Source organism: Sphaerodactylus townsendi, linkage group LG11 (genome assembly GCF_021028975.2).
Source record: "Sphaerodactylus townsendi isolate TG3544 linkage group LG11, MPM_Stown_v2.3, whole genome shotgun sequence".
NCBI classification, from domain to species: Eukaryota; Metazoa; Chordata; class Lepidosauria; order Squamata; family Sphaerodactylidae; genus Sphaerodactylus; species Sphaerodactylus townsendi.
This window is the reverse complement of record NC_059435.1, coordinates 7,280,518-7,421,684: the sequence shown is the minus strand read 5'-3', so window position 1 is coordinate 7,421,684 and position 141,167 is coordinate 7,280,518. Positions and strand designations below refer to the sequence as shown.

General features: G+C 53.9%; 2 protein-coding genes across 4 annotated transcripts in view; both read left to right on the top strand.

The window, feature by feature from the left end:
* Positions 1-42,817, top strand: part of LOC125440545 (palmitoyltransferase ZDHHC11-like) — a 49,549-nt gene extending 6,732 nt beyond the window's left edge. Inside the window, exons 2-11 of the mRNA XM_048510418.1 lie at positions 11,915-12,136; positions 20,843-21,021; positions 23,574-23,675; positions 26,135-26,264; positions 29,130-29,143; positions 30,121-30,270; positions 33,433-33,563; positions 33,976-34,097; positions 37,463-37,521; positions 41,767-42,817. Coding sequence (XP_048366375.1) covers positions 11,915-12,136; positions 20,843-21,021; positions 23,574-23,675; positions 26,135-26,264; positions 29,130-29,143; positions 30,121-30,270; positions 33,433-33,563; positions 33,976-34,097; positions 37,463-37,521; positions 41,767-41,782 — 1,125 coding nt within the window. The 3' untranslated portion in view covers positions 41,783-42,817. The remainder of the gene's footprint in view (positions 1-11,914; positions 12,137-20,842; positions 21,022-23,573; positions 23,676-26,134; positions 26,265-29,129; positions 29,144-30,120; positions 30,271-33,432; positions 33,564-33,975; positions 34,098-37,462; positions 37,522-41,766) is intronic.
* A 19,163-nt stretch (positions 42,818-61,980) lies between these two features.
* On the top strand, positions 61,981-111,171 carry LOC125441350 (tubulin polymerization promoting protein). 3 transcript variants are annotated; one of them, XM_048511885.1, is made up of 3 exons: positions 61,981-62,092; positions 91,066-91,380; positions 111,093-111,163. In XM_048511885.1, the coding sequence occupies exons 2-3, from the start codon at positions 91,070-91,072 to the stop codon at positions 111,103-111,105; spliced, it is 324 nt and encodes a 107-aa protein (XP_048367842.1). In that variant the 5' UTR covers positions 61,981-62,092; positions 91,066-91,069; the 3' UTR covers positions 111,106-111,163. The 3 variants fall into 3 exon arrangements, with proteins under 3 accessions (XP_048367842.1, XP_048367843.1, XP_048367841.1); XM_048511886.1 differs by lacking the exon at positions 61,981-62,092 and adding an exon at positions 63,210-63,417 and having other exon boundaries at positions 111,093-111,171; XM_048511884.1 differs by lacking the exon at positions 61,981-62,092 and adding an exon at positions 67,897-68,001 and having other exon boundaries at positions 111,093-111,171.
* The last annotated feature ends 29,996 nt before the right edge of the window (positions 111,172-141,167 follow it).

The window sequence follows — 141,167 nt, the reverse complement described above, 5'->3', positions numbered from 1 at the left end:
TTTGTTCAAGTAAGAAGTGACTTCAGCAGCTCGGTCAGCACCAGGCCCTTAAGGCGCATGGCCAAGCCTGGCAAAAGGCACCCTGAACATAGAAAAGGACAGACTTCTGATAGTAAAATTTAGAGGTTACATCATAGATTGAATTATCCAATGACAATACAGGGCCATCAGGGGCCATCAGGAGCAGCAGTGGCGTAGGAGGTTAAGAGCTCGTGTATCTAATCTGGAGGAACCGGGTTTGATTCCCAGCTCTGTCGCCTGAGCTGTGGAGGCTTATCTGGGGAATTCAGATTAGCCTGTGCACTCCCACACACGCCAGCTGGGTGACCTTGGGCTAGTCACAGCTTCTTGGAGCTCTCTCAGCCCCACCTACCTCACAGGGTGTTTGTTGTGAGGGGGGGAAGGGCAAGGAGATTGTAAGCCCCTTTGAGTCTCCTGCAGGAGAGAAAGGGGGGATATAAATCCAAACTCCTCCTCCTCCTCCTCCTCCTCCTCCTCCTCCTCCTCCTCTTCTTCTTCTTCTTCTTCTTCTTCTTCTTCTTCTTCTTCTTCTTCTTCCTCCTCCTCCTTCGAGACGTCCAGGTCTTGTCTTTGGTGAGGAAATACCTCTGGAGAGTTGTCTTTGTGATAATGCAGATGTTTGCCTGCTGACTCTTGTCCCCGGGTGTGACAAGTACTCAGTGGCTACAGAAAATGAATTTCCATAATTTGCTCCGATCCATTTATGTGGTCTGCATCCTGTTTCTCTGGGTCCACCTTTAGCATAATCTGGTTTTTTGTTGTTGTTTGTTTCAGCAAGCTTGTGACTTAGACAATGGCTTCAGGGAGTAATACATTTTACAGCAGGAAGGAAAGCCTTTTACAGAAAACCAGAATAAACCACAATTCTGCTAACATTATATATCTATCAAAATTATGTTAAAACAAAATAATTATGATCTGTCCCTCTGGTTACAGTATGGTGTGGTATATTTAATTTGCATGCCGCCCTCCCTTGAAAGGCTCAGGGTGGTGCACAACAACATAATAACAACATAAACAAACATAACATCGTAGAACAACCATCAATAAACGCATCAATAACATAGGATCAATAAACATAACATCATAAATGGCTGGTTTGACTTTAGAAAAGACGTCTTCACCTGGGGGCAATTGCAGTGGTCATGCCCAGGCTGATTGGTAAACCACTTGGTGAGCTGGTTTTCTTGCCTAGCGGAGAGGAAAATTTTTGCCAACCCCATACCCTTGTATTCTTTATTTTGTCTGTCTGTCTGTCTGTCTGTCTGTCTGTCTGTCTGTCTGTCTGTCTGTCTGTCTGTCTGTCTGTCTGTTTGTTTGTTTGTTTATATCTTCGAGTTTTATACTGCCCGATCCCCGAAGGGCTCCGGGCGGTAAACAACATAGTTCAAAACATTAAACAGGAGCAGATCATAAATACAATACATAGGCCCCATCCTGTTAATTATCAATAAAACATCTTAAAATTCATGTAAACAGCCGGATAACAACAGCACAACAAACAGGAGGCGCCCAAACCCCACTAAAACCCACCCTGTGTGGCATGCAGGCCCCTCAATATGAGGGGCTCTGATGTACCAGTGCCAGGGCAAAGAGCAGTGAGGGGGCACCACATCAGCGGCTGGGCACTCCAAAGGCCCGGTGGAACAACACGGTCTTACAGGCCCTGCGGAACTCACTTCTTGATCATATGCTGAAGGGCACTGAAAGAATCGAGCCTCTTGACCCAAGCAGTCGGTGCCCATTTGGGTGTGGTGTGTTTTGCAAGCAGAGAGAGAACAATAGAACTTGATCAAATGGCAACGTTTTCGATGTTTATACTGCCAGGGCACCTTTTGAGTTTCGTGTGTCTTCCTCGGGCTTTTTGGCTCCACCCCCTCCTTCCCCGCTCTGCTTCTGCCTTTGCCGATACTCAGGAGGGCTTTTTTTAAAAAAAAAACTTTTCTGTGCATGGACCATATTAGATCTGTCAAAATAAGTGTTCCCCATATTAGATCCAGAATTATTTTGATAGCTGTGATACGGTCCCTGTGCTTAAAGTTAAAAAACAGCCCTCCCAATCATCGGCAAAAGCAGAAACAGCGCAGGAGGCCAAAAAGCTTGAGGAAGGAGAAACACCGGGCCGACTGTTTCATGTTCAGAAAAGGTCGCTCTTTGCCAGCTCTCACAAACCTTCGGGATTATTGGAATGTGAGGATGGGGTAAAGTGTCTGTAAGAGAATCTCTGTCCCGAAGAGAATCCACCTTCACCGCAGCACAAAGCACCTGTGTATATTCAGCCAGGGAGAGGTTTTTCTCTCTGCAGCAGTGGCGTAGGAGGTTAAGAACTCGTGTATCTAATCTGGAGGAACCAGGTTTGATTCCCAGCTCTGCCACCTGAGCTGTGGAGGCTTATCTGGGGAATTCAGATTAGCCTGGTGGCCACTCCCACACACGCCAGCTGGGTGACCTTGGGCTAGTCACAGCTTCTCGGAGCTCTCTCAGCCCCACCTACCTCACAGGGTGTTTGTCGTGAGAGGGGAGAAGGGCAAGGAGATTGTCAGCCCCTTTGAGTTTCTTGCAGGAGAGAAAGGGGGGATATAAATCCAAACTCCTCCTCCTCCTCCTCCTCTTCTTCTTCTTCTTCTTCTTCTTCTTCTTCTTCTTCTTCTTCTTCACAGATAGTGCTGAACAGAATGTTTACTACGCTGCAGTGAAATCTCAATGGGTGACAATTATGAACCCCTCAACTGGATTTTAATTGCAATATGTTGGAATGTTTTAGGTGTGGTTTCTTCTTAACAGATTGGGTTTTTCCCCCCAGCAATCTGCTCTAGAGTGTCTTGCTTACCAGGGCTAAGAGAAGGAAGGAAGTGATTTGGGCTTAAACTGACTTCACATGAAGCATGAGTAAAGCGGATACCGCGGACTCGTTTGTCAACAATGCCGTTTCTTCTTTTTCCTTTAGTTGCTGCATATTGAGTCCACCCCTTCTTGCTCTTTAAAAAAACAAATGTAAAATGCCCTTCTACTGTCTGCCCAGGACAACCCTACACAAAATAATAGATGTATGCAAATCTGACTTAAGTGGTCCGAATATTCAGCGGGGGGAACATTTCACTCTTCCAGCACAGATTACAGTTCTAAAAGCCCCTGTTTTGGAAGACTCGGATTCAAATTCCTAATCTGCCAATTCCTAATCTTCTCACTGGATGACTTTGGGCCTGCCACACATTTGGCCTAACCTCCCTCACAGGGTTGTTGCGAGGATACAGTAGAAGAGAGGATGTAACCTGCTATGGGATCTCATTGAGGAGGAAGGCAGGGTATAAATGAAGTAAATAAATATATTAAAATGCTCCGCAAAAGAGCTTCGAAGGGAGAATTCAATTCAAAGTCGCTGAATGAGCACTCATCATGAAGTTCAATACTATCCCTCTACCTGGATCTTAACAAAAATCTAGGATTTCTTACTCCTTATAGGTCAGTGGTGGCGAACCTATGGCACGGGTGCCAGAGGTGGCACTCAGAACCCTCTTTGTGGGCATGCACAATCAGAATGCCCCCCCACCCCCACATCTAGGCTGGCCTGGGCCGCTGGGCTCGATTATTAGCATTAAAACTAAGACCTAGTTTTGGGGAAACAGTGTAGGTAACCCTGTTAAGTGCTGTTAAACTCCACTGATTTTCATGCGAAGAACTCAAGTGTGATTCTTTACCTGGGAGTAAGCTAGGTGGCTGGCAATGGGGCTTGCTTCTGAGTAAACCCTCCTAGGGTCGTGGATTCACCCTGCTGGAAGAGTTGCACAGTTGCTTCAAAAGCAAAGCCACCGACCACCACTCAAGCTTTTACTCCGGAGTTACGCATTAACCTCGAGCCAACGGTAAAACCCTCAGTATCCTGGTTGGGGCTGCCATGTTGGCACTTTGCGATAAATAAGTGGGTTTTGGGTTGCAATTTGGGCACTCGGTCTTGAAAAGGTCCGCCATCACTGCTATAGGTGTTATACCCTGACCTGGAAGATCCAGGCTAGTCATGTCTTGTTAGATTGGACTTGCTAAACAGAGCTGACCATGGTAAGTATTTGGATGGGAGACCCCCCAAGCAGGTTCAAGGTTGCGCCTCTGATGCAGGCAATGAAAAACCACTTCTGTTAGTCCCTTGTCTTGAAAAACCCACGAGAACTTGGCTGCAACTTGACAGCAAACAAAAAAGGGCTAATATCTTAGCACACCACATCTCTTACAGATATTAATTCAGCTGTATCTCTGTGTAGGAGCAGCAGTGGTGTAGGAGGTTAAGAGCTCGTGTATCTAATCTGGAGGAAATGGGTTTGATTCCCAGCTCTGCCGCCTGAGCTGTGGAGGCTTATCTGGGGAATGCAGATTAGCTGTGCGCTCCCAAACACGCCAGCTGGGTGACCTTGGGCTAGTCACAGTTCTTCTGAGCTCTCTCAGCCCCACCTACCTCACAGGGTGTTTGTTGTGAGGGGGGAAGGGAAAGGAGATTGTAAGCCCCTTTGAGTCTCCTGCAGGAGAGAAAAGGGGGATATAAATCCAAACCTCCTCCCTCCTCCTCCTCCTCCTCCTCCTCCTCCTCCTCCTCCTCCTTCTTCTTCTTCTTCTTCTTCTTCTTCTTCTTCTATTTTTGGACCTGGATGTGATTGTCATGTTTCCCTCACACTTTGCTAGATTAGACCATGATGTTCTGCTAGGGAGAAGTCCTTGGTCTGAGTGGGATTGGTTGCTGTATTGATGGGATCTTGTTTTGAATGGGCCTCTCTTAATTACATCTCTCCTTGTGTGTCCCCATCCCCCCCCATTGTTTTGATCTTTTTGTAGCAATGAATCTACCTCATGGAGGTGTACCGAGCACCAACTCATCAAAATTATGCCAGGTTGAATCTTGAGAGTGCGACTGGACACCTTTATTTTGTGTATATTCCAAGGGGCAGTTAGAGCAACGGTTCTGAGTGAGGGCATCCAAAAAGGAAGTGGTGGGTAGTGGTGGGATCAGCCCGGTGAACTGCTAATCCTGGATCCGCTATCTGAGTCTGGAATAAAGCTAGAAGTTGTGTATTTCCTCGGTTGTATGGTTTACATATTTTCTGACGATTTGTGGCTGGCATCTTCAGAGGATCAGATCCTTCTGAAGATGCCAGCCACAGATGCAGGTGAAACGTCAGGAGAGAATGCTGCTAGAACACGGCCATACAGCCCGGAAACCACACAGCACCCCAGTGATTCTGGCCGTGAAAGCCTTCGACAATACATTAAAGCAGAGTGGTGTTGGCCTATTTTTATTTTCTGTATATTTAGTGACTTTATTTACATCCCACCCTTCTCTCACAATGGGGCCTGAAAAAAAGCTTACATCGTTCACCCCATTTTATCGCACAACAACCTTGCAAGGTAGGTATTGCAGAGAGCGTGTGACTGGGCCAAGGTACGGCAAGGTATCAGTACGCCTGATAGTTAAATAACTAGGGTCAGCACCTCGGAAAGGACCCTGTGTCTAAAACCATTTAAAATGGACTCCTGTGTGTTCTGTCTTCACAAAGTTCCCTTGCGTCTCTGCTTTGTGAACAGTCACCAGGGCCGCTTCCTCCTTGCGGTTTCCTTCTCTTTTTCCTTCTACACTCTGAGTAAGGCAGATGCAATATCTATCTTTGCTGGTTACGTTTGGGAAACCTCTTCAGCTGAGGACTGGTGGCGAAGACCTCCCATTTGATCGCGCCCCCTGTCAAATCCTGTCGTTTTCTCATCTCTTGGTTCGCTTTCTGTTGATGAGGGAGTCCTTCTTTTGGATCCAATGGATTCTCCTCTACACTGTCACGGCCACATTCACTGCCTGCCAAGATCTAGGCCTCACACACGTTATCAAGGTGTGTGGTTACCTTATGACCAGCCCCTGGGGTTCTGCTATCGTTATTTCCAGTCCTGCTCTGCGTTTGGATATTGGGTGAGTACAGTAGTTTGTTTTGATTGTAGCTTGTATTGGATGCAGAAACCATAGCATTGTATGACTTCCTCGTGAACCTAACCAGCTGTCACACTCTTTCCATCAGATGCACAAACTCACTTTGCAAGGATGTGAAATCATGTGAGCGGAAACCATCCGAGATTCTAGGCTGTTAAGGGGTGATGTTTCTGGAGCAGCAGTGGCGTAGGAGGTTAAGAGCTCGTGTATCTAATCTGGAGGAACCGGGTTTGATTCTCCGCTCTGCCACCTGAGCTGTGGAGGCTTATCTGGGGAATTCAGATTAGCCTGTACACTCCCATACACGCCAGCTGGGTGACCTTAGGCTAGTCACAGCTTCTCAGAGCTCTCTCAGCCCCACCTACCTCACAGGGTGTTTGTTGTGAGGGGGGAAGGGCAAGGAGATTGTAAACCCCTTTGAGTCTCCTGCAGGAGAGAAAGGGGGGATATAAATCCAAACTCTTCACTCTTCTTATTTCCTTGTTCATTTTCCTTGATTCTGCCCCTGTGGCTCCTTCTGAGCCCTGTGAGGATAGAAATTGAAAAATAAAAATAAAACATATTGCCATCTCCCCTCCCCTCACACTCACACAATCTTTCCCCCACTTTTTAAAATTGGCAGTAGAATATTTTACCAGGGTCTGTGAATTCCCAGCTTTAATTTTTATATTTTAATAGGAGTAAGTCTCTACCCTTTTCATTGTGCAGTTATAAGGGGAAAGGCACAAGAGGTATCCTTTGGTAAATAAAAATTTGTAATTCAAAAATTCTGATATGCACACTATTATTATGGTATATGGATATAGCAATATTCAATTACTGTTTAAAAACTGAAAAAACTCCATTGGCTTGAGGTCATGAAATGGCTACCACTGAGGGACTAGAGCAGGGATGCTGTGGGGAAATTTCCCCACGCTTCCGTCCTAACGGAAACTGTTTAGAGTTCGCGGGAGCCCAGATAGCCATGCATTCATAAATTTATCAGCCCCCCTGCCACGCATAATGCGGCTGGCAGGGGCTGATGGAATTTGTAGTCCATGAACATCTGGAGACCCGCAGGTTGCAGACCCCTGGCCTAGATCTTGCTGAAATACTAATGCACATGTTTATCTGTCCCTGTGACGGGCGTACTCTGTGCCTGGACAGCAATTCATTTGATCTTGTGCCAAGTTTTAGTGTGGCAAAGAAAGAAAAGACTAGCACCTCAAACAGACTAACTCCTGAATTGTTGGCTAGCCCTTTCTTCAGTAAGGTCCCACGCTCTCCTGATCGTGTTAAATTCATTCATTCATTCATTCATTCATTCATTCATTCATTCATTCATTCATTCATCCATTCATTCATTCATTTATTTATTTTTGAGGAGGTTTTTATACCGCCCTACCCCCAAAGGGCTCTGGGCGGTGGACAACATAATTATACAACATACAATTAAAAACCCATTTAAAAAATAAACACATGTCAGCATATAAAACAGAGCCAAAGCAATAAATCCTTATTAAAACCCTCCCAAAGAGGGGGGGAAGGGTCCCATAGATGGTAAAGGGACCCCAAACACAGGAGACTAAAGTAGCACATCAGCCGCCAGGAGATTCAGGCAAGCCCGGGTGGAATCAACTCCGCCTTTACAGGCCCTGGTGGAACTCACCAAGATCCCCGCTAAGAGGGGTCTGGACAGCTGAGGAAGAGGTTCCACCAGGCAGGCCAGGACTCAGAAAAGCCCTGGGCCCTTGTGCAGAGGCCAGCCGCATCATTGAGGGGCCGGGAACCAGCAGCAAATTGGCCTCTGCTGAACGCAGAGGCCTAGTAGGGACATATGGGGTAATGCTGCCTAATGCTACGGAACTTGAAAACAACGGCCCAGGTGAGTACACTTTGGTGTGCCAGCAACATTGCTGTGTGTACTATCCCATCTACAGGTAAGTGCTTAAACATGACCAAGCACTGCGAAGCTCTGACCTGGATAGTCCCAGGCTTGCTTGATCTTGTCAGATCGTAGAAACTAAGTAGGGTCAGCCCTGGCTAGTATTTGGATGGGAGACCTTCAAGCAGCACCAGGGTTATGATGAACATCTCTTGCCTTGAAAACGCTATAGCAGTGGTGGCGTAATTTGGCACTCCAGGATTCGGCATTCAGCCCCTGCCAGCATGGCCAATTGGCCGTGCTGGCAGGGGCTGATGGGAATTGTAGTCCATAGCATCTGGAGTACCAAAGGTTCACCACCACGGCTCTACAGGGTCACAATAAGTCAGCTGTGACTTGACGCCCCCCCCCCCAAATAACTGTAGAACATTTCCGTACAAAGGTACTATTGACTTCAATGAATTGTTGGTCCCGTTTACTATTTTATTTTGAGCGTACTCTCTATTAAAATAGATCTATTTTCTTTTAAATACTCATTGCAAGCTTGGTGACACTCACTAATAATAGTGAATTACCTTATTTATTATTTTGAATATTTCTTTTCTCAACCAATGATATAATAGATCCACCAAACAGTAAAAAGCAGACTACATCTTTAAAATACCAGCCAAGAATCCTAAACTCCGAATAGGTGCCCAGTAACCTGCGTTTCCAGATACTGCGGACTACACCCCATCAGCCAATTGGGCCATGCTGGCAGGCTGATGGGATTTGTAGTCCATAACATTCGGAGAATCAAGTTGCAGACCCCTGCCTTAAAACTATCAGAATTCAAACACATTAAAATTATAGTTTAGAAAATTATAAATAGGCAAATTAAAAGTTATAAGCATCGAAATCCCGTCAAAGCAGCAAAACTATTCAATGAAAATAGGTGGCGGTGGTTTCATTAAAATTATTGCTCGAAGTCATCTGATCTGAAAGGTACCAGCTAGATATGGGGGTGGGGGGTGGGAGAGATTTTACAGTTAGTTTTCAGCAGTGGAATCAGTTGCCGGGGTGGGGGGTGAGCACCCCCTCCCTGAAAAGTCTTCAAGCAGCGGCTGGACCAACACTTGTCAGGGATGCTTTGAGCTGATCCTGCATTGAGCAAGGTTTGAAGGGCCTGTTTGGCTCCTTCCAATTGTATTATTCCATGATCACGGGAGCAGCCAAGCCACAAAACCAACTCCATCCGCCTATATAGGAAAGTTTAAAAACAAAACAAAGCATGCTTAGGGGACTCCAGCAAAGTAGGGAAAAATGGCGCACTTGCTTTGACTCATTACGCAATAGCCAATTTTGCGTTCTCCAGGTGGATCACATTTCCTTATCACTCCCCTGCCAGCATCATGCTGGCAGGGGATTATGGGAACTGTAGTCCATTACATCTGGAGGGCCGCGAGTTTGACACCTATGGACTAATGGAAGGGTGGGGGGATCCAAAGTGTGCTCTATGAAATAAAGTCGGGGTTGCCAGCATGGGGTTGGAAGTTTCCGGGATGGAGTTTAAGGAGGGCAGGATTGGAGTGGGAAAGGATCTCATTGGGGCTCACTGCCATAGAACACACCCTCCAAAGAAGTCATTTTTTTCCAGGTAAACTGATCTCTGTTGCTCTATCTTTCTGTCTGTCTGTCTATCACCTTAGCTGAGTAGAACAGAAGAGGCAGATTCCCCGTTGCTTTTTATCTGTGAGTTTACTAACTATAAAGCGTAGTGTTTACGTAGAGCAAAAAATAAAGACATTCTTCTTGTAAAAGCGCAAATCAGCATTTGTCTTGCTCTATGGAGGTTGGTTGTGAAAATCTTGACACTCGTGCACTGTTTTTTGAGTATTATGTATGGGATGATGAAAACGCTTGTGCCTCTTAGCAGCTTAAACGATAAGTTGGCTTCCCTTAGATTTCCGGGCTTGCTTTTTGGCTCTCCTGGCATGCCTGGGTTGTTGTTTTTGTGAGGAAAGCTGGAATTCCCCAGGACCGTTTAAAACAGTGGTCTTCAAAATAGTGCCCCTGTGCCCACCACCACTGTCCCCAGCCCCTCCAGGTGTTTTGAGGAAGGGGCTGGGACTTTTCCCCAGCAAAGCTTCTGATTGGCAATTTGATTGATTAGGCAGATGTGTACAAGCACTGGTTTGGCAAAAACTGTCAACACACAACAAGGATCGTTGTTGTTTATTATTATTATTATTATTATTATTATTATTATTATTATTATTATTATTATTATTATTATTATTATTATTATTATACACATAACAACACAGCACAAGTGTCTGGAATTCATCTCTGAATACCGAGTCCTTCCCAAGGACCTAGGATATTAGAGGTATTTTATGTAGGAATATGTGCAGAAATTCCTTAGAAGTGTTGCTTTCTGGCAGCAGGTGGACTGATGTTCTTGACCAAGTTTCTTAGGCTTCCCCAGATGTTTTTTCAAGATTTCTTGGGATTCCTCCTAGAGCACCGGAACACTACCAGTAGCGATTACTGTTGTTCTTTTTTTTTTTGCCACAATCGCTCAACTTCAATTTTGTAGGTCCTTGTATTGCCCGTGATCTTTTCCAGCTCTCTTTGTCCTCTACCCTCAAAGTTGTCAATCTGGCACAGCAACATCTATGTGATCCAAACATGTTTTTTCTCTATCACTGTTATGTCTGGGGTGTTGTGTGTGCCAGGTGTCTGTCTGTCTGTATTCTTCAAAAGTCCCAGAGTATTTTTGCTTCTTCATTTTCTGTGGTCTTCTCTGGCTTGTGCTCGTACCAGGTCTTGCTATAGGGCAGGCCGGTTCTTCTTCTTCTTCTTCTTCTTCTTCTTCTTCTTCTTCTTCTTCTTCTTCTTCTTCTTCTTCTTCTTCTTCTTCTTCTTCTTCTTCTTCTTCTTCTTCTTCTTCTTCCTCCTCCTCCTCCTCCTCCTTCCTCCTCCTCCTCCTCCTTCCTCCTCCTCCTCCTCCCTCCCTCCTCCTCCTCCTCCTCCCTCCTCCTTCTTCTCTTCTGTCATTATTATTATTATTATTATTATTATTATTATTATTATTATTATTATTATTATTATTATTATTATTATTATTTATTAGATTTATAGGCCACCTCACCCCCAAAGGGCTCGAGGCGGCTCACAATACAGCTGTTCCAATAACAGCACATAAAACATATAACCACATTAAAACAAATTTCCACAGCAGCAGTTTCTTAAAATTTAAATAACAAAGTTAAGAGCAAGCAAAATTACAGACAGGCGCACTATGTGACTGACGATAAGCCACGTGAGCCATTTTGTGGTGGGCTCTGCTTGCTGTGGCAGCATTTTGTGGCAACCGTTTTGTGGCTGTGCCCACCACACTGTACCAGCATGCACACCACAATTTCCAAAAAAGAGTTCGGAGACCCCCCCTGTTTAAAGTAAATCGCTGCTCCCAGGAAGCTTGGAGGGAAATGTTTGCATCCCTTCTTAGGAACCGTGGTTCACCAAATCACCACACTCAGCCCAGCTCTGTTCTGCAGACCGCGAAGTCTTCTTGCAGTGATACATCTTCCCTCTCCCTTTAAGGACTGAAAGTCTTTGCTCCTGGGACACTTGTAGGTTTGATGAATGCAGCACCTTCTTGTCAAATAAGGTGGCTAAGCAGGTTCTGTGCGTTTGTTCGTTCAGGGGCAGATGGGACAGCAAAGCAAAACACCATGTTCTCAGGACCTTCGTGAATGGCTGAGGCAGCAGGCAGAGGCGTACTGGGGGGAAATGGTGCCCAGGGCAACACCGGCTCTGGGCGCTCCCCCCCCCCGCGCCCCACTTACCTTAGCCGGGGTGCTCAGTGGGTTTCAACGCGGCCTTGCCGGTGGTGCCCCCCACGTGATTCCACGGAAGCCCGGGATCAATCGACTCCCCAAGTCCCTTCTGGTGAGCACGCCATCGCCAGCAGGGCTGTGCTTTGGCTTCCCAGTCCCTACTATGTGCCACAGGTGGGGTTTTATAGATCTGCTGAGGGGTAGCAGATCTGTTATTTCAAGGAAGGGTTGGGTTCTGTCTTGCAGATGATCTGCTTTGATGAGAAGTTGCAGCGGATAGGACCTGCGGAGCAGAACCGACGCAACGGCCTCACCCTGGCCCCTCCACACTCTCGAGTAAATGGCTGGTCGTTGCCTCTCCACTCCTTCCAGGTAGTCACCTTGGGGCTTTATGCCTACCTGGCTATTGTGGGTTTTGGCATCTACATCCCTCTTCTCCCTCACAGATGGAAATACGCGGCCTATGCTGTATCCTTTCCAAACACTCATTGGGAAAACAACGGGCTGAATTTGCTTATGCTGTGGATAGAGGTGGAAGGGATAAGGCCTCGTTCCCCCGTTGAATCTCTCCCTGAGTGGGGCACACGGTCTGCGTGTGATCCTGCCAAAGTTCAGCTATGTCCATTTTTCTTGTCTTAGAACAGTGATGGCGAACTCCATGGCGCTGGAAGTCGCAGGTACCGGCACTCAGAGCCCTCTCTGTGGGCACGCTGCGATAACAGAGTTCGCTACGTAAAAGCAGAAAATCACAACTCCCCACGCTGACCGATTCTATTCTGACCTGGGCCACTGGAGTTAACGACGTGTGCGCCACCTGTTGGTGGCATCTATGGCTGGCGGACCTGGTGCCTGTGCTCCACCGCGGTTGCCGCCCCTGAGGCGGTGAGTGGAGGCGCAGTGGTATTTTTGAGAGGCAAAACGTTTTAATCGCCGGAAAAGCTCGCCAAGCAGGCTGGCCCCTGCTCGAAAGCGGGCATAGCGGAGCGTTGAGGGAACCAACCGTTTTTTTCTAAACTAAAACCTCAGCATTCAGGTTAAATTGCCGGGTTGGCACCTTGCGATAAATAAGTGGGGTTTGGGTTGCAATTTGGGCACTCGGTCTCAAAAAGGTTCGCCATCACTGTCTTAGAACTAGAGTTGCCAACCTGCACCTGGGGTCTGGGGATTTCCTGAACTACCGCTGGGTTCCAGAACACGGAGATCAGGTTCCTTGGAGAAAATGGCCGCTTTGGAAGATAGAGAGGCTTAATCCGAGGGACGTCTTATTTTAGGTCGCCAACTCTGGTTTGTGAAGTTCCCGGAGATTTGCCATAGGAGCCTGGAGAGGGTGGGGTTTGGGAAGGAATGGAAGGGGTATAATCCCATTGGGGTATAATCCCATAGAAGAGTCCACCCCCCCATAGTAGCCATTTTCTCCAAGGGAACAATTCTCTGCTGCTGAAGATCTCCAGGCATCACCTGGAGGATGGCAACCCTAACTCATTTGCAAAGTTGCCATGAAAGGGGGATGGTTCGGTCTGTGCTTCGTTTTATTTCATGCCTGCACTCAGTGCGCATCGCCCATTGCCTGTCCTTGTATCCCGCTGAATGCGAGCCATTATGAGGTTGGGCACTCAAGGAAACTGGGATTCCTTAAAGAAACAAGATTAGTTTTCTGAAATTGGGCCTGCCTGACTAGCGGATCATAGATTCACCATCAAGATATAAACAAGCCAGCAACGATAATTTATAGGCTGCCCTCACCCTGTCAAAGCGGGGTAGTTTACAGCAGGTTAAAACACATCATCAACACAGTAAGTTAACGGAGAACATAAAACAGAACTGATGCATTAAAACACAGAAAAATATAACATTTAACAATCTGGCGCCTCCAAATGATCACAGGAGACAACCACTGCTGTCAGGATGGTACAGAAGAAATCAGAGATGGTACAGTAGAAATCAGACAACCACTGCCGTCAGGATGGTACAGCAGAGATCAGAGATCACAGGAGACAACCACTGCCGTCAGGATGGTACAGCAGAAATCAGAGAACTAAGAATTATGTATATGTATTTTAATCGGACCACATTGGAACAGCATCCAATCCCTTCATACTCTTCGAAGGATGCCTAGCATTTCTACAAACACTCGGCTCAGATCGGTCCAGGATTTAGTTATTCATCCTCTTCCAGCCATAAAAACATTTTCCTCGGTCATTGGGGCCAGGTCAGGTCAGATCTTGAGTCTTTGGCTTGGATCTCCTCTTGAGGACCAAACCGCAGCAGATGACAAGGGCCAGTTGTGGGGAGGAAGGTAAAGTGTCCGACGAGGGTTTAGGGCACAGGTGTCAAACTCATGACCCTCCAGATGTTATGAACTACAGTTCCCATCATCCCCTGCCAGCATGATGCTGGCAGGGGATGGTGGGAACTGTAGTCCATAACATAAGAACATAAGAACAAGCCAGCTGGATCAGACCAGAGTCCATCTAGTCCAGCTCTCTGCTACTCGCAGTGGCCCACCAGGTGCCATTGGGAGCTCACATGCAGGAGGTGAAAGCAATGGCCTTCTGTGGCTGTTGCTCCCGATCACCTGGTCTGTTAAGGCATAACATCTGGAGGGCCACGAGTTTGACACCTATGGTTTAGGGCAGTGGTGGCGAACCTTTGGCACTCCAGATGTTATGGACTACAATTCCCATCAGCCCATGCCATCCTGGCCAATTGGCCATGCTGGCAGGGGCTGATGGGAATTGTAGTCCATAACATCTGGAGTGCCAAAGGTTCGCCACCACGGGTTTAGGGGATTCTCCTCTCTGAAGGAGATTCTCCTCTCTGAAGGCAACAGGATCACCTAGCTCAACGGGTCACCTGAGGTCTCTCATCTTGGCCTAGCTTACCTCACGGAGTGGTTGCTAAGAGTGGTTGCTAAGCGTGGTAGCCTCACAGCAGCACACTGTGTATGCTGCTATGAGCTCCTTGAAAGAAGGGGGAGATGAAAACCTGACTGCGTGGATCTTCCCAGAATTTTTCAAAGGTGAACTACAGTGGCAGAATAAATTGCACCCGATTCAGTTCAGGGCTGTGGCGTGTTTTGAAACAAACCTCCCCCTCCATGCATACCTTTTTTCTCCTTCCAAAGCTGATGCCAGCTTTTTGGCAGGGGTCAGCTTGAATGGGGCTTACAATCAAAGGGGCTTACAATCTCCTTGCCCTTCCCCCCTCACAACAAACACCCTGTGAGGTGGGTGGGGCTGAGAGAGCTCTGAGAAGCCAGATCAGCCCAAGGTCACCCAGAAGCTGGCGTGTGTGGGAGTGCACAGGCTAATCTGAATTCCCCAGATAAGCCTCCACAGCTCAGGCGGCAGAGCTGGGAATCAAACCCGGTTCCTCCAGATTAGATACACGAGCTCTTAACCTCCTACGCCACTGCTGCAACAGGATCACCTGGCCTGTGGCTGGGAATTTCACCTCGTGTGTGCCGCTTTGGACTGAACTGTCAGTGTTGTTAATTATTTACAGCCCACATTGCCTTTCCTTGTGCGAATGAGCTAATCTAGCCGGCATGCCCACCATCACTATGCGCTTCCTGGGGCTACCTGCATGTCCCGGCACCCCTTGGCGAGTCTGGTGGGAGAAAGCTGAGTGGCTTCAAGTCCCCATAGCAATGCCAGGAAATAGCTGGCCCCTCTGCAGCCTGTGGCGAAGGATAACGGCACACGAATAGAGATGATCTGACCAACAGATCGACTTAATGTGAGTGGCACCTCGCGATCTGTCTCAGTGGAGAGCAGCTTGACATTTATATATGTACACGCTACTCTGGGTGCTGTGGGTGGAGACCCTCACTTCTGTTGAAATAATATACCAGTGGTGGCGAACCTTTGGCACTCCAGATGTTATGGACTACAATTTCCATCAGCCCCTGCCAGCATGGCCGAAGGGGCTGATGGGAATTGTAGTCCATAACATCTGGAGTGCCAAAGGTTCGCCACCACGGCAATATACATTCACTTTGTCGCTACTTGTGCCAGCCATCGTCACCCGTGCACACCAATCGCTCAAAACCACACCAGCAGTTGCTGCCGACGCCTCCTTAATGCGGAACTCAAACAGGCAGTTTCCTGCCCTAGGTCCATTTCGGGCTGTTGCCACCTCCACAAAAAGGCTGTCCTTCTGATTGGTCCACCCACAGTGAGCAGGGGGGAACAATGGGGCACAGTATCACATCACATTCCCAATCACGTTCTCATATTCTTGTGGAAAACGAGAGACACCCCCCCCCCAATGATATGTCCACTAACATTTGGCCCAAAGTGCACATCTCCCTAGCAACGGTGCCACTACCAGTAAGTACATGTACAGAAAAGAAAATGGGGACATTTCGGGACTCCGCTCCTGATTAACCCAGGCAAAATGGCACCCGGTCGATACCATGAGCAGAAAACGTGCTTGAGGGAACGTTTCAGGAAGAAGAAGAGTTTGGATTTATATCCCCCCTTTCTCTCCTGCAGGAGACTCAAAGGGGCTGACAATCTCCTTGCCCTTCCCCCCTCACAACAAACACCCTGTGAGGTAGGTGGGGCTGAGAGAGCTCCGAGAAGCTGTGACTTCGCATGAAAGTCCCAAGGTCACCCAGCTGGCGTGTGTGGGAGTGCACAGGCTAATCTGAATTCCCCAGATAAGCCTCCACAGCTCAGGCGGCAGAGCTGGGAATCAAACCCGGTTCCTCCAGATTAGATACACGAGCTCTTAACCTCCTACGCCACTGCTGCTCCTACCAGTACATGTACAGAAAAGAAAATGGGAACATTTTGGGACTCCTGATTAACCCAGGCAAAATGGAACCCGGTCGATGCCATGAGCAGAAAACGTTCTTGAGGGAACCTTTCAGGAAGAGCGGGCTGCTCATCAGAGGGGAACGTTTCGGAAATGGTTGGCAGCTCAGCAGAGTTGACGTCAGGTGGGGAGATCGGGGGGCAGGGAGATCAGGTGGCTGGGTGGGGAAAATGAACTGGTTCTGCTCCCGTGGTGTTTTCACAGTAGCAGGTTCAACCTGGGATTTTTGAAAAGAACTACCAAATTGCCGATTGTTGAAAGCCCTGGGATGAAGAAGAAGAAGAAGAGTTTGGATTTCTATCCCCCCTTTCTCTCCTGTAAAAGACTCAAAGGGGCTTACAATCTCCTTGCCCTTCCCCCCTCACAACAAACACCCTGTGAGGTAGGTGGGGCTGAGAGAGCTCCGAGAAGCTGTGACTAGCCCAAGGTCACCCAGCTGGCGTGTGTGGGAGTGCACAGGCTAATCTGAATTCCCCAGATAAGCCTCCACAGCTCAGGCGGCAGAGCTGGGAATCAAACCCAGTTCCTCCAGATTCGATACACAAGCTGTTAACCCTCCTGTAATTCACCTGCTGCTGAGGGTGTATCAGTGGATAAACCCTGTTTCTTCTTTGGACTCCAGGAACCATACAAACTTCTTGACCAAACCAGGATATTTCCCTTGCTCAACCCGGGATATTTGGACCATGCAGAAACGATCACAGTATCAAAAACATGTTTCCCCTGTCTAAAACGTTCTTTATTCTGATAATTCAAAAGTCTTTTTAAAACACTCTCCACTGAAACATTCTTGGCAGCAGCTTACATGGCACGGCTAAGCCTATTCGCTGCTTTCTCCGGTTGCTTTTCTGTAAAAACTTTCAAGCCGTCACTCTCGAGTCCTAGTGGGGATCAAAACATTTTGTTTCTTCCCAGTTTTGTGCAGGCCAAGGAGCAGGGGTGACAAAGGCCACCAATGTTATGAAAAGGAAACCATCACGAGCCTTGTAATTGATTCACTATTTATGTACTAAACACAAGATTGTTGCTAGGAAGTATTAATGGCATCCCACATTGTTCTCATCCGCAATGATAAACTGCCTCTCGGAGTGAGAGGATAATTGTCAAGTTAGGTCATGTGTTAAAATAAAAGGTGGCAGCTGTTCCGTTTCTGGTCCTTAGACCCCGCTTAAGTGCCGGCTGGGAAAGCATTACTTCTCTTGCAATAAAACTTGGGAGGCTCAAATGGAAAATGACAACTGCGTTGGGAATAAACAATTCTCATCCCGTTCAAAGACAGGCGGAGATTTTCCTGTGGCAGCCAGCTTGTTCGGTGGGCACAGTGTTGGCTGGGTTTGAAAATGATTTCACGGCTAAGGTTTCCTGCTGAGTGATCCATGTCTGGAAGTTGTCAAGGGGAATACCTCCTGGTTGATCCTGGGATTTTTTTAATATAGGCGGCTGTGCTAGAACTCCTGCGGCATCTTGAACAGCTGGTTGGAGTGTCTGGGGCGGGTACCTCAAACGCTTCACTCTTTTCCTACACGGAACCAACCCAAGCATGATTATTAATGTCAAATCAGTTTCTGCGGGTCTATTGTGTGTGATATAACAGGGATCTGCATGGTCAGTAATGTACATGATTGAAAATTGATGTGGAAGACATCAGGAGAAATTCTCTAGTCCAGTGGTGGCAAACCTATGGCACTCCAGATGTTCACTTATTTATTTTATTTTATTTATTAAATTTATAGGCCGCCTCCTCCCCGAAGGGCTCGAGGCGGCTCACAACATGACTGTTTCCAGAACAGTAAATCAATATAACATAAAATCTAACTCATTAAAATTCAGCAGCAATTAAAACAATAAATACAGATTAAACAACAAGGTTGTGTAAAAACACACACACAGGCGCCCGGTCTAAAGGCCAAAGGAGAAGGGAGGAGAGGCAGGGCCCAGGATGGAATCAGGGCCCTACCAAGATGGAAAAGGCAGCTTAGTTCCGGTTTCAGTGGGGGGCAATAGAACCGCAGCCAGCCCCTCCAAAAACCCGGTGGAATAGCTCCGTCTTACAGGCCCTGCGGAATTCACCAAGGTCCTGCAGGGCCCGGACAGCTGGAGGTAGAGCATTCCACCAGGCAGGGGCCAGAGCTGTAAAGGCCCTGGCCCGAGTCGAGACCAGCCGCATCATGAACTACAATTCCCATCAGCCCCTGCCAGCATGGCCAATTGGGGCTGATGGGAATTGTAGTCTATCTTCCATCTATCTATCTATCTATCTATCTATCTATCTATCTATCTATCTATCTATCTATCTATCTATCTATCTATCTATCTATCTATCTATCTATCTATCTGACTGTTCTGTTGTGGAGCTTCTGTTAAACAACACAGATGTCATGCTCTTGGAAAAAGTAGCAAAATTTCTTTTACAAGTGACAGAATTTTCTAAGTAATGTATACTGCTATATACAGTCTTCCTGTCTGCACTTTGAATGTACTCTTGATTTTTGTATTTCAAAAATGTCTGGCAAATCAGCTCTTTGAGGAAATTGAGGGTGAGGGAACTTGCGGCCTCGAGAGCCGCATGCGGCTCTTCTGCTCCCTGCACTGTGGTCTCCACTGTTTGTTTCGGTGGCTCTATCCTTGCCTGCCCTGCAGGCCAGCTGCCCATGGTCGGCTGGGCCGCGGCTGGGCGGGTTGGCCCCTCTCACCCCCCCCCCCATTGGAGCAGGGCGGGCGCTTTCCCGGCGGCCGGCGAGGCCGAGCCGCCAGCTTCATCCTTGCCCGCCCTGCAGGCAGCAGGGCGGGCGCATCCATGCGCTTCTCAGAATGAGCGGAGTAAAAGGTAAAAAAAACCCCTATATATATATAGTGTTATCTTTATTTTAAATGTCAAAAATTATTTGCGGCTCCAAGTGTTTTCTTTTCCCGTGGAAAACGGGTCCAAATGGCTCTTTGAGTGTTAAAGGTTCCCTACCCCTGCTCTAGAACCTATTTTTAAATGCCAAATAAAGGTTGTTGTTGTTGTTGATCAAAATCTGCATCAATCAGCATCTCTTCTAGGCAAAAGCTGCACCTGGCTCTACTTACTTTCTAAAAACACCTGGAGGCGTAAGGAAAGGTGTTGGCAGGTGCCATGGTGCCCACGAGCATCACTTTGGGGATTCTAGCACCTCTTTGAGCTGCTAACGGCTGCGTGGTGCCCTCAAAGGAAGGATTTTGATCTGTTGCTTCTGGGAAGTTATACAGCTCACGGAACAAACTTTTCAAAATGTAATGGCTTCTTAAAGGTTGCTGCTCACCCAAAGGGGAATCTAGGGAATTAGTGGAACATTTTTATTGAAGCAACTGGCGATGTCTTTTATTTATAGGAATGGTGAAACCTTCTGCTTTGATACTAGAGAGCAAACCTGGATTTGAGCCATTGATTCTCAAGTCAAATTTACAGTCGTTTTGACAGAGTGTCTGTAATGACAACAACGGCAGGTGACCCACTGTGTGTGTTTGTTGTCAATAGCTGCCTTGGTAATGGTGAAAGCATGTCGCGGTTGGGGATTCTTTTTCTTGCCGTAAATCTGATGATACAGCTGAGCCCAGTGTTTTCAAATGGAACAATACAGTGGAATATTTGAGATAAGGCCAGCCTGATTAAGGAAAATGTGAAGGATATATATCGCATTTGCAATACACAAAGATTCTAGCTCAGTGATGGTGAACCTTTTCGAGACCGAGTTCCCAAACTGCAACCCAAAACCCACTTATTTATCGCAAAGTGCCAACACGGCAATTTAACCTGAATACTGAAAAATCAGTTGGCTCCAAGGTGTGCATTACTCGGGAGTAAGCTTGGTGGTAGTTGGTGGCTTTGCTTTGAAGCAACTGTGCAATGCTTCGAATGGGTGAATCACAAACCTAGGAGGGTTTAGAAGCAAGCCCCATTGTCAGCAACCGAGCTTACTCTCAGGTAAAGGATTGCGCTTTAGTTCTTCCCATGAAAATCAGGGGGTTTAACAGGGGGTTTAACAGCACTTAAAAGGGTTACCTACACGTTATGCCCAGTGGCCCAGGTCAGCCTAGATGTGTGTGTGTGTGGGGGGGATTTTCCACCCCCCACCATGATGAACTCTGTGCATGTGTGCCCACAGAGGGGGCTCTGAGTGCCACCTCTGGTACCCGTGCCATAGGTTCTCCACCACTGTTCTAGCTTGTCCTAAAGACTCTTACTGTGAACCTTTCATAGTCCACCAAAGCTACTAGGGTTTGTGCTTGTCATTTGTAGCTATTAAGATGAGAAGGAATCGACAATGGCGAATACACATGAAAGCCCAGGCTCTTGTTCTTCTAGTTTTCCTTAACGCTGTCAAAATGCAGGTGATTGGCCTACTTTTTGTGCACCATTTAATTAATCATCTGGTTGCTGCCACCATCGATCCAGCGGATCGGAATGTCTTGGCCAAGAAGAATTACCGCAAGCCCATGCCAGTTTTTGATCGCAGCAAGTGCAAGCATGTGATTGAAAACCAGCACTGCTACCTTTGTGACGCTGAAGTGTAAGTCCTCCCTTGACGATGTGGCATTTGTACCTCCGTTTAATGTTTGCTTCAGGCCAGCAGTGGGCTTAGATGGGTTAAGAACACAAGAACATAAGAACGAGCCTGCTAGATCAGACCAGAGTCCATCTAGTCCAGGGGTAGGGAACCTTCGGCTCTCCAGATGTTCAGGAACTACAATTCCCATCAGCCCCTACCAGCATGGGCAATTGTCCATGCTGACAGAGGCTGATGGGAATTGTAGTTCCTGAACATCTGGAGAGCCGCAGGTTCCCTACCCCTGATCTAGTCCAGCACTCTGCTACTCGCAGTGGCCCACCAGGTGCCTTTGGGAGCTCACGTGCAGGATGTGAAAGCAATGGCCTTCTGCTGCTGCTGCTGCTCCTGAGCACCTGGTCTGCTAAGGCACTTGCAATCTGAGATCAAGGAGGATCAAGATTGGTAGCCATAGATCGACTTCTCCTCCATAAATCTGTCCAAGCCCCTTTTAAAGCTATCCAGGTTAGTGGTTGTGGTCAAAGTCTCGATTACCAGTATGTTTTAAGGATGGATATGCTAATAATGCCACATCTGTCGCAGCGACAAAATGGCTGCCGCAAAATGGCTGCCAGAGGAGGTGGGACCAGCCACAAAAAGGCTGCCGTCGTTTACAGCAGGGAGGGATCTGGGGGAAAAGAAAAGGGGCCACAAACGAAAACGAGGATGGGTCTAGATCAGCGGTGTCTAACCTGTGTGGTGGGGAAACCTGCGATTCATTGGTTTTCTGTATTGAGCAGGCCAGTGAGAGGCATGGCTCAGTAGAAGATCCTCTCCTTTGCATGCAGAAGGCCGCAAGTTCAATTCCTGGCATCTCCAGTTAAAAGGACCAGGTACCAGACAATAGGAAAGACCTCTGCCAGAGGGCTACTGCTGGTCTGAGTAGACTGTACCAGTGGTGGCGAACCTTTGGCACTCCAGATCTCTTTGATCTGAGATTGCAAATGCCTTAACAGACCAGGTGCTCGGGAACAACAGCCGCAGAAGGCCATTGCTTTCACCTCCTGCATGTGAGCTCCCAAAGGCACCTGGTGGGCCACTGCGAGTAGCAGAGAGCTGGACTAGATGGACTCTGGTCTGATCCAGCTGGCTTGTTCTTATGTTCTTATGTTCAGATGTTATGGACTACAATTCCCATCATCCCCTTCCAGCATGGCCAATTGGCCATGCTGGCAGGGGCTGATGGGAATTGTAGTCCATAACATCTGGAGTGCCAAAGGTTCGCCACCACAGGACTATACCGACCTTGACAGAGCGATGGTAGCAATTCAGCATTGCAAGGCGTGGCTTACCCCCTCCCCCTCCCGCCCCACTTGATTTCTATTCACCAGGTTATTATAGGAGCATGCTTTTTTAAAAATTGCATTCCGCATTTGCAAGTCTAAATGGATACAGTCCATTCTCCCACACCATTCTGCTGAATATGTACTTGGCCATAGACTTGGCCATGCTTTAGATGCAGGGGTCTTCAAACTATGGCCCTCCAGATGTTCATGGACTACAATTCCCATCAGCCCCTGCCAGCATGGCCAAGTGGTAGGGCTCATGGGAATTGTAGTCTATGAGCATCTGGAGGGCCATAGTTTGAAGACCCATGGATTAGAGGGTAGACGCAGACCTCTGAGCCCACCAGAGTCCAATGAGGTTTGGCAAATGTGTTTGAGTGGAAGAGAAAGCAGGAGAGAGAAGGTTCAGAATCCTGATTTATAAGGAACCATCAGGAAAGCTCTGGCAATTTTCTTCCAGGTGACTGGCTGATCAGCAGATAACCCTACAAACATGGTCCACCTTTGCAATGCGGTTCTCCACTGGGGCGTCAGTTTTAGAAGCTTTGACATGCCTAGTCTCTAAAGTTAGTACATGTCTTCTCTGGTTGGCTGTCCTAGGGGGCTCACTGTTTATGCATACTTGTAGTCTATGACAGGGGCAACCTTTCTGAGCCTGGGGGCACCTTTGAAATTCTGACCCAATGCGGTGGGTGCAGACACAAAATGGCTGCCTCAGGAAGCGGGGCCTGCCACAAAATGGCAGCTGCAGTTTACCTTCGGTGACAGGATGAAGATCTTTGTGTTGTGGGGTGCTGTGTGGCTTCCGGGCTGTATGGCCGTGTTCTAGCAGTATACTCCCCTGATGTTTCGCCTGCATCTGTGGCTGGCATCTTCAGAGGATGCCAGCCACAGAGGCAGGCGAAACGTCAGGAGAGACTGCTGCTAGAACACGGCCATACAGCCCGGAAACCACACAGCACCCCAGTGATTCCGGCCGTGAAAGCCTTTGTGTTGTGTTGACAGCTGCTTCAAAAGCAACGTTTTTTAAAAAATCAAATCTCCAGATGTCAGTTAGAATCCTTGCGACCTGACCACGGCCACTTTCTAAAATCACCTGGTGGCTACCAGGGAAGGTGTTGAGACCCCTGGGATATCTGAATGCTAAGCTCGGCCATCAATCTGTGACATTTGTCGATGTGACTTTTCAGCAGTGGAATGTATTTCTTTAATGTATTTTTTTTCCTCTAGAGGGCCAAAGGTCAAACACTGCAGCACCTGCAATAAATGCATTGCAGGCTTCGACCACCATTGCAACTGGTTAAATAACTGCGTTGGAAGCAAAAATTACTGGTAAGTTAATAGCAGCTAGCCAAAGCGACGTTTTTTAAAAAAATCTACACAGCCAATCAGAATCTATCTGAAGCCCCCCATTTTCTAAAAACACTGGTTGGGCACCAGAAGAGGTGCTCAGGCCGCTCTGCCGCCTGAGCTGTGGAGGCTTCTCTGGGGAATTCAGATTAACCACACACGCCAGCTGGGTGACCTTGGGCTAGTCACAGCTTCTCGGAGCTCTCTCAGCCCCACCCACCTCACAGGGTGTTTGGTGTGAGGGGGGAAGGGCAAGGAGATTGTCAGCCCCTTTGAGTCTCCTGCAGGAGAGAAAGGGGGGATATAAATCCAAACTCTTCTCTTCTTCTTCTTCTTCATGGGTGCCATAATGCTCACAATTGTCACATTGGGGAACCCCGGTTTTAGAGGAAGATTCAATAATAAAGGGCAAGCTGCGTTCCTGTGAAGTTTGTTGTCTTGCTAAGAAACCCACGAGAAGCATCCCTGCATGACAGTATGAAAAGCCTTCTCCCAGGGGGATATGGGAACGTGCATGTCTATGCCGTCATGCATAAAAATTGGGCAAGGATCTATCTCAGTGATGGCGAACCTTTTCGAGACCGAGTGCCCAAACTGCAACCCCAAACCCACTTATTTATCGCAAAGTGCCAACACGGCAATTTAACCTGAATACTGAGGTTTTAGTTTAGAAAAAATGGTTGGCTCTGAGGCATGCGTTACTTGGGAGTAAGCTTCGTGGTAGTCAGTGGCTTTGCTTTGAAGCAACCGTGCAACTCTTCCAACGGGTGAATCACAACCCTAGGAGGGTTTACTCGGAAGCAAGCCCCATTGCCAGCAACCGAAGCCTACCCCGCGGGTGGTATGGATCGCTACTTTAGTTCTTCTGATGAAAATCGAGGCGGGGGTTTAAATGCAGCTGCTTTTGAAGAGGGTTGCTACACTGTTTCCTGAAAACTAGGTTCTTTCCGCTATCACTTGTGGCATGAATGCATTTTCAAACCACTTTCACAACTGTTTGCAAGTGGATTTTGCTATTCTGCACAGCTTTAAAGAGCACTGAAAGCAGTTTGAAAGTGCATTATTCTGCATGTGCGGAATGAGCCTAGGTCTTAGGTTTAATGCTAATAATCGAGCCCAGCAGCCCAGGCCAGCCTAGATGTGTGTGTGTGTGTGTGTGTGTGTGTGTGTGTGTAGATGTGTGTGTGTGTGTGTGTGTGTGTGCGATTTCTCCCCCACATGATGAACTCTGTTTGCGCGTGCCCACAGAGAGGGCTCTGAGTGCCACCTCTGGCGCCCGTGCCATAGGTTCGCCACCATTGATCTATCTTTTGCAATGTGGTTGGAACACACACCAACCGTCCATTTGTGTGTGTATGTGTGAAGTGCCATCAAGTCACGGCTGACTTAGGTAACCCGTCATGGCGGATGATTTGCCGTAGCCTTCTTCTGCATAACGACCCTGGTATTCCTTGGCGGGCTCTCATCCAAATGCTAACCAGGTCTGACCCTGCTTAGCTTCCAAGGTCTGTCAAGATCTAGCTAGCCTGGGCCATCCAAGTCAGGCTCAAGTCTCACGATGGCTAATCTGCCTATAAATTTCTTACTCTTGTGTTGAGAAGCTGGCAAGTGTTAAGCAGTGTTAACATTACTAGGGGAGCTGATTTTGCAAAGAGAAGACTGGCACGTGGGCAGAGGCGTAAAACATTTTTCAGATCCTTTAAAATTTGTACTGGACTGGCATCTACTGGGATATTCAGTGGTGGGATCCAAAAATTTTAGTAACAGCTTCCCTCACCAGCCCCACCCCCACCCCCCCAGCAAAGGAGGCAGAGGCGTACCTAGGCAAACCTGAGCCCTGGGCAAAACCTGAGTTGGATGCCCCCCCCATGGGCAGCCACCCCACCACGACCCCCCCAAAAAATTTTTCGCACCAGGTCATTTCTAAATCATCATCACATTATAGAAAATGCCCCAACGCACAAATCTGAGCACAGCAATGGTGAAACACGCAGGTTCTTTGATAGAGACTGGTGAGATAAAAGGAACGAAAGGCTGAAAATCCATGAATTGCAGAACCTGAAAGGGATTAACCCAGTTCAGGGAGTGACATTATTAGTTGCAATTGCTATATGGAACCTTCACGTTCAAAGGCAGGAGGCCTCTCGGAGAGGCGAGGGCGTGGAGACGGAAAAGCGGACCCCATTAGTAACCCCCTCTCGGCACACACAAATAATCAGTAACCCACTCTCGGGAACTGGTGAGAACCTGCTGGATCCCACCTCTGTGGATATTGACTATATTTTGTGACAAACCTACGATTATCAGTCTTTCATCCTGGGGGAACAGGAATGTTGTAGCTTTGCAGCTGAATGACTGTACCTTTCATAGACAAACGTTTCATAGCCCTCCACTGTGACCTTCATATTCATGATTCTTTCTATTCATGTGTGCCTGCCTAGGTTTTTCTTCAACGCAGTGGCTTCATCGGTGCTTGGACTTTTTCTACTGATCTTGGTGATCCTATATGTCTTCATCCAGTATTTTGTCAGCCCAGCAGAGCTCCGGACATCTCCTCAGTTTGAAAGTATTGTTCCACTGACTTAGAATCACTTTTACACCAATGGTCTAGTAACAGAGCCTCCATGTTCTAAGGCAGTAAACCTTGACAATACCAGTGCCAGGAGGCAGTATCAGGGGAAGGCCTCAACCTCTGTGCCCTGTTGTTGGCCCTCCAGAGGAATAGGTTGGCCACTGTGTGAGGCAGGATGATGGACTAGATGGATCCTCACTGGTCTGATCCAGCAGGATTCCTTTGATTTTCTTAGTATATATTCAAGCTGGTGGGGGCGGTTGGTGGGGTTTTCTGAAATAAAGACTCTTCTGGTGGGCTACAGAGGCCCTTTCCGCACGGGCCAAATATCCCGGCAGGCAGCCAGGATACATGCAGAGGTGGGATCCAGCAGGTTCTCACTAGTTCCCGAGAGTGGGTTACTAATTATTTGTGTGTGCCGAGAGGGGGTTACTGATTGGGTCTGCTTTTCCGTTAGAAATTCCATTAGGTCCAAAAATCCTAAAGTCCTGTTGTTTCCTATGTGGCTGGTTAGCGAAGGTAGAAAACGGGATAATTCTCCCTGTTGGGCTGTTGTAAAAACATGTTTTAGAAATATGGTAAAGTTCCTTGTTTAAGGAAAGTATCCGTCTTTTGATTTCTAGAAACAAAATTAAGTATTTGAAAGTATTAAGTATTTGACAGGCAGTCAATTAGAGGAGAAGTAGTTGTTTCTGTTGGCAGTAGACGATAGGACTTGCTATAATGAGCTTAAATTATGGACAGAAAGATACCAGCTGGAAATTAGGAACTTTTTTTTACAGTAAGAGTTTTTTACAGTAACAGAGAAATTATTAATGCCCCGCCCCTGGAATGCCCGGCCACCCCCCCATCGTGCCCCGCCCAGCCCCATTGGCGCTACGCCACTGTTTGAATCCCACCACCATGGGAACCTGTTACTAAAATTTTTGGATCCCACCACTGGATACATGACCCCGAAACTGCCCCGGGCCATTCATACAACCTAGGGCAGGGGGGCGTGGGACTAAAACAGGTTGCCACCATGACTCCACATGGAGCTGCGGCTGCCTCCCGCACCTCCATGCCGGGTTTTACAAAAAGAATTGCGGAAAGTGTGATTCATGTAAAACCCGGCATGAGGGTGGGTTTTCTCCGGGATTCACCCGGTTTAGGGGCAGGAACTGTGCAAAGTTCCTGCCCAAACCAGGTTACATCCCGCCCCCACCGCGGGATATTTGGCCCACGCAGAAGGGGCCAGAGATAAACACACCTTGCCATAACATGCTTCTGAAGGGGCCAGCCAGATCACGGCCACACAGCCTGAAAACCCACAACAGCCAGTTGGTTCTAGCTGTTGAAAGCCTTTAACAGTACATCGCTCTTCTGGTTTCTTTGTCTGAGTTTGTCTGAGACCTTTAACAGGCTGGGCTACTGTATTTTGTAGAGTGTTGGTTCTGAACGTTACTTGGGATTATTTATTTGTTTATTTTTTTAGATAGATAAACCTTTATTAGGCATAGAATCCATATAACAGCCAACATTGTCCAAACAAGTATCCCATACATGAGAACCATCGCAGGTAATCATTTCAAAGTTTCTATAAGGAACCTAGCTACAAAAGTTAAAATCTCGGAGGCGGAATTGTTTAGTAGAAACATAATCTTCCCCACAGCAGAGTATTCATTAAAGATTACAGGACAAAGAGCAAAAAGTCTGGTCCTAGATCCCTCATATTTGGGGCAGTCAAGCAATATGTGTTCCATGGTTTGAATTGCTGTGATACAATGAGGACATTTCCGCTCTTGCCGGTCGATTTTTCGAAACCTTCCTTGTAACATAGAGCAAGGGAAGGAGTTACAACGAGCCCTAGTGATTCTCCATCTATGCTTGGGCTCCTGAAGTAAACTCAAATAATCTGCCATGTGATTGATTTTAAATTTGATGTTAAAAAAGAGGGGGGAGCAATTGCTTCTATTTGTTTATTTTATTATATTTGTATTCCATTCTTCCCCTCACAGGTTCAGGGCAGCTTCCAACACAACATAAACGATCCTAGAATCAAGCATAAATAGCAGCAATTTAAAATTGCAAACAGCGGATAAAAACCACTTTCCAATAAATGACAAATTAATAACCCTGAGACTGCAGGAATACAGTCAAGTCACCATACCGGAAATGTTATGCAAAGACGTTAGAGATTATCCACACCTCCAATATAATTGAATGAGATGGGGAAGCCATCACAACGTGGTAAAATTACCCGTGATGTTAATGAGGTCATAAAATTGTCCCTTCCCTTGACTGCAAATATAGAGGAGGGGAAAATCACAATTTAGTTTGACTTTTTCCCCACCTCCCATAAACACATATGAAGTTGCCCATTACTGAATGAGGTCTTTGGCCCAACAGGGTCAGTTTGTATTGTCGAAGGCTTTCACAGCCGGAATCACTGGGGTGTTGTGGGGTTTCCAGGCTGTATGGCCATGTTCCAGTAGCATCATACCCCAGGGTCAGTCTGGTCTACTGCAGTTGAGTATTTCTCATCACCCTCTACCTCATCATTTCCAATCAGACTGATGCTGAGAATTGATGTGAATACTTTCCACCACCAAGCTATGCCTCCCCATCTTAAAACAGCTATGTTGATCAAGGCTGGGAATAGGTTTTTAATGTTTTGGCATAATTACCATGGCCATAATTATTTTTAGCAAGCTCAGGATTGGTGCGCAGAGGTAGACAATCGCAAACCACCTCTGTCTCTTGGCCTGAAAACCTCACAGGCCACAGCAACCTGATGGCAACAATAAAAAGAAAAACCACCCTTCTGTGGTTTCAATTAAAAAAAAACACATGTTGAATTTGGGGTGCCGAGCAAACATCAGCAGGCAGGAAATGCTTTATTTCTTCCACCCAAACCTCTTACTTTCATTTCTGTCGCTCTCGCCTGCCATTCTGTGCGCTGCAGGAGATTATCTGTGGAGATTCCCCGTGGATTTTTCCTCTGCTTGCAGCTCATCGGTTTGCTATTTTGCTGGAAAAAGTAGATGAATAAAGTTTGTTTAACCCAGCGATCCCGTGCACGTGTTGTTTTCCCTTTTTATTTGTTTGTTTTGAGGGGGCTGTCTGTGAAGCTGCGTCGACACAAATATAAGCATGTTGCAGCTTCTGTAATCATGTTGACGCAGCTTCACAGACATTCCCCTAAAAAACACACACAAGGAAAACCAACGTATACACGGATTGCTAGGCTAAACAAACTTTATTCATCTATTTTTTACAGTGAATAATAAGAGATGGAATGAGCCGCAAGCAGAGAAGTACCTTAATTTGGGAGAAATCTCCGACAAGAGAAGTCTACAGCAGCTTTCAAAATAGCACCATTGTGAAGCAGGACAAAGAGCTCCATGCAGCGGGCAGGAGAAAGATCTATTTTTTTTTTTTTTTTGTCTGGCTTGGCGGCTTGTGTTCCTCCCCATGCTGGCGGGGTACAAGAATCCCAAAATGGATCTTTTTTAACATCCTAAAGATGTTGTACGTATGCTGTGTGGAATTCACCACAGTTATATCTACCCCAAGGGCCAAAAAGTCTATAGAATAGGGCCGTGGTGGCGAACCTTTGGCACTCCAGCTGTTATGGACTACAATTCCCATCAGCCCCTTCCAGCATGGCCAATTGGCCATGCTGGCAGGGGCGCTAATGAACAACATAGTCCATGGCACGCTGGAGAATATAAAACCGCTCAAAAATGAACACTATAGAGGTTTTAAAAGCCTTTCATGTTATCAAGGAAAATTTGAAACTAGAGAAGAATGATTACCGCTCTCCTCTTTTTTTTTTTTCACTTCACGTAAAATTGATTTGCTCTAATGACATACCTGGTTGGGTCTGTTCTTCCACGTTGCTCAAGTAGAGACGCGAGGTGTAGCCATCATATCTCGCAGCCCTATAACTCTGCTTTTGGGAGTTTGGCTTCTTTCCTACTGCTTTGGACATTTTGCTGATGTTCACCTTTTACCTCTAATAGAGTAAAATATTTCCAAGAGTCCGCTTTGTCATTAAAATGTGTTACTTCGTTTTTCAGTGGGGCAGTGTGGCATTCAGGCACAGCTTGGTGTCAATTAATTAGCTGGTTGTTCTTGATCTCCTTGGAGGTTCAACCGGCTCCCAGACACTCCCTAACACCTTGAGGCCAGATTGCCACACCCTCATTGAAACAAGTCTAAAAACTTTCTGGGGCAACTGGGGGAGAACCACTTCCTGGGCAGCTTCCTCTTGTGTGGTGGGAACATGGGACACATCTTCCTTCCCTGAGCATCTAGTGCACCATCATGTCTTTCATGCAGCCAGATACCTACCTACCTACCTACCTACCTGCCTGCCTGCCTGCCTGCCTGCCTGCCTGCCTGCCTGCCTGCCTGTCTGTCTGTCTGTCTGTCTGTCTGTCTGTCTGTCTGTCTGTCTGTCTATCTATCTATCTATCTATCTATCTATCTATCTATCATCTCTCTCTCTCTCTCTCTCTCTCTCTCTGCTCTGCCTGCCTGCCTGCCTGCCTGCCTGCCTGCCTGCCTGCCTGCCTGCCTGCCTGCCTGCCTGCCACCTGCACCTGCCTGCCTGCCTGCCTGCCTGCCTATCCTATGTGTCTATCTGTATCTGTCTATCTGGCATCTATCTGTCCTATCTATCCCTGTCTATCTGTCTATCTATCTATCTATCTATCTATCTATCTATCTATCTATCTATCTATCTATCTATCTATCTATCTATCTATCTATCTATCTATCTATCTATCTATCTATCTATCTATCTATCTATTTATTTATTTATTAGATTTAATATACCGCCCCATCCCAGAAGACCTCTGGTGATTATTACAATATAAAACAGTTATATATAAAATCAGCATAGAATACAATTATCATAAAATGCATAGAAACAACAGTTGTTTTCCAAACATAGGCGTCTCCACGAAAACCTTATTTGAAGCTAAAACTTCAGACTTAACCCTCACAGAGGAGAGTGCGATGGGTCCTGATGACATTGGGGACCCATGGGAAATAATAGTGGGGGGGGGGGGGGGGGCACACTCAGCGGCTGGCCTCCAAAGAGGCCGAGTGGAACAACTCCAGTCTTACAGACCTGCTGCGAGAATGCAGCCAGGGATTGCCACATGGGGCCGGACAGCATGGAGGGAGAGTGTTCCACCAGGCAGGGAGCCAGACCGCTGAAGGCCCTGGCCCGAGGTGGAGGCCAACCATGCATCATTGAGGGCCAGGAGGGATCTCCAGGCTAAGTTGGCCTCTGTAAAGCACTTAGAGGAGTTGAAGACCAGGACTATATGGGGTATGTCGGGTCCTGAAGATGCAGAGGGGTCCCAGGCAGTAAATAAGGCATTAAAAGGTCAGAACCCACACCTTGAAGACTGATTTGGGAATTCAACTGGGAGCCAATGCAGGCTGGCCTTAACGCTGGGTTGTATATGATGATCTCGGAAGAAGCCCCCCTGTGCAGGCAAGCGAGGCCACCCATGCGTATGGACCTACATATGTGCAAGGTTGTATCTACTGAAAATGGCACCCAAGGTGAACACCGCCTAGTGGTGAGTTGTGTTCCCCCCAAAAAAAACTTTGCATGGAGTTTGGGGGTGTGCTGGATAGGTCCAGCTCCCATGTGTTTCCTCCCCACCTCCTGAGCTCTGCCAGCCTCTGGAGTTGTCAGCTGGACTTAAGGAAGGCTTAGAGCCAACTTGGTGCAAAGCTGGACTCAGCCATAGCCAGCCTCTGCCTGGGCAGGCCCACCTTTGAACTCTGGGCTGTGAAGGTGAACCCACAGTTTAAAGCTAGATCCTGCTGAGCCCAGCCTTTAACAACTTTGACGTGCACCCCACCTGAGACTCCCACATAGGAAGCAGATGCGAAACCCAGTGGGCCCTCCTCTCCCACTATCTATCCGGGGGCCTCTGGGTGTCCCCCCTCAAGGATTACCGAGGGCATCTACCCATCTACCCCCCCACCCGTAGATACACCCCTGCATGTGTGCATAACATGCCTAAAGGCATATTTGTTTGTTTGTTTGTTTGTTTGTTTGTTTGTTTATTATACTTGTATACCGCCCTCCCCCGGTGCTTAAAGCCCTTCAAATGTAGGCACAGATTACACAGTCATTTTCCTACTGAACTATTAGCTGTGTTCTGAGCCTTCACATGCCTTTTACCTGGGAAGGGGGGGGGGGGGGGGGTCAGCTTTAATCCAGTGTTTCGGGAGATACTGGAGCAAAAGCAGGTTTGCCTGCAGTGTAGACAGGAAGGTGCCCGCCCCCATCCAGCACAGTTTACCGCTTCCACAGCTCATACAGCCCAGCCAGGCCCACCTGCCGTGCCCTGTGATGCTCTTTTGTCCGTTTTTAAGAGTAGTTGGTAGGTATGTCGGGATAACATTACACCTGTTGCCAATATTTTTTTTGTAAGAAACCCTGACCTGGATGGCCCAGACAAGCCCAATCTTGTCAATTCTAAGAAGCCCCGGTTGGTACTTGGATGGAAGTCCTCCGAGGAAGGCCAGGGTTGCTACGCAGAAGCAGCCAAATGGCAAATTGCCCCTGAATGTCTCTTGACTTGAAAACACTGTGAAGTCACTTTAAGTAGTGTGTCACTGTGACTTGATAGCCCTTCTCACCACCACCACCACCACCACCAAGAAATTCATGATGAGTTTAACTCTGTCCCGCCAACAGCAAGCTACCTTGAATGCTGGAGGCGCACTTTGCCCATGGTCGCTTAAGGTTGGGAAGAGGCTGGATTTAAAACAAAACAAGCTCAAAACCACCAGGAATGAGCGCCTGGCTAATGTGGAGAACTAGCTTAAGAGAGGAAAGGTATTAGCAGAGAGTGGTGGTGGATTTGAAGTTTGCAGCTCAGAGTTCAGTAAAGGGTGCTTCGTTATGTCTGCCCAATCCCAGTAGGGTCCCCAAGCCTTTCCTCCTAATTCTGGGGTGGCACTTGCTGAGACTTTTGGGCTGAGCGTTGGGATTCCATGGGCACTCCACCACTGCTGCAAATGCATTCTCCGAGGCACTTGTGACAGCAGTGAGTCCCCAGTGGAGAATTGCCCCTTTGTGGAATTGAATTACAATTTAATACAAAATGAAACCTCTTGACAATTGTTGACCGCTTCTGGGTGCTGTTAAAGATGGTCGCGGGGAAAAAGGGGTGAATTTTCCACCTTTCTATTTGATTTTCCAGTCCTCTCTCTTGATACACAAGCCCGATTTCCCTCCATTCCAACAGGCAAGAAAAGAGACCATGTGCCAACGGAGAGAGGTTGGGTCTCCAGATAAGAGCAAGGTGGATTCTCCAGGGCTGGATTCCCTTCCTTAGCAAGTCACCTTAGCGGAGACTTGGGATACCTGCCCCTTCCCCTTGATCTTAAAAGGACGAATGGGGATTGCCATTCCTGGGAATTAGGTAAACTGACTCCAATTGGAGACACCCTGACAGGAGAGAAAAGCAAAAAATGCAGCCTTTGTTGCATTCCCCCGCCCACCCAAAGCATAATAACAGCTGTCAGGCTGATTTGAATAAGATTTCCATGCCACATCATGAATACTTAATTCAGATTGTATCTAGTTTAGGGCAGTTCTGCCGAATTTGGTATCGGCTCTCGAAGCTGCCACACTCAGGGAATCGAGCTTTTCCAAGCTAAAAAAAGTACAAATAACTTCTTTGTGCACAGTGGGTAAGAAGTTGAGCACGTACGAATACATGACTCGACATCGACCCAGAAGCAACACTGTGTCTCAGGAAACGAATGTGGCAAGAACGCTAGAGGGCTCTAGCAGAATGGAACGCTTACAGGTAAGGTTTTGCCAGTTGTTACCTCTGTCCTTCCTGAGCGTCTCCCTCTTTTTGTAGTGTTAGAAATAAACCGCTTGACAGCATAAAGCCTTATTTTAAAAGTCCCCAACTAACTACAACATTGTTAGGGTGTAATGTCTGGTTTCGGGCTGTATGGCCGTGTTCTAGCAGCATTCTCTCCTGACGTTTCGCCTGCATCTGTGGCTGGCATCTGAAGATCCTCGGAAGATGCCAGCCACAGCGTCGCTTTAAACTGCTGGCTCGCTTAAAAGCTACCATACAACTATGCCGCTGTAACGCAAGTGATTCCGGCTGTGAAAGCCTTCGACAATACATTTAACACAACATTTTCCCCAGCTACACCCCCAGGGTAGCTCACTGGTATACTCTGGGAGTACTGTGTTTCCTAGGAGTGTTGGGGGCCCACTTTGGATTCGCCTGGTGACACATGGGTCGAAGGGCATAGACCTTTTCCAGCACCATGTTCTCCATCTAAAAAGGCCTTCGAGAGGACACTGTTTGCCCTGGGGGACACTGGATGTGTCCTGATACGACTATATGTCTGTTTTCCCAACAGAGCAAATACAGGTTTCTTCGGTCCAATCCAAGTTGGGAAAACAATGTGTGTGGGGTGTGTGTAGGTGTGTGTGAAAAGTCTGTGCCTCTTTTCCCTGTGCATTGCAGTTCTGAGCTGAATCATGCCTCCACACAACTGGAAAATATGGAGCACCCACAAAGTGTCTGTGACCCAGCTTGGTGTCCCAAATGGGAACATTTGTGAGGCGTACCTAGGTCCAAAGACCCAAACGTTTAGTACCGTGGTGGCGAACCTTTGGCACTCCAGATGTTATGGACTACAATTCCCATCAGCCCCTGCCAGCATGGCCAATTGGCCATGCTGGCAGGAGCTAACTGGAAATAACCAATCCAGCTATCTAAAGATATAAGAGTCGCTCACCACTGAACTGAAATGAATCTTATCTTGTCAACAGTGAAAACTAGATGCTTGATCAAGCATTAGCGAATCTGGCAGCATCAGGAACTTCTGTAAAGGCAAGTTCTGTGTGAGCTCCAAAATGGCCTTGGGATGCACAATCCTGCATGCAGACTGTTGACATTCCATCCGCTTTTCAATTGCAAAGTATGATTCAATGAATGCTTATTCAGATATAAGCCTCCAGAGGAATGATACAGGTAGTGTATCTGATCTCGTCTGGAGTCTAGCGAACTTCCGATTGATAGAACAATGGTTCGGAATGTTTGTATGAGCATTTCTGCGCCATGATGTTACGTTGACCAATCAGTATCAAGCTACCACAAGCGCAACACGATAGAAATCATCCTGTGTTTGTCTGCTGAGGAGTAAGTCCATCTGGGTTCAGTGAGTTCTTATTTCCAGGTAACCGAATACAGGGTTTTGACTGATTTTTCATCACAAAGAGTGGAGCCAGCACCTTTAGCTTTTGAATCAACCCTCACTGATGCAGCACTTTTGCAGAAGAGGACGGTGTGTGTTCCTCTCACCAAGCCCTGGCACTTTGTAGGATCCCAGCCCTGGCTCTTCTTGATACACTGAGTGGACGAAGTACACTAAGAAGAGACACTTTTGTTCATTCTTTAAAAAAGTAGATTACACATAAGATGCTCTGTATAGCTGGTTTCCTATATGTAAATAAAAAGTTAGCAGAAACCAAAGAGAACAGTTGAGGCGGCTTAATTTTTTATCATTGTTGTTTTAATGAAAGGCTAAATGGGGTCGCATGAAATTGGACCCTACACTCCTCCTGGGCTCTTCAAACGCCTGGGAGTTCTTTGTAAGGAGAGTCACCTGCCAAGCCACACCACAGAAAAAAAAAATAATGGATGTAAAGAAAAAAATCCAGAAAATCCCAGAAAAAACATCTAGAAAAAAATTCAAGTTTTTCAGCTCTGCCTTTTCATGCGGCTCCATTAAAGAATGGTCTTCCCTTCCCTTCCTTCCCCCCACCTCCTCAACACATCTGAATGCATATCCTTAGTCAGGATCAGCAAACACCTTTGCTTGATAGTTCTAGAGCATAGGTGTCAAACTCGCGGCCCTCCAGATGTTATGGACTACAGTTCCACATCATCTCCTGCCAACATCATGCTGTGCAGGGATGATAGTTTAACTGATCCATATCTGGAAGAACTGAACTTAATAATTCTAAAGAACCCTAAAAAAATCAGCTTTTCTTGTGTTTATGGCAGTGATGTCCACTTGTTTGTGTTGTGTTGAATTCTGAAACATCTCTCCTCTGCTTGCTTTAAAAAAAACCATTCTATAGCATAAACAAAAGATGGCAGAAAGCTAAGAACTAGCTAGGCTCAGTTAAGCTCAGAACAGAACCCTTTTCTAACTTTCACTGTAACCTGGAAATGCCCCGTCTCATTAGCATGAAATGTGCGAGAAACGGAGAGAAGAATTCTCAATGTGTGTCGAAATTAAATCAAGTACCTAGGAAAGAAAAGCTTGTTACAAAGTAGGAAATGGGTCTTATTATAACACGTGAGTGACAAGGGACTTGGGAAACAGGAACAAAAATTTGACCTCAACAGATAATCAAGATAAATGGTTTAAAATGATATTCAGGTGGTATTTAACAGCACATAAATTATCGATACATACAGAAAACTACAGTTGACATATTTTGGGGATGTGATTCAACAAGAACTGATCAATTTCATATTTTGGGGAGTATGTAAAAGTCCAGATGTTTTGGAGTTCAGTGATAGAATTAATTCCTGAAATTACAGGATATGTATAAAACTTTCCACCATTTCAGAATGGCTACACAAAGTCTGGAATATAGCATACCTGACAAAATGAACATATTAAAGATGATATTATATGGTTGTAATCCTTTTGTTGATAAGGTTCTTGAACAATGGATGATATAATGTTTTGGAATAATAGGTATGAAGATGGGATTTGACCATATGTATTTTTCTGTGAGATTGGTTCTTTTTTTTAGGATGTTTACTTGTGTTTTTCATTATAATCTATATAATAGAAAAATTAGAAGAAAATGGAGCCATTCCTTTCCTTGGTGTCATTCTGCATTGTGTTAATGAAATTCTTACCTGGTGATTGCCCAGAAAATAAGGGAGATACACTTTAACCTGAAGACAAGAAGGTGGATCCTCTTAAACCATGATATGCAATTGGTGACTTATGAAAAAAACCCTTTTTTAAACGAATGCTACAGTGTCACTTCCTGTGAGCAGAAACCGATTTATCTGCATAATTTGTTTATGTCGTTGATTCACCTTGAATCCTTTCTAATATTTGGAAAGAGTTCTGTTTCCTTAATAGACGTTCAACCAGTTTGCTTCCCCTTTCTTAGGATTTACCTGAAATAAGACAACCAAATCATTTGGAAGTTGCGGCGCTCCCAGTATCAGAGTAAGTGGCAAACTTATGATTTACCAGGTTCAGTGTTCAAAAGGTGTCGGAAGGTTAGGTTAGTTTAGTTTACCGTATATACTCATGTATAAGTCGAATTTTTCAGCACATTTTTAATGCTGAAAAAGCTCCCCTCGACTTATATGCAGGTCATTAAAATTTTTGTGTGTGTTTTTACTTTGCCGGCCAGCAGGGGGCGCAGTTTTTATGCTGGTGACACCTAAATTTCAGGGTACCCTCAAAAGACACTCCTGATGATACCAGCCAAGTTTGGTAAAGTTTGGTTCAGGGGGTCCAAAGTTATGGACCCCCAAAGGAGGTGCCCCCATTCCCCATTGTTTTCAAGGGGATCTATTAGTAGATAGAGGCTACCACCCACTTTTGAGGAGGTCCATAACTTCTGGACCCTCTGAACCAAACTTTCACCAAATCTGGCTGAATCTCATCAAGAAAGAGGTATCTTTATATAAATGATACCAGCCATGTTTGGTGAAGTTTGGGTCAAGGGATCCAAAGTTATTGACCCCCAAAGGGGATGCCCCATTCCCCATTGTTTACAATGGAAGCTAATATCAGATTTTCCATTTCTGATAATATCCCTCTTAAAATCTAAGTTGGGTTACATTTGGACATACAGATGATGATGCAGAATCCAGTTTTGGAGGATTTTAACTCTTGTGTTTTAGCTTGGTTGCTGGTTGAGCCTAAGGTTTTATTGCTTTTAAGTTATTTGTTGATACCATATTGATGTGTTGGCCCTCTTTTCCACTTACAGAGCCAGTTTACTGTTTTTCTTTGAAATAAATATTCAAAAACATTTAACCTACTGATGCCTCAATTGATGTAATTTTATTGGCATCTATTTTTATTTTTGAAATTTACCAGCAGCTGCTGCGTTTCCCACCCTCGACCTATCATTGAGTCAATAAGTTTTCCCAGTTTTTTCTTGATAAAATTAGGTGCCTTTCGACTTATCGCGAGATTGGAAGCTTATGCAGCAGTATATCACTGGTAGTTACTTGGGCTAACGTTAACCTGAAATTCTGACAATCATAGTAGTAAGATCTACAAAGTCATTCCATAATTGCTGTTCTTCTGAGGCTGGATCAGCCCTTTCTGGTTTTATCTGCTCAGTAAACCAAAGGGCCATGTTGGACTTGACCAATGGATTTGTGACCATTGCATGATTAATCTCGCTTTGGGTTGAGTCCCAAATCAAATTTCTTAAGAATCACTAAGAGCCATTTCCACTGAACAGGAAAATACATGGAACTGACCAGTGTTCGGACTCAACGGAGAGTTTTGCAATTGTATTGTTGAAGGCTTTCACAACTGGAATCAGCTGGCTGCTGTGGGTTTTCCAGACTGTGTGGCTGTGGTCTGGTAATTTTTGCTCCTAATGCTTTGCCCGCATCCATGGCTGGCATCTTCAGAAGTATGTCACAGCGAGATGTGTTTTGAGAGTAAACTACCAGACCATGAAAACCCACAAATAAACAATGTTGTGATCATTTAGACAGTAGCAAAGTACCAGAGTAGCTAGCAATGAGTATTCAATTAGGAGAACACCTGGAGAGGTTATTGGGTGGGCTTCAAAAAAGAACTACCTGATGTTCCCAGGCTGGGCCTAACTTTTGCACTGCGGGCGGGGCAGAACTAGGCATTGGAGCATTGATCATTCAGCTGGGCTCACTGGCACCATCAGCAGTTCAAGGGTAGATAGTTTAAAGAAGTCTCCTCTCCTTTTACCTCAGGAATTCTTTCAGAGTAGCAAAATTCTAGCACAAAGAAAGTGTCTTCTTCATTGTGTACATGTACTTTAATGGGCTTCCTCACCCAACTGGCCTTCTTTAGTCCATAATAAGGAGTTCACATAAGAACAAGCCAGCTGGATTAGACCAGGGTGCATCTGGTCCAGCTGCTACTGCCTCGCAGTGGCCCACCAGGTGCCTTTGGGAGCTCTCACGTACGGGAGGTGAAAGCAATGGCCTTCTGCTGCTGCTGCTCGCGAGGCACCTGGTCTGCTAAAGGCATTTGCAATCTGAGAATAAGGAGGATCAAGATTGGTAGCCATAGATCGACTTCTCACTCCATGAAATCTGTCCAAGCCCCTTTTAAAACTATCCAGGTTAGTGGCCATCACACCACCTCCTGTGGCAGCATGTTCCGAAACACCAATTACCGTTGCGTTAAAGTGTTTCCTTTGATTAGTCCTAAATTCTTCCCCAGCATTTTTCAATGGATACCCCATGGTTCTAGTATTGTGAAAGAGAAAAATTTCTCCCTGTCAACATTTTCTACCCCATGCATAATTTTTATGAACTTCAATCATATCCCCCTCCCAGGCGTCTCCTCTCCAAACTAAAGAGTCCCAAACGCTGCAGCCTCTCCTCATAGGGAAGGTGCTCCAGTCCCTCAATCATCCTCGTTGCCCTTCTCTGCACTTTTTCTATCTCTTCACCTCTCTAGCCTTCTTTCTTCACCCTTAAGAAAAAAGGTTCCTTCTCACTTGTCACCACCAGGAGCAAGCAGTTATCATTACATTTAGGAACAACATACTATGAGCAAAAATGTCTCACTGGCATTAGACATGTCAGTTAAAAACATTTCCCCTTTGGTATTAATGAAGAGAGGTGAAATAATCTTGCTTACCAAATTCATTTTCCTTCATATTGTTCTGGTCACCTTATGAAGCTCTGTTCCTTTCTTCAGCCCGTCCATCTGCCACCTTGGAGCAGCAGTGGCGTAGGAGATTAAGAGCTCGTGTATCTAATCTGGAGGAACCAGGTTTCATTCGAGCTCTGCCGCCCTGAGCTGTGGGGGCTTCTCTGGGGGGAATTCCAGTTAGCCTGTGCATGCACTCCCACACATGCCAGCTGGGGGGGACCTTGGGCTGAATCACGGCTTCTCAGAGACTCCTCTCCAGCCCACCTACCTACCTTGCAGGGTGTTTGCTGTGAGGGGGGAAGGGCAAGGAGATTGTAAGCCCCTTTGAGTCTCCTGCAGGAGAGAAAGGGGGGATATAAATCCAAACTCCTCTTCTTCTTCTTCACTCATGACGTAAAGCCGGGGGGGAAGAAGAAAAAGAATTTGGATTTATACCCCACTTTTTTCAACCTTCAGGAGTTTCAAAACGGCTTACAAACTCTTTCCTTCCTTTGTCCACAACAGTCATCTTGTGAGATAGGTGGGGCTGAGAGAGTTCACTCAGAAAAGAGATAGGACTAGCCAAAGATCCCCTGGCATGAAACTCATGACGCAGTGGGGAAACCTCACAAGGTGTTTGTTGTTGAGGGAGCAAGGGGGCAGGGAGATTGTAAGCCCCTTTGAGTCTCCTGCGGGAGAGAAAGGGGGGATATAAATCCAACTCCTCCTCCTCTCCTCCTCCTCCTCCTCCTCCTCCTCCTCCTCCTCCTCTTCTTCTTCTTCTTCTTCTTCTTCTTCTTCTTCTTCTTCTTCTTCTTCTTCTTCTTCTTCTTCTGTCTTCACCAGACAAAACAGACAGCATCATCTCCTTTCCGTCTCCCTTGGCTGCTCAGAGTCTGCGAGCGCACTCACCTGGAATCTCTGCAACCGCAGAATTCCTTCTTCCTCTTACGACCCTCTATAGGTGCCACATCTTCGACCTGATGGATTATTAGGGCAGGGCCAGAATCTTCCACATGCCTCCATTCAGAATCAGCCTTGGGACATACATTCCAGAAGGACCCATGTGTCAATATCTGCTTCCAGGCCAGCTGAAACAAAGTAGAAAAATGGTTTCTGTCCCTGCATCTATCTAGGAAGGCTGCGTTAAGCTAACCCTTGTCAGAGATCTTCAGAGGTGGAGTTCTAACCTCTAGGTTAGTGTTTTCCAACCTTTTTGACATCACAGTACCCTTGACCTCACTCTTCATATCTCAAGCGGCAGAGCGGGAAATCAAACCCAGTTGCCAAGATTAGAGTGCACCTGCTCTTAAGCACTATGCTACTGCTGCTCCTCATATTTAGAATTATAGTATTTGTTTCACTCTTTACACCAACTCAATACAGACCAATCTGCACCTACCTGTGAGTGTTGTGTTTGCCCACAGTCAAGGTGTAGCAAATCTTTTGTGTTTGATGGCCCTATATGATCCCTGTTACACCAATTGTTTGGGTTTGTTTCTCCTTTGGACCTCATAAAGTCTGCTGAGTGTCTTTATCTCTGGCATATCTGACGGAAAGAATGCAAAGGCTTAATTTTTTGTTTTCTTTGCCCGGTAGAACACTTGGCCCATAATGCAGTTGGAGTAACGACGTCAGGGACAGCCAGCTTCCACCCCCATGGCCTTAGCTATGAGGATTTTCCAGAGGAATTTCAGAATGGGACAGTACGGAGTTCCATCACCAGATGTATATCATAAAGCATTATTTCGGCAACGGTGGACAGCTAGTTATCGTTCTGTTGAGATCTGCTGGCTGTGTCACAGTCAGACAAGACAAGAGGGGGCCCTCCCTTCACAGCATGAGCAACCGTGCTCCTTTTGACCTATGAGGAGGGGCTGTTAATACCGAAGACTCTGGGATGTCAAGAACTTGATTCACTGGTACCGTCAACTGAAGTGCAAATTGGACATCGCAGTGTTCCCTGTTTTGTGATAACAGGGAGCTTTGTCGAACTTTTCGCCTGCTGGCAATGAATCTCCGGAGACTGTAGATGTGGTTCAAGCTGGCTGAGGGAGTTCCCCGTTGAGTTGACGGGTGGACGAGTAACAAATGCCAGGGAGAGGCTCTGAGGCCTACGCTGATGCTTTCTCTGTATTCAATCGGCAAACGTACGCAGCGGAAGATGGCTGGATATGGACAATTATTTGGGCTTGCCGGTGGGAGAAACCAGAATCACAGCGTCCTGCCGAGTCTGTATCGAGTGTTGCTACAAGAAGGGCTTCTTATTGAAACTCCAACTGGCCAAGACTTCTCTTTTCCTTGAGCTTAATTTTTACTGCGAAAACCAGTTTTTGTCAGCCGTGGATCGCGTTTGTCTCTTTTATTTTTTAATTCAGCTTTTTCAAAAAAAATAATTTGTACGATTTTGGCAGCTGGCGCAGTAGGAATGTTTTAACGAACCCCCCAAAGCACAAAGGGGCGAGTTGTCTGTACTAACGTCCTGTGTCAAAACGGAGCCTTCGACACTGAAATTTGCATGAAGGCTATTTCAGATTTGCACTTTATGTCAGGATGGGGTGCCTTTTTTAAATACAGGGGAATTCTCGAGGGGTTTTTTTAAAGCAAAATATTTCTAATAGCGATGTGCTTATTCGGTCATGTTTTTCGTATTAATGATTAAAGACCTGAAACGTGTTTGCGTTTTTGTTTTACAAATATGGGTCGCTTACAAAATATGGGCAATGTGGGACCAGATCCTATCTTACAGACCAAACCACAGCCCTGGGATGTTGCCAGGGATGGGGCTGCTGCAATGCCACCCTGCCACCTCCAGAGACTTTTTCAGTGTTGGGGGGGGGGGACACCAAAAAAACCTCTCCTTGCTTCTGAAAAGCCCTGAATTGGCCTCAATGGGCTTATGCCCTCCAAGGTTAGTATAAATCCAAGCTCCAGTTGCCACCATCCCAGGAGGCAAAGCCAGGGTGGATGCCGAGTAATGTCAGCACCATTCTCAGCCACACCTCTGGAATGTCTCTGGCTCATTCCGCACATGCAGAATAATGCACTTTCAAACTGCTTTCAGTGCTCTTTGAAGCTGTGCGGAATGGCAAAATCCACTTGCAAACAGTTGTGAAAGTGGTTTGAAAACGCATTATTTTGCGTGTGCGGAAGGGGCCCTTGTTATGCCAGAGTGCTGACACGGAATTGTAGTCCAGGGCTCATCCTGGTTCACTTGCAAGACTTAAAGGATCCAGCTAGCCTGGCTCCACTCCTAGCAACCTTGGAGTTCCCAGGAGGTCTCCCGTCCAAATACTAACCACAGCTGACCCTACTTAGCTCCTGAGATCTGAAGAGATCAGGCTAGCCCAGGGGTCTGCAACCTGTGGCTCTCCAGATGTTCGTAGACTACAATTCCCATCAGCCCCTGCCAGCATGGCCCAATGGGAATTGTAGTCCATGAAAATCTGGAGAGCCGCAGGTTGCAGACCCCTGGGCTAGCCTGAGATACCAGAGATGCCTCTTGGCTTAGCTCACTTGGTGGCTCTTTGAATGTCTTGATCCATCCCATGGGCACCATGTTGGACACCTCTGCCAAGCTAATCCATCTGTTTGGATTGTCCTTCAGTCACTGAAACGGTTAGGAACTGAACAGTGGTGGGATCCAAAAATTTTAGTAACAGGTTCCCTCGCCAGCCCCCCCTCAGCAAAGGGGGCAGAGGCGTACCTAGGCAAACCTGAGCCCTGGGCAAAACCTGAGTTGGATGCCCCCCCCATGGGCAGCCACCCCACCACGACCCCAAAAAACTTTTTTGCACCAGGTCATTTCTAAATCATCACATTATAGAAAATGCCCCAACTCACAAATCTGAACACAGCAATGGTGAAACACACAGGTTCTTTGATAGAGACTGGGGAGATAAAAGGTACGAAAGGCTGAGGATCAATGAATTGCAGTACCTGGAAGGGATTAACCCAGTTATTAGTTGCAATTGCTATATGGAACCTTCATGTTCAAAGGCCGTATGCCTCTTGGGGAGGTGAGGGCATGGAGGTGGAAAAGCGGACCCAATTAATAACCCCCTCTCGGCACACAAAAATAATTAGTAACCCACTCTCGGGAACTGGTGAGAACCTGCTGGATCCCACCTCTGGAACTGGTGTTTGGAAGTAGGAGGGTTGGTTGATAAGTTGGGAACATGCATGAGAATTCCTGGCCCCTTAAAACTGTTTTGCATTGTGCAGCAAATCTTAACAGGTTATTTTCTTTGTTCCAATCTTAATTGCTGTGTGATTTTTCTCAGCGACCAACATGGCTGCCAAAAAAAATAAGAAGACTGCTCTTTAAAACCATTAAAGTCATTTTCTGGGATGGAAAAGCCACTTTTTAATTCTTGACAAACCACAGCGCAGCCCGAAACCAAAGGAAAAATACAGGCTTGTTTTATAATTGACAATCCAATAGAAAATTACAGTGAATAAGGCTTGTAGCAACTGCTGTCTAATTTCAAATGAAGTCTTGTTATAATACGTGTCCAAAACTATAAACATTACACAAGTACCACAAGGTATCTGAAGTAGCCCAGATAAAAATCCTGTGCAGTACAAAACATCCATTAGGCCAGTGATGGCGAACCTATGGCACGGGTGCCAGAGGTGGCACTCAGAGCCCTCTCTGTGGGCATGCACAAACAGAGTTCATCATGTGGGGGGGAATCGCCCCCCCCCCACACACACACACATCTAGGCTGGCCTAGGCCGCTGGGCTTGATTATTAGCATTAAACCTAAGACCTAGTTTTGGGGACGCAGTGTAGGTAACTCTGTTAAGCGCTGCTAAACCCCACTGATTTTCATGCGAAGAACTAAAGTGTGATCCTTTACCTGGGAGTAAGCTCGGTTGCTGGCAATGGGGCTTGCTTCTGAGTAAACCCTCCTAGGGTCATGATTCACCCGTTGGAAGAGTTGCACGGTTGCTTCAAAGCAAAGCCACCGACTACCACCAAGCTTACTCCCGAGTAACACATGTCTCAGAGCCAACCATTTTTTCTAACTAAAACCTCAGTATTCAGGTTAAATTGCCCTGTTGGCACTTAGCGATAAATAAGTGGGTTTTGGATTGCAATTTGGGCACTCAGTCTCAAAAAGGTTCGCCACCACTGCATTAGGCTAACCGGAACCAGTCTCAAACAATCTTCAAGGCTAGTGGAACGTACATTCCATACTTCGGTGCTTCCAAAGTGTACAAAAGTTTGTGAGAACGGCAATGATTTGAAACGGCCAAGGACTGGAGTCTGCTCTGAAAATTCTGGCCGCTGCGAAATGTCCTGCTGCGAAATGTCTTGTTCAATTTTATAATTGAGCAGAAGACTTCAGCGTAACGGCGATGCAGCGATCAGCAAGCGAAACTTTCCATTGTTTAAAGCTCTGCTCCTCCTATTAAAGTCTCCGGGATGGGACGTACGGGCACAATGGCTACTGTAAGGACATGCAAATCAGCACTCTACAATAATCCATTTTTAAAACTAAAAAATCATCTGGAAATAGCTTAGTGTTCCTGGAAGGCAGCAACCCCAAAATGACTGGGGTTTGCAAGAGAATGACTAAATTTACATTTAATTATTATTTTTTTGCAAATGACAAAACCCTAAGTTTTTGACGGAGTGGATTAAATCCAAAGATTCTGTCTTACTAACAGTAGAGTCTTCTACTAGTGGAACACTCTTCCTCCTTAGCAAAAGGCTCTGCTGGTTACCCTCTTTCATCCCCAATTATAGCTGTGCTCCAGAACTGAATAATATTTAACATTTATACTGCATGCTTGGGGAAGAAAGGCAGCATGGTGTAGCTTGACCCTGTCAGAGCTTGGAAGCTAAGCTGTGACGGAGACTACCAAGGAAGACTGCAGAGGGAGGCAATGGCAAACCACCTCTGCTTCTCATTAGCCTTGGAAGCCCCTTGCTGGGGTCGCCATGAGTTGGCTGTGCCTTGACAGCGCTTTACACACACACACACACACACACCCTCTCTCTCTCTCTCTCTCTCTCTCTCTCTCTCTCTCTCTCTCTCTCTCTCTCTCTGCATGTTTAAGAATTCAAGGTGCTTCAGAGATATTACTGGGGATTGTAGTGATTACAGGCAGTGGTGGGATCAAAATTTTTTAGTAACAGGTTCCCATGGTGGTGGGATTCAAACAGTGGCGTTGCGCCAATGGGGCTGGGCGGGGCACGACGGGGGCGTTGTCGGGCATTCCAGGGGCGGGGCATTGCTGGACAGGGCTGTGGCAAGGACAAGGCCGCTGCGCTGGTCCTTGGGAGGGAAACAAATGCACGCAGGCGCAGGCTGCCACGCACGCCGGTGCACCTCCTGCTAGACTGCTTCAAGTTCTGCGCGCTACTGCTGAGAGGAGGGGCATAACTAAGGCAAAAATCATGTGGCAAAATCACCAATTGGTCACCCCCTCTCGGCACACACAAATAATTAGTAACTTACTCTTGGGAACCTGTGAGAACCTGCTGGATCCCACCTCTGATTACAGGATAAATTGAATCCCTCCTATCAGCTACAGGTTGCAGAAGTGAGGGAAGAGCCAGTGGCCTCCCTCTCGAAGAAGAGGAGGAGTTTGGATTTATATCCCACCTTTCTGTCTTGTAAGGAGTCTCAGGGCAGCTTACAAAACCCTTCCCTTCCTCTCCCCATAACAGACACCTTGTGAGGCCAGTGGGGCTGAGAGAGTTCTGAAGAGCCCAAGGTCACCCAACTGCCTTCATGTGTAGGAGTGGGAAAAGAAAACCTGATTCACCAGATGAGATTCCACCATTCATGTGGAGGAGTGGGGAATCAAATCCGTCCTCTAGCTTAGACTCCATCTCTCTTATCCACGGTTGTGAGAAGCTTTTGGAGTGATTTATAAGCATTTGAGAGACACTTTTGCTAAAACCCACCATTTGAGATTTGTTTAGTCTTTTGGACTAGAGTTGCTTACGAGGCTCTTGTACAGTGGTGGCGAACCTATGGCACTCCAGATGTTCATGGACTACAATTCCCATCAGCCCCTGCCAGCATGGCCAATTGGCATAGGTTCGCCACCATGGCTCTTGTAGTTTCTTTTGGATCAGATACTATGTGATCTCTGGATTTAAAGGTTTTCAGGATTGACCTTTTCGTTATAAGGAGTGGGGATGGGGGAGTTTTGGACTGATTTATATGCCCTTGACCCTTTTGCAAAAGTGAAAGTTTATCGTAGAAACAGACAAGTTTGGTTAAAACTTGTCTCCAGTTGCCTGACTAGAAACAGCTTCATACCAAAACTGTTCTCTAGGCCATAGGAATAAAGGTCAGCATTTGCCATAATACTATACTCCTTAATACCAGAGGTGGGATCCAGCAGGTTCTCACAGGTTCCCAAGAGTTGGTTACTAATTATTTGTGTGTGCCGAGAGGGGTTTACTAATGGGTGATTTTGCCACATGATTTTTGCCTTAGTTACGCCCCTCCTCTCAGCAGTAGCGCCCAGAACTTGAAGCAGTCTAGCAGGAGGTAAACCAGCGTGCGTGGCAGCCTGCGCCTGCGTGCATTCGTTTCCAGCCCAAGGACCAGCGCAGCGGCTGTGTCCTTGCCACAGCCCCGCCCAGGAATACCCTGCCCCCGGAATGCCTGGCCACGCCCTCGTCGTGCCCCGCCCAGCCCCATTGGCACTACGCCACAGTTTGAATCCCACCACCATGGGAACCTGTTACTAAATTTTTTGGATCCCACCACTGCCTAATACAAGCAAATAACTTCTACAGCTTTGCTGAAGACTTTTATAGCTGTATTTATTTATCACGATACATCACTGTCATCTTGTGGATTTTCTGAGATGGTGTCTTGAGGCAAAATCTCAAGAGTTTAAAACAAGAGATCATGCAAGCTGGTCTTGATTTAAGAGCAGAGCTAAAGAAGGAGTCGCCGAATATTAGATCGGAACTAACATCCAGAAGTAACATCAATGTTCATGTAACATCAGCAAGAGGAACATGCTGGACAAAATAAAAATAACAAAGACTCAGCTGGAATATATTCTCGAAACAGACGGCTATTAGAAAAGAATACAGCATGCCGAGGTGAGAGCTGACGTTTCAGTTCAAGGATGAGGGAAAATACCAGAGGTATTCCAGAAATAATAAGCAAAAGAGACCATAAAAAAGAATTTGGCAAGATTCTTTTTTTTATATACTTTCAAATTTTATTAAATTATTAATCACAGTATACAATAAACAGAAAAAAATATACAAAAAAATACAATTTCAGGTTGTGTTTACATAATAGAAAACATTAAAAAAAAGATATAAGAAAAAAGAAAGAAAAAATTTTCCTCACAGAAAAAGAAAGAGGAGGAGGGCAGGGAGGAGGGAGGGAGGAGGGAGGAGGAGGGAGGAGGGGAGGGTTTGGATTTATATCCCCTTTTGGATTACAATTACATTAATTCTAACCTACTAACTATATCAACAATTAATTAATCAGTTATATTTAATACTCTCTCCAGTGTAGGAGACTCAAAGGGGCCTCTTGACAATCTATTTCTAAGCTTGCCCTTCCCCCCTCACAACAAACACCCTGCAGCGGGTAAGTGGGGCTGAGAGAGCTCCAGTGGCAACCCTGTATAAGGTCACCCAGCTGGCGCGTGGGGAGTGCTGCACAGGCTAATCTGAATTCCCCAGATCAAAGCCTCCACAGCTCAGAGAAACATTTGTATTCTAACAGAGCAAGGGAATCAGTTAACCTTACAGTTCCTCCCAGATATCTCTAGATACTGAGGTCTCTTAACCTCCCTAACTTATCAATATTCAAAAAACTTAACATTTTAGAGAGCCAATCTTTCCCATTTGGTATATCTGGTGCTTTCCTAAATTTAGCATATACCATTCTGGCCGCAGTTATCATATACAGCATGATTTTTTCATGAATTTGGCAAGATTCTGCAGAAATATGTTCCAGATGGTCAGTGGTATACTGGGACTATATGGCGCCCAGGGGGATGACCGCCTCCCCACGCCCCACTTACGGGAGCCAGGAGGGAGGCCAGGGGAGGGCAGGGCTCGAGGGAAGAGCAGAAGCTGGCCTGCAGAAAGCCCAGGAGGGTGGGGCACTGATGCTGCCCGCCACAGAGCCCCGTCCCCACATCCCTGCAGGCCGGCTCCTGCTCTCTCCAGGATCTGGGAAGGGCAGAAGCCGGCCTGCAGGGAGGCCGGGAAGGGGGTGGGGCGCTACAGTAGTGGTGGCGAACTTATGGCACGTGTGCCGGAGGTGACACTCAGAGCCTTCTCTCTGGGCACACATGCACAGTTTGTCGCTATGGGAACTCCGAAAATTGCGCCCCCATGATAAACATCTAGTGTGCACCAACCATGTGCCGCTATGACAAAACAAGTATGCAACCCTGAGACATGGAATTAAACCCCACTGTCTCCATGTGAGTGTACCACTACAGCACAATGGTAGACCTGGGAGGAAGCTGGGATCCTGGCAATGGGTCTCCTAGGTTTCGAAACCAGGGGTAGGTGACCTTTAACTTATTTTATTGTGCGAGAGGGGGGTTTCCCATGGGAAAAGAAAACACCTGGAGCCACAAATACTTTCTGACATTTAAAATAAAGATAACACTATATATATAGGGGGTTTTTTTACCTTTTACTCTGCTCATTCTGAGAAGCGCATGGATGCGCCTGCCCTGCTGCCTGCAGGGCGGGCAAGGATGAAGCCGGCGGTTCGGCCTCGCCAGCCGCCGGGAAAGTGCCCACCCCGCTCCAACGGGGCGGGCGTGAGGGGCAGCCTGCGCCTCTCCCAGCCAACTGTGGGCAGTTAGTTTCGCCTTGAGGACTGCCGAGCGGCACTGGGGCTGGCGGCACTGCGTCCTTAGCCACAGTGCAAGGGCAGAAGAGCCACAGGTTCCCTACCCTTGTTCTAAACCCTCCCAGGGTTGTGATTCGCCCATTTGAAGCACTGCCCGATTGCTTCAAAGCAAAGCCACCGACTACCACCAACCTTACTCCCGAGTAATGCGCGCCTTGGAGCCAACCGTTTTTTCTAAACGAAAACCTCAGCATTCAGGTTAAATGGCCGTGTGGGCACTTCGCGATAAAAAAGTCGGTTCTGGGTTGCAGTTTGGGCACTCGGTCTCGAAAAGGGTCACCATCACTGCGCTACAGCATGCAGCTTGGGCACACACCATTTTGTCACATGACACACGACAAAATGGTGTGCACCCGAGCCGCATGCGGCGAAACATGACAAAACAACGTGCACCCGGGAACATGGGATACCCCATGTCGTCATAAGCGGTGTACCACTGCAGCTGGTGAGAACCTTTTTGATATTACACCAACTTGAAGAATTGGATCAGGATTCATTGTGCACTATTTAGTCTGCTTCAGAATTGTCCCTACCTGCAGTGCCTAAACAACTGCAGGGGGGGAGGGGGAGGCCACTTTTTGGTACTTGACAAGTACGGTTACCAACCTCCAGATGGAGCCTGAAGGTGTCCCAGAATTGCAGGTGAGGTCAAGACCACAGAAATGGTGACTCAAATTACAGAAATGGTGACTCAAGTCTCACAGGTGAAGCTTCTTTCACAGGTGAGAATATGTCTCACAGGTGAAGCTTCTTTCAAACATTCACAAATAGATTCCAGAGAAAAATCAGGAAGATCAGGAAACCTAGCCCTCAAAATACCAGATAATCCCAACAATCAACTATCCAGAAGACAACCAGAAAACTGATAAAAAAATTATAAGGAAAAAGTGGGCCATTTTTTCATATGTGATAGATTTGCAAAAAGATGAGAAAATTTCAGATATTTCCACATTTGTAGTGTAGCCTCTGAACTACTGAACGGCCTGAAATTCCAGTTAGCAAGGGCTGCCACACCAAACATTACCCCAGTCAGAAGCGTCAAGCCTCCCACGGTGCTGAACTCTGCACGAATGTTGGCGCTCCATTGCGATCGCCCACCAGGTTCCAGTTGGGATTCGTTGATCAAAAGCAGGTCTGGCCTGAGCAAAAGTTGCTCGAGTGGCTCAAAATGAACTGATAAAAATCCACACGCTGCTGGCAGCTTTAAACCGTCATGAAAATAAGCCCCCAGACCCAAACTCATGGCGTGTACCAGGGAGCATTTTGTGAAAATAATAACTGAGGTCTTGGTGTTGATAATAAAACTGCAAAGATTGTCATGCCCTTATATAAAGCCGTGGTGCGACCGCACTTGGAGTACTGTGTTCAGTTCTGGTCACCACATCTCAAAAAGGATATCGAAGAGGTAGAAAAAGTGCAGAGAAGGGCAACAAGGATGATTGAGGGACTGGAGCACCTTCCCTATGAGGAGAGGCTGCAGCGTTTGGGACCCTTTAGTTTGGAGAGGAGATGTCTGAGGGGGGATATGATTGAAGTCTATAAAATTATGCATGGGGTAGAAAATGTTGACAGAGAGAAATTTTTCTCTCTTTCTCCACAATCACTAGAACCAGGGGCATTCATTGAAAATGCTGGGGAAGAATTAGGACTAATTATAAAGGAAACACTTCTTCACACAACGTGTGATTGGTGTTTGGAATATGCTGCCACAGGAGGTGGTGATGGCCACTAACCTGGATAGCTTTAAAAGGGGGCTTGGACAGATTTATGGAGGAGAGAAGTCGATTTATGGCTACCAATCTTGATCTCTCTCTTTGATCTGAGGTTACAATGCTTAACAGGCCAGGTTGCTTTCAAGGGAGCAACTTAGCATGAAGGCCATTGCTTTTCGCATCCCTCCTGCATGTGAGCTCCCAAAGGCACCTGGTGGGCCACTGCAAGTAGCAGAGAGCTGGACTAGATGGACTTTGGTCTGATCCAGCTGGCTTGTTCTTATGTTCTTATGTTCTTGTGTTGGTGTAAAACTCCAGTTGCTCTGTCATGTGCTTAGTGTACTGGTTAGAGCATCAGACTAAAATCAGGGAAACCCAAGTTCAGACCCGCACTCTGCCATGGAAGTTGGCTGGGTGACCTTGGGCCGGTCACACCATCTCAGCCAAACTTACCTGATGGGATTGTTGTGAGAATAAAGCAGCGAATGGGAGGATTCCCACTGGGGAGAAAGATAGGATATAAATGAAGTAAATAAAGAAATCATAACAAATATCATAGCATTTTAAAGAGATTACACATGCACCGGGAAAAAACCCCCTCAGATGCTAACAAGAGAGGCTTTCATTCCGTCGGCTGACTCTTTCGTGGAAACGACGGCCTCTGCCATCCACAGCCACTGTGGGGGATGTATAGAATGATTGTTTTCTCAGTAGGGTCAGCAGATGAATGAGAGCATAGCAAGAGAGGCTAAGAGCAGGAAACATACATTCAAATGCATTTGTGCCAGACTAAATCAAGACAGCTTTTAAAGCAAGGTTAGTTCCTCAGAGCATGGGACATGAGGCTGTTCAGCGGCTGGAGTGAAGCTGCCGGCTTTCTCTGTAGTCTTGACCTTACCTGTGATTCTGGGACACCTTCAGGCTCCACCTGGAAGTTGGCAGCCCTACTTGTCAAGTACCAAAATGGCCTCCCCCCCCCCCCCCCCCCCCCGCAGCTGTTTAGGCACTTGAAAAGGTCACAGGGGGAAGGGGAACAAGAGTGCCCTGGTGTGACCGGGAACAGGATTGGGCCCTCACCAGTGGTGGGATCCAAAAATTTTAGTAACAGGTTCCCTCGCCAGCCCCCCCCCCAGCAAAGGGGGCAGAGGCGGACCTAGGCAAACCTGAGCCCTGGGCAAAACCTGAGTTGGATGCCCCCCCCATGGGCAGCCCCCCCCCCCCGAACCCCCCCCCCCCCCATTTTTTTTGCACCAGGTCATTTCTAAATCATCATCACATTCTAGAAAATGCCCCAACTCACAAATCCACGATACACAGACCACATGAGATGATGAACACACAGGTTCTTTGATAGAGAGCTGGTGAGATGGAAAAGGCACTAAAATAGCTGAGAATCCATGAATTGCAGTACCTGAAAGGGATTAACCCAGTTCAGGGAGTTACATTATTAGTCACAATTGCCATATGGAACCTTCACGTTCAAAGGCAGGATGCCTCTCGGGCAGGCGAGGGCGTGGAGGTGGAAAAGCAGACGCAATGAGTAACCCCCTCTCGGCACACACAAATAATTAGTAACCCACTCTCGGGAACTGGTGAGAACCTGCTGGATCCCACCTCTGGCCCTCACAGCATTGTTAAATTTAAAATTGTGGCAGCCACAAGGACCAACCACATCTTAAAATTCCCTGGGACAAAATAAACAGGCTGCTGTGATTTGGGCGTGGCTGAGAACAGACAAACCTGCTGCATCTTCCAGACACTACAAAAGCTCACACCACATTCTGCAGCATCCTTCTTTACCATTTACCATCAACCGTTAACAATTAATTATCACCGGGGTGCTGTGTGGTTTCCGGGCTGTATGGCTGTGTTCTAGCAGCATTCTCTCCTGATGTTTCACCTGCATCTGTGGCTGGCATCTTCAGAGGATCTGATAGTAGCAAAGGAAAGCACCCTGACCTATTGACCTTGCTATCTTCATTGTTACTCACAGATATATATACTCCACTTGCTTTCCACATGCCGGCAGCACACAGAGAAAGGCCCAAGAAAATAAGAAGGTCAAGATGTTATGGGACTTTCAAATCAACATGGAGTAAGCGTTGGTGCATAATACAGCGGACATCACAGTGAGGGAGGACAAGAAGTCACCCTTGTCGATGTAGCGATACCTGGTGACGGCAAGGCCGATGAAAAAGAGCATGAGAATAAATACCACTAAACACCACATTTTGAAAATCAAGATTCAGCAACTGTGGCACAAACCAGCTGAGGTCGTCCCAGTGATAATTGGCACCCTAGGAAGCCATTCCTAAAACAGCAGGGCGGCACTTGAAACATCTTCAAATCGACGGAATCAACATCTGTCAAATTCAAAAGGCAGCCATGCTGGGGTCCACATGAATGCCACGCCGATACAACTTCCTAGGCCTCTGGGTGAGGCTCAAATTGTAATGAACGTAGAGTGACCAGACGTCCCACTTTTGGCGGGACAGTCCCGCTTTTGACTGATTTGTCCTGCGTCCCATGGGGTTTTTTAAATGTCCCGATTTACGGGAGGTTGCCGCACTGCCTTCTGGGGCGCTCCCCTGTGACAGGGTGGGAAACAGGGGTTTGGCAGTGTGGCAGCCTCCCGCGCTGCCGCACTGCCTTCTGGGATGCTCCCGTCCCAGGGCGGGAAACAGGGGAGCGCCACAGAAGGCAGTGTGCTCCTGCGGCTGTGTGCACACATACGCGCGCTCATGGTGTCCCACTTTTAAAAGGTGAACATCTGGTCACCTTAAATGAACGCCAACAACCAGCTAAAGAACTGGCAGCTCTGATATCAAACAAAACAATAATGATTTCTGTTCCAGAATATCAGGAAAGAGAGAGTCTCTCTCTTCTGCCATGCCTGTCAAACTTTGACAGGCTGTTAGATCCTAATTTTCTTTAAGTGGTTCAACATGGCCATATTGGGTTTATTTAATAGTTTCACAGCCCTCTATTTTTTTTTCTCTTGGCTTCTTCTCAGCAGATGGCCGAGGGGCCAGAGTTTTTCACCCCAGTTGTCAGGGACAGAAATCTGATGGTGTCGCTATGCTTGGTTAGAACTTTGATAGTAGTAACTTAGCAACTGCAAGTTACAAACAGCCGCTGGAAAAAAAAACATCCTTTTGACCATCAGGGTGAATTGTTTTGTTTGTTTTTAAGGCAGGGGACCTGGAACTCCTGCAGCAGACAGGTGGGTGTGTTTGTTTGTTTTTAAGTATAAAAAACTCTCACTGGAAATCTCTCCAAACAAACATTTTTTTCCGATGCAGAGGAAGAGCTTGATCTTGGAGTGTTGCCCCGTGCAGATGTCTAGAGACAACACAGCGCTTTATCTCCTCGGGGTCAGGAGTGATCTCAACAGTAGCTTTGTTTAACAAAGAGATCTGGGATGACCAGTAAACATAACTGGGACAATTGAATAACTGAACGTATCAGGAAAGAGGAAGGGCCAATCTGCCTCCTCTTCCCTTTTTGGAAAACCGCAGGAAAAAAAGTATATTGGTCAACCACTTTTTACCCCACGTGCTTGTCAGAGGTGGAATCCCACCACAATTGGTTGTCTCCTGGAGACACTGGAAGATTCCGAACAGACCACGTGTACGACTGTCGCCAAGCCAGCCTGCTCCAGGAGAAAACCCAAACCAAATACTTTTACATGGAACTTTTTAAAAACCTCCCAAGATCCACATTCTATGTTTTGTTTGTTTGCCTATTTCATGTAAAAGCTATTTTTTAAAAAAGAAGTGAAACAGAGATAAGTGGTACCAGAGGTGGGATCCAGCAGGTTCTCACAGGTTCCCGAGAGTAGGTGACTAATTATTTGTGTGTGCCGAGAGGGGATGACTAATTGGTGATTTTGCCACGTGATTTTGGCCTTAGTTATGCCCCTCCTCTCAGCAGTAGCGCGCAGAACTTGAAGCAGTCTAGCAGGAGGTGCACCAGCGTGCGTGGCAGCCTGCGCCTGCGTGCATTCGTTTCCCGCCCAGGGACGAGCGCAGTGGCTGCGTCCTTGCCACAGCCCCGCCCAGGAATGCCTCGCCCCTGGAATGCCCGGCCACGCCCCATTGGCGCTACGCCACAGTTTGAATCCCACCACCATGGGAACCTGTTACTAAAATTTTTGGATCCCACCACTGAGTGGTACCTTGTGCGTGACCAAACCTGATCTTTCCACAAATGCGGGGTTGTGGGACAATGTGGCCTTTAAGGGAGGGACCGTGGGACCAGACCGGACAGCTCCAGGTTGGGAAATTCCTGGATGTTTTCTGGTGGATTCTGACGAGGGCAGGGTCTGGCAAGAGAACGGCCCTTGGGGAGAGGCCGTAGATGCCACCCGCCAAAGCAGCCATCTTCTACAGGGGACAGATTTATGTTGTCTGGAGTTCAGTTGTAATTTTGTAATTTTGGGAGATCTCCAGCTACCACCTGGAGGTTGGTAACCATAGGCCTGGAAGCAACTTCTGCTTGATTTCATACTCCTCCTCCCCCTTGCACGACTCAACCAGGTCCAGTTACTAGTGTTACAACGGAGTAACGAATTAAAATAAATAAGCTCAAAGAAGCTCAAGCCGATACAGAATAAAATCAGAGAGATCTTTATTTGGCCAACTGCGGGCAAGACAATATCAGGGGAGCCACACCTAAAATGGCGGTGTGTTTTCACTTTTATAGTATTAATGACAAGCTATATCAAAATGGCAGCAAAGAATACACCCCAAAATGCCCACATCATCAATCAATCACACAAAAGGTGGAGATTTTCCCTGTTCCCACAGCCCTTTGGGGTTGTCCAAGATCCTCATTGGAAGATGTCAGTATTTCACTCTTTGACGTTATGTGAATCAAAAACCCTTGTTCCTCTTATCATGTATGTTTCAAGTTGCTCTATGTTTTAGACAAAGAGCCTGAACTTTCCCATAGGCCTTCCTATTGTCTCAGGAAAGCAAAGGGCAACTTTAAGGTATCTTTTGGGTACAACAGGATCTTGATAATAGTTTGGCTTGCACATTTTGTATAACTGTGAACAAAAAGGGCATTTTTGGAGCTATTTGGCTAAGCTAGCAGCAGCAAAAGAATAGGTTTAAGGCCTGCATGATTTCTTTGGTCAGCAGCTTTATGGTTGCCATCTTTCCATTATAGGAAAAATAATGGTAGGAAGGAAGACATAATCTTTCTGGTTGAATCTAAAACCCTCTTTCTCTTTCTCTGACTTTCTACCACTTGCTCTGACTTTCTCTTTCTTCTGCGCCTCCACTAGCACCAAAGGAAAGTGAAAGAAAAGAGAAAGACCCATTAACGTATCAGAAGGTGAAGGCAGCTTCCCCCTCCTCACAGCCAGGTGTGAGTCCCTGCATCTAGGTCAGTGCTTTATTAGCAGGAGATGGCACACCCTGACAGAGCAGGACTTTCTGCCCTTTTCTTGGATGCTGTGAGGACCTGCGGGCAGCTTAGTCCTTATCTGATGATGCTGCCGCTTCTGGAAGCTTCATTGAATATAGACATCCTGTAGATGCAATGATAATATAAACGGGGTGGGATCAGTGGTGGGATCCAAAATTTTTAGTAACAGGTTCCCATGGTGGTGGGATTCAAACAGTGGTGTAGCGCCAATGGGGCTGGGCTGGGCATTCCGGGGGCATGGCCGGGCATTCCGGGGGCAGGGCATTCCTGGGCTGGGCTGTGGCAAGGAAACGAGTGCACGCATAGGGGTCGCCTAAGACTCTCTGCATCAGTGTTCTCCATCTGTAAAATGGATAAATGTTAGGGTTGGGGGTCACCAGAGGTGGGATCCAAAAATTTTAGTAAATCCAAAAACCTTTATTAGGCATAAAACCAGTGCCAAGAATTTCAAATACAATAAAAGATCATTATTGCTCTACTTGCAGTACACGGAGCAAAAACATAGCAACAGCTTCAGATATTTCAACACTAGAGCTATTTAGAAGCTTAGCCATTTTTATTTTATCAGAAAGGAGCATAAATCCTGTTGGTAACACAGTTCTCAAATCGGTTCTGATGTTGTTGTACTTTGAACAATGGAGCAGAATATGAGAAAGTGTATCAGTTGTATCAGGACAAAATTGACAGCGACGCTCATCCTGTGGAATACCAGAGAATCGACCTTGAAGGTGTGCTGACGGAAAAGAGTTACACCTTGCTCTAGTCATGACCCATCTGTAATTGTAATTAATAAGTTGTTGCAGGTATATAGCAGGGCTAGTTTTCTGAGGGATAATCCCAAAGAATATTGGAGAGCAAGAGCTTTGCGCTTTGCTCAGGAGAAATTGGTACTCCTGATCAAATAATCTCGTCTTTAAGCGATGGTAAATCTCCGGAGCGGTGAGCATTTGTAGGGCCTCCCAAGAGAAGCCCAAGGAAAACAAAAATTTTAGTAACATGGTGGTGGGATTCAAACTGTGGCGTAGCGCCAATGGGGCTGGGCGGGGCACGACGGGGGCATGGCCGGGCATTCCGGGGGCGGGGCATTCCTGGGCAGGGCTGTGGCAAGGACGCAGCCACTGCGCCGGTCCTTGGGCGGGAAACGAGTGCACGCAGGCGCAGGCTGCCACGCACGCCGGTGCACCTCCTGCTAGACTGCTTCAAGTTCTGCGCGCTACTGCTGAGAGGAGGGGCGTAACTAAGGCAAAAATCACGTGGCAAAATTACCAATTAGCAACCCCCTCTCGGCCCACACAAATAATTAGTAACCTACTCTCGGGAACCTGTGAGAACCTGCTGGATCCCACCTCTGAGTGGGATATATATTTGCATAAACATAACCATTACAGTGTTGGGCTTGTGCACTCATGTGTTCTCCTTCTCATTGAGGGCACGTCCCCACTGGGTTCGGGTCTTAGTTATGCGCATGTTTTCTCCTCTTCAGCCTTCAGTTCGGAGAATCCCAGCTGTTTTCGAAAGCTCTGAAAGTGTGAACTTTCGTCTCCCTTCGCAGTGAACGAGAAGGACACCAGCCTGCATTTGGCTTTCTTCAGGTTTACTCAATCCTCCCCACCCACACCACAGCAGTTCCTCCCACTCTTCCAGCCTCTGTTTCAGATGGATCAGGGGGCAGAGTAGACGTGTTGAGATCCCAAAATGTTACTTTTCGTTGGCTAGCCCCAGAAGGAGTATCATTCAAATACAAAGAAAAGAGGATGAATATCACCGATCCACGTCGAGCACAAGAGTTCCTCGGAAAACCTGAAGACCCTACCAGAAGTCGCTGGATGCTCATCACCCTAAGGTAAAGATGTCAATTAAAATATTAAACTGGAATGTTAATGGGTTAAATTCGGAGAAAAAAAAGGAAAAAACATATTTCATTATTTAAGATAAGAACTTATGGATAGCTTCTGATTATTCAATACTATTTGTATTTGTTTGTTTTTTTCTCTTAACTTATTTTCATGTATTTTAATTTTTGAAAACTAATACAAAATATAAAAAAAGAAAAAGAAAAAGGGGGCAGGCAACTTCCCCAAAGGGGAAGAGCGCAGGGTCGTGGGGAAGCCGGGGCGCGCACCAGGAATTGTGCGTGCTGGGAATTGCGCGCAGCAACCCTCGGACAAAGGTAAGTGGGGAAAGGGCCCAGGGCACCATCCCCCCCCCACGCCTCTGCCCAGTACTAACTTGAGTCAACTGTGCTCAGCTCCTGAAATCTGACAAATCAGGTTGGCCCCGGTCATCCAGGTCAGGGGCCTCAAATCGATAAACCAATACCCTACAATAAATCAGTTAGAGCACAAAACCTCACAGTCCCGTTGCAAAACGCACTACAAAGCATGGCCAGGATAGTCGTGGTCTGATCCTATACATGTTTCCTCTCAGATAAATCTCAGCGTTTTGAACTGGGTTCACCCCTCCAAGAAACGGCACGTGTGGGATTGGAGCTGACATCTGAAGTATTTGGGTCAGTTTGAGGCTGTAAAGTCATTTAAGAGCAGCCAGCTGTTTTGTGTCGCGAATAAATAAAGAAAAGCGCCAGGATGGAGGCAATGGGGAGGCAAGGCTGAGGGGGGATATGATTGAAGTCTACAAAATTATGCATGGGGTAGAAAATGTTGACAGAGAGAAATTTTTCTCTCTTTCTCACAATACTAGAACCAGGGGGCATCCATTGAAAATGCTGGGGGGAAGGATTAGGACTAAGAAAAGGAAACACTTCTTCACGCAACGTGTGATTGGTGTTTGGAATATGCTGCCACAGGAAGTGGTGATGGCCACTAACCTGGATAGCTTTAAAAGGGGCTTGGACAGATTTATGGAGGAGAAGTCAATTTATGGCTACCAATCTTGATCCTCTTTGATCTGAGATTGCAAAGGCCTTAGCAGACGAGGTGCTCAGGAGCAGCAGAAGGCCATTGCTTTCACCTCCTGCAGGTGAGCTCCCAAAGGCACCTGGTGGGCCACTGCAAGTAGCAGAGAGCTGGACTAGATGGACTCTGGTCTGATCCAGCTGGCTTGTTCTTATGTTCAAGGCTCAGAAAAATAAATTGCTGCCTTTTCAGTGTCCAGAAACAAGAAAAGACCCCCCAAGAGTCTCCCTGTGGGTGCAGGATGGACGACTGCAGTGTGGCACCGAGGCTAGGCCTGGGTTTAAATCCCTACTGTTCTACAAAGCTCACCTGAGACCTGCCATTTCCTCGCCTATGAGTCGCCTGCCCCATAGAGGACAAAATGGTGGAAGAGGAACCAGACACGCTGTCCTGAGCATCCTGGAGGTCAGTTAAGGTAAAGAATTCCTGATTCCAGGTTGGGAAACTCCTGGGGATTTGAGGTAGAGGTGGGAGGGGGTGAGTGTGTTTGAGCTGGGAAGGGACCTCACCTCAGTGGGCCATAATGCCCCAAAGTTCAACCGGCCAAAGGGTCCCTTTTTGCTACAGTGGTGACGGCGAACCCATCTCCAAGGTGACATTTTGGGTGATCCGCCGGCATCCACCCACCCGCGACAACAACTAGTCTCCCTGTTTGAGTCACTCTGGTTACTATTGGACACATCTTGAGATAATCCACAGCACCACACACACGACTGGACTGTAGCTTATCAAAATAAACATGTAAAGAGCAGCAGTGGCGTAGTGGCTAAGAGCAGGTGCACTCTGATCTGGAGGAACCGGGTTTGATTCCCAGCTCTGCCGCTTGAGCTGTGGAGGCTTCTCTGGGGAATTCAGATTAGCCCGTGCACTCCCACACATGCCAGCTGGGTGGCCTTGGGCTAGTCACAGCTTCTCGGAGCTCTCTCAGCCCTGCCCACCTCACAGGGTGTTTGTTGTGAGGGGGGAAGGGCAAGGAGCTTGTAAGCCCCTTTGGGTCTCCTATAGGAGAGAAAGGATATAAATCCAAACTCTTCTTCTTCTTCTTCTTCAGAATTGTTTCTCCTTGTTCGGGTGTGTGTGTGTGTGTGTGACACCCCCGCAGAGACAAGTGAGGCCCTTTCTGAATTCCCTGCCCCAAAAGGCTCGTCCCCAGGCCCACCACAGTTCCCACCCTTCCCCCCCTCCAACACCCCTTGGCTACTCATTCCACTCCAACTCTGCCCCCATATTAGCATTATTTGGGGGGGGGCTCTGGTGCGTTCCCTCAGAGTATGCCTGTGTGACCCCCATGCTCAGAATGGGTTGACCCAGAAAGGGGTGGAGACTCAAAGCAGCAAGAGGCTGCAGAGCTCATGTGGTTTGGAGGAGACGAGGCTACCAGACTCGGACCTTGATTGGTATAAGCCCTTAACACCTTGTTAAGGGTTTCTTTTTGTGGTTGTAAGGGGTGAGAACCCACAAGCTGAGGCTGCACCTGCCTGCCTGCCTGCCTGCCCTAGGTTGGGCCCGGGGCTTCTGTGGTCTGGAGAGCCCCTGTGAGGTCGGGAGGTCCCCCGGCCTGGCCTGGAGGATGGCAACTGCAGGGGCCTCGTGCCCGGCTGTCCGGCAGCGCAGCCGGGGCTCCTGTGCCGGGGGTGGGGGTGGGGGTGGGGCCTCGCGGGCAGCACGTGCGCCTTGCGCGGGGCGGCCGCTCTCGGCTGGCTCCCGCCGGGGCCGGGAGCTCCTCCTGGCTGCGGCTGCTGCCCGGCCGGGGCACCTGCTGCTGCTGCTGCTGCTTCTCCCCGGGGACGTCCAGCGGGCGCTCTCCGGCTGGGCCTGGGCGGAGCCGCGGCGGCGGCGGTGGGGAGGCGGTGGGAACTCCCCCCGTGCCAGGCGGGGCGGGGCGTCGCTGGCTGGCTGGCGGGGCTCCGTGGCCCGATCCGGCGGGGGCGCTGGCCGAGCCGAGCCGGGCGCCGAGGAGCTGAGCGGGGCCGCCTGCCGTGGGAGCGGGGAGGTAAGCGCGGGGGGGGGGGGCGCACGGCCACGCGGGGGGGGGGGCTGGCATCCTCCACCTGGCCGCGGCGGGTCTGAAGCCTCCCCGGGACAGTGGGCAGGAGAACAGTTGGGGGGGGGGAGCTGAGCGCAACCCCCCCCCCCGACCCGGGCCAGCGTGGGGGCCTCGATCTCCAGGGCTTGTCGGAGCAGCCCTCCCCGCTCTGCAGAGAGAGGCCGCGGGGGTTGCACCGGCTCCTTGCATTTATTTGCAGAATTTCGCCGCCGTCGCCTTTCTGCCCTCCTCGGGCGGGGTCGGGTGCTGTCCGGTGCTGCTCGGGGGCCCCGATCCCTCCTTGCTCTCTTTTGCAGTGCGGGGAGCAGCCTGGCTCTGCTTGCCCTGCGCTCTCCGCCGGCGGCAGAGCCTCTGCTGGAAAGCCCCTGTGCCAAGTAAACGCCATCCCTGCAGGCGGGCCATGTGGCCTGGGGAGGCGGGTGTGTGTGTGTGTGTGTGTGCCCCTGTTGGGACACGGAAAGGTGCATTTCCACAGTGGGGGTATATTTGGAGGCGTGTATTTACCTGGTGGAATTTAAGGTTTCTTTAAAACAGGGCTTTGCCGTGCGCAGGTATCTTCTAGCATTTTCTGTGGCTGAGATTCTGGCTTGGGTCTCTCTCGGTGCTTCTGCCTTACGTAACGCCACTGGAAGACTGGAAGTGGGGTTCCTGGTGGATAGCGCTGAGGATGGTCTTCTCCTTCGCATTAGACCACGGCAGGCATCTCTCTACCCCCCCACCCCTTCCCTGGGGGAAAAGGGACCCCAAGAAGCTGCTTGGTTTGTGCAGAGGTTGGCAAATCCGCTGCATCTTGCCTGACCTGGTACGATGGGACCCCCGGGTGGGCGACCGAGAGATTCGTCCTTGAGTGGGGTTCCCTCTTGTTCTCTGCAGCATAAATGCAACATTTGGGGGGTGCATTTGGGGCCAGATCTCCCACTACGAGTGGCTTTCATTCAGATGATTTCATTCTGACCACGGATGGAGGGAGAGTCGGCGCATCGCTGGGAGAGAGCACTGTTTACACAATTTGTCAGCAGCGTGCCACTGTTGTCCGGACACGTGACGTGGGCTGCAGCTCTCTCCAGCGATTGCATTTCGGAGCAAGCAGGCTGCTTTGGCCAGGGGGAGAGCAGATTGCTGGCTGGAGTGCTAATGTTGATCTAAGATGGTCTGAATTTCAAAGATGGAGGGCCACAGAGTCCAGTAGCCTCACTGTGGGGAAGGGATTTGCGTGGGCAAGCGATCTCCCCCAAGATCTCCTCTTCCTTATGTTCGGCTTTTCTTTTACGGTAGGTCTCTTATCTTTTTGATTTATTCAGGCACAAGGGAATGTGTGTAGCTGCTCTCTTGCCCCTTGGCAACGTAAGTCTGATCCCATCTTCCAACAAATGGAGGGCATTGGGGGCGGGGGTGCACAAAGGAGACGCGAGCCTTATCTTGTTGTTATCTTATTGATAACTTTGTTCCAGCCGTCACAGTGAGATTCTTGACCTACAGGCACGCATCTCCGTTCTGGCCATTTCCTACTGACTCCCTCCGTGAATCTTTAGGACCCCAGAATTAAAAAAAACAACACCTCTTATTTATATGCCTGATTTTCTTGTTCGAAAGACCTTCCCCCCAAGTCAGATGTGCAGTCCCTTGTTGAGGGCTTTGGGGTTAGAGGAGCCCCCTTTTTATATGGCCAGAGACACCATTTCCTTGTTATTTTTCTATTTCAGGGTAGATTATATACCAGTGGTGGCGAACCTATGGCACGGGTGCCAGAGGTGGCACTCAGAGCCCTCTCTGTGGGCACGCGCAAACAGAGTGCCTCCCCACACACACATCTAGGCTGGCCTGGGCCTTTGGGATGGATTATTAGCATTCAACCTAAGACCTTGTTTTGGGGAAGCAGTGTAGGTAACCCTGTTAAGCGCTGTTAAACCCCACTGATTTTCATGCAAAGAAAAAAAGCGCAATCCTTTACCTGGGAGTAAGCTCGGTTGCTGGCAATGGGCCTTGCTTCTGAGTAAACCCTCCTAGGGTCGTGATTCACCCGTTGGAAGAGTTGCACGGTTGCTTCAAAGCAAAGCCACCGACTACCACCAAGCTTACTCCCGAGTAACGCACGCCTCGGAGCCAACCTTTTTTTCAAAACGAAAACCTCAGTATTCAGGTTAAATTGCCGTGTTGGCACTTTGCGATAAATAATTGGGTTTTGGGTTGCAGTTTGGGCACTCGGTCTCAAAAAGGTTCGCCATCACTGTTGTATATGATATAAGCAGAGACCTTGATTTGGCATCTGAGTGTTGGCTTACAGAAGCTGACTCGCGGTCTCTGCTTATATCATGATTTTGTTTATTGCACATGAGAGCTGAACCGCTTCAGGTTAGAGCCCCGCCCTGCCTTATTGGGCTGCCGGCTTTACTACCGTGTTTCCCCTAATATAAGACAGTGTCTTATATTAATTTTTGCTCCCCAAGATGCGCTATGTCTTATTTTCAGGGGATGTCTTATTTTTCTGTGTTCTGTTCGTCGGGCATGCTTCCAAACAAAAACTTTGCTACGTCTTACTTTTGGGGGATGCCTTACATTTCGCACTTCAGCAAAACCTCTACTATGTCTTATTTTCCGGGGATGTCTTATATTCGGGGAAACAGGGTTGGTCCGGCTTCCAAAGAAATAAATGGATGTTAAGGGTTTTTTCATGACCAAAGAACCTTCTGGAACCCTCTCGTTGAACCCAAGAGTCTTTGGCATATCTGGATTGTCAACATCAGAAGCATGTAACTGGAAAAACAGCAGATCTTTTTAATTTGGAAGGTTTTTTTCCCTACAAATAAGGAATAGCAAATGACTTGTTGCTGCTTCTGCTTTTTAAAGACCAACCTGTGCCCGTCCAGGTACAAGGGTGGGCGTCTTCAAAAAGCCCCCAGGAAGGGACAGTTTGGGGAGGATTGGGATTTTGGGGAGGATTGGAAGTATTTTGTATTGTCGAAGGCTTTCACGGCCGGAATCACTTGGGTGCTGTGTGGTTTCCGGGCTGTATGGCCGTATTCTAGCAGCATTCTCTCCTGACGTTTCGCCTGCATCTGTGGCTGGCATCTTCAGAGGATCTGATCGTAGGAAAGGAAAGCACCCTGACCTATTGACCTTGCTATCTTCATTGTTACTCACAGATATATATACTCCACTTGCTTTCCTTTCCTACTATCAGATCTTCTGCAGATGCCAGCCTCATATGCAGGCGAATTGTCAGGAAAAAAATGCTGCTAGAACACGGCCAGACAGCCCGGAAACCACACAGCACCCAAGGAAGTATTTTGATTTCCTAAATTCTTTGATGGAAAATGGCACTAATTTAAAAGGCTGGACACTGGTCACACTCTTATAGAGCCCATACGGTGCTGTTGTTACAATGCCAGACTAGCAATTCTAGCTAAAAACCCCTCTCTGCCACGATGCTCACTGGGAAATGAGAGGCTACTCACTCTCTCTTAGCCTACCTCACAGGGTTGCTGTGAGCATCACCCAGGCCAAAGGGGGTCCTGGTCAGGTGGAAAGATGGCATGAAAACTTTTCAGTTAAAAATAAATATATATTACCTTTTGCTCTGAGGAAATGCTCTGGCATAGTGATGTCATTGTCTAAGACACCCACCATGTGTCAAAATTTAACAGTAGTCCCCTCTGCAATAACTGACTCATTACTGACCCATGGGGAAATGTCACATCTCGACATTTTTAGTTGGACTGTGACTCACATGGTGGTTTGTCATTGCTTTCCCCAGTTGCCTACTCTGTACCCACAGCAAGCTGGGCACTCAATTTACTAACCTCGGATGGATAGAAGGCTGAGTCAGCCTTGAGCCGGCTACTTGAAACCGACTTCTGTTGGGATTGAACTCAGCTTGTGAGCAGAGCTTTCGACTGCAGTGCTGCAGCTTCCTACTCGCCGCCCCTCCCTCCCCCTCCCCTCCCTTGCATGCCACCTCTCCCTCCCCTCCCTCCCCTTCCCTTGCATGCCTCCCCTCCCTCCCTTTCCCTTGCATGCCTCCCCTCCCCCTCCCTCCCCTCCCTTGCATGCCATCCCTCCCTCACTCCCCTTCCTCACTCCCCTTCCCTTGCATGCCTCCTCCCCCACCTCTCTTGCATGCCATCCCTCCCTCACTCCACTTCCCTTGCATGCTTCCCCTCCCCCCTCCCCTCTCTTGCATGCCACCCCTCCCTCCCTCCCCTCCCTCCCTCCCCTTCCCTTGCATGCCACCCCTCCCCCTCCCTCCCCTCTCTTGCATGCCACCCCTCCCTCACTCCCCTCCCTCACTCCCCTTCCCTTGCATGGCATCCCTCCCCCTCATTCTATCCTTCTTCTGGTATACTAACTTTCCATGTGAAGGGAATCTTCACAATCTTCTGAGTAGATCTTCCTTAACCACCAAATGAATGCGGTAGTGTAGTTGTTTGAGTGTTGATCTAGATTAGAATCTGGAAGGCTCGGGTTCAAATCTTTACTCTGCTATGAAGATTTCTAGGGGATCTTGGGCCCATAATTTTCTCTCATAGTTTCACCTCACAGTTTCAGCGATGTTGGTCTTTAGATTTGAGTCTGGCAAATTTTGGGGGTATGAACTTCCGAGAGTCACATCTCTCTTCATGACAGCCAGCACGGCACAGTGGTTAAGAGCAGTGGACTCTAATCTGGTGAACTGGGTTTGTTTCTTGGCTCCTCCACATTAAACCTGCTAGATCTGTGGTGGCGAACCTTTGGCACTCCAGATGTTATGGACTGCAATTCCCATCAGCCCTTTCCAGCATGGTCAATTGGCCTTGCTGGCAGGGGCTGATGGGAATTGTAGTCCATAACATCTGGAGTGCCAAAGGTTCGCCACCACTGTGCTAGATGATCTTGGGCCAGTCACAGGTCTCTCCCAACCCTCTCAGCCACACCTGCCTCACAAGGTGATTGTTGTGGGGAGAGGAAGGGAAAAGAGTTTGTAAGACGCCTTGTAAGACATCTCCTTACATGAGAGAAAGGTGGGGTATGAATCCAAACTCCTCCCCCTTCTTCTTCTTCTTCTTCTTCTTCTTCTTCTTCTTCTTCTTCTTCTTCTTCTTCTTCTTCTTCTTCTTCTTCTTCTTCTTCTTCTTCTTCTTCTTCTTCTTCTTCTTCTTCTTCTTCTTCTTCTTCTTCTTCTTCTTCTTCATTATTGTTGGCCTCTAAAGGTGCAACCAGGCTTGAATCTAGCTCCACCTCACAGTATTGTTGTGAGGTTAAAATGGAGGACACAGAATTATGTGTACCACTCTTGAGTGCCTGCAAGACAGGGCAGGATAAAAAATGTGCTAAATAAATAAACATATAATCAATATGAGCTTAATGCAGATTAGCTCTTGGCTAAGTGGACAGAGTGCGTTTGTCACTGTTCCAAAGGGCGTTGAAGTGTGGTGATTCTCGCAGGCATTGTCTATTGTGACTGGAGACAATGGCTGTTGTACAGGGATGGAGAGGGAGACGTGCAGTCTCATCTGACTCGGATCTCTGTTTGTAGATTTTGTAGTGATTCAAAACCCGTTTGACCAGTATCAGCAGTTTGGCCAAAGGAACGAGGCACAAACGTTGCTGGAAACGAAGGATGGGGTGGTTTTAAGTGTGGTGGAAACTGTTTGAATGCGCACAAACTGTTTTGTTTTTGGAACAGGGAGTTCGTGTTCAAATAGTTTTTGACACCCTTAAGCGGTCTCTCCCTACAATGCTCTCATCGTTGTTTCGTCTGTGTGTTGCCTCTCATTCACTTTTTGGTTCGTCAGAACGGAAGGAGTACCAAGAGGATCGTGGAAACCACGAGACCTTCACGTATAAAGCCACATGGGATGCCACTGCAGTAAGAAGAGGTAGGGCGGCAGGCTGGGAACCCAGAGGCAAGAGGCAGAGGCCGTGGGCCCAACTCGTGGGCCACAAACGCCATTGTAAAAGCTTCTGTAGTTTTTGGGAAATTACTGTATTACTGGAAAGTTTCGCTTGGTTTGTGTGGCAGCGCCACGAACTCTCGTTTCTACCTGCTGTGACTTTTCAAGAGTAAAAATGACCTGGGGGTGGGGGTGGGGGGGTATTTCTGTACCTGACTAACTCTGTGAACAGTTTCAGTTTTTGAACTAACTGTTCATTTCAGTGTAAGGAGCAGCCATTGAACGGCCAACTCTCTGCCACTTTAGCCTAACGTGCACCAGAGTTTCCCAAGGGTGACTGCACCTTTCTGTTGTAGCAAAATGCAATGGAAATTAGGTAGCTCCTTGAAGACTGACCAAGTTCATGCCCCTAAAAACTGCTGTGAGTCAGAGCTAACTTTATCAGATGTGTAGGGCATGGAACATTCATCTGATGAAGTGAGCTGTGATTTAGAAAAGCTTACGCCAGGATAAACTCAGTTCATCTTAAAGGGATTCCTTGTTTTCCGTTTTCTTTTCATAGCCTACCTGAGGGTGTCGTTGTGAGAGTGTGTGTATGTGCCATCAAGTAATGGTTGACTTATGGCAACTCGGTAGGGTGAGCAGCAGTGGCGTAGGAGGTTAAGAGCTCGTGTATCTAATCTGGAGGAACCGGGTTTGATTCCCCGCTCTGCCGCCTGAGCTGTGGAGGCTTATCTGGGGCATTCAGATTAGCCTGTGCACTCCCACACACGCCAGCTGGGTGACCTTGGGCTAGTCACAGCTTCTCGGAGCTCTCTCAGCCCCACCTCCCTCACAGGGTGTTTGTTGTGAGGGGGGAAGGGCAAGGAGATTGTAAGCCCCTTTGAGTCTCCTGCAGGAGAGAAAGGGGGGATATAAATCCAAACTCTTCTTCGTCTTCTTCTTCTTCTTCTTCTTCTTCTTCTTGACAGGACCATTGTCTGGCTCTGCATGGGCTGCAAGAGTTCTTAGAGGACTGGCCCAAAGTCACCCAGCAGGCTTCATGTGGAGGAGCGGGGAATCAAACTCGTTTCTCCAGATAGAGTCTGCTGCTCTTAACCACGACATCACTCTGTCTCTGTTGTGAGGATGTGTGTGCGTTTAAGATGCCATCAAGTCACAACTGATTTATGGCGACCCAGAAGGGTTTTCAAGGCAAGAGATTAAAAAAAAAACGTTCCTTGGTGGTCTCTCATCCAAATACTAACCAGGGGCCATCTTGCTTAACGTCTGACACCCGATGGCATCAACTGCTTCACTCCACCAGTGTTATAAATAAATACTGAGGTTCCTACAGATGTCCAACCCAGCTTTGGAGCAGCAGTGGCGTAGGAGGTTAAGAGCTCGTGTATCTAATCTGGAGGAACCGGGTTGGATTCCCCGCTCTGCCACCTGAGCTGTGGAGGCTTATCTGGGGAATTCAGATTAGCCTGTGCACTCCCACACACGCCAGCTGGGTGACCTTGGGCTAGTCACAGCTTCTCGGAGCTCTCTCAGCCCCACCCACCTCACAGGGTGTTTGTTGTGAGGGGGGAAGGGCAAGGAGCTTGTAAGCCCCTTTGAGTCTCCTACAGGAGAGAAAGGGGGGATATAAATCCAAACTCTTCTTCTTCTTTGCTGTTAAGCTTTTCATCCTGTATTGGCAAGAGAGGATATTGCTATTAGACGGACCAAGGCAATTTAAAGTTAGTTGCTTGGGGAGAGTTCTGTTCAGAGTTCTGTTGTCGCACAAACCTTGGAAAGGCACACAGCTAAAGAGGTTTGTTGTGTAGGAGGAGAGAAGGTTAAAATAAAATTGGCTGGTGACAATTCATATGAGCATGAGAGATCTTGCAAGGTTTTCCACCAAAAATTTAAATGACTCAGTAACGCTTTCATGATGCGCTCCCCAGCCCACCACAAACTCTGCTCATCTGTTGTGGATCTGCTACCTCCAGTGTAGTTTTGTGCATTTTTGCTTGTCTCGGATGCTTAGGTTTTCTGGTTTATGGATCAGGAGGACAGGGTGGAATATCTGAGCTGGCCTCTTGTGAAGGGGGATTACTTGGAGATGTCTGGGCCCGGTACTTTTCATTATTTTAAAAAATGATCTGGATGAGGGGGTGGAAGGACTGTTAATTAAATTTGCAGATGACACCAGATTGGGAGGAGCAGCCAACACACCAGAAGAGAGATAATTCAACATAATCTGAATACACAGGGGAAGTGGGTGGCGGTAAACAAGGTGCAATTCAACAAGGACAAGTGCAAAATTCTCGATCTGGCTAACAAAAATGAGAAGCACACATAGTGGATGGGGGATAAATTGCTGGATAGCAGTGTGTGTGAACAAGAACTTGGGGTATGGGTGGACTGTAAGCTAAACATGAGCATCTGGGTGTCAGGCAGCAGCAAAAAAGGCTAATGCGATCAACAAAGGCATAGTATCCAAATCACAAGGGGTCATAGTCCCGCTGTACACTGCATTGATCAGGCTGCACCTGAAGTACTCTGCAATTCTGGAGGCCTCACTTCAAAAATGATGTGGACAAGAATGGAGCAGGTGCAGAGGAAAGCTACATGGCCTGGGTACTGTGCCTTACAAGAAAAGCCTGAGGGACTTGGAAGAAGAGTTGGATTTATATCCCCCCTTTCTTTCCTGTAAGGAGACTCAAAGGGGCTGACAATCCCCCCCCCCCCCACAAACACCCTGTGAGGTAGGTGGGGCTGAGAGAGCTCAGAAGAAGAAGAAGAAGAAGGAGAAGAAGAAGAAGAAAAAGAAGAAGAAGAAGAAGAAGAAGAAGAAGAAGAAGAAGAAGAAGAAGAAGAAGAAGAGGAAGAAGAAGAAGAAGAGGAGGAGGAGGAGGAGGAGGAGGAGGAGGAGTTTGGATTTATATCCCCCCTTTCTCTCCTGTAGGAGACTCAAAGGGGCTGACAATCTTCTTGCCCTTCCCCCCTCACAACAAACACCCTGTGAGGTGGGTGAGGCTCAGAGAGCTCTGAAGAACTGTGACTAGCCCAAGGTCACCCAGCTGGCGTGTGTGGGAGTGCACAAGCTAATCTGAATTCCCCAGATAAGCCTCCACAGCTCAGGCGGCAGAGCTGGGAATCAAACCCGGTTCCTCCAGATTAGATACACGAGCTCTTAACCTCCTACGCCACTGCTGCACAGAAGAACTGTGACTAGCCCAAGGTCACCCAGCCAGCGTGTGTGGGAGTGTACAGGCTAATCTGAATTCCCCAGATAAGCCTCCACATCTTAAGTGGCAGAGAAGGGAACCAAACCCGGTTCCTCCAGATTAACCTGCTCTTAACTACTATGCCACTGTTTAGTCTGGAAAAGAGGAAGTTGAATGCTAATGACGGACTAGGGGACCCTGTTTAGAATCTCCGCTTTGTCATGGAACTTGCTGTGTGGCCTTGTGCCAGCCACACACACTCAGCCTGACCTACCTCACAGAGTCGTTGTGAAGATAAAATGGAGGAGAGGGGAATGACGAAAGCTGCTGGACTCCACATTGGGGGCAAAGACTGGGTATAAATGGATTAAATAAACGCTGAACTTTCTAAGACAAGTTCTAGGAAGCAGCCGGCAAATAACCGAGCAAAATATTATGGCTGTGATGATCCTTGACCGATTTGTTTGGGAGTAAGTCCCAAAGCATTATTTAAGATTATATATCAGTTCAGATTGGGCTGTATCAGTCTTACTCCATTCCTTAATATCCATGTGCTTAAATGCAGGCCCGGCGTCTTGAATTGTGCGAAAACATCTTTCCACATTTTTTCCCAGTGAAGAATTTTGTTTATGTATTTATTTTAAAACATTGCTACAATTTCTTTCCACCCTACCACGGTCCACAGTGTAGCAAGCATAAAAAACAACAATTAAAATACAGCTAAAATTGTAAACATAATTCAATTAAAACACATAAACAAATGACACTGGAAGAGGAACAGTAACTATTATTGGAGGTCTGCCAGATGAAAGAAAAGTTTTAATGTATTGTCTAAGGCAGTGATGGCGAACCTTTTTGAGACCGAGTGCCCAAATTGCAACCCAGAACCCACTTATTTATCGCAAAGTGCCAACACGGCAATTTAACCTGAATACTGAGGTTTTAGTTTAGAAAAAACGTTTGGCTCCGAAGCGTACGTTACTTGGGAGTAAGCTTGGTGAAGCAACCATGCAACGCTTTGAACAGGTGAATCACGACCCTAGGAGGGTTTACTCAGAAGCAACCCCCATTGCCAGGTAAAGGATTGTGCTTTAGTTCTTCTCATGAAAATCAGTGGGGTTTAACAGCGCTTAACAGGGTTACCTACACTGCCTCCCCAAAACTAGGTCTTAGGTTTAACGCTAATAATCAAGCCCAGCGGCCCAGGCCAGCCTAGATGTGTGTGTGGGGGGGGGAGGGGTGACTCTGTTTGCGCGTGCCCACAGAGAGGGCTCTGAGTGCCACCTCTGGCATCCGTGCTATAGGTTCGCCACCGCTGGTCTAAGGCTTTCCCTGCTGGAATCACTGGGGTGTTTCCAGGCTGTATGGCTGTGTCCTAGTAGCATGAAGATGCCAGCCACGGATGCAGGCAGAATGTCAGGAGAAAATGGTACTAGAACATGGCCTTACAGCCCGGAAACCCCACAACACCCCAAAAGTATTAATCTACTGACGAAAGGCATCAAAGGAGGGTGAGTTGAACTTTTTTGTTATCTGTAGTCTCGAATCGTTTTAATGTCACCCTCTGCTTTCACAGAGGTGCTAAAGGGATGCTCGGCACACGAGTGCAAACGGGCGTTTAATTAAAAAGGATCAATGTTCCCTGCCCCTGAATGTCGAAAGGTGAGGGGCAGGCCAGGCCAGGCCGAGGAAAGCAGGGGATGAAGTGCTCGAATTGCCCTGGGCCGGAATCTAATGGGGCTGAGATAGTGGTATTGATGCCCAAAGGCCTCTCCCTAATGACTCCAAGAGGTCAAAGCCTCTTCCATGTTTGCCTCTGGCCCCCACAGAGATCCTGACAGCTGTGCAGAACCTCAGGACCAAACCTGGGCTTGCCAAAAGGGAGGGCGGCAGCATCTCTTCTCTCCCAGTCATGGTAATCTGTGCAAAAGGGAGGGATGCCTTTTCAGCCATGCGTGGAGGCAGCGATTCATCCTGTCACTGTTTGCGTGCAGCTGTGGCTCACTGGCCAAATCAGCATGTGCTCTATGCCAGTGATGGCGAACCTTTTCGAGACCGAGTGCCCGAACTGCAACCCAAAACCCACTTATTTATCGCAAATTGCCCAACCCGGCCGTTTAACCTGAATACTGAGGTTTGTCTCCGAGGTGTGCGTTACTCGGGAGTAAGCTTGGTGGTAGTTGGTGGCTTTGCTTTGAAGCAACCGTGCAACTCTTCCGACGGGTGAATCACGACCCTAGGAGGGTTTACTCAGAAGCAAACCCCATGGCCAGCAACCGAGCTCACTCCCAGGTAAAGGATCGCGCTTTAGTTCTTAGCAGGAAAATCAGTGGGGTTCAACAGCGCTTAGCAGGGTTATCTACACTGCTTCCCCAAAACTTGGTCTTAGGTTTAATGCTAATAATCGAGCCCAGCGGCCCAGGCCAGCCTAGGGGGGCAGGGAACTCTGTGCACGCGTGCCCACAGAGAGGGCTCTGAGTGCCGCCTCTGGCACCCGTGCCATAGGTTCGCCACCACTGCTCTATGCCCTATTGTTGGTCCTCCAGGGGAACTGTTGGCCACTGTGTGAGGCAGGATGCTGGACTGAATTGACCGCTGGTCTGATCCAGGTGGGCGTTTTTCATGTTGTTAGGGTCTTGGGGTTCTCAAATATATCAGCCAGGTTCAATCTCTTCTCCTCAGGTTCTTTACTTTCCAAACACTTTGCTTAAAATACCCGGCCTCTCCTGTGTCTGTTAGCAGCTGCTGCTTCAGCATCTTTCTTTCCCTTAATTTTTTGAAAAATATTGCGTAGACTGGGGCGTTGTGGGTGCAGGCAAAATGTCAGGAGAAAATGCTGCCGGAACACGGCCATACAGCCTGGAAACCACGCAGCACCCCAGTGATCCCGGCCGTGAAAGCCTTCGTTGGTGTATTGCATATAGACCCTTTCTCGTTTGCTATGATGGGGCATAAATGCCTTGTAGAGAAACTCTGTCCAGCTGCTTGTTTTTCCCTGTCCAGAGTGCTGGGAGGCAGTTTGCAGTTTGCAACGAAGTGCTTTTTTTGCCATAAAGCTTCTGTTCAAGAAACCCACTTCCTTTCTTGGAAAAACCCCCCTGCAAACATCCTTTGTGGAAAGGGAGCCATAGGTAACCCGAGCTTCGATTGGCCGCTTGCGTAATGTGGAAATGGGTCTTTTAATTCAGCCCGGAGCACATCTGCAAAGCAGGCTGCATTAGCGCTGATGTTTTTAAAAACTGGGCCAGAGAAGCATTTGCATCGATGGCCCTGAGGGGAAGATTCCTCTTTCCGCTGCGCTTCCTGTTCCTGTTCTTCGTTCAGATTGCGTTTCGTCCTAAAACAGAATGAAAAGGTGTGCTAACAAGGGGCCTTTCCCCACTTACCTTAAGCCCCGGCACTCCCCACGAGAGGGGCGGCCACAGCGCAGCCGCCCCGACGCTGCCACTGTCGCGCCCCCTCAGCGTGAGGCATCCCTGGCGCTCTTACAAAGGGCGCCTTTTGATGACCCCGCGCAGAGCGTGGGGTCGTGGGGATGCCCGGGCGCGCACTAGGGATGCCGCACACTGGGAATTGCGCCCAGCGACGGCGGCCGAGGGGAAAGTGGGGAAAGGCCCAATCTCTTGGGAAGGCCTCCTGTGCAAACCCCATTTGAGATGACTAGCAAAGGGCCAAAAGGTGCCCATGCTCAAAATGTGTGGTTTCGTTAGTTCTGTTTTGCATGGCGTTTTTGGGTGGTGCTGCTTCTTCAGTGGAATCCTCTAATTAGTGCTTTTTGGTAAAGCTGGGAAAGTATTTCTTTTCTGCCAGGTTTTCAAGGGTAAGATGAGAACTTGTGTTGAACTCGTTTCCTGGTCGTGTGGGCCCTTTCCGCACACAACTTTTAAAATGTTTCCAGGCAGGAAGTGAAACATTTCCCCCTTGGAGTTCTGCACTGTTTTTTCCCCCTTTGGTTTGGAAACGTTTTATATCCATCTGGAAAATGTGGTTTTTTTTTTCCTGAAACCCCTTTTATAACTATTCTGCTGTTTGAAACGTTTTCAAGCCGTCTTCTCTCTTTGTGCAATCATTTTAAAAATGTCCTGTCTTTCCTGCTGGCAGTTTCCACACCTCTGTGCCCTAACTTCTCCCTTGGCATAATTTTTTCCATCCCCAAACTGATATTTTGCCATAGTCTCTTAATTTTCTGTCAGAATTGGCTGTTCTCTCACCCCATCTCTCCACCTTGCATTTTCTCTTGTATGTGGGTAAATTTACTTGTGAGTAAACCAGCAATTACAACAGAGAATCTAAGGCCCTTTCTGCACGGGCCTAATATGGTGTCCTGGGGACGGCAAAAACGCCGTCCCCAGGGAGCCGTTTGCACAGGGGGCACGGCTGCTTTGCAGCCGTGCCGCCCTCGCTCCTCCCGAGCAGCGCGAAGCCGCCGCAGTGCGAATGGCAACGGCTCGAAGGCGCCTTTCCTCCCCCCATGTTCGGTCAACCTACCTGCTCTGTGGCCCTCTGGCGCGTCGCCGAGGCCTGGGGACACACCCCCTCTGCCCTGCGACTCCGGAGCGGTCACGCAGGGCAGGGGGGCATGTCCCCTGGCCTCGGCAACGTGCCGGAGGGCCGCAGAGCAGGTAGGTCGACCAGACGACAGCACAGCGGCGTCATCCCGGTAGGTTCTAGGACTGTTCATGCGAACGGTCCCAGAGGGGTTGGGTCAGCATCATGTACGCCGACCCAACCCCTACCGTGGCCATGCGGAAACGGCCTAAGCCTCTGTGAAGCATTGTTTCTACAAATAACCCTGGCCATGAAACATTTGGAGGGGGTGAGTGCAGACAAACACTGTGGTAAAGGGGGGTTCAAAAACATTCTGAAAATGTTTTAGGTGCCTTGTGTGGAAAGGGGTATGGCGTGTGTTCTTTACAATGTATTCTGTTGCCGTGTCCTGTTCAAATGCTGCGTTTTGGATTGTACTGTATCTCCCCCGTGTAATGGGAGCTACCATTAAACCACTCAATATTTACAACCTTAACCATTGTGATGGAAGGATGGCATTTGCCTTGAAATAACACAGTCTGGTTTGTGAGATGTACAGGTAAAGGTAGTCCCTTCTGAAAGCACCTGGTCATTACTGACCTATGGAGTGACATCACATCATGACATTTGCTGGGCAGGCTGTGTTTATGAATCGGTTTGCCGTTGCCGCCTTCCTCAGGGCGCTCCAGATGAGGAGGGAGCCCGCTTTAGATGGACAGATGGGCTGGGAAACGGGACGAATCCTTGGACTCAAATATCAACATCTGGCCAGCTGTCAAACAGCCAATATGTATTGGTCACAGGGGCTCTGAAATTCATTATGCAGTCTCTGGGGACGACTGGTCAGAACTGGCTTGGTGGGACGCTTTTAGCCTGTCCCCAGAAAGCACGTTTGGTATCAAAAAGGCACTCCAAGGTTGCATCCTAAAAATGAAGATGGTGCTGGAGTGAAACACTGTCCTGTGGGCTTCTGGGCTTCTTTTTTTTTTAACTGTTTAATTTAGTGCCTGTTCGGAAGGTGTTTAATGCCAAGGTGGTCCAGTACCTATTGTATGGTATCCCTGTCTGGATCCAAGCTTGGCACAAGAACCTGGAGTGTATCCAATCAAACTTCCAATATAAGATATTTGGCACCCCACATTGTGTCCCTTATGGTGTGCTCTGTCTGGAATCAGGGCAACATTTATTAGAAACTAGGGCATGGGCTGTAACATTTAAGTTTTGGCTGCGTCTCTGCTTCTGCACAGATCCAAAAAGCTTATCTCTGCTAGAAATGAGGGAGCTTCAGCTTTCAAAGTGGTGGCTCCATATTGAAAAAAAAAATCTTCTCCTTGGGGTTCTCATGGGAGTCTCTTCATATGCTTACCGCCACAGAAATTTACCATCGTCTAAAGATCAGACTGTACGACCAGGAATACCAATCTCTCCTGAGTGCTGCACAAAGCTCCTGTTCCCCTCTATACTTTGGGATCACACCCCCGAAATCTAGCCCTGCTGTATATTTAGAACAGCTTGTTAATTATAAGTGCAGATGGGTCATGACCAGAGCAAGGTGCAACTCATTCCCCTCTATCTTCAAGGTCGTTTCCTTAACATCCCACAAAGTGAGCGTTGTTGTCGCTACTGTCCCAACGCTATGGACTCAATCCCTCATATCCTGCTTTACTGTTCGAGGTATAATGATATTAGACCCGATCTGGGAGCTTTACTACCTCTAGAATTTATGTTTCTCTCAGACAAACTAAAAACGTCTAAGCTATTGAATAGCCCTCATGTAGAAATTTCTGAAGCAGTTATTACATTTTTAATCCGTGTTCTACATGATATGTAACAATGATCCTGTTTTTGTACTTGGAATGTATGGTACTTCTGGTTTTATGCCTAATAAAGGTTTTTGGATTGGATTGGATTGAGTACCTGTTGCTTAGTTAGCTTTAGCCCTGTCGGACCTTAGTCAGTTCTGTAGGGCCTGCAAAACAGAGATGTCCCACTGGGCCGATGGCTGAGGCCATCCTGGGATTTGTACATTCCATTCAAAATAGCCCCCACCCCACACACACACCCAGACACACCCCATATCCCTATTCATATCCCTATATCTACCCTAGGCTCATGCCGCACATGCAGAATAATGCACTTTCAAACTGCTTTCAGTGCTCTTTGAAGCTGTGCGGAATGGCAAAATCCACTTGCAAACAGTTGTGAAAGTGGTTTGAAAATGCATTATTTTGCGTGTGCGGAAGGGGCCCTAGCGTCAGCAGTGCTAACTGCTCTTTTCCATCTGATGCACGAGCCATCCTCCCTTTTTCTCCCTACCCCTGCAGTAAATAAAATGAGAGAGTGCGGGGAGAAAGGTACCTCGGCTTGAGTTTATTAATTGGCAGCCACCTACGTATTGATTATTTTTTAATGACTTACATAGAAACGGTTTTAAACTGGTACTTTTACATTGTAGTGTTTTAATCTGATGTACTTTGAATTGGGGGTTTAACCTCTGATTGTGAACTGCCCTGAGCCCAGCTGTGGCTGGGAATTGGGCGGAGTACAAATGTAATAATCAAAATAAAAATAGATGGACAAAATGTGCCAAGAAGGGAGATCTGTGTTCAAGTTCTAGACGTGTGTGCCATCACCCAAGGACTGTCAAGCTTCTAATTTTTGTGTCCATTCCTGACAGCGGAGTGTTGATGTCTTACAAGTACAGGTCTTTTGAGGGTCTGTGACAGTGATGGCGAACCTTTTCGAGACCGAGTGCCCAAACTGCAACCTAAAACCCACTTATTTATCACAAAGTGTCAACATGGCAATTCAACCTATGAATACTGAGGTTTTAGTATAGGAAAATTCGGTTGGCTCCAAGGCGCAGGTTACTCGGGAGTAAGCTTGGTGGTAGTCAGTGGTATTTCTTTGAAGCAACTGTGCAACACTTCGAACGGGTGAATCACGACCCTAGGAGGGTTCACTCAGAAGCAAGCCCCATTGCCAGCAACCAAGATTACTCCCAGGTAAAGGATCGCACTGTAGTTCTTCGCATGAAAATCAGTAGGGTTTAACAGTGCTTAACAGGGTTACCTACACTGCTTCCCCAAAACCAGGTCTTAGGTTTAATGCTAATAATCTCCCTGAAATAATTGCACTATTATCACATGACGAACTCTGTGCATGCGTGCCCACAGAGAGGGCTCTGAGTGCCACCTCTGGCACCCGTGCCATAGGTTCGCCACCACTGGTCTGTGATATATTGAGCCGTGCTGTGATTATCTCCCATCTGCCTTCACATTGTTTGTGCTAGGATTTACGCTTAGTTATTAAAGGTCTGTTCTCTTAAAGGCAATTGACGTGACATCGCTGTTTGCAAAACCTCGCTCACATTGCCCAATGCACTTTATTGCACAAAACACCGGGATCCAGCTACATGGGATGGGAGTAGCTCTGACTGAGGGAGAGGAGGAGAGAGTGGGGTGGGATTTCCCCTACGTACACATTCCCCCCCCCCTCTTCTAGAAGAAGAAGAAGAAGAAGAAGAGTTTGGATTTATATCCCCCCTTTCTCTCCTGCAGGAGACTCAAAGGGGCTGACAATCTCCTTGCCCTTCCCCCCTCACAACAAACACCCTGTGAGGAAGGTGGGGCTGAGAGAGCTCCGGGAAGCTGTGACTAGCCCAAGGTCACCCAGCTGGCGTGTGTGGGAGTGTACAGGCTAATCTGAATTCCCCAGATAAGCCTCCACAGCTCAGGCGGCAGAGCTGGGAATCAAACCCGGTTCCTCCAGATTAGATACACGAGCTCTTAACCTCCTACGCCACTGCTGCTCCTAGGGGACCAGAGCACTAGGGGAAAAGAGGAAAACACTGGTTGATAGCAGGCTAATGTAGAGTCGACTGCTAAATCCGTGGAGTCCATAAGGAAAGGGTTTCCTTTGAGAAAACGGAAAATACCACAAATCCAAAACCTCTTGATTGCTCTTATTTGACCCCAGTGAGGGAGGAAAGCCCGGGTTGGGGGGCAAGGCAGCTAAGAGGACAATTTAGACAACAATAACTATCCGTTATATGTTGGGAGCGTCTCTTTATTTGTAAGGGTCTTGGGTGCTTCGTCTCCGTCAGCTGATAAAGAATGGGCAGAAAATCGTATGACAGTGAAAATACTGTACTCTCTTAGTTACATTGCGCTTGATGAACCTGACAGGGACAAGTGTCTGTTATATAGTTGATAGAATAAGAAGATTGTAGCCCCTCTGCGCCGCAGCCTCGTCTGTCCTGGAGTGGACTCTCTCCTTGACAGAGGAATTGTCTATTGTGCCAGCTGATGCTGAGACACAGCGGCCATTGTGAGCGCCACCAGGGAACTCTTGCTCCGGCTAAAGAACAGGCCTTCGCCCGCCCGAGGGGAGTCACCTGATGCTTCTGCAGACCATACTGGGAGTCTGAAAATCAGAGGTCTCCAACTCTGGTGCTCGGCCATGCCAGCAGGGACTGATGGGAATTGTAGTCCACGAAGTCCATGTAGTCCATGAAGCGCCAGAGTTGGACACCGCTGCCGTAAGTGATTGAGAATGGAAACTTGTTGTAGCAGCGGATTTACTCGGGGTAGACCACCTTGCAGGACGCAATGTAGACAAGAACTGACAAGACACACAGTCACCAGGGCAGTCCTATTTATTGCTATCTACTGACAGAGTGCTTCGCCAGACCACAGGTGTTGGCAGGCAAACCTCACTCTGCTGTCTGTGCTCACTATATACAAAAGTGGTACCAATCAGGTGCCCTCACCTTATCAGGTTTTGCACACGGTTCAAGCTGTGCACTCAGACCTAATCTGCACACAGCACCTGCTAGAAGGAGGGGCCAGCTGTCATTTAGATTTTGCTCATCTAAACACACGTTCTGACAAAACTGGGGTATTTGGTCCTTTTAGTATCATGATTACTTCTGAGTACCTGTGGCTTTTTTTACCGTGTTAAAATATTGTAATTTTAAAAACACGGTTCCTTGGCGGCGATGGAAACTTGAGTGTGTGTTTTACGCATGACTGACCACCCCAGGGCTCACATCAGTGATGCAACTCAGTTCTGGAAATATCAGAGGTAGCAATAAAAAGAAAGGAGGAGTCGGAGCTTCTTCTGAGGGCTTTTTCCTTTGACCCTGAGGAGCCAAACCAGATGCTTTTGTGTGGCATTATGAACAGAGTAAAAGGCCACTAACTGGCAGTGGTGCAGCTGAGTTTAAGGCAGAGGTGGGATCCAGCAGGTTCTCACAGGTTCCCGAGAGTAGGTTACTAACTATTTGTGTGTGCTGAGAGGGGGTGACTAATTGGTGATTTTGCCACGTGATTTTTGCCTTAGTGATGCCCCTCCTCTCAGCAGTAGCGCGCAGAACTTGAAGCAGTCTAGCAGGAGGTACACCGGTGTGCGTGGCAGCCTGCGCCTGTGTGCATTTGTTTCCTACCCAAGGACCGGCACAGTGGCTGCGTCCTTGCCACAGCCCTGCCCAGGAATGCCCCGCCCCCGGAATGCCGAGCCACACCCCCGGAATGCCCCGCCCAGCCCCATTGGCACTACGCCACAGTTTGAATCCCACCCCCATGGGAACCTGTTACTAAAATTTTTGGATCCCACTTCTGGTTTAAGGACATGTAATTGTGTGTGTTTCTTCTGTAAACGCTCAAGAATGTTTGGATCCTGCCTTTGGAAATTCTGACAGAACCACAAAATGACTGCGGAAGAAGGGGGTAGCCACAAAATGTCGGCCACAGCTTACCATCAGTCACTCAGTGAAGATCCTCGTGCAACGTTTTAAAAAATTGGCCCGGCCAATCAAATCTTCAGTTGGAAGCCTCGACCCGTGGGCACTCTCAATTCGTGCACTATACCACTTTTCTCTTAGGTGAATTTTAGATTTAGGTGAATTTTAGGTGTCAGTGGTAACAAACTCATGTGAGCAAATGTGCCTCACATGCGTATTCACACCAGGGAATCAGGATTGGCTGTTGCTCCCTCATATTTGCCTCATATTTGCCTCATATTTTCTGCATTGCAAACCTTCTGCTCTGTATTCTATGTGCATCGTCTGAATGAGTAATTTTTTTCTGCATATAGAAGGGGTTGGTGATAAGCCACGGGACTTGAAACGTCAGTGGAATATTGCTGCCTGCACCACTGTTTCCAGCGGGGCTGCCTCTTCATCAGTTCAGTGTCAGGTCGGATTAGAATTGTGGGTCCATCAACCACCTCAGCCGGAGTTGGATCCTGAGGGGAAGAAGAAGAAGATGAGTTTGGATTTATATCCCCCCTTTCTCTCCTGCAGGAGACTCAAAGGGGCTTACAATCTCCTTGCCCTTCCCCCCTCACAACAAACACCCTGTGAGGTAGGTGGGGCTGAGAGAGCTCAGAAGAGCTGTGACTAGCCCAAGGTCACCCAGCTGGCATGTGTGGGAGTGTACAGGCTAATCTGAATTCCCCAGATAAGCCTCCACAGCTCAGGCGGCAGAGCTGGGAATCAAACCCGGTTCCTCCAGATTAGATACACGAACTCTTAACCTCCTACGCCACTGCTGCTCACAAGCAAGAAGCAAGAAGAGTTACCTGTTCCGTTGAGCCCTTCTTCCAAGACTTTCTTCTTCTTAGATATTGCCCCATGTTGCTTGAATGCCAGACGTGCGCTAGGAGCCCTGCCCCAATAAAGAGTAAGTAACTCACAGGCCGATTACCCTTGGCCGGCTCTGCCCTGCCCTTGCCCTGCTCTGGCACTCGTGCCGGAAGTGCTCTAGCTTTTCACTGGGAAAGTGAGAAGCACAGGTGGGCCAAGAAGAAGCGCATCTGGACAAGAAACCTTGCCCAATGCATTTCCTCTCTCAGCATGCCGCAGGGAGGAAGCACGTCGGGACAAGATTTCTCACCCCGACGTGTTCCCACTGCCAGCATGTGGCAGCTACCCCGTGGCTAACTGGCCACAGACAACATTCCAGAGACAGATGCAAGCCCTGACCCTGGGTAGAAAACCCAGCCCTACATACCCTTATATAAAGCCGTGGTGCGACCGCACTTGGAGTCCTGTGTTCAGTTCTGGTCGCCACATCTCAAAAAGGATATTGAAGAGATAGAAAAAGTGCAGAGAAGGGCAACGAGGGACTGGAGCACCTTCCCTATGAGGAGAGGCTGCAGCGTTTGGGACTCTTTAGTTTGGAGAGGAGACGTCTGAGGGGGTACATGATTGAAGTCTATAAGATTATGCATGGGGTAGAAAATGTTGACAGAGAGAAATTTTTCTCTCTTTCTCACAATGCTAGAACCAGGGGGCATTCATTGAAAATGCTGGGGGGAAGAATTAGGACTAATAAAAGGAAACACTTCTTCACGCAACACGTGATTGGTGTTTGGAATATGCTGCCACAGGAGGTGGGGATGGCCACTAACCTGGATAGATTTAAAAAGGGCTTGGACAGATTTAATGGAGGAGAAGTTGATTTATGGCTACCAATCTTGATCCTCTTTGATCTGAGATTGCAAATGCCTTAGCAGACCAGGTGCTCGGGAGCAACAGCCGCAGAAGGCCATTGCTTTCACATCCTGCACGTGAGCTCCCAAAGGCACCTGGTGGGCCACTGCGAGTAGCAGAGAGCTGGACTAGATGGACTCTGGTCTGATCCAGCTGGCTTGTTCTTATGTTCTTAAGCTTCCACTCTCAATAATGACTGTGGTGGTAGATGCTAGGATGCAGTAGGTCCCAAAGGCAAACGTCATTGGCCATGGAATATATGATCTTTATTGTTTTTTATTTAGAATATTTGCTGTGCTGCTCTCCAGAGTCTTGTCTGTGGCAGCTTGCAGCCGAAAAACTCAGGATTACAGGAGAAGCCTGATGGTGCTCGAAACACACGGACTGATTCCAAGCGATATTATGTTGGCTTAAGCAAAATTTCAACCCGCTTGGATTAACTTCACTAATTCTCACTGACAATTTCCGTTCAGGAGGGACGAGAGATGTGGGGGGAGACGTTACAGTTGTATGGATTTCACTCTCTCAGCCCTACATCTTGGGTTTTCAGGAGCACGAGAATAATAATAAACAGATTTGTGATACAGAGCATGGGCTTAAACTAATCCAGCGGCAGGAAACTCCGGCCACAATTGCGTCTTGACAGAATATTGTTGTTGTTAATAATTTGGTTTAATGCCTCTCCCTTTCCCACCCAAGTGGGCTTGGAGCGGCTCAGAACATAGGTATACAATAAAATTACATAGCAAGGTCCCTGTAATGCTATATAAAATTGCATAAAATGTTATGGTATATAAAATGACATAGCAAATGTATGCTATATAAAATTATATAGCAAGGTCCCAGTAAAGCTATATAAAATAGTAATATAAAATATGTAATTCAACAAACAATACGCAGATGGTGCTACAAACGTAACCAAGGGTGGGCAACTTACCCTCCCTTCAATTTGATAAAAGATGGAGGGAAAAGGGGGTTGTAAGAAGGTAGGCCAGCCAAGATGGACCTATAACTCCCCGTTGCTCCCCGCAATTATAGGCCTAGTGGAATAGTAATGTCTTGCAGGCCCTGCGGAATTGAATTAACCAAAAGGTAAAGACAAAATTGGGCCTTTTCAAATGGAAGCTGCTACGTAGCAAAAATACAAGTGTGGGTTTTTTTCAAATGGAAACCAAAACGTCATAATGAAAGGCCCTAAATAGGCTTCCAAACATACATCAACGAAGATCACAACATAATACATAAAATCTTATGCAACACTTTTAAACCCAAACGCGTTTCAGCCCATGGGCCTTCCTCAGTGGTCAAAAATAAGGTTACAAAATATCACAATCTGACTTGCCATCCTGTGGACAGCCAGCGTATTAACCATGGTGCATTCCTTCACACAGAGGTGCTTTAAAAAAAACCTTACTGATGCGCAGCTACACAGACAGGCACACATGAATCCCCAGAGTTTTCCTGACATCTCATGTTCCAGAAGTGGCTGTGTGGCTCTGCAGATGGGAGCCGGGAGGTTAAAGAAAAAAGCTCAGCTGCACGACACACCTCCTACCTGGGGCCTTTTCCTTGGCCTCGGCTGTGAGGCACATTAAAACAAAAGAATAGCACAAATCACAATTCTGGAAAACCCCGGGGGGGGGGCACGGAGTGGACTAGCATTAGAAGCAGGTTCCCCACAACCTGGGTTTTATCCTGCCTTTAACCAGTGGTGGGATCCAAAATTTTTAGTAACAGGTTCCCGTGGTGGTGGGATTCAAACTGTGGCGTAGCGCCAATGGGGCTGGGCGGGGCACGACAGGGGCGTGGCCAGGCATTCCGGGGCGGGGCTGTGGCAAAGATGCAGCCGCTGCGCCGGTCCATGGGCGGGAAACGAATGCACGCAGGCGCAGGCTGCCACGCACGCCGGTGCACCTCCTGCTAGACGGCTTCCAGTTCTGCGCGCTACTGCTGAGAGGAGGGGCGTCACTAAGGCAAAAATCACGTGGCAAAACCACCCATTAGTAACCCCCTCTCGGCACACGCAAATAATTAGTAACCTACTCTCGGGGACCTGTGAGAACCTGCTGGATCCCACCTCTGCCCTTAACCCATGTTTATTGGCCCGTGCAGAAAGGGCCCTTGTGAGGTAGGTGGGGTTGAGAGAGTTCTGAGAGAACTGTGAGTATCCCAGGGTCACCCAGCAGGCTTCATGTGGAGGAAGGGGGAAACAAACCTAGTTCTCCAGATTAGACCTTACTCTGTTTTTACCCACTACAACATGCTATCTGATTCCTGCTCAGAACAATGACTGAATGTGTGCTGGTGGTTTTGTGGGAAATCATTTGTTTTTATTCCATAATTCTGGAGTTGCCGCTGTGGGAAAAAAATCACAGCATCCCGAGTGCCGGGCTCATCTGGCAGCTTCAATTAAATGCTCGGTTCCCTCTGGATGTAGCTGAGCAGTAGGGCTTTCTGTTTTTACAATCAGGGTGTACCTAACCCATGGCTCAGTGGCAGAGCATCTTAAGAACATAAGAACATAAGAACAAGCCAGCTGGATCAGACCAAAGTCCATCTAGTCCAGCTCTCTGCTACTCGCAGTGGCCCACCAGGTGCCTTTGGGAGCTCTCGTGCAGGATGTGAAAGCAATGGCCTTCTGCGGCTGTTGCTCCCGATCACCTGGACTGTTAAGGCACTTGCAATCTCAGATCAAGGAGGATCAAGATTGGTAGCCATAAATCGACTTCTCCTCCATTAAATCTGTCCAAGCCCCTTTTAAAGCTATCCAGGTTAGTGGCCATCACCCCCTCCTGTGGCAGCATATTCCAAACACCAATCACACGTTGCGTGAAGAAGTGTTTCCTTTTATTAGTCCTAACTCTTCCCCCCAGCATTTTCAATGGATGCCCCCTGGTTCTAGTATTGTGAGAAAGAGAGAAAAATTTCTCTCTGTCAACATTTTCTACCCCATGCATAATTTTATAGACTTCAATCATATCCCCCCTCAGACGTCTCCTCTCCAAACTAAAGAGTCCCAAACGCTGCAGCCTCTCCTCATAGGGAAGGTGCTCCAGTCCCTCAATCATCCTTGTTGCCCTTCTCTGCACTTTTTCTATCTCCTCAATTTTCTATCTCCGCACTTTTTCTATCTCCTCAATATCCTTTTTGAGATGCGGTGACCAGAACTGAACACAGTACTCCAAGTGTGGTCGCACCACTGCTTTATATAAGGGCATGACAATCTTTGCAGTTTTATTATCAGTTCCTTTTCTAATGATCCCCAGCATAGAGTTTGCCTTTTTCACAGCTGCCATGCATTGAGTTGACATTCCCATGGAACTATCGACTAAGACGCCTAAATCCCTTTCCTGGTCTGTGACTGATAGCACTGACCCTTGTAGCGTGTATGTGAAGTTTGGATTTTTTGCCCCTATGTGCATCACTTTGCATTTTGCTACATTGAACTGCATTTGCCATTTCTGAGCCCACTCACCTAATTTATCAAGGTCCGCTTGGAGCTCTTCGCAATCCTTTGTGGTTCTCACCACCCTACATAATTTGGTAATTATCTTCCGTGTGCCTTGAGACTCCTGTCTTCAGGATTTATGTCACAGAGTAACTGAGAACTGGATCTGAGGGTGTATATCTAGTTCAAGAGCTTTGAGAGATTCTTGATAGGTAGATTCTTGACCTTTAAGTGTTTCTGAGGGGAATGACCCCCAAACCTTGCCTACCTGTCAAATCCTAAAGTTTCTATTAGATTCTCTGCATAACCAGGAAATCCCTCAGACCCTTTCCCTCCAAATTCCATGGTTGGTCAGCAGGGGCGTAATGCCCACTGGGCAAGGTGGGCAGCGGCCCAGGGCACCACCTTGTGGGGGGCATCAAAAGGCAGGGTTCGTTTTTGGGTATTTTTAGTGGTTTTCCATTTTTGGCCTGCAGGGGGCGCAGTTTTTAGGCTAGCGGCACCAAAATTTCAGGGTATCATCTGGTGCTGATATGTCTAAAAATGCACCCCCTGCAGGCACCAGTGTCCTGGTGCAAAAAAAAAAAATGTGGTCGTGGTGGAGTGGCCACCCATTGGGGGGGCATCCAACTCAGGTTTTGCCCAGGGCTACAGTTTGCCTCGTTACGCCCCTGTTGGTCAGCCATTAAACTGTTTCTCCTCCTCATCCTCCTCCTCCTTTCCAACATTCAAACCCCCCCCCCCGCCCCTCAAAGGCAATTATTGCAAATGCTCCCTTGCTCATCACAGTGGCTATTTAGCAGATTTGTGTTTTATTGTACCGCAGCTTAAAAAAATAGTCACTATTACAAAGTTGCCTGGATATTGATAAATAAATACAAGCATATATCGCAAGTTGAGAGATTAGGGGGAGGGGGAGTTAGAGATGTTCCTCTTATCAAAAGATGCTTGTGGGAAGCACTCCCGGGTATTTAGTTCTTTGTAACCTAATAGTAATAATTACTTTGAGGCTACTTCGACAAGCCTGCCGAATCTTTTCAGTTTTGCTTCTCTTGCATTGTACCGTTGAATCCAGAGGCGTATCTGCCTAGGGACAAGGGCCGCCACTCTTCTGGTCATGTGGGGGGCGCAAAATCGGTCCCCTACGTGACCAGGAAGTCCTGCTGTCTCGTCGTTTTCGCATGCCTTGACCATAGGAAGGGGGACCTTTGAGCAGTCTGTCTGAGTTCCAAAGTTTGCGAAACTCTTGTGGGCACTTTGAAATCCTGATCTGGGCTTTGTTTGGAGATGGATGCACATAACCCAGTCCCATTGAGATCAGGGGGGCTTGAATGTGTTTGTGTTTGGGATGCACCCTTTATGTGTCATCCACAGTCAGATTTTGTTTTCAGCTGTGTTTGAGTGAGGTCTAGCTGTTCCTGACTTTCTAGAGTGGATCTGAACCCAGAAATGTCTGGGCTTGGCATTCCTCCCCCTTTTCACAATGTCCGATTACTTACAATGTGTCTGCTGCACAATGGGGCAAATGTCCATCGCAGCAAGACTTCTTGTATGGACCTATTTCCTCAAACCCCGCTTTCACTTTCTATCCTCCCTGTGGGACAAGCAAAAGCACTTCTAGCACGAGTTTAATTTTGTTTTGCTGACAGGGCGGGCAGATGTTCTAGTGAACACAGCTTTGCCCCAGATTTCGTCCCTCTGTCCACAGCCAGCCTCCTAACTCCATCCTTCCTAGTCCCTTGCACTGTCGTCCATACCTTCCACATCTCCCCCTTCCGTGTTGCTGGCTCCTCCCTGCTTCTTTAAGTGCTTATATCGAGATTTCTATATAAGCCAGTCTCTTTCCAGCTCTAGTTCACCTTCTCCCTCTGCTTTTGCCCTCCCCAATGATTGGGAAGGCTTTTTAAAACTTTATTTGAAACAAACTTCTTTAAAAAAAACAAGCCTCTATCTTGCAGCAGCAGCAGCAGCAAAACCAAGAGAGAGAGAGTTTAAGACATCATAATAATGTACTACATAATAATGTACTACATCATAATAATGTACTACATAATAATGTACTACAATTCCCATCAGTCCCTGCTGGCATGGCCAATTGGGGCTGATGGGAATTGTAGTCCACAAACATCTGAAGCACCAGAGTTGGACACCCCCGGTTTAAGATCTGTTGATTTTTGTCCCTGAAAAGAAGGTGGGCCACTACTCGCAGTGGCCCACCAGTGGCCCAACATAGTTCTTATGTTCTTATGTTCTAGCCTGCTGGATCAGACCAGAGTCCATCTAGTCCAGCACTCTGCTAGTCGCAGTGGCCCACCAGTGCCTTTGGGAGCTCATGTGCAGGATGTGAAAGCAATGGCCTTCTGCTGCTCCTGCTCCTGAGCACCTGGTCTGCTAAGGCATTTGCAATCTCAGATCAAAGAGGTTCAAGATTGGTAGCCATAAATCGACTTCTCCTCCATAAATCTGTCCAAGCCCCTTTTAAAGCTATCCAAGTTAGCGGCCATCGCCACCTCCTGTGGCAGCATATTCCAAACACCAATCACACTTTGCGTGAAGAAGTGTTTCCTTTTATTAGTCCTAATTCTTCCCCCCAGCATTTTCAATGGATGCCCCCTGGTTCTAGTATTGTGAGAAAGAGAGAAACATTTCTCTCTGTCCACATTTTCTACCCCATGCATAATTGTATAGACTTCAATCATATCCCCCCTCAGACGTCTCCTCTCCAAACTAAAGAGTCCCATTCCTGCTTGGTTGGCTAACTGGTACCCAAAGATGGTGCTGAGAGGCATCTTTTTGACTTCAAGGCTCATTTCCCCTCTATATTCCATCCTCGCTCCCAAGCAAAGGCTGATTTTTGTTTAAAATCTCTTTGCCACCAACATCTGCTGCCTCAGCTACTGAAACAAAGTTTACCTTCCGGCCACTTACTATTAACTTCATGTCTAAAGAGATCGAGGTTATTTTATTTGCCGGGGCTTGTAGTGAATTGTCGGTGGCAGCGTTTTGGGGAGGGGGGTGTTCTTTGGGGACATATTGTGTACTTTACATTTGAGTTTGTATGCCTTGAGCCATGGAAAAAGCTGAGGAATAGTTTTAAAAAAAGATCTGTATGAAACTGTTGGAAAAATTTGTGTGAAGACTTGGAGCAAAATGTCCCCGGTATACTGATGATATTCATTTCTTTCACTTGTAGCAAGTATAAATAAATCTGGAGTCTGTAGAAATTCTCTGACCCCATGTAACAGTAGAAATCTGGGAGTGTTTGAGGATTCTTACCAATGGTATCTGATGCCTTTATACATTGATATTAATATACAAAACTAATAATCACTGGATCCAGTGTAGATCTAATATCTTTGATCGTGTCCTTAGATAAAAGCATTTAGGTTTTAGAAAATTGTAATATTCTCTGTAGAGCAAATCACAGGATGACAGTTTTAAGTGTTGTGATATATTAGTTTATGGCAGTGGTGGCACTCGGAGCCCTCTCTGTGGGCACGCGCAAACAGAGTGCCCCACCCACATCTAGGCTGGCCTGGGTCGCTGAGCTCAATTATTAGCATTAAACCTAAGACCTAGTTTTGGGGGAGCAGTGTAGGTAACCCTGTTAAGCGCTGTTAAACCCCACTGATTTTCATGAGAAGAACTAAAGCGCGGACCTTTACCTGGGAGTAAGCTCGGTTGTTGGCAATGGGGCTCGCTTCTGAGTAAACCCTCCTAGGGTCATGACTCACCCGTTGGAAGAGTTGCACGGTTGCTTCAAAGCAAAGCCACCGACTATCACCAAGCTTACTCCTGAGTAACGCACGCCTCGGAGCCAACCGTTTTTTCTAAACTAAAACCTCAGTATTCAGGTTAAATTGCCATGTTGGCACTTTGCGATAAACGAGTGGGTTTTGGGTTACAATTTGGGCACTCGGTCTCGAAACCATCACTGGTTTATGGGGTGTGTTGATAAGAATGAGAAGGACCATATAAAGCCAGTGTGGTTAGACTTGGGAGACCCAGATTCAAACCCCCACTCAGCCATTAAGCTCACTGGGCAGCCATTTTTTAATCTCTGTCCGGAACATTTTCAGTCTGAGAGGTCGTCTTTTTTTTTGTGGCCCGGAGATATTTTTACACCGGGGGTTAAAAATGGTGTCCCTCATTTTACTCTACACCCAAACCAAGCCTAATTGACTCATGATGTTGAAACATTCAAGTAACAAACACTGATATGGGAATGAGAAGATTTCAGCTCTAAGGAGAGCATGCAGAGGAACATGAAGCCAAGAAGCCATTATATTCATAAATACAGCTTGGTTTTCCCTTTCCCCCGAGAATATAACTAATTCTCTCTCTCTCTCTCTCTCTCTCTCTCTCTCTCTCTCTCTCTCTAGCATAATGGCTGATAATACCAGTAAGCCTGCCAAACTCATGGATAGAACCCCTCCAAAGTCTCCAGCAGATCCAGCCCGAGAGAAATTGGCCAAACGGCTGTCCTGTGGGTCCAACAGCTCCCTCGAAGGGGCCACGGGCCACGAGCTGAGCGCGCTTGAAGAGGCTTTCAAGAAATTCGCCATCCACGGAGACACAAGAGCCACGGGGAAAGAGATGCACGGGAAAAACTGGTCCAAGCTGTGTAAAGACTGCCACGTGATTGACGGCAAGAACGTGACTCTCACGGACGTGGACATTGTCTTCAGCAAGATCAAGTAATTACCCTGCCTGCCTTCCCCTGCTTCCCCCGCAATTATTTAGTTGTGAATCTTTTTGAGTGTAATAATTAGCTGGGTAGGTGTGCTGTGTTTTCTCCAGTGGCATTTTCTCCCCCCATGATTTTCTCATGCGAAAGGCCTTCAGGTTCTTTGCTAATTGAATGGGCGCTTTTGAATGCAATTATTCCAGGTTTAAGAGGAATACATATTAACTGGAACACATCCATGGGAACGGACAGCCTGCTTTGAAAGGAAGGCAGATTCTGCACGGGCCCAGGGAGTGGCGGGGCACCGGTATACATGACACCGGTGTACCCAGTGATGGGATCCAAAATTTTTAGTAACAGGTTCCCATGGTGGTGGGATTCAAACTGTGGCGTAGTGCCAATGGGGCTGGGCGGGGCACGACGGGGGCATGGCCAGCTATTCCAGGGGCGGGGCATTCCTGGGCGGGGCTGTGGCAAGGACGCAGCCGCTGCGCCGGCCCTTGGGCGGGAAACGAATGCACGCAGGCGCAGGCTGCCACGCACGCCGGTGCACCACCTGCTAGACTGCTTCAAGTTCTGCGCGCTACTGCTGAGAGGAGGGGCGTCACTAAGGCAAAAATCCCGCGGCAAAATCACCCATTAGTAACCCCCTCTCGGCACACACAAATAATTAGGAACCTACTCTCGGGAACCTGTAAGAACCTGCTGGATCCCACCTCTGGGTATACCCCCAGGGCCATTCACACAATGCCGTGTGTGCGGCCCCAGAGCTGCCACTGCCCGTGGCGCCGCCTCCAGATGGAGGCGTGCTGCTTTTTAAAACTTACTTCCTCTTCCCTGCGTAGCTCTGCAGAGACGAGGGTACACGCCCCTGTGGCCATGGCAATGCATTGGGGACCAGGAGGCGGGTCCCCTCGCCCCCACGGAGCTATGCAGGGAAGAGGAGGTAAGCAACAAAAAAAAAGCAGTGTGCCAAAAAATGGCAGTTTCCACCTGATGCTGCTGTTTTTGAAAAGACTCGCTCATTTGTCGAGTCACAAAAACGCAGTTGTGGAGAAAATAGGCCATTACCGCTTTGCTCCAGCAGCAGCAGCTGTGCGACGTCCTCCCTCGCAACAGCATTTTTACTGTCTGCACACCGCTGTTTATGACCCATGCGGGATCTGCCAAAGTCTTGTCAGAGAGCCCGGGGGTGGGTGGGTGGGTGGGCATATGTACTTATTGGAATTTGTTATGGGAAGGGACAAAGGGTAGCTCTAGGAATTGCTGAAAACTCTGTGGTTTTACCATAGAGTTTCCAGCGATTCCTGGAGCTATCCTTTGTCAGTTCTGGCATGGTTGTGAGAGTCACTGAAAACTGGCTTTTGTGGGTACCCTGGCCTTCAACAATACATAGTCACTGGAAACTACACCTTGTCACTTCCGGTATGTTCATGAGGCTTGATTTAAAGAATCTCCTGCAATACTGCACACACTCACCCCAACTCTCCCGCCGGTTGCCAGGAACAGCCTGGTAGTACAGCTAGCCCATGTAGCATAAGAACATAAGAACAAGCCAGCTGGTTCAGACCAGAGTCCATCTAGTCCAGCTCTCTGCTACTCGCAGTGGCCCACCAGGTGCCTTTGGGAGCTCACATGCAGGAGGTGAAAGCAATGGCCTTCTGCGGCTGCTGCTCCCGAGCACCTGGACTGTTAAGGCATTTGCAATCTCAGATCAAGGAGGATCAAGATTGGTAGCCATAAATCGACTTCTCCTCCATCAATCTGTCCAAGCCCCTTTTCAAGCTATCCAGGTGAGTGGCCATCACCCCCTCCTGTGGCAGCCTATTCCAAACACCAATCACACGTTGCGTGAAGAAGTGTTGCCTTTTATTAGTCCTAATTCTTCCCCCCAGCATTTTCAATGAATGCCCCCTGGTTCTAGTATTGTGAGAAAGAAAGAAAAATTTCTCTTTGGCTCATTCCGCACATGCAGAATAATGCACTTCCAAACTGCTTTCAGTGCTCTTTGAAGATGTGCGGAATGGCAAAATCCACTTGCAAACAGTTGTGAAAGTGGTTTGAAAACGCATTTTTTTGCGTGTGCGGAAAGGGCCTTTGTCAACATTTCCTACCCCATGCATAATTTTATAGACTTCAATCATATCCCCCCTCAGACATCTCCTCTCCAAACTAAAGAGTCCCAAACGCTGCAGCCTCTCTTCATAAGGAAGGTGCTCCAGTCCCTCAATCATCCTCGTTGCCCTTCTCTGCACTTTTCCCATCTCTTTGATATCCTTTTTGAGATGTGGCGACCAGACTGAACACAGTACTCCAAGTGCGGTCGCACCACGGCTTTATATAAGGGCATGACAATCCTTGCAGTTTTATTATCCTTTCCTAATCATCCCCAGCATAGAGTTTGCCTTTTTCACAGCTGCCATGCATTGAGTTGACATTCCCATGGAACTATCAACTAAGATGCCCAAATCCCTTTCCTGGTCTGTGACTGATAGCACTGACCCCTGTAGCGTGTATGTGAAGTTTGGATTTTTTGCCCCTATGTGCATCACTTTACATTTTGCTACATTGAACTTCATTTGCCATTTCTTAGCCCACTCACCTATACCCCTTCCGTTTTCTGAAGTGAGGCAGGTGGGCATGAATGACAGGGTCTTCTTTGTGGCAGCCCCTAGCTTTGGAATGCCCTGTTACTTGCATGTCTGACATGTCACAGGTTTCTGGAACAAGATTTTTTTTAAAAAAATGAGAAGTGAGTGATCTGTTTCTCTGGCTGCTGTTTATTGGTTGAATTCTATGCCGGGCTATACAACCCAAATAGGTGTACGGTGTAGCAGGGAAAAACGAAATCACTGTGCCCCTGGCTGCTGTGTAGAAAATCACTCTCAAGCATAGAAGGTGCAAAGAAAATTTAAAGTGCCGTTCAATAAAGGAAATGTAAAGGACCGTTCAATAAAATATATATACAAGTATAGCAAATCATTTGTATGTCATTAATCCAAGTCATACATAGCAATTTACAAGCAAATGTAAATAATATAAGCAAGTTCAATATAAGCAAGGTGCATATATAAGGTAGGTGAACAAACACCATCCAAATACCGCAAGCTGCCAGTATCTAATCCAGCCGGAAAAGTCTCTATGCATACTGGAAAGGCACATAAGGGGTACAGTGCTAAGTTTTCTTGGCAACTTCCCAGTAGATTTAATGACATAATGCAGTCAAGCAGGTGGTCATGAATGACAGGGTCTTTTTCGTGGCGTCCCCTAGCTTTGGAATGCCCTGTTCCTTGCATGTTCCTTCCATAGGATCAAAGCCATTAAAGTTCTCAGCTGTTAAGTCCAAAACAGGCTTCTGCGGTAAAAGATCCACATTTTCAGCAAATGTCTTCTTCAGGGGAATAGTTTGTCGGAAAAGTATATTGTGCATTTCACAATTTAATCTTGGGATACAAATACAGCAACAAACTTCAAACAAGCATCCCAAACAGGCTATGTCACACTCCACACCTAAACTGCACTTTAAATTTTGTGTGCGCCTTCTATGCTAGAGAGTGGTTTTCTACATAGCCGCCAAGACCCAATGATTTTGATTTTCCTTGGTCAATTTTAACTGGTCGAGTTTCACCTAAAGTGCTAGTTGGCTGTGAAAAGGGGTCTTTGGATGGTGTCAAAATAGCGGTCTTTATACATCAGCAAACTGAGGTTGCGTAACTGACTGTGTCACCCTCCCTGCGACAGAACTCATGCAAGTGCTGCGAATCCTTTCTGAAAACATTGTGAATTGTGTTGATAGTTCTTGACAGGTTTGAAAAGCAAGGTGATTGGCTGGGAAGGTGGAAAGACTGTGAGGGGTGAAGTGACTGAGTGACAGAATGAGCGGGGGCGGGGAAATTGAGCGTGAAACGTCTTGATTGGGTGAAATGATGTGACTGAAGGCAAAAGTTGCATCCTCCATAGGTGTCAAACTCGTGGCCCTCCAGATGTTATGGACTACAACTCCCATCACCCCCTGCCAGCATCATGCTGGCAGGGGATGATGGGAACTGTAGTCCATAACATCTGGAGGGCCGCGGATTTAACACCTTTATGCAGTCAGAACGTTTTACGATATTGGCAACTTTGCCGGGCATAAACAGCAAAGGGGGGGGGGAAGGGAAGGGGGAGGGGGAAGAGTGAAAGAGTACAGCGGGCAAACTGAAAAAGCCAACAGGGCAGGAAGGTTGTACTTGGGCTGCAAACATCAAAAAGAACACAGTGTTTATCAAATAAGAAAACTGCAATGTCCCAAATAGAGATACTGCCATGAAATTATGCAACGTACTTGTAATAGAGATTGCTGCTTAGCCGCAACCGGGGAGAAATGAGACTTGTTGTGTGACTTTTTACCCCTTAAAACCCAAGCGGCCAGATTAATTTTGCATAGGCTTCCTGAGAAAGAGTCCTTTGCATCTATATTTGAATACAGCGAAAATACTCACCTAACCGCAGGGGGTGTTTCATCATTCTTCGCTTTTCCCTCCTACGCTTTGTGGTTGCCACCTGCCTGGGAGGAATTTGGAATAATCAGCATTACCTGCCCTTTTTCCTTACTGGAGGATGGACATTGGGACTTCATGAGCCCTTGTGCATTTATAAGAAGAAGAAGAAGAAGAAGAAGAAGAAGAAGAAGAAGAAGAAGAAGAAGAAGAAGAAGAAGAAGAAGAAGAAGAAGAAGAAGAAGAGAAGGAAAGAGAGAAGAAGAAGAAAGGGAGGAGGAGGAGGGAGGAGGAGGGAGGGAGGAGGAGGGAGGAGGAGTTTGGATTTATGTCCCCCTTTCTCTCTCCCTGCAGGAGACTCAAAGGGGCTGACAATCTCCTTGCCCTTCCCCCCTCACAACAAACACCCTGTGAGTTAGGTGGGGCTGAGAGAGCTCCGAGAAGCTGTGACTAACCCAAGGTCACCCAGCTGGCGTGTGTGGGAGTGCCCAGGCTAATCTGAATTCCCCAGATAAGCCTCCACAGCTCAGGCGGCAGAGCGGGGAATCAAACCCGGTTCCTCCAGATTAGATACACGAGCTCTTAACCTCCTACGCCACTGCTGCTCCTATAGGACTCCATTCAGTACCTGTATTTGGGACATTGCATTGACTGCTGGCTATTACCCAAGTAATATTTATATGTTTTCATCCTGAGTCCAATTTTCCTGCATTTTTGTCAGGAGGCCAAAACCTGGTTTCTAGTTCTTTGTGAAATTCTATTTAGAAGCTGCACAGGGATCCGATATTGAGTGGGACTGCAGTGGCCGATATGGGGGGTTCCTGCCCCGGTTCTGTTTTCCTGACCTGAAACAGCAATGGGAGTGTTATTTTTCCCATTCTGGAGTTGAGAGAATGGCACAGGGAAGGGAAAGCTGTGGGGAACGAGGAGCAATTTGGCTGCCACTCCCGTGGCAATCTCCACAACTCCTTAATGGCCCTCAGAGTGGGTCTGGCTAGAGCAGTGATGGTGAACCTTTTTGAGACCGAGTGCCCAAATTGCAGCAAGGGCCGCTTATTTGCTACGCAAAGGAGGCCAACCGGCCATTTAACCTGAATACTGAGGTTTTAGTTTAGAAAAAAAGCGGTTGGCTCGAGGCGTGTGTTACTTTCGGGAAGTAAGCAGTGGTAGTCGATGGCTTTGCTTTGAAGCAACCTGTGCAGCTTAAGGTGAATCCGCGACCCTGGAGGGTTTACTCAGCCAACGAGCAGGCACTTACTCCCAGTTAAGGATGAGTGCTTTAAGTTCTTCACATGAAAATCAGTGGGGTTTAACAGCACTTGACAGGGTTACCTACACTGCTTCCCCTAAACTAGCTCTTAGGTTTAATGCTAATAATCAAGCCCAGCGGCCCAGGCCAGCCTAGATGTGTGTGTGGGGCACTCTGTTTGCACGTGCCCACAGAGAGGGCTCTGAGTGCCACCTCTGGTACCCGTGCCATAGGTTCGCCACCACTGGGCTAGAAGCTAAGGAGAAAATAGGGTCAGAGTTTTGGGAAAAGATCTTCGTCCTACAGACAGGAATTATAAGAGGAGATAATTCGTCAAGAGAGATACTACTGACAATGGAAGGGAATGGGAATGCTTAGGTATTTTGTTGTGTCTTTTGTCTGTTTTTCTTTGGCTGATTTTAGAGTTTTTCCACTATGATACTGAAGGTTGACAGAAGTGATCAAATACTCTGAACTCCACATGTTTTATTAAAATTAAGTTTTGATTTATGTACCGTATGGCTTGCATTTCTCCAATGCAGATGTTTAAAAAGCATTTATACAACAAACCTTAAATGAAGGTGGATTCAGAGTGATCCTGTTAAGCCCTTCAGTTTGTTGGGACTGAGAACCGAGTTGGATTCCTCACTCCTCCACATGAGCTGTGGACCTTATCTGGCAAACTGGATTTGTTCCCTGCTCCTACACATGAAGCCTGCTGGGTGTCCCTGGGCTAGTCATAGTTCTCTAGACCTGCTCTCAGCCCCATCACCTCCCACAAGGTGTCTGTTGTGGGGAGAAGGAAGAAAAGGAGTTTGTCAGCCGCCTTCAGTCTCCTAAGGAAGAGAAAGGCAGGGTTCCAATCCAATCCAAAAACCTTTATTAGGCATAAAGCCATAAGTACCATACATTCCAAGTACAAAAACAGGATCATTGTTATATATCAGAGGTCTTCAAACTATGGCCCTCCAGATGTTCAGGAACTACAATTCCCATCAGCCTCTGCCAGCATGGCCAAGTAGCAGGGCTGATGGGTCCAATAATTCCCTGAGCTGTGGATAGAGCCAAAGAACCCTATAATATATATCATGTAGAACACATGGATTAAAAAATGCGGTAACTTCTTCAGAAATTTCTGCATGGGGAGAAACATTTCCGGTAGCTTAGACATTTTCAGTTTTGTCTAGAGAGAAACATATAAATTCTAAGAGGTAGTAAAAGAGCTCTCAGATCGGTTCTAAATATCATTATACCTTGAACAGTAAAAACTGGGATATGAGAGTTGAGTCCATAAGCGTTGGGACAGGCTGCTGCTTAGCAGCTCACTTTGTGGGATGTGGGAAAGCATTGTAGACAGATAGAACCAGAGAGATAGAGTTGCACCTTGCTCTGGTCGCAGCCCATCTGCACTTATAATTAACAAGCTGTTCTAAATATACAGCAGACCCAGATTTAGGGTGTGTGATCCCAAAGTATAGGGGAACAGGGAGCTGTTGCGCCAGCACTCAGGAGAAGATTGGTATTCCTGGTTTATACAGCCCTGATCTTTTAGATGATGGCAAATTTCCGTGGCAGTACTTAAGCATATGAAGAGACTCCCACGAAGAAACCCAAAGGGAGAGATTTTTTTTTCAATATGGAGCCACCACTAGGAAGGACTGAAGCTCCCTCATTTCTAGCAGAGATAAGCTTTTTGGATCTGTGCAGAAGCAGAGACGCAGCCAAAAGGCAGGATATAAATCTGAACTCCTCCTCTTTTTCTCCTCCTCACCTGGAAATCTCATGCTATCTGCTTTAAACTCTGGATTACAGAGGAAATATTTTATTTTGATTTGGGGGACAGAGCCTGAGGAGGCCAGGATTTGGGGAAGGGACTTAAATGGGGCATCAGGCCGTAGAATCCATCTTCCAAGCAGCTATTTTCTCCTAGGTGATCTTTGTCACCTGGAAATCAGTTGTAATAGCAGGAGATTTCCCGCCCCTTCAGGGAGGTTGACGTTTCCCACCTTTCAAGCACAGAACTTGATACAGTGGAACTTCGGTTTTCATTGCCTTTGGTTTTCATCGGTTTCGGTTTTCATTGATTTTTTCCAGTGAAAATTTGTCTAGAGTTTTCATCTTTTTTTGCCTCGGTTTCCTTCGAGTTTGTAGTAAAGGTGCAGGGGTTTTGTGGAGAAAAAATCCCCGCCGGACAAAAGCATTTGCAGGCGTGTCTGCAACTTTTAAATGACAATGTGTACCCATTTCAAACAAATCTTAAAGAGGCGTCAGAAACAGACCTCTCCTTGGACCCAGCTTTCTGGTGCTGACATTCGTCCACTGGCTCCTGAAGCTGGTCCTAGTGTTGTTGTTTGCTACTGTTTTCAGCATTAAAACACTGTTTGTGTTCACCAAAAAATATGTTTTGGTATATTTTTTCAGATTACCTAGAACAGAATAATTGGATTTACATTGATTCCTATGAAGAAGTTTTCCCTGGTTTTCACTTCGGTTTCTGGTTTTTTTTCCATTGATTCTTTTTTTTAGGACGGATTGCCATGAAATAGAGGTTCCGCTGTATTCTTTATTTTGCGAGGGCTGATTTCTGCACTGAAGGAAAGCAAACTGTACTTATTGAACTTTATGACTTCTGAAGACAGGTTAAAACTGGGTTGCGCATTTATGTCTACTTGTTGAAACTGTAAGCTTTGTATCATGTCTGTGTTGTCACAATGGAGAGAGCCCAAATCCAGAGGTGGGATCCAGCAGGTTTTCACAGGTTCCCGAGAGTAGGTTACTCATTATTTGTGTGTGCCGAGAGAGGGGGTTACTAATGGGTGATTTTGCCATGTGATTTTGCGCCTTAGTTACTCCCCTCCTCACTCAGCAGTAGCAAGCCCAGGGCTTGAAGCAGTCTAGCAGGAGGTGCACCCGGCGTGCGTGGCAACCCTGCGCCTGCGTGCATTCATTTCCAGCTCAGGACTGGTGCAGCCCGGCTGCGTCCTTGCAACAGCCCTGCCCGGAATGCCCTTGGAGATGCCCGGCCACCTTCCCCGTTGTGCCCAGCCCAGCCCCATTGAAGCTCACACATACAGTTTGAATCCCACCACCATGGGAACCTGTTACTAAAATTTTTGGATCCCACCACTGCCCAAATCTCCCAGGAATGTTGGTAAGAGACCTCAAACACAGGAGTTTATTGGGGGGGGGCTAGAGGGGGCATGTGACCCAGGTGCCACTTTTGAAAGTCACGTGGGGGCACATTTTGGCTGTTCTCTCCCCCCCCCCAAGAAACAGAAGCAGGGCCACAGAGGGACAGGATACTTCCTGCTGCTTGGAGGCATACAAGGTTTAGGCAACAAAGGGAGCCTCCCCCTGGCTCAGCAGTGCACAGCCCGGCCAATCCTCCCGTGCCCCCCCAGCAGCCTTTCTCTATCTTTCCCCCATTCTGTTTCCCACTCTCCATTCTCCTTGTTCTGCTGCCCTTTCCCTCTGTACCCTTTTCCTTCCCTTTCCCCCCATTGTATTTCCCTCCTTGTGGTCACCATTCCCCTCATTCTACCTCCCGTTCTCTCCCTTTCCCCTCCCACATTCTGTTTCCCCCACACTTGTGCCATGGAGATTCACTGGGTGACTTTGATCACTGTCAGTCTAACCTACCTCACAGGGCTGTTGTGAAGGTATAATGGAGGAGAGGAGCATGAGGTAAGTCACTTTGGTTCCTATTGGGGAGAAAGGTGGGTTGGGAAATTCCTGTTATTAAGAAGAAGAAGAAAAAGAGGAAGAGGAAGAGGAAGAGGAGGAGGAGGAGTTTGGATTTATATCCCCCCTTTCTCTCCTGTAGGAGACTCAAAGGGACCCCAATCTCCTTGCCCTTCCCCCTCTGTACAAACACCCTGTGAAGTGGGTGGGAACTGAGAGCTCAGCAGTATTCTTAAGGTCCCCAGCTGGGCGTGTGTAAAGTGCACAGGCTAATCCTGAATTCCCCAAGATAAGCCTCCACAGCTCAGGCGGCGGAGCTGGGAAGAAAACCCGGTTCCTCCAGATTAGATACATGAGCTCTTAACCTCCTACGCCACTGCTGCTGTGTGTATTGGGGATGGAAGGAAACTGCGCAGAAGAACCTTGCCATAGGGTTCGCCCTCCTCAAAGCAGTCATTTTTCTCATTATTAGGGCCCAGGATGGGGAGGCCTTAAAAAAAATCAGTTCTTGCCCCATGCTCCGTTTTCTGCAGATACTCTGCTGCTCAAGCCAGCCTCCTGACCCATCCCTTTGGGCACTCACGTTTTCATTGTTTACTGGGGTCAGCAACTGCGATGGGAATCTGACACCGCAGACATGCCCTGAGCCATATTGCTTCACTTCTGATAGCAATAAGAATAGAACCTTGGCTATAAAAGTCTCCGCTTTTTGCCTTCAAAGCACAGCCACTGTGGAAGCTGTAGAACAGGGGTAGGGAACCTGCGGCTCTCCAGATGTTCAGGAACTACAATTCCCATCGGCCCCTGTCAGCATGGCCAGTTAGGCCATGCTGGCAGAAACTGATGAAATGGTCCTGAGCTCCTGGAAACCTCAGAGTCCCACCTATTAAGAAAGAGCGTGTGGCCCTAAAGTTACTAATTTTATCTCGTTACTTGACTTTACCCGCCCCCCCTCGCCCCCCACCCCCAAATATTGCTGTTAACCCTGGCAGGTTGCTAGGGCCGCAGGCAGACGTGAATGACATCATGCCTTGGATCTCAAGTGAGCATTTATTTAGATGGATGTCTCCATAGAAACGTTTGTTTGTCTGTTTTTTCCACTGGATGTTACCAAGTGTGACACTCTAAATGTGGTGGATTGCAATCAAAGGCTACTGCTAACATTTGGAGCAGCTATAAATATGTCTGTGTCTCTCCGCAACCGAAATTAAAGTAATCAGAAGAAAGAATTGAACAGAAGGATTCATTTTTGAACGAGCAAGTTGATGTTCCCAGAGCGAGCAAGCGAGTGTAACCTCTATCTGTGGGTTCTGTGGGGCAGAACTTGGAATGAGTTTGCAACAATAAATTTTTAAAACAAAATTGGTTTACTTTCTTAACATATCACATCAACATTTAACATCACACTTCAAGGTCCTGTTCAGGTTGCATTTTCAAGTCCTTCTATTTACAGTCTACTGATACTGCCAAGTCCAATTCTTCTTTGCAAGTGGGTTGGCTCCTGAAGACTCCAAGGGCTTGGTAGACAGGATTCAACATGATAAAGAGGTTTCAGGAGGAGAACTCTCACCCATTACAAACATTAAAAACCCTTAACAAGGTGTTAAGGGCTTATACAAATCAAGGTCCGAGTCTGATAGCCTTGTCTCCACCAAATGAGCTCTGCAGCCTTCTGCTGCTTTGAGTCTCCACCCCTTACTGGGTCAACCCATTCTGAGCATGGGGTTACACGAGCACTGTCGGTACTTCGTGCTTTGACTTCTGTGCAGTGTTATTTTGCTGCAACATCGGTTCAGTTTGCCCGAGCAGTTGGTGTCTTTTTTCTACATAGAAGCAGAAGAGGCATGCTCCGATAGGAGACAGATTCATGCTCCTGAGCACCCCACTACTTGCCACCCAGGGGCAGGGGTTCGAAACGTCAGGCGAGGTGCGAGCCCTGCCCCCAGCCTCCATGCAGGCGGTTCCTGTTCATGGACTACAATTCCCATCAGTGGCCCCATTCAGAATTCCTAACTGGCCATAGCCAGCAGGGAGCTGATGGGGAATTGCCAGATCCATGAACATCTGAAAGCTTTCAGTTAGGTACCCCTGGACGCCAGCAGAGGGGTGGAGCAAGAGGGAACTGCACCCGAGGCAGCGTGCACCCGCGCCCTGCGCCTGCCCCGCCCGCGCCCGGCCATGCCCCTTTTGGAGTGCGTGCCCGGGGCATCGCACCCCCATCCCGTTGGCGCTACGCCACTGTTAACCAATTATGGATGGTGTTGCAAAACTGGATAAGGGAGCCCTTTTCCCCTTTCCCATAATGCAACTATTCAGGATCACCCTGTGTCTCCTATGGGTGTTTCTATGTACGCTGTTTCTGTGCACCGGAGGAACGGCTGCTTTAAAACCTCGCTTTGAGCACAATGCATGCAGAGAGAGGAGGGGAACAAACAGCGCGTCTCTGGAGACAGTTTTGTCTTGCGCACCAAATGCTAAGCGGATGACCTTTTTCAGGATCTGTGTTCTCTACTGTTTTGTGTCTGGGATATTTGGGCATGTCAACCTGAGGCTGAGAATGTCTGTTATGCAGCCGTTCATGTCATCCAAACTCTTTCCTGTGTTCCTGTGGGCTGGAATGAGCCATCTTGGCTGGCGCTAGAAGAGCTGAGCATCTGGCTCATCTGTGGCTGCTCTTCCCAGTTGCAGGCGGGGAAAGCGGGGCCCTGGGAGAGGCAACGGGCCCGAACATATTTTGGCCCGGGGAAAGAGACTCCCCATTGGAGGACAGGGGGAACATTGAAGAGCTAAGCTTGCAGGAGGGGTGCAGCCAAAATCTCTTGTGACTTGGTTCATTTTGTAAGGCGAATCAGTTGTGCGGTGGGGGGGGTCCAATGGGGGATACAATTCTGACTAGGGCAGACAGCAAAGTGATCTTCTCCCTTTGCTGTTTTTCAAATCCCACGTGGACTCCTGAGTCCGGAGACGATTTGGATGTCATGCCCTGGAACTCAGGTCCCCCAGAATGGGCTCCCTCCATCCAAGAGATGCTAACGCCAGGGTCTGCAACCTGCGGCTCTCCAGATGTTCATGGACTGCAAATCCATCGAAGCCCCTGCCAGCATGGCCCAGTGGCCATGCTGGCAGGCTGTCTTGATCCATGGGCTATCTGGAAACCGCAGGTCCTGGAGCAGGCCTAGGGTCTGGGAAGTTCTTTTGGCTGGTATTTTAAAGATTTAGCCTGCTTTTTACTGTTTTGTGGATCCTATTATGTGACATTGTTGAAAGAAATATTCAGAAATAATAAAATGGGAGTAGAATTCACTATTGATAGTGAGTCTCACCAGAAACACTTGCCAATGAGTATGTAAAAGGAAATAGATCTATTTTAATAGGCTGGCAGGGGCTGATGGGATTTGTAGTCCATGAACATCTGGAGAGCCACAGGTTGCAGACCCCTGTTTTAAGGGTTTGGGATTCTTTGGCTGGTATTTTGAAGATTTAGTCTGCTTTTTACTGTCTTGTGGATCTATTGTATCATTTGTTGAGAAAAGAAATATTCAAAATAATTCCAAAATAATGCTTGAGGAGTAATTCCACTGCATCATCCCCTGCCAGCATGATGCTGGCAGGGGATGATGGGAACTGTAGTCCATAACATCTGGAGGGCCGCGTGTTTGACACCTATGCTCTAGAACAGTGTTTCCCAACCTTTTCGAGGTCAGGGTACCGTTGACCTCACTCTTCATATCTCACGGTACCCCTGCCGCCACCCTCCACCTTCCCCTCCCATTGCCCCTGCTTGCCACACCCCCCACCTTCTCCTCCCAGGGTGAAGGGTAGCACTGGGTGTGGGTGTGGCTGCTGACCTTGTGGCAGGCCCTGCCCCATGGGCCAGCTCCATGTCCTTGCTGGCGCCGGTGGGAGACACCACAAAAATGAGGGGGCGGGCGGTAGTGTTGCTGCGGTACCCCTGGGACATGCTCACGGCACCCCAGGGTACCAAGGTACCCTGGTTGAGAATGGCTGCTCTAGAACTATCAAGCAAAGGTGTTTGCTGATCCCGACTAAGGATATGCATTCAGATGTGTTGTGGGGGTGGGGGGAGGGAAGGGAAGGGAGACCATTTTAATGGCACCACGAAAAGGCAAAGCTGAAAAAACTTGACTTTTTCAGATGTTTTTCTGGATTTTCTGGATTTTTCACATCCATTATTTTTTTCAGGTGTGGCTGCAGGTGACTCTCCTTCCAAGAACTCCCAAGTTTGGTGAGGAGTGTGGTCCAATTTCATGGACCCCATTCGCCTTCCATTGGAAACAATGGATAAAAATTTGGGGGGCCCATAAAATTGGACTCCCTGACCCAATCTTCCTCAAACTCAAGAATTCTTGTAAGGCGAGGCAACAGCAGCTATGCTGCAGATTTGGTGCCTCTACTTTTAAAAAAAATAGCCCCTCAGAGCCTCACAGCTCAGTCACCTATGGCTATGCTTCAAATTTGATGGTTCTACCTTAAAAAACCATCCCCCTCAGAGCCCTACACATTTTTGCTGTAGGGTTTAATGGACTAAAATTTTTCAGATGTTCCAAGAAGGCAGGAAAAAACATATCAGAATGGGGATTCGGCTTTTTCCCCACAAAAAAACCCTTTTGGTCTATTAAATGTGAATCTGAGACATACGGGGGAAGAAATAGCGCATACCCATCATCCTGGCAGGTCAAAATGTAGCATAGTCTCGGCAACTCTGGATTTTATATCAAGAGAAAAGATCAAATGTCCTAATATTCCCGATTGAATATTAAGTTATATTAGATTAAACCTTCTTGTTTTTTATATCAGGTGTAAGGGTTACATAGGATAGAAAATTATTAAGAAACAGCATTTATAGAGTAACAGAATGTACTAATATAAAACACTTATTATAGACAAACTTTTTTCCTTTTCTTTAATTGTTAAATGAATTAAGAACAGTCAGGTGTAGCAGCGAGATTCTAGAACAAAGTATATGAAATAGGTTGAAGGGGAAGTTTCTACGATTTTCTTTCTTTATAACAGCTTCTGAGATTTATTGGTTTGGATTATATAGAACTTGTTATACAGTTATAGCCGTGGAAGCTTGACATGTAAAATATTTGTGTTTGTTGTTGTTTGTCTGTTTGTTATTTGTTGTTCTATGTGGGTGTTTGTCACATGCCCTTTTCTTTTTTTAAAACAATAAAGTATATTCAAGCAAAAATGTAGCATAGTCCTTTAGATTGACTGAAGTCACTAACTGTCTTCTTTTGTTTCTGTTAACTTTTTATTACATAGGAAACTATTATACAGAGACTCATGTGTAGATACATAATCTACTTTTTTAAAGAACAAAAGTGTCTCTTTTAGTGTCTGTCCACTAGAAAATAAGAAATAGGGGCTGGGATCCTACAAAGTGCTGAGGGCTTGAGAGGGAACACACACTGTCCTCCTTGCAAAAGTGCTGCATCAGTGAGGGTTGATTCAAAAGGCAATTTGCCTTGGCAAGGTGCGGGCACCACTTTGTGATGAAAATCAGTCAAACCCTGTTTTCAGTTACCTGGAAATAAGCACCACTGAACCCAGATAGACTTACTCCTCAGCAAACACAGGATGATTTCTATTATGTTGCGCTTGTGGTAGTTCGATACTGATTGGCCAACGTAACATCATGGCACAGAATGTTCACCAACATTCCAACTGTTCTATCAATAAGTCTGCCAGACTCAGACGAGATCAGATGCATGACCTGTATCATTCCTCTGAGACTTATATTGGAATAAGCATTCATAGGGTCTTACTTTGCAATTGAAATGGATGGAATGTCAACAGTTTGCATGCAGGATTGCATCCCAAGGCCATTTTGAGCTCACAGAATTTGTTTTACAGTACCTTGGATGCTGCCAGATTCGTTCTACGTTGATGACGTCTAGTTTTCACTGTTGACCAGATAAGATCTACTAAACCAGTGGTGGCGAACCTTTGGCACTCCAGATGTTATGGACTACAATTCCCATCAGCCCCTTCCAGCATGGCCAATTGGCCATGCTGGCAGGGGCTGATGGGAATTGTAGTCCATAACATCTGGAGTGCCAAAGGTTCGCCACCACTGCTTTATTAGGCATAAATAATTGGCCATGCTGGCAGGGGCTGATGGGAATTGTAGTCCATAACATCTGGAGTGCCAAAGGTTCGCCACCACTGCTTTATTAGGCATAAATAATTCTGCATACAGTATGTTTGTGTGATAAACAGCAATACAACGAGGAATCCAGTACACTAAGTTAGGATGAATTAGACACAAACTTTCTGGAGACCTATTGTGATATCCATATGTTAATTAAAACCGATTTGAATGACTTCTTGTGTTTATTACAATGACTTGAGCCTCACACATTAAATCAATGTAAGTTAGATGGTTTGATACACCGAGGGACACATTTTAGTACCATCTTTGAGATATTACTTCTGCTAGATATGTAGCGACCCTAAAGGTTATCTCAGAAGATGTATCCCTAAGTAAATACTTCATACATAAGCCAAAGGCAAATTTGTTTTAGCTTTAATAATCGGAATTATATAGTGACTATGTAGTGCAGAGTGTAGCTGACATTCTAGGAGGATATGCTGTATTGTATCCACGGCATTTACAGAGCATGGGCATCGTCTGTCAGCGAATAAAACACCTTGAAATCTCCCGATTGTAACTTTAGAAGGAAAGGCGTTTACTCTGGCAAGCATAAATGCTCTGCGACGAGATGGACTGTCGAGACTATAGAAGTATTTTGCTATCTTCCCATGTAGGATGGGTAGGTTTAGAAAATCTGGGGAACATACTGCAGGTTGTGCTGGGTGAAAGGACTGAAATTCCATATCAATCAGTCTTTGGCTGAGCAATCTAAATATATATTCCTCGTTAAGAGGTTCGAGAAATTCCAGAGAGAATCCTGGAGTTCTTATTTTGGATTCAATATGGAATAACCAGGATATGCTCAGTCGGTCAGATTTAAAATAAGAGAATAACGAATTTCCCTTTACCCTAAAGAATATTTTTAGCCAAAATTTAAAAAGCATAATCCAAGCTTTTGTTTCAATAGAGTGTATACCCAGATCTGCATAGATCACCCTATATGGCAGAGATGTCCTTTGGCCTGTTGCCCTAAGATGGCTTCCTTGGCTGGCGTCCTTGCAGCTCCCTGCTTCTGTTCAAGAGCTCAGTAAAAGGCCTGTTCCCAAAGCCCTGGCTAGCCACTGGCCACGAGTAGATTACCGGCCATGAGTTCAGATGGTGGCAGGCTGGCGAAATCTCTGCCTAAGATTCTCTTTAGGCCACAGCGGTTGTAACCAACCAAAGCCTCTTTGTTTATGTCCCTGTTTGGCCCAGAGTTAACTGAGGACAGGGCGAGGAGACGCTCAGCGGGACGTTTTCTTTCTTTTTTAGAACCACCACTGTGCTTCCTGCAAAACATTCCCCAAAACACTGCAACTGCGGGAGAGTTGCCATAGCGACCGGTGCTGGGGGGCGAGTTGTTGCATTTGTTTACGCTTTTCTCAGGTTGCTAAACAGGAGGTTAAGTTAGGAAACAAAGGAAGCCGGGTTGAGCTTTTCCTCAGTGGGGGAGGCCCAACACAATTGGCAGAAACTGACTCCAGCCAGGACACCTGAAATAAATTTACGTCCCTGTTTCCATCGCAGGACTCTCCTGAGGGGGGAAAACACACGGAGGATTTGAAATAAACTCTGTCGCCTGAAAGACTCTGCCTGAGTCTGTACACTTATATTGCACTGCAGCAAACATTTGCGACTGGAGCATCTTTCCTACATACCGTGTTTCCCCGAATATAAGACAGTGCCTTATATTAATTTTTGCTCCCAAAGATGCGCTATGTCTTATTTTCAGGGGATGTCTTATTTTTCTGCGTTCTGTTCGTCGGGCATGCTTCCAAACAAAAACTTTTCTACGTCTTACTTTTGGAGGATGCCTTATATTTCGCACTTCAGCAAAAACCTCTACTACGTCTTATTTTCAGGGGATGTCTTATATTCGGGGAAACAGGGTAGGAAAATCCAGTTGTGAATTATTGCCACAAAGGTGTGGATGCCGTTGGGGTCCTTTTGTGCTATGCTACACTAGTGACGTTTGAGACTGGGTCCGTATTGGCAGTCTCTCTTTTTGTAAGTCCCAAAATTTTAATGCAGTTTATGATAGTTTGCTCCAGAAGAACCCCGTAAATAGTATTTTCATGTCATTTCTTGCTATCTGTTTTCCGGAAGGGAAATGAAGGGAAGCCTTTTATAGGTTCATGTTGAGAGAGTAGAAGAAGAAGAAGAGGAAGAAGAGGAAGAAGAGGAGGAGGAGGAGTTTGGATTTATATCCCCCCTTTCTCTCCTGCAGGAGACTCAAAGGGGCTTACAATCTCCTTGCCCTTCCCCCCTCACAACAAACACCCTGTGAGGTAGGTGGGGCTGAGAGAGCTCCGAGAAGCTGTGACTAGCCCAAGGTCACCCAGCTGGCGTGTGTGGGAGTGTACAGGCCAATCTGAATTCCCCAGAGAAGCCTCCACAGCTCAGGCGGCAGAGCTGGGAATCAAACCCGGTTCCTCCAGATTAGATACACGAGCTCTTAACCTCCTACGCCACTGCTGCTCCTATGTATTCCTCAACATTTGATAAAGGCAGTTATCCTATGGCAGGGGTCTGCAACTTGCGACTCTCCAGATGTTCATGGACTACAATTTCCATCACCAATGGGCCATGCTGGCAGGGGCTGATGGGACTTGTGGTCCATGAACATCTGGAGAGCCGCAGGTTGCAGACCCCTGTCCTATGGTGTTTCACGCCTCCCCATCTGCACCATTTTGTAAATTGCAGTGTGGTTGGAAGTAACTTCTTACCCAAAATAGCACCAAACAGGATGGTGAAATTAAAATCAATACATTTGTATTTTCTTATATTTCCTCCCTATTGTCTTCCCTGATGTCCTGTACTGCCAAAGAGAAATACTAAGTCTCTTTTTTCTGTGCAGCTGCTGCCATGTTCATTGAAAACTCCAGTATTTTTTAAAATTGCAACTTACTCTGTGGTCTAGTCACATAAGATAATTGAAGTATCCTTTTTGTTCAATCAAGGACATCCATGCAGAACCCAGGTGTTCTAGAAGCTACTTCTGCCCACCGCAAATCTCATAGCAACCGCTGCCAACAAGTTTGAGCCGTTTTTTACTCTCCTTTCCCTGGGATATAACTGTATGAAGAAATAAGTAAATTACAGGGAGAAGTTGGGTGTGTTTGCATGTGAAGCGGTTGGGAGAATTCTCTCCGAGCTGTCCCGGGCGCCTTCCGCACCTGCAGAATAAAGCACTTTCAATCCACTTTCACAATTGTTTGCAAGTGGATTTTGCTTTTCTGCACAGCTGCAAAGTGCATTGAAAGTGGATTGAAACTGCATTATTCTGCAGGTGCGGAATGGGCTCCTATCATCATCTTCCAGCCGTCATTCTTTCCTCCCATGTGCAGTTTTCTTTACCAAGAATTTTAATAATTATAGTTGTCCTACTCATTACACAGAATGAAATGATAAGCTGAGATAGCACAACCCGGCACTTTACCATTTTAGGTAATGTGTGTACATTTGGTGTGGCTATTTTTTTCTCTCCCCCAAACACTCTCTTGAGTCTGAAATAAATCCCTTCATGTGAAGCAGTGGTGTAGCGCCAGCGGGGCTGGGCGGGGCGCGGCACCCTGGGCTGAGCAGCAAAGTGGGCGTGGCCTGGTCACAGAGAGGGCGTGGGGGGACAGATGGCGCCGCAGCAGGGGCGTGGGGCACACGGTGCATCAGGGAGAAATTTTATTGTAATCTTTTCCTTGGGGCTGTAGAAGAATATCTGGTTTGTATACTGAAGGTTCCAAATTCAATTCCTGGCATTTCCATCTGAAAAGCTCAGATGAAAGACTTCCTTTTGAGACCCTTAAAAGCTCCTTCCAGGCAGAGTGGACAAGTGTGACTTGGTAGAAGGCTTTAGTGTTTGTTGATGTTTCCTGTTGGCATATGGTTTTGGGTTCACTCTGGCTGCTCTTGATCTAAATAATCTGAGCAGTTGACAAAGCCAAACCAGACACCCGCACCCCCTGCCAAAAAATACCTTATCAGGATTTTCCAGGATTTTTTTATCTTGGGGAAAATGGCAGCTACTGAAGGGAACCAAAAAGTGGATCCCGAATAATTCCAACTTTGCTGTGATCCCCCCTCCCCCCACTCTAATGCTCCATCTATTTTGTACGTGGGTTGTCCACATTTTAAAAACATTTTTTTCTTTTTTTAAGCACTGTCTTTTAAAAAAATGGATAAAACTCTCTGGATTTTGGAGGCAAGGTCATGAAAATGGGTTTCTTTCCCGACTTCTAGTTAATCATCATAAGCAGCTTGTGCTGCAAACATTCAAATTCAGTTTCTCCTTGTAGTGGGAGACGTTCGTACATTTGCACAAAACACAGTAAGTGGGCTCCCACATCAACTCCATTGCTTGGATTATACACATTTGTATGCGCTACAAATCTGAGATTTACCCCCTTTCCCATGGAGTAATTTTATCTTTTTTTCAACCAGAAAGAGTGCCAGCGAGAACCATTTGTGGGCACTGCCAGCAGGTCTTGAGTAGACATCTAGCACAGGAGCCGTGAAGGTTGCATTGCAGTGAGTTGTGGTACCATCCAGACATTCTTTCGTTTCATTCTTCTCCTCTGCAGCTGCAAGTATTATAGATTGACCAATTTTCAGAGACCAGTAAGGGAATTGTTTTTGCAGTCAATGATGGCCTTTCTTATTCTTCAACAGTTAAGATACAAAGAACTGCAAAATTACATCTCCCTGAAGCCAAAAAAATAAATAAATAGTAAATGTGCGCCTTGCACTGTTAGGCAATTAGATAGTAACACATTGTGTTCTTGGTGATCTTGGTCAGTTGCTGGCTTGCTCTGTCCTTAACAATGGTGGGAAACTGTCTTGTTTAAAGAAATGCTAACTGTGTATATACTTCCCAATAAACACAAGGGGCCACAGGGCAATGGCCATAGACGCAGTGCATGGGTGCTTTCACTGATGGGAATTCTAAAGGACAACTCTTCCTGATCCTGAGAGTCTGACTGAGGAGAGGAAGGCGGGACTCTTCCTCTTTCGCTGGAAGCAGCCACCCTCAGGATAACACAAGGGGGTGTGGTACGGAAATTTGAGCTGATGCGGGGTTGCGTGGGAGGTGTTGTGTGAAGGATGGCAGTCTGCATGGTTGTGAAAGCACGGGAGCCTACCGAAAGAGCCTGATTGGTCCCCTCTGGTGCACGCGATCCCAGTCCAGGAGTAAATCCAGGAAATTAATCAAGGACTTTGAGGAAGCGGCTGTGGCTCAGTGGTAGAGTGTTTGCTTGGCATCGGAAATATCCTAGATCAGGGGTAGGGAACCTGCGGCTCGAGAGCCTCATGCGGCTCTTCTGCCCTTGCACTGCGGCTCCACGAGCCGAGCCACCGGCTTCATCCTTGCGGGCGGGCGCACCAATTCCCCGCAGCCGGCTGGGCTGCGCCGCGGGCTTCCCCTCTCGCCCGCCCCGTTGGAGCGGGGCGGGCACTTTCCCGGCGGCCGGCGAGGCCGAGCCGCCGGCTTCATCCTTGCCCGCCCTGCAGGCAGCAGGGCGGGTGCACCAATTGCCCCCGGCCGGCTGGGCAGCACCGTGGGTTTCCCCTCTCGCCCGCCTTGTTCAAGCAGGGCGGGCGCTTTCCCGGCGGCCAGCAAGGCCAAGCCGCTGGCCCCATCCTTGCCCGCCCTGCAGGCAGCAGGGTGGACGCATCCATGCGCTTTTCAGAATGAGTGGAGTAAAAGGTAAAAAAACCCAATATATACAGTGTTATCTTTATTTTAAATGTCAAAAATTATTTGCGGCTCCAAGTGTACTTTACCAAGTGTACCATGGAAAACGGGTCCAAATGGCTCTTTGAGTGTTAAAGGTTCCCTACCCCTGTCGTAGATCAAGGGTGGCCAGCCTAAGGCACTCCAGCGTGGCCAGTTGTAGTCCATGAACATCTGGAGTGCCATAGGTTGGCCACCCCTGCCCTAGATTCATTCCCTGGCATCTTCATTTACAAGGTGAGGTAAAAGACCTCAGTCTGGGACCCGGAGAGCTGCTGCCGCCAGTCTGAGTGGAGGATGCTGGTCTTGATGGGCCAAGTGTCTGACTCAGGCGAAACGTCAGGAACAAGATCCACCAGACCACGGCCACACAGCCCGGAAAACCCACCACAACAAGCAGTGGTTTGTCCAAGATGAGCACAAACACGATTTGTTGTATGATGTAAATTCTGTACAGCATATGTACAATGGGTTGCAGTGGTCATAAAGGAACCCATTTTCCTTTTCCCCATTTCCATGTGTGCCCTTCACCCATTCAGGCAGTGCTCGGAGCCCAGGGAACCACCCCGGATTGCTTTCACGTCATTGCACAGAGATCCCTCTCTCTTTTAAAAAAAATTTCGTGCAACATACGTTACCATCTGGCAGATGATACAGGATTATAAAAACCGGGACAAATAGGCTTAGAAACAGCTTCTATTCTCGAGCTGTGGCTGTGCTGAACTCCGTGGTTTTGTGCTGATGTGGTTGGGGCTGTGTAGTGATGGTTGGAGGAAGGGGAATGTGAGGATGGGGTGTGAGGTCTGAAATCGTGGGCATCAGGGAATGCTTGTAATTTTTGTTGTGCGTGCACAATGACAATAAATGCTTCTTCTTCTTCTTCTTCTTCTTCTTCTTCTTCTTCTTCTTCTTCTTCTTCTTCTTTTTCTTCTTCTTCTTCTTCTTCTACGCAGCAGTGGCGTAGGAGGTTAAGAGTTCAGAAATTTGCCCCCAGTCATGCTGATTGTCTCGCAAGCCAATTAGCTTCACCTGTGTAGCTGTGCATGTGCAAACACACAAAATAAAAGAAAAAGGGACCTCCCTGCAACAGCTTGGCAATGATGATTGTGTTGCTGTAGATTGGTCAAACTCATTACCACTGGGAGAAAACATGTTTGGGGGACCTGGTGCACTGTCAGGTGCTCAGAGGATCTGTCCACAGCTGGGCGACCTGCACAGAATGGCGGGCGAACAGATTCTCCCTGAAAGTGGGCACCGCAGGACCCAAAGCGAATGAATGGACGGGAGGGAAATAATGCATCGCCTGCCTGTTGTGTTCCCGCGGGAGCACCTCCAACCCAGGACTGTGCAAAAGGATCGCTGGTTTCGCAGTTTTTGCAAAACCCGGTTTGAGGGGAATAAAACGGGCCAAACTCGTTTTGGGAACGTGACCTGTGCGAAGTCCCCCCCCCCCACAAAAGGTTTATACGATCCCCTACACCTGTTATATTTGGCCTGGGAAGAATCGATTTCAAATACCTTTAATGGCATATAAATAGTTTCACATTAACATTGCAAGGTCATAACAGCCTTTACAACTTCTGACGAGTTAAAATAACACCATTTAAAAATTTAGCCACCACTTCCGCCAGCTCGTAGTTGTGGCTGTTTAAAAGATATATAACCTTCTGTTTATCTGTAGTGCCTTCACTTCCATGCAGGAAGGGGATTATGTGCTTCTTCCTATCTTATCTCATAAAAAGGACAATCCAACAGCATATGAGATACTGTTTCCACAGAACCCATGCCCCAAGGGCATTTCCTTTCTTTATGTGGGATTCCGAGGTGGCGTCCAAGGCTAAGGGAAGAATCCATCTCAGAGACAGGTACATCTAAAAAAAGAACAAGTGGTGACAGAGGTACTCAATGTGTCATGGCCACTGTCGTCCATCAAACTCTACTCAGATTGGCAGCATGTCTCAGGAGAAGGTCCTCCACCTCACTTGCTTCTGGATCCTTTAACTGGAGATGCCTGGGAATGAAGTTGGGACCTTCTGAATGCCCACCAGATGCTCTACCACTGAGCCAGCACCCCTCCCTACACCCTCTATTCTATGTATTGTTGAAGGCTTTCACGACCGGATTCAACTGGTTCTGGGTGGTTTTCCAGGCTGTGTGGCCGTGGTCTGGTGGATTTTGTTCCTAACGTTTCGCCTGTAGCTGGCATCTTCAGAGGTGTATCACAGAGAAAAGTCTGTTTCACAGTGTGTGTTGACAGGCTCTCGAACATGGAAATAACAGAGACCGTAGGAAAGTCCTAAAGCAGTTTATTTCTACAACGCTTAGAGTAACAGAGAAAGCTGAATCTAAGCTCCCCCGCTTAGATCCAGCGATTATATCCTTCAATCCGCCCCCCCGCATTTGATTCCCACCAAATGTGTTTCACAAAGTGTAACATTTGCACTACAGAGCTTCAAGAAACCTGGGAACATTCGCACCTTCCCACAGGAGGGCTGGTGCCAGGGAATTGCCAGGGAGGGGAGAGGGATACCGGAAAGCATTTACAGGAAACATTTGCAATTTCCACACAGCAAGACATCTAAGCACTATCAGGCATGGACCTGACATGTGTAACAGACTTTTCTCTGTGATACACCACTTCACTCAGAACTGGGTTGGCATTGCCCATGGAAGCCTTGAGCGTTAACTGGGCCAGGATCTGCAACTTGATGCCTCGGCTCTAGACTTTTCCTGGTCGAGCCGTCATTCCTCTCTCTCTCCATGCGAAAGGAAGAAATAACACAAGCTGATAAGCTAGCAGGAAACATTTGAAACAGCTGCTGTTAATGCTTTTTAGTTCTGAGAATTTTCTCCATTTTTGTTTGCTTTTTGGGATGTTTCTGTGGTCTGTTTATACCACAGCTCCTCGTTGCTTGGGGTGACGAGGCATTCCTTGCCCGTTGGAGGACTTTGCTGGGTTGTGCTAAATTGGCCCTTCTTGGGACCAGGGAAATGTGCCAGATAGATTTCTTCTAGCATTTGTTTGTGTGGAGTCTGCTGTTCTGTCAACAGTCTTCTCTTTAGTGTTGTCTTTTTAAAAGCACCTCTTTTCACACTCTCCCAAAGAATGGGAGTCAGTTCTTAAAGTGTTTCTTCTCGTTTTCTGCTGCAGTGATGAGATTTATCAGCTCTTTGGAGGAGGAAAATGGGGGGTGGGGGTGGAGAGAATGCTATTCTATGACCTCCTACTTTCTTGAATACTGTTGAATTCGGAGCTGGAATCCTCAGTTGGCAGACAGCTGTACAGATGCTGCTTCTTGGCCAAAGACACTTGAGATAGGGCTTCATCCTGCATAGAAGGAACCAATCATCCTTGACATTTGTCATGAGCTTTGAAGAAGGGGGAGCCCTTGAGGTGACAACAAGCAAACCAAACTAATGCAGTACATTTAAGTATGCATCTAAAAGCCCTGAGCTGGATGGCCCAGGCTACCCTGATCTGGACAGACCGTGAAGAAGAAGAAGAAGCAGCAGCAGCAGCAGCAGCAGCAGAAGAAGAAGAAGAAGAAGAAGAAGAAGAAGAAGAAGAAGAAGAAGCAGCAGCGTGAAGAAGTGTTTCCTTTTATTAGTCCTAATTCTTCCCCCCAGCATTTTCAATGAATGCCCCCTGGTTCCGGTTCTATGGCTCCCGCTCTTTAGACTGGATATTTCCCCTGATCATAGCTGACATTTGGGATGGGTAGTGAAGTTTTACTGCAGGAACTGAGTAAGTTGCTTTCTGTTTGCTTCTGTATCTATCCAGCAGACTCCCTGTATGTTGGCACAAACATTCCTGACGAAGCTGAAGAATTGCACAGGGATAGCCCTGACCAGGTTTCCTAGCCTGTGTAAAAACATCCCCAGAAGCTGCGGCTTTCTCTTAAATCCCTGGCACTGATTCCTGGCAGCGCGTGTTTACAGTGGGCATTTCTGTGCCCACCCTTGTTGTTCTTGTGGATCAGACTGCAAGAAGCAGTTTTGGTGAATGAACAGAAGTTCATTCCATTCCAGGCTATGAACCTAAATGGGCTCGGGGAAGTTACGTCCGTCCGTTGAAAGCATCCGTGTTGTGACACTCAACAAACATGTTGTAATATCAAGTCCGGATTATAAGTTAATACTGTTTGCTCTGCCATTAAAACATTCTTTCTGCTTCAATAATAATCTTGACAGGTGTTAGCTCTTAAGGAAGCTTTTTCAAGGAAGAATTTTTGAAAGCTGTCAAAACATACTGAAGCAATTTCTGCTAGGAGCTTGTCTCTCTCTCTCTCTCTCTCTCTCTCTCTCTCTCTCTCTCTCTCTCTCTCTCTCTCCAGGATATTACATGGCCTGAATACTGAACCCTTGTTATGCAATTCAACTCGTACTGCCGTTTAAATGTCCAGAAAACAGCTTTGGTTATACATAGAAAGCTACAAGAATAGCTTAGATACCTGAATGAATAGTATGGGTTTGTAACAAAGCCACAACTTCATCAGTAAAAATTATGATGAATAATGAAATGAAAGTAATCCCATTGGAAGAGTAGCTAAGTGGAAACACAAAAGTTCTGCATCTACATTATGTTTTATAACACGATGAATGATGCTATTTGTGTGCTAAGTGTTATAATTATTTTCATTTTTATTTAAATGTGGGAGCTGAAGATAGCCCCTTCTCCCCCCCCTTCCCCCCCCCGCCCCGTTCCCCGCTCTGGGTACCTCCATCCAGATTCTCTGTCACCTGCTTGTAGGAACTAGTCAATAGCAAAAAGCATTTAATATGCATTTAAGATCAAAGACAATGGGCAAAAAATTCACAGAGGAAAAACAAATCGACATATGCATTTAAAGAATGTCTTATGCCAGTTTCTTGGTCTCTATGAGAAAGTATAAAGAAATCATGGGAACAGAATCAGAATTTATCACCATCTTTTAGATGCCCAGCAAATAGGGCGTGTGCATATAAGTCTTGGGGCCTTTACCAGGATGGCCCACGCTACCTCAGTCTTGTCATATCTTACAAGCTAAGCAGGACTGGGCTTGGTTAGCAATTGGGTGGGAGACCAGCAAGGAAGGCGCAGGCTCCTATGCAGAGGCAGGCAATGGCAAACTACCTTTAAACTTCTCTTTGCCTTGAAAACCCTACAGTTGCCTGTGACTTGATGGCGGTTTCCACCACCACCATATAAAACTTGGAGAGTGTCAGTTTGTGATGTCTCTGCTTGGCTTCAACTCTAGGCAAGTATCGTGTTTGCAAGAACAAGATGGGGAGGAAAAATTTCCGCTGAAGTTTTAAAACCAAGGTGAAATGCCCCCGCCAATTGGTCTTAGCGACGGGCAACATCTGCTTGTGGTGCGTTGAGCGTAGACCAGGCTTCAGTGGTGCTTGTTGGTTTGGTGCAGGGGTCTGCAACTTGTGGCTCTCCAGATGTTCATGGACTACAATTCCCATCAGCCCCTGCCAGCATGGCCAATTGGCCATGCTGGCAGCGGCTGATGGGATTTGTAGTCCACAAACATCCGGAGAGCCGCAGGTTGCAGACCCCTGAACGTGGTAGGTCAGAAGAACCACACATCTGCCCAAGTGTTAAGGAGAAGAAATGGTTTGATCTTCTCTCTTGGCTCCTCCTTACAAATAAGGCACACATTCCTTGTTACTTGTGGGGGGGGGGGGGGGGGGGGGGGGGGGGGGGGGGGGGGGGGGGGGGGGGGGGGGGTGGGGGGGGGGGGGGGTGGGTGTGGGGGGGGGTGTGGGGGTGGGAGTGGGGGGGGGGGTGGGGGTGGGGGGGGTGGTGGGGGGGGGGGGTGGGGGGGGGGGGGGGGGGGGGGGGGGGAAGTGGTGGGGGGGGGGTGGAGGGGGTTGGTGGGGGGGGGGGGTGGGAAAGGGGGGGGGGTGGGTGGGGGGGGGGGGGAAAGGTGAGGGTGGGGGTGGGTGGGGGGGGGGGGGGGTGGGGGGGGGGGGGGGTGGGGGGGGGGGGGGGTGGGGGGGGGGGGGGGTGGGGGGGGGGGGGGGTGGGGGGGGGGGGGGGTGGGGGGGGGGGGGGGTGGGGGGGGGGGGGGGTGGGGGGGGGGGGGGGTGGGGGGGGGGGGGGGTGGGGGGGGGGGGGGGTGGGGGGGGGGGGGGGTGGGGGGGGGGGGGGGTGGGGGGGGGGGGGGGTGGGGGGGGGGGGGGGTGGGGGGGGGGGGGGGTGGGGGGGGGGGGGGGTGGGGGGGGGGGGGGGTGGGGGGGGGGGGGGGTGGGGGGGGGGGGGGGTGGGGGGGGGGGGGGGTGGGGGGGGGGGGGGGTGGGGGGGGGGGGGGGTGGGGGGGGGGGGGGGTGGGGGGGGGGGGGGGTGGGGGGGGGGGGGGGTGGGGGGGGGGGGGGGTGGGGGGGGGGGGGGGTGGGGGGGGGGGGGGGTGGGGGGGGGGGGGGGTGGGGGGGGGGGGGGGTGGGGGGGGGGGGGGGTGGGGGGGGGGGGGGGTGGGGGGGGGGGGGGGTGGGGGGGGGGGGGGGTGGGGGGGGGGGGGGGTGGGGGGGGGGGGGGGTGGGGGGGGGGGGGGGTGGGGGGGGGGGGGGGTGGGGGGGGGGGGGGGTGGGGGGGGGGGGGGGTGGGGGGGGGGGGGGGTGGGGGGGGGGGGGGGTGGGGGGGGGGGGGGGTGGGGGGGGGGGGGGGTGGGGGGGGGGGGGGGTGGGGGGGGGGGGGGGTGGGGGGGGGGGGGGGTGGGGGGGGGGGGGGGTGGGGGGGGGGGGGGGTGGGGGGGGGGGGGGGTGGGGGGGGGGGGGGGTGGGGGGGGGGGGGGGTGGGGGGGGGGGGGGGTGGGGGGGGGGGGGGGTGGGGGGGGGGGGGGGTGGGGGGGGGGGGGGGTGGGGGGGGGGGGGGGTGGGGGGGGGGGGGGGTGGGGGGGGGGGGGGGTGGGGGGGGGGGGGGGTGGGGGGGGGGGGGGGTGGGGGGGGGGGGGGGTGGGGGGGGGGGGGGGTGGGGGGGGGGGGGGGTGGGGGGGGGGGGGGGTGGGGGGGGGGGGGGGTGGGGGGGGGGGGGGGTGGGGGGGGGGGGGGGTGGGGGGGGGGGGGGGTGGGGGGGGGGGGGGGTGGGGGGGGGGGGGGGTGGGGGGGGGGGGGGGTGGGGGGGGGGGGGGGTGGGGGGGGGGGGGGGTGGGGGGGGGGGGGGGTGGGGGGGGGGGGGGGTGGGGGGGGGGGGGGGTGGGGGGGGGGGGGGGTGGGGGGGGGGGGGGGTGGGGGGGGGGGGGGGTGGGGGGGGGGGGGGGTGGGGGGGGGGGGGGGTGGGGGGGGGGGGGGGTGGGGGGGGGGGGGGGTGGGGGGGGGGGGGGGTGGGGGGGGGGGGGGGTGGGGGGGGGGGGGGGTGGGGGGGGGGGGGGGTGGGGGGGGGGGGGGGTGGGGGGGGGGGGGGGTGGGGGGGGGGGGGGGTGGGGGGGGGGGGGGGTGGGGGGGGGGGGGGGTGGGGGGGGGGGGGGGTGGGGGGGGGGGGGGGTGGGGGGGGGGGGGGGTGGGGGGGGGGGGGGGTGGGGGGGGGGGGGGGTGGGGGGGGGGGGGGGTGGGGGGGGGGGGGGGTGGGGGGGGGGGGGGGTGGGGGGGGGGGGGGGTGGGGGGGGGGGGGGGTGGGGGGGGGGGGGGGTGGGGGGGGGGGGGGGTGGGGGGGGGGGGGGGTGGGGGGGGGGGGGGGTGGGGGGGGGGGGGGGTGGGGGGGGGGGGGGGTGGGGGGGGGGGGGGGTGGGGGGGGGGGGGGGTGGGGGGGGGGGGGGGTGGGGGGGGGGGGGGGTGGGGGGGGGGGGGGGTGGGGGGGGGGGGGGGTGGGGGGGGGGGGGGGTGGGGGGGGGGGGGGGTGGGGGGGGGGGGGGGTGGGGGGGGGGGGGGGTGGGGGGGGGGGGGGGTGGGGGGGGGGGGGGGTGGGGGGGGGGGGGGGTGGGGGGGGGGGGGGGTGGGGGGGGGGGGGGGTGGGGGGGGGGGGGGGTGGGGGGGGGGGGGGGTGGGGGGGGGGGGGGGTGGGGGGGGGGGGGGGTGGGGGGGGGGGGGGGTGGGGGGGGGGGGGGGTGGGGGGGGGGGGGGGTGGGGGGGGGGGGGGGTGGGGGGGGGGGGGGGTGGGGGGGGGGGGGGGTGGGGGGGGGGGGGGGTGGGGGGGGGGGGGGGTGGGGGGGGGGGGGGGTGGGGGGGGGGGGGGGTGGGGGGGGGGGGGGGTGGGGGGGGGGGGGGGTGGGGGGGGGGGGGGGTGGGGGGGGGGGGGGGTGGGGGGGGGGGGGGGTGGGGGGGGGGGGGGGTGGGGGGGGGGGGGGGTGGGGGGGGGGGGGGGTGGGGGGGGGGGGGGGTGGGGGGGGGGGGGGGTGGGGGGGGGGGGGGGTGGGGGGGGGGGGGGGTGGGGGGGGGGGGGGGTGGGGGGGGGGGGGGGTGGGGGGGGGGGGGGGTGGGGGGGGGGGGGGGTGGGGGGGGGGGGGGGTGGGGGGGGGGGGGGGTGGGGGGGGGGGGGGGTGGGGGGGGGGGGGGGTGGGGGGGGGGGGGGGTGGGGGGGGGGGGGGGTGGGGGGGGGGGGGGGTGGGGGGGGGGGGGGGTGGGGGGGGGGGGGGGTGGGGGGGGGGGGGGGTGGGGGGGGGGGGGGGTGGGGGGGGGGGGGGGTGGGGGGGGGGGGGGGTGGGGGGGGGGGGGGGTGGGGGGGGGGGGGGGTGGGGGGGGGGGGGGGTGGGGGGGGGGGGGGGTGGGGGGGGGGGGGGGTGGGGGGGGGGGGGGGTGGGGGGGGGGGGGGGTGGGGGGGGGGGGGGGTGGGGGGGGGGGGGGGTGGGGGGGGGGGGGGGTGGGGGGGGGGGGGGGTGGGGGGGGGGGGGGGTGGGGGGGGGGGGGGGTGGGGGGGGGGGGGGGTGGGGGGGGGGGGGGGTGGGGGGGGGGGGGGGTGGGGGGGGGGGGGGGTGGGGGGGGGGGGGGGTGGGGGGGGGGGGGGGTGGGGGGGGGGGGGGGTGGGGGGGGGGGGGGGTGGGGGGGGGGGGGGGTGGGGGGGGGGGGGGGTGGGGGGGGGGGGGGGTGGGGGGGGGGGGGGGTGGGGGGGGGGGGGGGTGGGGGGGGGGGGGGGTGGGGGGGGGGGGGGGTGGGGGGGGGGGGGGGTGGGGGGGGGGGGGGGTGGGGGGGGGGGGGGGTGGGGGGGGGGGGGGGTGGGGGGGGGGGGGGGTGGGGGGGGGGGGGGGTGGGGGGGGGGGGGGGTGGGGGGGGGGGGGGGTGGGGGGGGGGGGGGGTGGGGGGGGGGGGGGGTGGGGGGGGGGGGGGGTGGGGGGGGGGGGGGGTGGGGGGGGGGGGGGGTGGGGGGGGGGGGGGGTGGGGGGGGGGGGGGGTGGGGGGGGGGGGGGGTGGGGGGGGGGGGGGGTGGGGGGGGGGGGGGGTGGGGGGGGGGGGGGGTGGGGGGGGGGGGGGGTGGGGGGGGGGGGGGGTGGGGGGGGGGGGGGGTGGGGGGGGGGGGGGGTGGGGGGGGGGGGGGGTGGGGGGGGGGGGGGGTGGGGGGGGGGGGGGGTGGGGGGGGGGGGGGGTGGGGGGGGGGGGGGGTGGGGGGGGGGGGGGGTGGGGGGGGGGGGGGGTGGGGGGGGGGGGGGGTGGGGGGGGGGGGGGGTGGGGGGGGGGGGGGGTGGGGGGGGGGGGGGGTGGGGGGGGGGGGGGGTGGGGGGGGGGGGGGGTGGGGGGGGGGGGGGGTGGGGGGGGGGGGGGGTGGGGGGGGGGGGGGGTGGGGGGGGGGGGGGGTGGGGGGGGGGGGGGGTGGGGGGGGGGGGGGGTGGGGGGGGGGGGGGGTGGGGGGGGGGGGGGGTGGGGGGGGGGGGGGGTGGGGGGGGGGGGGGGTGGGGGGGGGGGGGGGTGGGGGGGGGGGGGGGTGGGGGGGGGGGGGGGTGGGGGGGGGGGGGGGTGGGGGGGGGGGGGGGTGGGGGGGGGGGGGGGTGGGGGGGGGGGGGGGTGGGGGGGGGGGGGGGTGGGGGGGGGGGGGGGTGGGGGGGGGGGGGGGTGGGGGGGGGGGGGGGTGGGGGGGGGGGGGGGTGGGGGGGGGGGGGGGTGGGGGGGGGGGGGGGTGGGGGGGGGGGGGGGTGGGGGGGGGGGGGGGTGGGGGGGGGGGGGGGTGGGGGGGGGGGGGGGTGGGGGGGGGGGGGGGTGGGGGGGGGGGGGGGTGGGGGGGGGGGGGGGTGGGGGGGGGGGGGGGTGGGGGGGGGGGGGGGTGGGGGGGGGGGGGGGTGGGGGGGGGGGGGGGTGGGGGGGGGGGGGGGTGGGGGGGGGGGGGGGTGGGGGGGGGGGGGGGTGGGGGGGGGGGGGGGTGGGGGGGGGGGGGGGTGGGGGGGGGGGGGGGTGGGGGGGGGGGGGGGTGGGGGGGGGGGGGGGTGGGGGGGGGGGGGGGTGGGGGGGGGGGGGGGTGGGGGGGGGGGGGGGTGGGGGGGGGGGGGGGTGGGGGGGGGGGGGGGTGGGGGGGGGGGGGGGTGGGGGGGGGGGGGGGTGGGGGGGGGGGGGGGTGGGGGGGGGGGGGGGTGGGGGGGGGGGGGGGTGGGGGGGGGGGGGGGTGGGGGGGGGGGGGGGTGGGGGGGGGGGGGGGTGGGGGGGGGGGGGGGTGGGGGGGGGGGGGGGTGGGGGGGGGGGGGGGTGGGGGGGGGGGGGGGTGGGGGGGGGGGGGGGTGGGGGGGGGGGGGGGTGGGGGGGGGGGGGGGTGGGGGGGGGGGGGGGTGGGGGGGGGGGGGGGTGGGGGGGGGGGGGGGTGGGGGGGGGGGGGGGTGGGGGGGGGGGGGGGTGGGGGGGGGGGGGGGTGGGGGGGGGGGGGGGTGGGGGGGGGGGGGGGTGGGGGGGGGGGGGGGTGGGGGGGGGGGGGGGTGGGGGGGGGGGGGGGTGGGGGGGGGGGGGGGTGGGGGGGGGGGGGGGTGGGGGGGGGGGGGGGTGGGGGGGGGGGGGGGTGGGGGGGGGGGGGGGTGGGGGGGGGGGGGGGTGGGGGGGGGGGGGGGTGGGGGGGGGGGGGGGTGGGGGGGGGGGGGGGTGGGGGGGGGGGGGGGTGGGGGGGGGGGGGGGTGGGGGGGGGGGGGGGTGGGGGGGGGGGGGGGTGGGGGGGGGGGGGGGTGGGGGGGGGGGGGGGTGGGGGGGGGGGGGGGTGGGGGGGGGGGGGGGTGGGGGGGGGGGGGGGTGGGGGGGGGGGGGGGTGGGGGGGGGGGGGGGTGGGGGGGGGGGGGGGTGGGGGGGGGGGGGGGTGGGGGGGGGGGGGGGTGGGGGGGGGGGGGGGTGGGGGGGGGGGGGGGTGGGGGGGGGGGGGGGTGGGGGGGGGGGGGGGTGGGGGGGGGGGGGGGTGGGGGGGGGGGGGGGTGGGGGGGGGGGGGGGTGGGGGGGGGGGGGGGTGGGGGGGGGGGGGGGTGGGGGGGGGGGGGGGTGGGGGGGGGGGGGGGTGGGGGGGGGGGGGGGTGGGGGGGGGGGGGGGTGGGGGGGGGGGGGGGTGGGGGGGGGGGGGGGTGGGGGGGGGGGGGGGTGGGGGGGGGGGGGGGTGGGGGGGGGGGGGGGTGGGGGGGGGGGGGGGTGGGGGGGGGGGGGGGTGGGGGGGGGGGGGGGTGGGGGGGGGGGGGGGTGGGGGGGGGGGGGGGTGGGGGGGGGGGGGGGTGGGGGGGGGGGGGGGTGGGGGGGGGGGGGGGTGGGGGGGGGGGGGGGTGGGGGGGGGGGGGGGTGGGGGGGGGGGGGGGTGGGGGGGGGGGGGGGTGGGGGGGGGGGGGGGTGGGGGGGGGGGGGGGTGGGGGGGGGGGGGGGTGGGGGGGGGGGGGGGTGGGGGGGGGGGGGGGTGGGGGGGGGGGGGGGTGGGGGGGGGGGGGGGTGGGGGGGGGGGGGGGTGGGGGGGGGGGGGGGTGGGGGGGGGGGGGGGTGGGGGGGGGGGGGGGTGGGGGGGGGGGGGGGTGGGGGGGGGGGGGGGTGGGGGGGGGGGGGGGTGGGGGGGGGGGGGGGTGGGGGGGGGGGGGGGTGGGGGGGGGGGGGGGTGGGGGGGGGGGGGGGTGGGGGGGGGGGGGGGTGGGGGGGGGGGGGGGTGGGGGGGGGGGGGGGTGGGGGGGGGGGGGGGTGGGGGGGGGGGGGGGTGGGGGGGGGGGGGGGTGGGGGGGGGGGGGGGTGGGGGGGGGGGGGGGTGGGGGGGGGGGGGGGTGGGGGGGGGGGGGGGTGGGGGGGGGGGGGGGTGGGGGGGGGGGGGGGTGGGGGGGGGGGGGGGTGGGGGGGGGGGGGGGTGGGGGGGGGGGGGGGTGGGGGGGGGGGGGGGTGGGGGGGGGGGGGGGTGGGGGGGGGGGGGGGTGGGGGGGGGGGGGGGTGGGGGGGGGGGGGGGTGGGGGGGGGGGGGGGTGGGGGGGGGGGGGGGTGGGGGGGGGGGGGGGTGGGGGGGGGGGGGGGTGGGGGGGGGGGGGGGTGGGGGGGGGGGGGGGTGGGGGGGGGGGGGGGTGGGGGGGGGGGGGGGTGGGGGGGGGGGGGGGTGGGGGGGGGGGGGGGTGGGGGGGGGGGGGGGTGGGGGGGGGGGGGGGTGGGGGGGGGGGGGGGTGGGGGGGGGGGGGGGTGGGGGGGGGGGGGGGTGGGGGGGGGGGGGGGTGGGGGGGGGGGGGGGTGGGGGGGGGGGGGGGTGGGGGGGGGGGGGGGTGGGGGGGGGGGGGGGTGGGGGGGGGGGGGGGTGGGGGGGGGGGGGGGTGGGGGGGGGGGGGGGTGGGGGGGGGGGGGGGTGGGGGGGGGGGGGGGTGGGGGGGGGGGGGGGTGGGGGGGGGGGGGGGTGGGGGGGGGGGGGGGTGGGGGGGGGGGGGGGTGGGGGGGGGGGGGGGTGGGGGGGGGGGGGGGTGGGGGGGGGGGGGGGTGGGGGGGGGGGGGGGTGGGGGGGGGGGGGGGTGGGGGGGGGGGGGGGTGGGGGGGGGGGGGGGTGGGGGGGGGGGGGGGTGGGGGGGGGGGGGGGTGGGGGGGGGGGGGGGTGGGGGGGGGGGGGGGTGGGGGGGGGGGGGGGTGGGGGGGGGGGGGGGTGGGGGGGGGGGGGGGTGGGGGGGGGGGGGGGTGGGGGGGGGGGGGGGTGGGGGGGGGGGGGGGTGGGGGGGGGGGGGGGTGGGGGGGGGGGGGGGTGGGGGGGGGGGGGGGTGGGGGGGGGGGGGGGTGGGGGGGGGGGGGGGTGGGGGGGGGGGGGGGTGGGGGGGGGGGGGGGTGGGGGGGGGGGGGGGTGGGGGGGGGGGGGGGTGGGGGGGGGGGGGGGTGGGGGGGGGGGGGGGTGGGGGGGGGGGGGGGTGGGGGGGGGGGGGGGTGGGGGGGGGGGGGGGTGGGGGGGGGGGGGGGTGGGGGGGGGGGGGGGTGGGGGGGGGGGGGGGTGGGGGGGGGGGGGGGTGGGGGGGGGGGGGGGTGGGGGGGGGGGGGGGTGGGGGGGGGGGGGGGTGGGGGGGGGGGGGGGTGGGGGGGGGGGGGGGTGGGGGGGGGGGGGGGTGGGGGGGGGGGGGGGTGGGGGGGGGGGGGGGTGGGGGGGGGGGGGGGTGGGGGGGGGGGGGGGTGGGGGGGGGGGGGGGTGGGGGGGGGGGGGGGTGGGGGGGGGGGGGGGTGGGGGGGGGGGGGGGTGGGGGGGGGGGGGGGTGGGGGGGGGGGGGGGTGGGGGGGGGGGGGGGTGGGGGGGGGGGGGGGTGGGGGGGGGGGGGGGTGGGGGGGGGGGGGGGTGGGGGGGGGGGGGGGTGGGGGGGGGGGGGGGTGGGGGGGGGGGGGGGTGGGGGGGGGGGGGGGTGGGGGGGGGGGGGGGTGGGGGGGGGGGGGGGTGGGGGGGGGGGGGGGTGGGGGGGGGGGGGGGTGGGGGGGGGGGGGGGTGGGGGGGGGGGGGGGTGGGGGGGGGGGGGGGTGGGGGGGGGGGGGGGTGGGGGGGGGGGGGGGTGGGGGGGGGGGGGGGTGGGGGGGGGGGGGGGTGGGGGGGGGGGGGGGTGGGGGGGGGGGGGGGTGGGGGGGGGGGGGGGTGGGGGGGGGGGGGGGTGGGGGGGGGGGGGGGTGGGGGGGGGGGGGGGTGGGGGGGGGGGGGGGTGGGGGGGGGGGGGGGTGGGGGGGGGGGGGGGTGGGGGGGGGGGGGGGTGGGGGGGGGGGGGGGTGGGGGGGGGGGGGGGTGGGGGGGGGGGGGGGTGGGGGGGGGGGGGGGTGGGGGGGGGGGGGGGTGGGGGGGGGGGGGGGTGGGGGGGGGGGGGGGTGGGGGGGGGGGGGGGTGGGGGGGGGGGGGGGTGGGGGGGGGGGGGGGTGGGGGGGGGGGGGGGTGGGGGGGGGGGGGGGTGGGGGGGGGGGGGGGTGGGGGGGGGGGGGGGTGGGGGGGGGGGGGGGTGGGGGGGGGGGGGGGTGGGGGGGGGGGGGGGTGGGGGGGGGGGGGGGTGGGGGGGGGGGGGGGTGGGGGGGGGGGGGGGTGGGGGGGGGGGGGGGTGGGGGGGGGGGGGGGTGGGGGGGGGGGGGGGTGGGGGGGGGGGGGGGTGGGGGGGGGGGGGGGTGGGGGGGGGGGGGGGTGGGGGGGGGGGGGGGTGGGGGGGGGGGGGGGTGGGGGGGGGGGGGGGTGGGGGGGGGGGGGGGTGGGGGGGGGGGGGGGTGGGGGGGGGGGGGGGTGGGGGGGGGGGGGGGTGGGGGGGGGGGGGGGTGGGGGGGGGGGGGGGTGGGGGGGGGGGGGGGTGGGGGGGGGGGGGGGTGGGGGGGGGGGGGGGTGGGGGGGGGGGGGGGTGGGGGGGGGGGGGGGTGGGGGGGGGGGGGGGTGGGGGGGGGGGGGGGTGGGGGGGGGGGGGGGTGGGGGGGGGGGGGGGTGGGGGGGGGGGGGGGTGGGGGGGGGGGGGGGTGGGGGGGGGGGGGGGTGGGGGGGGGGGGGGGTGGGGGGGGGGGGGGGTGGGGGGGGGGGGGGGTGGGGGGGGGGGGGGGTGGGGGGGGGGGGGGGTGGGGGGGGGGGGGGGTGGGGGGGGGGGGGGGTGGGGGGGGGGGGGGGTGGGGGGGGGGGGGGGTGGGGGGGGGGGGGGGTGGGGGGGGGGGGGGGTGGGGGGGGGGGGGGGTGGGGGGGGGGGGGGGTGGGGGGGGGGGGGGGTGGGGGGGGGGGGGGGTGGGGGGGGGGGGGGGTGGGGGGGGGGGGGGGTGGGGGGGGGGGGGGGTGGGGGGGGGGGGGGGTGGGGGGGGGGGGGGGTGGGGGGGGGGGGGGGTGGGGGGGGGGGGGGGTGGGGGGGGGGGGGGGTGGGGGGGGGGGGGGGTGGGGGGGGGGGGGGGTGGGGGGGGGGGGGGGTGGGGGGGGGGGGGGGTGGGGGGGGGGGGGGGTGGGGGGGGGGGGGGGTGGGGGGGGGGGGGGGTGGGGGGGGGGGGGGGTGGGGGGGGGGGGGGGTGGGGGGGGGGGGGGGTGGGGGGGGGGGGGGGTGGGGGGGGGGGGGGGTGGGGGGGGGGGGGGGTGGGGGGGGGGGGGGGTGGGGGGGGGGGGGGGTGGGGGGGGGGGGGGGTGGGGGGGGGGGGGGGTGGGGGGGGGGGGGGGTGGGGGGGGGGGGGGGTGGGGGGGGGGGGGGGTGGGGGGGGGGGGGGGTGGGGGGGGGGGGGGGTGGGGGGGGGGGGGGGTGGGGGGGGGGGGGGGTGGGGGGGGGGGGGGGTGGGGGGGGGGGGGGGTGGGGGGGGGGGGGGGTGGGGGGGGGGGGGGGTGGGGGGGGGGGGGGGTGGGGGGGGGGGGGGGTGGGGGGGGGGGGGGGTGGGGGGGGGGGGGGGTGGGGGGGGGGGGGGGTGGGGGGGGGGGGGGGTGGGGGGGGGGGGGGGTGGGGGGGGGGGGGGGTGGGGGGGGGGGGGGGTGGGGGGGGGGGGGGGTGGGGGGGGGGGGGGGTGGGGGGGGGGGGGGGTGGGGGGGGGGGGGGGTGGGGGGGGGGGGGGGTGGGGGGGGGGGGGGGTGGGGGGGGGGGGGGGTGGGGGGGGGGGGGGGTGGGGGGGGGGGGGGGTGGGGGGGGGGGGGGGTGGGGGGGGGGGGGGGTGGGGGGGGGGGGGGGTGGGGGGGGGGGGGGGTGGGGGGGGGGGGGGGTGGGGGGGGGGGGGGGTGGGGGGGGGGGGGGGTGGGGGGGGGGGGGGGTGGGGGGGGGGGGGGGTGGGGGGGGGGGGGGGTGGGGGGGGGGGGGGGTGGGGGGGGGGGGGGGTGGGGGGGGGGGGGGGTGGGGGGGGGGGGGGGTGGGGGGGGGGGGGGGTGGGGGGGGGGGGGGGTGGGGGGGGGGGGGGGTGGGGGGGGGGGGGGGTGGGGGGGGGGGGGGGTGGGGGGGGGGGGGGGTGGGGGGGGGGGGGGGTGGGGGGGGGGGGGGGTGGGGGGGGGGGGGGGTGGGGGGGGGGGGGGGTGGGGGGGGGGGGGGGTGGGGGGGGGGGGGGGTGGGGGGGGGGGGGGGTGGGGGGGGGGGGGGGTGGGGGGGGGGGGGGGTGGGGGGGGGGGGGGGTGGGGGGGGGGGGGGGTGGGGGGGGGGGGGGGTGGGGGGGGGGGGGGGTGGGGGGGGGGGGGGGTGGGGGGGGGGGGGGGTGGGGGGGGGGGGGGGTGGGGGGGGGGGGGGGTGGGGGGGGGGGGGGGTGGGGGGGGGGGGGGGTGGGGGGGGGGGGGGGTGGGGGGGGGGGGGGGTGGGGGGGGGGGGGGGTGGGGGGGGGGGGGGGTGGGGGGGGGGGGGGGTGGGGGGGGGGGGGGGTGGGGGGGGGGGGGGGTGGGGGGGGGGGGGGGTGGGGGGGGGGGGGGGTGGGGGGGGGGGGGGGTGGGGGGGGGGGGGGGTGGGGGGGGGGGGGGGTGGGGGGGGGGGGGGGTGGGGGGGGGGGGGGGTGGGGGGGGGGGGGGGTGGGGGGGGGGGGGGGTGGGGGGGGGGGGGGGTGGGGGGGGGGGGGGGTGGGGGGGGGGGGGGGTGGGGGGGGGGGGGGGTGGGGGGGGGGGGGGGTGGGGGGGGGGGGGGGTGGGGGGGGGGGGGGGTGGGGGGGGGGGGGGGTGGGGGGGGGGGGGGGTGGGGGGGGGGGGGGGTGGGGGGGGGGGGGGGTGGGGGGGGGGGGGGGTGGGGGGGGGGGGGGGTGGGGGGGGGGGGGGGTGGGGGGGGGGGGGGGTGGGGGGGGGGGGGGGTGGGGGGGGGGGGGGGTGGGGGGGGGGGGGGGTGGGGGGGGGGGGGGGTGGGGGGGGGGGGGGGTGGGGGGGGGGGGGGGTGGGGGGGGGGGGGGGTGGGGGGGGGGGGGGGTGGGGGGGGGGGGGGGTGGGGGGGGGGGGGGGTGGGGGGGGGGGGGGGTGGGGGGGGGGGGGGGTGGGGGGGGGGGGGGGTGGGGGGGGGGGGGGGTGGGGGGGGGGGGGGGTGGGGGGGGGGGGGGGTGGGGGGGGGGGGGGGTGGGGGGGGGGGGGGGTGGGGGGGGGGGGGGGTGGGGGGGGGGGGGGGTGGGGGGGGGGGGGGGTGGGGGGGGGGGGGGGTGGGGGGGGGGGGGGGTGGGGGGGGGGGGGGGTGGGGGGGGGGGGGGGTGGGGGGGGGGGGGGGTGGGGGGGGGGGGGGGTGGGGGGGGGGGGGGGTGGGGGGGGGGGGGGGTGGGGGGGGGGGGGGGTGGGGGGGGGGGGGGGTGGGGGGGGGGGGGGGTGGGGGGGGGGGGGGGTGGGGGGGGGGGGGGGTGGGGGGGGGGGGGGGTGGGGGGGGGGGGGGGTGGGGGGGGGGGGGGGTGGGGGGGGGGGGGGGTGGGGGGGGGGGGGGGTGGGGGGGGGGGGGGGTGGGGGGGGGGGGGGGTGGGGGGGGGGGGGGGTGGGGGGGGGGGGGGGTGGGGGGGGGGGGGGGTGGGGGGGGGGGGGGGTGGGGGGGGGGGGGGGTGGGGGGGGGGGGGGGTGGGGGGGGGGGGGGGTGGGGGGGGGGGGGGGTGGGGGGGGGGGGGGGTGGGGGGGGGGGGGGGTGGGGGGGGGGGGGGGTGGGGGGGGGGGGGGGTGGGGGGGGGGGGGGGTGGGGGGGGGGGGGGGTGGGGGGGGGGGGGGGTGGGGGGGGGGGGGGGTGGGGGGGGGGGGGGGTGGGGGGGGGGGGGGGTGGGGGGGGGGGGGGGTGGGGGGGGGGGGGGGTGGGGGGGGGGGGGGGTGGGGGGGGGGGGGGGTGGGGGGGGGGGGGGGTGGGGGGGGGGGGGGGTGGGGGGGGGGGGGGGTGGGGGGGGGGGGGGGTGGGGGGGGGGGGGGGTGGGGGGGGGGGGGGGTGGGGGGGGGGGGGGGTGGGGGGGGGGGGGGGTGGGGGGGGGGGGGGGTGGGGGGGGGGGGGGGTGGGGGGGGGGGGGGGTGGGGGGGGGGGGGGGTGGGGGGGGGGGGGGGTGGGGGGGGGGGGGGGTGGGGGGGGGGGGGGGTGGGGGGGGGGGGGGGTGGGGGGGGGGGGGGGTGGGGGGGGGGGGGGGTGGGGGGGGGGGGGGGTGGGGGGGGGGGGGGGTGGGGGGGGGGGGGGGTGGGGGGGGGGGGGGGTGGGGGGGGGGGGGGGTGGGGGGGGGGGGGGGTGGGGGGGGGGGGGGGTGGGGGGGGGGGGGGGTGGGGGGGGGGGGGGGTGGGGGGGGGGGGGGGTGGGGGGGGGGGGGGGTGGGGGGGGGGGGGGGTGGGGGGGGGGGGGGGTGGGGGGGGGGGGGGGTGGGGGGGGGGGGGGGTGGGGGGGGGGGGGGGTGGGGGGGGGGGGGGGTGGGGGGGGGGGGGGGTGGGGGGGGGGGGGGGTGGGGGGGGGGGGGGGTGGGGGGGGGGGGGGGTGGGGGGGGGGGGGGGTGGGGGGGGGGGGGGGTGGGGGGGGGGGGGGGTGGGGGGGGGGGGGGGTGGGGGGGGGGGGGGGTGGGGGGGGGGGGGGGTGGGGGGGGGGGGGGGTGGGGGGGGGGGGGGGTGGGGGGGGGGGGGGGTGGGGGGGGGGGGGGGTGGGGGGGGGGGGGGGTGGGGGGGGGGGGGGGTGGGGGGGGGGGGGGGTGGGGGGGGGGGGGGGTGGGGGGGGGGGGGGGTGGGGGGGGGGGGGGGTGGGGGGGGGGGGGGGTGGGGGGGGGGGGGGGTGGGGGGGGGGGGGGGTGGGGGGGGGGGGGGGTGGGGGGGGGGGGGGGTGGGGGGGGGGGGGGGTGGGGGGGGGGGGGGGTGGGGGGGGGGGGGGGTGGGGGGGGGGGGGGGTGGGGGGGGGGGGGGGTGGGGGGGGGGGGGGGTGGGGGGGGGGGGGGGTGGGGGGGGGGGGGGGTGGGGGGGGGGGGGGGTGGGGGGGGGGGGGGGTGGGGGGGGGGGGGGGTGGGGGGGGGGGGGGGTGGGGGGGGGGGGGGGTGGGGGGGGGGGGGGGTGGGGGGGGGGGGGGGTGGGGGGGGGGGGGGGTGGGGGGGGGGGGGGGTGGGGGGGGGGGGGGGTGGGGGGGGGGGGGGGTGGGGGGGGGGGGGGGTGGGGGGGGGGGGGGGTGGGGGGGGGGGGGGGTGGGGGGGGGGGGGGGTGGGGGGGGGGGGGGGTGGGGGGGGGGGGGGGTGGGGGGGGGGGGGGGTGGGGGGGGGGGGGGGTGGGGGGGGGGGGGGGTGGGGGGGGGGGGGGGTGGGGGGGGGGGGGGGTGGGGGGGGGGGGGGGTGGGGGGGGGGGGGGGTGGGGGGGGGGGGGGGTGGGGGGGGGGGGGGGTGGGGGGGGGGGGGGGTGGGGGGGGGGGGGGGTGGGGGGGGGGGGGGGTGGGGGGGGGGGGGGGTGGGGGGGGGGGGGGGTGGGGGGGGGGGGGGGTGGGGGGGGGGGGGGGTGGGGGGGGGGGGGGGTGGGGGGGGGGGGGGGTGGGGGGGGGGGGGGGTGGGGGGGGGGGGGGGTGGGGGGGGGGGGGGGTGGGGGGGGGGGGGGGTGGGGGGGGGGGGGGGTGGGGGGGGGGGGGGGTGGGGGGGGGGGGGGGTGGGGGGGGGGGGGGGTGGGGGGGGGGGGGGGTGGGGGGGGGGGGGGGTGGGGGGGGGGGGGGGTGGGGGGGGGGGGGGGTGGGGGGGGGGGGGGGTGGGGGGGGGGGGGGGTGGGGGGGGGGGGGGGTGGGGGGGGGGGGGGGTGGGGGGGGGGGGGGGTGGGGGGGGGGGGGGGTGGGGGGGGGGGGGGGTGGGGGGGGGGGGGGGTGGGGGGGGGGGGGGGTGGGGGGGGGGGGGGGTGGGGGGGGGGGGGGGTGGGGGGGGGGGGGGGTGGGGGGGGGGGGGGGTGGGGGGGGGGGGGGGTGGGGGGGGGGGGGGGTGGGGGGGGGGGGGGGTGGGGGGGGGGGGGGGTGGGGGGGGGGGGGGGTGGGGGGGGGGGGGGGTGGGGGGGGGGGGGGGTGGGGGGGGGGGGGGGTGGGGGGGGGGGGGGGTGGGGGGGGGGGGGGGTGGGGGGGGGGGGGGGTGGGGGGGGGGGGGGGTGGGGGGGGGGGGGGGTGGGGGGGGGGGGGGGTGGGGGGGGGGGGGGGTGGGGGGGGGGGGGGGTGGGGGGGGGGGGGGGTGGGGGGGGGGGGGGGTGGGGGGGGGGGGGGGTGGGGGGGGGGGGGGGTGGGGGGGGGGGGGGGTGGGGGGGGGGGGGGGTGGGGGGGGGGGGGGGTGGGGGGGGGGGGGGGTGGGGGGGGGGGGGGGTGGGGGGGGGGGGGGGTGGGGGGGGGGGGGGGTGGGGGGGGGGGGGGGTGGGGGGGGGGGGGGGTGGGGGGGGGGGGGGGTGGGGGGGGGGGGGGGTGGGGGGGGGGGGGGGTGGGGGGGGGGGGGGGTGGGGGGGGGGGGGGGTGGGGGGGGGGGGGGGTGGGGGGGGGGGGGGGTGGGGGGGGGGGGGGGTGGGGGGGGGGGGGGGTGGGGGGGGGGGGGGGTGGGGGGGGGGGGGGGTGGGGGGGGGGGGGGGTGGGGGGGGGGGGGGGTGGGGGGGGGGGGGGGTGGGGGGGGGGGGGGGTGGGGGGGGGGGGGGGTGGGGGGGGGGGGGGGTGGGGGGGGGGGGGGGTGGGGGGGGGGGGGGGTGGGGGGGGGGGGGGGTGGGGGGGGGGGGGGGTGGGGGGGGGGGGGGGTGGGGGGGGGGGGGGGTGGGGGGGGGGGGGGGTGGGGGGGGGGGGGGGTGGGGGGGGGGGGGGGTGGGGGGGGGGGGGGGTGGGGGGGGGGGGGGGTGGGGGGGGGGGGGGGTGGGGGGGGGGGGGGGTGGGGGGGGGGGGGGGTGGGGGGGGGGGGGGGTGGGGGGGGGGGGGGGTGGGGGGGGGGGGGGGTGGGGGGGGGGGGGGGTGGGGGGGGGGGGGGGTGGGGGGGGGGGGGGGTGGGGGGGGGGGGGGGTGGGGGGGGGGGGGGGTGGGGGGGGGGGGGGGTGGGGGGGGGGGGGGGTGGGGGGGGGGGGGGGTGGGGGGGGGGGGGGGTGGGGGGGGGGGGGGGTGGGGGGGGGGGGGGGTGGGGGGGGGGGGGGGTGGGGGGGGGGGGGGGTGGGGGGGGGGGGGGGTGGGGGGGGGGGGGGGTGGGGGGGGGGGGGGGTGGGGGGGGGGGGGGGTGGGGGGGGGGGGGGGTGGGGGGGGGGGGGGGTGGGGGGGGGGGGGGGTGGGGGGGGGGGGGGGTGGGGGGGGGGGGGGGTGGGGGGGGGGGGGGGTGGGGGGGGGGGGGGGTGGGGGGGGGGGGGGGTGGGGGGGGGGGGGGGTGGGGGGGGGGGGGGGTGGGGGGGGGGGGGGGTGGGGGGGGGGGGGGGTGGGGGGGGGGGGGGGTGGGGGGGGGGGGGGGTGGGGGGGGGGGGGGGTGGGGGGGGGGGGGGGTGGGGGGGGGGGGGGGTGGGGGGGGGGGGGGGTGGGGGGGGGGGGGGGTGGGGGGGGGGGGGGGTGGGGGGGGGGGGGGGTGGGGGGGGGGGGGGGTGGGGGGGGGGGGGGGTGGGGGGGGGGGGGGGTGGGGGGGGGGGGGGGTGGGGGGGGGGGGGGGTGGGGGGGGGGGGGGGTGGGGGGGGGGGGGGGTGGGGGGGGGGGGGGGTGGGGGGGGGGGGGGGTGGGGGGGGGGGGGGGTGGGGGGGGGGGGGGGTGGGGGGGGGGGGGGGTGGGGGGGGGGGGGGGTGGGGGGGGGGGGGGGTGGGGGGGGGGGGGGGTGGGGGGGGGGGGGGGTGGGGGGGGGGGGGGGTGGGGGGGGGGGGGGGTGGGGGGGGGGGGGGGTGGGGGGGGGGGGGGGTGGGGGGGGGGGGGGGTGGGGGGGGGGGGGGGTGGGGGGGGGGGGGGGTGGGGGGGGGGGGGGGTGGGGGGGGGGGGGGGTGGGGGGGGGGGGGGGTGGGGGGGGGGGGGGGTGGGGGGGGGGGGGGGTGGGGGGGGGGGGGGGTGGGGGGGGGGGGGGGTGGGGGGGGGGGGGGGTGGGGGGGGGGGGGGGTGGGGGGGGGGGGGGGTGGGGGGGGGGGGGGGTGGGGGGGGGGGGGGGTGGGGGGGGGGGGGGGTGGGGGGGGGGGGGGGTGGGGGGGGGGGGGGGTGGGGGGGGGGGGGGGTGGGGGGGGGGGGGGGTGGGGGGGGGGGGGGGTGGGGGGGGGGGGGGGTGGGGGGGGGGGGGGGTGGGGGGGGGGGGGGGTGGGGGGGGGGGGGGGTGGGGGGGGGGGGGGGTGGGGGGGGGGGGGGGTGGGGGGGGGGGGGGGTGGGGGGGGGGGGGGGTGGGGGGGGGGGGGGGTGGGGGGGGGGGGGGGTGGGGGGGGGGGGGGGTGGGGGGGGGGGGGGGTGGGGGGGGGGGGGGGTGGGGGGGGGGGGGGGTGGGGGGGGGGGGGGGTGGGGGGGGGGGGGGGTGGGGGGGGGGGGGGGTGGGGGGGGGGGGGGGTGGGGGGGGGGGGGGGTGGGGGGGGGGGGGGGTGGGGGGGGGGGGGGGTGGGGGGGGGGGGGGGTGGGGGGGGGGGGGGGTGGGGGGGGGGGGGGGTGGGGGGGGGGGGGGGTGGGGGGGGGGGGGGGTGGGGGGGGGGGGGGGTGGGGGGGGGGGGGGGTGGGGGGGGGGGGGGGTGGGGGGGGGGGGGGGTGGGGGGGGGGGGGGGTGGGGGGGGGGGGGGGTGGGGGGGGGGGGGGGTGGGGGGGGGGGGGGGTGGGGGGGGGGGGGGGTGGGGGGGGGGGGGGGTGGGGGGGGGGGGGGGTGGGGGGGGGGGGGGGTGGGGGGGGGGGGGGGTGGGGGGGGGGGGGGGTGGGGGGGGGGGGGGGTGGGGGGGGGGGGGGGTGGGGGGGGGGGGGGGTGGGGGGGGGGGGGGGTGGGGGGGGGGGGGGGTGGGGGGGGGGGGGGGTGGGGGGGGGGGGGGGTGGGGGGGGGGGGGGGTGGGGGGGGGGGGGGGTGGGGGGGGGGGGGGGTGGGGGGGGGGGGGGGTGGGGGGGGGGGGGGGTGGGGGGGGGGGGGGGTGGGGGGGGGGGGGGGTGGGGGGGGGGGGGGGTGGGGGGGGGGGGGGGTGGGGGGGGGGGGGGGTGGGGGGGGGGGGGGGTGGGGGGGGGGGGGGGTGGGGGGGGGGGGGGGTGGGGGGGGGGGGGGGTGGGGGGGGGGGGGGGTGGGGGGGGGGGGGGGTGGGGGGGGGGGGGGGTGGGGGGGGGGGGGGGTGGGGGGGGGGGGGGGTGGGGGGGGGGGGGGGTGGGGGGGGGGGGGGGTGGGGGGGGGGGGGGGTGGGGGGGGGGGGGGGTGGGGGGGGGGGGGGGTGGGGGGGGGGGGGGGTGGGGGGGGGGGGGGGTGGGGGGGGGGGGGGGTGGGGGGGGGGGGGGGTGGGGGGGGGGGGGGGTGGGGGGGGGGGGGGGTGGGGGGGGGGGGGGGTGGGGGGGGGGGGGGGTGGGGGGGGGGGGGGGTGGGGGGGGGGGGGGGTGGGGGGGGGGGGGGGTGGGGGGGGGGGGGGGTGGGGGGGGGGGGGGGTGGGGGGGGGGGGGGGTGGGGGGGGGGGGGGGTGGGGGGGGGGGGGGGTGGGGGGGGGGGGGGGTGGGGGGGGGGGGGGGTGGGGGGGGGGGGGGGTGGGGGGGGGGGGGGGTGGGGGGGGGGGGGGGTGGGGGGGGGGGGGGGTGGGGGGGGGGGGGGGTGGGGGGGGGGGGGGGTGGGGGGGGGGGGGGGTGGGGGGGGGGGGGGGTGGGGGGGGGGGGGGGTGGGGGGGGGGGGGGGTGGGGGGGGGGGGGGGTGGGGGGGGGGGGGGGTGGGGGGGGGGGGGGGTGGGGGGGGGGGGGGGTGGGGGGGGGGGGGGGTGGGGGGGGGGGGGGGTGGGGGGGGGGGGGGGTGGGGGGGGGGGGGGGTGGGGGGGGGGGGGGGTGGGGGGGGGGGGGGGTGGGGGGGGGGGGGGGTGGGGGGGGGGGGGGGTGGGGGGGGGGGGGGGTGGGGGGGGGGGGGGGTGGGGGGGGGGGGGGGTGGGGGGGGGGGGGGGTGGGGGGGGGGGGGGGTGGGGGGGGGGGGGGGTGGGGGGGGGGGGGGGTGGGGGGGGGGGGGGGTGGGGGGGGGGGGGGGTGGGGGGGGGGGGGGGTGGGGGGGGGGGGGGGTGGGGGGGGGGGGGGGTGGGGGGGGGGGGGGGTGGGGGGGGGGGGGGGTGGGGGGGGGGGGGGGTGGGGGGGGGGGGGGGTGGGGGGGGGGGGGGGTGGGGGGGGGGGGGGGTGGGGGGGGGGGGGGGTGGGGGGGGGGGGGGGTGGGGGGGGGGGGGGGTGGGGGGGGGGGGGGGTGGGGGGGGGGGGGGGTGGGGGGGGGGGGGGGTGGGGGGGGGGGGGGGTGGGGGGGGGGGGGGGTGGGGGGGGGGGGGGGTGGGGGGGGGGGGGGGTGGGGGGGGGGGGGGGTGGGGGGGGGGGGGGGTGGGGGGGGGGGGGGGTGGGGGGGGGGGGGGGTGGGGGGGGGGGGGGGTGGGGGGGGGGGGGGGTGGGGGGGGGGGGGGGTGGGGGGGGGGGGGGGTGGGGGGGGGGGGGGGTGGGGGGGGGGGGGGGTGGGGGGGGGGGGGGGTGGGGGGGGGGGGGGGTGGGGGGGGGGGGGGGTGGGGGGGGGGGGGGGTGGGGGGGGGGGGGGGTGGGGGGGGGGGGGGGTGGGGGGGGGGGGGGGTGGGGGGGGGGGGGGGTGGGGGGGGGGGGGGGTGGGGGGGGGGGGGGGTGGGGGGGGGGGGGGGTGGGGGGGGGGGGGGGTGGGGGGGGGGGGGGGTGGGGGGGGGGGGGGGTGGGGGGGGGGGGGGGTGGGGGGGGGGGGGGGTGGGGGGGGGGGGGGGTGGGGGGGGGGGGGGGTGGGGGGGGGGGGGGGTGGGGGGGGGGGGGGGTGGGGGGGGGGGGGGGTGGGGGGGGGGGGGGGTGGGGGGGGGGGGGGGTGGGGGGGGGGGGGGGTGGGGGGGGGGGGGGGTGGGGGGGGGGGGGGGTGGGGGGGGGGGGGGGTGGGGGGGGGGGGGGGTGGGGGGGGGGGGGGGTGGGGGGGGGGGGGGGTGGGGGGGGGGGGGGGTGGGGGGGGGGGGGGGTGGGGGGGGGGGGGGGTGGGGGGGGGGGGGGGTGGGGGGGGGGGGGGGTGGGGGGGGGGGGGGGTGGGGGGGGGGGGGGGTGGGGGGGGGGGGGGGTGGGGGGGGGGGGGGGTGGGGGGGGGGGGGGGTGGGGGGGGGGGGGGGTGGGGGGGGGGGGGGGTGGGGGGGGGGGGGGGTGGGGGGGGGGGGGGGGGGGGGGGGGGGGGGGGGGGGGGGGGGGGGGGGGGGGGGGGGGGGGGGTGGGGGGGGGGGGGGGGGGTGGGGGGGGGGGGGGAGGGGGGGAGGCGGGGGGGGGTGGGGGTGGGGGGGGGGGGGGGTGGGGGGGGGGGGGGGTGGGGCGGGGCGGGGGTGGGGGGGGGGGCCGGGGGGGGGGGGGGGGGGGGGGGGGGGGGGGGGGGGGGGGGGGGGGGGGGGGTGTTTGGGGGGGGGGGGGAGTGGGGGGGGGGGGGGGGGGAGGGATGCTGGCAGGGGATGATGGGAACTGTAGTCCACAACATCTGGAGGGCCGCGAGTTTGACACCTGTGCTCTACTGGGTACTGCCATTTTAAACACAAAGCTCAGAAGCCCAAAAAGGCAGTACTTTGGGAGATGATTATTCTTGGATTCACTTCACAAGCCGTCGGGGCAAGAGTTGCTGCAGAAGGGAAGCTGGCCAACTTTCTCAGTCTTGGGACAACGCCCAGTGCCAAGGTGATTTGAACGAAGCAGTTGGCAGCACTGGAAGCAATCAGTTCTTTCGTCTATAGGAGGTCTAGTCCCAGGAAGCGGCAACGAAATTAGCCAAAAGTGAATAAATGCCAATAAACTGAATGCCCAAACTCGGTTCTAAAAGGAAGCAAAGCGGAGCACCCAATTGCTGGTGAACAGATGTCTAAAATCTCAGCTGTTTTTTTCCTGCCTCTATCATTAATAGAATTGTGTACAATGTTTATGAGAAACAAAGATGTAAAAATCATCCAGCAAGCTGAGCAGTTGTCGCTCTACGGAACGCTGGTATGTTGCCACCTTTTTTAGCAGTATGAAATTTGAAACACACATCCTGATGCAACATTTTAACACCTGAGTACAATTGTATACAGTTACTCCAACCAAAGCCCATTGAAATCAATGGATCAAGACAAGAAGAATTCTTGTGAAGATTCTGCTGCACAGCAGTTGACAGCACAGAAATAGACCAACTTCTGATTTTCTTACCTGCGTTCTGCATCAGTGTAAGTTAACCTTGGAATTATACCTGATATCCAGTGCAGTAAATCATAGAATCATTTGCTTCCTGTTAAATTAATGGAATGGAATGGAAACGTTAGCAGACTGGCATAGAGAATCGAGACGTTTCTAAGGGGTGACTCAAATAGAGCAGAGAATTTCAACTGTCTATATTTCCGATGGATGGATGGAAGGGACTGAACTTCCAGATATTCATATTCAATAGCCTTCTGGAAGTGTCACTGGGAGTAAAGTCCTAAGTAAACACGAGTCCAATTAGGTTAGTTTATTATGAAAAGCTATTTTGATGATCCACCCCCCACCCCCATTGCCTTTTTGATTTCCAGTTTGAGGCAATGCAGACTTAGATACCGCAAGACAGATTCCAGCAAGCCGTCTGCAGTCATCTCTGCAGCTCCTGTGCATATACCGTACCCTCGATAGCTTTCATGGCACATGGTTGGCAAGAAAGAACTTGCGCAGGTCAGGGGTAGATTGAGGGTCCAAAATGAGGGCTGGAATTTCCCAGCTCTTTCTGAGAACAAGCAGACACTTCAGTTCTCTAGTACGAAGAATTTAAAGAACAATTTTTGTTGTTGCTGCTGCTGCTGCTCTAGTTCTGAAACAGGATGGAAATATTTTTTTTCCAGAATAGCATTTAAAAAAAAAAACCCCAAGCTATTTCACAGAGTGGTAATTTTCCATCTCTAATGGTGGCATCCCCCCCCCCACCCCGATATTAAGACACTGTTGAACAATAAACAACAAATCGAATGGTTATATGTTTCTTGGAAAAGTGACCAGAAACACGTAGCTTGGGCTAAAAGATTCCATTCTTTTTCACCATTTATGGGGCAAGGAAAAAGTTTGATGCCACAACCAAAAGGGCAGGACAAAAGAAATAGGCATATAGGAATGTTTGCAGTCCAGTATGAGCGAGGCATGGTACAAAAGCCTTGGATCTGTTTCCTTTCCTAACCATGTTAACGCTTTGCCATTTCCATTTCATTACCATACAAGCACGAGGAATGTAGCGAAGTGGTGCGTCACCACGAGAGTCTCAGTAGATGTCGGTATTGGTTCAGGTCCCCCAAATGCAGCTTGCCAACAGTTTTTCCAACTCAACAGGTATGGCTCATCTAGGTGACCACCCTGGATACAACTGCTCTCTCCTCGTCTCCAAGCTTACTTGTTTCCCTGGATTTTCTGACTATATGTGCCAGCATGCTTGTACCCGGAGACGTATCCAGAAGCATCGACCAGATCTTCGCGGCCTGCCTTGCCTTTCCCTTTCCCAGTGGGGTCAAACCGCTCTTTGTGAGAACCAGTGAAGCGTGTCGTATCCGTAAGTCGTGATACAGTTGGAGATGAAACGGCTTTCTGTTACAAAAGGGGAGGGAGAAAAAGAAGTTTACATTTCACAAGCAGTGGCTCTAAGATTTTTATACTATAAAGGCCTCTGATCTTGTTACAGACCACCAAATAGGACTGACTCAAGAATTCAATTAAACAGAAGTCCAGCGGCACCCTAAAGACGAAAGGAGGCAAACTCCCCCAAAAATGTGTATGTGGAAATCATGAATTTAGTATATCCTTAGATCTTTTCTGACAGACATCAAACCTATTTGCGAATCGATATGTCCTGGATTTCTAAAACATTACTTACAAACCTAGGCCCGTTCCTCATGGGCCAGTGAAGTGGTTGCACATCGGCATAGATCAGTGGTGGCGAACCTATGGCATGGGTGCCAGAGGTGGCACTCGGAGCCCTTTCTGTGGGAACGCGCAGAGTCCCCCCCCCCCACACACACACACACATACATCTAGGCTGGCCTGGGCCTCTGGGCTCGATTATTAGCATTAAACCTAAGTCCTAGGTTTGGGGAAGCAGTGTAGGTAACCCTGTTAAGCGCTGTTAAAACCCCACTGATTTTCATGCGAAGAATCCTTTACTTGGTAGTAAGCTTGGTTGCTGGCAATGGAGTTTACTTCTGAGTAAACCCTCTTAGGGTCATGATTCACCAGTTGGAAGAGTTGCATGGTTGCTTCAAAGAAAAGCCACTGAC

Excerpts from the sequence above, each read along its gene's own strand:
- LOC125441350 (XM_048511884.1), top strand. The coding sequence starts at position 67,976 with ATGGGATGCCACTGCAGTAAGAAGAG. Across the intron at positions 68,002-91,065 it reads TGCCACTGCAGTAAGAAGAG|CATAATGGCTGATAATACCA; the intron begins GTAGGGCGGCAG and ends CTCTCTCTCTAG.